This window comes from Adiantum capillus-veneris, chromosome 27 (genome assembly GCF_014529385.1).
Source record: "Adiantum capillus-veneris isolate H3 chromosome 27, ASM1452938v2, whole genome shotgun sequence".
Lineage (NCBI taxonomy): Eukaryota > Viridiplantae > Streptophyta > Polypodiopsida > Polypodiales > Pteridaceae > Adiantum > Adiantum capillus-veneris.
Window position 1 is genome coordinate 121,416,342 of NC_140957.1, and position 144,179 is coordinate 121,560,520.

Sequence of the window (144,179 nt, forward strand, 5' to 3'; positions counted from 1 at the left end):
GTGCCAAAGAACTCAAAACACTAGGCGCCAAATCTTATTTGAGTGTCACGATAGTCCAAGTGCTGGTCATCCAGGTATTCGTAAGACGCATGCCTTAGTTCGACAGTAATTTTATTGGTCGGGCTTACATCATGATGTTCAAGAGTACGTACTAAACTGCCAACAGTGCCAAGTTAATAAGGTAGAGTGCCTCAAGGTAGGTGGCCTTTTACATCCTTTAGAGATTCCACAAGGTAAGTGGGAGAGTATCTCTATGGATTTTGTAGTAGGACTACCTACTACAAATCGTGGCCATGATGCCATTCATTTTGGGTAATTGTAGACCGTCTCACAAAAATGGGTCGATTCATTCCCACTAAGACTACGGTTAAGACACCAGAATTAGCACGTCTATTTGTAGAGCATATATATAAACTTTACGGTCTTGTAGCTAGTATCATTAGTGACAGAGATCAAAAGTTCAATAATCACTTCTGGAGAGCTGTGTTCCAAAAGTTGGAAACTAAACTTAATCTAAGTACGGCTGATCATCCAAAAACGGATGGTCAAACAAAAAGAGTTAATCAAGTGCTAGAGGATATGCTACGAGCGTACATTAGCAAGAAGCAAACCAATTGGGAAGACTACTTACCTATATTGGAATTTGCTTATAATAGTTCAAAGCATGTGACTACAGGGTTTAGTCCATTTATGCTTTTATATGGATTTCAACCTAGATCACCCGTTACAGTGGGGTTGGCTAAGGAGAAGATACAACAAGCAAACGATTTTCTCCAAGACCATTTTGACATGCTTCGAGTTGCTCGACAGAATATTAAGCAAGCTCAAGATCGATATAAGAAGTATGCAGATTGTTGAACCATAAAGTGCACCACACCCTAGGCTTTATACTAAGGTCTATGGGAGCCATGAAGAGTCACCTTGAGGGAAGTGCCAAGAGGCATGAGCAAGTTATAAATGTGGATCCTTGTTGTAAATGGGCAATGAATCAATCAATTATGTGAATGAATGGAATGAGGAAGTTGAAGTCTATTCGTGTCTCGTGTATCTTTCTCTCTTTTTCTCTCGCTCTCTCTCATGCGTCACTTCTCTAACCGCCATCTCTTTCCATCTCCCCCTTCTACACATGGCGATCCCTGCTGGTGTCTCTTCTTGTAGAGATGAGAACGAGTTTAGATAACCGTGGATGAGATGATGGGGTGGTTACTTCGGAGGTTTGAAAGCTTTCAATGGGCATGGCACGAGTTCGAAATTGATTTTTGTAGTTTTGTGTAGGCAAAAGTAACAGTGAGACTTACCCTGTGCACCATCAAGCCTTGAACCCTCATCAACAGTGAGTTTGAAGGCTCAACCACTCGTCCTTTGCTTGATTTTGTGCACTCATAGCTCGTGTCGGTATTTGAATACCAACAGTAGATGTCAGATCAGTGAGCGTTGGTTTGACTATACCCCACAACTACTTTTTCATTAAGTAGCCTTTCAACTTGGTTTGCCAAGTATGAAAGGCCTCCCCGTTAAATTTCCCAAGCCCCAGGGTCTTAGCTTAGGAAACTCTCCTAGCCAGTGTCTACCTCTTTACACAAGTACAAAATACCTTTTAGGAGATTTATTTGCAAGTTATTGTGCTTGGCTACAAATTTTGAAGTTTAATGTGTGTGTGTGTGTGTGTGTGTGTGTGTGTGTGAGAGAGAGAGAGAGAGAGAGAGAGAGAGAAGAGAGAGAGCAATCCCTTGAGTATTCCTTTGTGAAGAACCTCTTCACCTTTTGGGTGAAGTCACCCTTCACACCCTTGAGTTATGTCTTTGAAAGCTTGGTGGAGGTCTCTTGAATGCCCAATGTGGTGCTTGAATGTTCCGAGTCGACTTGAGGGCTTTAAAGCCAAGTTTTGGGAGCAAAATCCCTTTGGTGCTAGCACCGACATGGGAATGGGTCTTGAGGACTTAGTGGTGCAGACGAGGAGCTTGAGGCTTTATGTTATGCTCGTGGGAATGTCCCCTTGCGGAGCTGAAGGAATCTATAAGCCCTTTTGAAACATGTGGATGTTAAGGTGCGAGTAAGTAGAGAGAGATCGGCCACTAGTGGGTGAGCAATATACAGGGATTGAGGGCCGAGGCTACGAGGAAAGGCTGAGGCAGGTGTCAAGAAAGTTTAGCTCGTGTAAATTTGTGGAGGTCATGTGAACAAGGGCTCGCGGGAGCAGCTTCGTCTGCAGATTACACATAAGGGACGGGCTGATGCTGAGTTGGGGCCTGTGTGAGGCGGGGCTTGGGCAATGGGTGCAGAGAGTTGTAGATGAGTACGGTACAGATGACGTTGTGAGCGAATCTGTTGGCCAACGTGTCGCAGACAGCACCAAGAGAAATTGCGCATGCCAACTGCCTCTGAGTTAAGGTTGACTTTGCCTCTAGAAAGCAAAGCGTTCCCACATAAAACAAGCTCCAGACTTTAATGCTTGTAGGTGGGCATTAATGCTCAAGAAAAACACACACACACACACACAGAGTTGATGGACTATTGCAAAGTTTTGCAAGAGATTTCAGAGAGTGAAGGGAGCTAATCTTGCAAACTTTATTTGAGCGATTAAATGCTCTTATGGAACCCAGTTAGAGCAATTAGATAGTCGTTAAAACAACTCTCGATCAATGCTTCCTCCACACATGCTCAATGTAATGAGTTGAAGCTTGAAATAGGGAATATTTGGCGACAAAATTATGCGAGAAATAACACTAATTGCAATCTAAATGTAAATGCAATGAATTAAGCATGCTAATTCTCCTTATGTGAGCCTAACAATACGGGTAGTGGCACATCCTCAATGAGGATACATATCCCGTCATTATCAAACCTCCAAAAGGGATTAGTGTAGCCTAATATGCAATGCAAGGGTGGTTAATTAACAACCACAATTAACAAAACGAGAAATGCTAATGTGACAATAAAGGCTTAACAACAATCCTAGATGTCACACCATGGCTCTGATGCCACTTGATGGGAATGGGATTGTGCTAGCTAGGGTGGATGAGAGAGAAACATCACGCACACAAGTGAGTGTGTGTTGGCTAGATTATCACTCAAGCAAATTAGGTTGGACCCATAAACACGATCTTGAGTATTTGCTAAGCCATCACAAGCTCACCATAGACAAGGGAGATGTAATGCAAAATAGACTTATCTTTGACAAAAATTTTGCACAAAATGACGAAATAGCCTGTGCAATACTACTTGTAGTGGAAATGGAGGACAAAATGAGCGTAAATGAAAATTCTGAGCAGACCAAGCTCTACGAGCTATCCCAAAGCATTTGACAACCTACTGACACTCGTCAAAGCTCACAGAAATCGGAGAAAGTGAGCACACATGTGCTAGAGTTGCTGGCGACTAAGCCCGAGAGGACACAACCTGCTCTGATACCAATTGTTGGAATTAGGATTGCAAAAAAACACGCACACCGTGGAGAAGACAAAGGAAGCTCAAGGCACACAACATAGAGTATATTACTTAGCGTGAAATGGAAAGATAAGATATCCCTAGAATGATGGGTGTATATACAATGCACGGGGGGAAACGACACATGAAGGAGTTTCATGACAAACATGTGAAATCTAAAAACTTTGCACTAGGAGATCAAGATCATGTGCTTGTCTATACTCTTAAGCGAAAAACAATTTTTTTTTTTAAAGTGAGGAATGGGACCCTTCGTGATTCATTCGATATCACCAAGTGGGGCCATTAAGCTTGCTACATTCGATGGACAAGAAATGCCAAATTGGATAAGTGGATGTAGACTAAAGAAATATCATTTTTCTTTCACACAAGAGATGCACAAAAGAGCACATGCAGCTAAAAACAAGAAGGAGATAAAAAAAACTTGAGATTGAACAGGCACAACAAGAAGCGAAAGAATGAGCAGCCAAGAGGAAGCACAAGGTTTATCAGATTACTAGCATGGAGGACGATAACGACAATGTGGACCCATACATTGCTGTAAATCTAGGAGTTGAAACGTTGCTTACTCTTGTGATGATTGACTCCGGTGCTTAGATGAATACAATCAGTTGGAATCTTTATTAGCAAATGCCAGGATTGATCTTACAACCCTTGCAAAGATCATTTACAGGATTCAATGGAGCTATCAATACTGCTATCAAGTTTGTGGGGCTTACAATACACATCACTGGGTATGTGTGTCCCCATAACTTTTTTGTGCTACCACCAAATGCCTCGTTTAACCTGGGCACACCATGGAAACCTAGATAAAACACTCATATCCAATGGGACAACAATTAGGTGCATGTCAAGGCATGGATTCGAGTCTTGTATGTTGATTTTGCATCCAAAACCGATAGTAACAAAGATAGAAATGAAGCCAATGAGGTAACTAAAAACAAGCAATGACAATCGATGCAAACCAATGCAGCTATGTGGACCTTGGATAATTTTTCACTTGCTATTGTCAATCATTCGTTTCCTTTGGAGCAAGTTGTGCATACTTAATCGCCTATTTCAGTCAGCACCTCAGAACCCGTCCACTCATGGCAATACAACAAGCCCAAGCACATGTGGATACCTAAAGGGCCATCAAAACAAGTAAAGCATGTGCCAAAAACAACCAAGATTAGAAACAGGGTTTGGATACCTAAGGGAACCCCACTGGTTCATGGGAGTTTCATTTGGATTCCAAAGTTTAACTACACTTTGCCAAACAGTGCAAACACTCTAATCTAGCAACCATGAAAAATCTGACTGCCAAAAGGGCTAATCAGCTTCCAGTGCCATGAACATTACAAACACACTGAGGTGGATACCAAAGACCAAAGAGAGGCAGCAACTCCCAACATTGGAAGGGTTCCAAAAAAACAGGGCCTAACAACACAACCACTTAAACCAAGGGAATCCAAAGTCACGACTCAAGAATGGCGGCCGCTACTTCAATCACAATCTCAGAATTTCCATCAAGAAAACCTTCAAAAATTCATCAACGAGCTCTCGAACTACAACACTTACTACATGATAAATGCTCATTGACAACCACACAAGCGAGCCTCGCCATCGAATGCCCTTAAGCAATCCGCTTAAGACCTGCCCCTTGCACAATATCAATTTTTCCATGCATTGATTGTGTATGCATATGTAGGGCCCCTTACATGGCCTTGCATTAGGCACCGCTTTATGGCTATGCACAACACACCCTCAATGACACACTGCCGTCTAGGAGGACTCGGGCTAGGAGGGGGGGAGGCGTTCTGAAGTATTCCAAAGGCACAATGTGCAACTAGAAAGATAAAGGGCATTGTTTTCTTGCTTTTTGTATTAAAATTGTTGTTTGATTTCTCGTCTTTGCCCAGAAATGTTGATTTTATGCCCTAAAAGGGAAAAGACTCAAGAGCAAGGGACAACTGTTGAGAATGAGCCCTTAGGTGTGTGTAAATACGTAAATAATAAGGTTCTTGTTAAAAACAATAACAAAAAGTGGAATAATCCGCTAAAAATTTGCAAATAAGGACTTTTTGTTGAAAGTTGACTTTTTTCCTAGCTAGTTTTTAGACTTTTTGGGCCACGTTTGCTATTTTTCTTTATTTTTATGGGTTTTTATTGATTTTCTAAGTAACAAATGGTGACAAAAGAAAGAAAATTCCATGGATTCAAGGAAGAGAAAAAAATTCAGAAGACAATTTGGAGCAACAATGAGCCAGTTTTGTAATGAAGTTACAGAAAATGTTTTTTAAAGCTGCAGATGCCTGTTTGGACAAATACGACACATGGGGGTCATACGATGTCCGAATTCAAATTTTTTTGACATGGTGATCATCGGACACGTGCGATAGGACTAATTGTGAGATGGTGGGGGGGGGGGGGGGGGGGGGGGGGGGAATTGACCCAGGAGTCTGGGGTTTGTATAGGTGAGACCCACTTAATTCCTCATTTCCACTTGTGAGTTTGTGTGTGAAAGAGAGAGAAAGCTATCTTGGAGCAATTGTTCTCGCGATTCCCATGTCCTGCATGCTTTGAGCCTCGACACCAGACATGAGAGGTATGTTCCCTACCTAGTACACTACTGTTTGACACTAATGCATGTCAAATCCGGCACGGGAAATGAACAGTTCGACCCAAACCCGAAAGCAACTACTATGCCGGGTTGGGACAACCATTAACCAAGAAAATCACAAGGGGGGTCGATTTTAGGTAGACTAACACTACCCCAATTCTAGAAGTCAGTTTTGGCATGCTAGAAAAACCCTGCAACAAAAAATCGCAATTTTGGTAAGTTATCAGATTGAGCCCAAACTTGACCAGTAGCTTTGGGATGTCAAGCCAATCAACTTTGGTAAAGAATCCTCCACAAAAGTAGCGATTTCCAGGGTTTCCCAACGGAAAACCTCACTTAACTCAAAAAACCACCAAAACCAGCACAAGGCAGTATTGGGGTGATAACTCACCAAGGGCTTCAAGAGACTGTTCACAAGCAATGGGGAATGGTGCATTGCACTACACAAAGCCGAGGGATAGGATGTTAAAGTCAAAGGATCTTCTCGGAGGACAAAGTGGCCCCATGGTTCACCTGGCAATGATTTCAGTGATAAGTCATCTGTACATACGGAGTCTCTATATACCACAAAAAATGTAGAATAGGGGGTAAATCTCTTGAACACACGTGCTATACGAGATCTCTATATAGTGAACCCCTGAGAGTATAAAGTGGGGTATGAATTTCACATGGTTCAAAAGCAACAAAAAGTGTGGAATTTGAAGTTACATCACATCCTAGCTGATCAAGTGCCATTTGAGGACTATCACACCTAATGGGATAGTGCAGAGCCCTACAGGTAAGCTAAAGGCTGATCCAAGTGACTAGAACTAACCTAACTCATGGCCAAAGGATCAAAATCAGCATGCAAGAGAAGGAATAATCTCTAAGAAATGTAAGAAGCAAACCCACCAAGTCTGGTAGCAAATAGAGACCTAAAGTGAAAAAAGGTGCAAAAATCACAATTTTTGCAGGGAGAGTGTTGTCAGCAACTATGGAGGCAAATCAATCTGGGGTACAAGATTAAAGGAGGATATGGCACATCCCTATGAAGCCAAAATGAAAAAAAAAAATCACATCCACATCAACCATACATCCTCACACTGGAAGCAAGTGACTGAAACCTCGCATGCCTCTAAAACTCTTATCCAAATCACACCAAATTAAATTTGGGCCCAATAGAAATAGTGAACATCAAGTCCGTGTATTCTGCACTTTAAAAAATTCACCGGGGCATATGTACGAACAAAAAACACGATTTTCCCCTTGTCTTGCATGAAAATTGAAGTTTTTTCAATGTCACGTGACACATCCAACCCTATGTGTCCGTGGACAAGCCACAACATGAGCAGGGTTCAGTCCAGTCGAGTCAGTCTAGAATAGGAAGTGATTGGCACTTTTGTGAGTCTGTTCATAGACCGTGCATGTCCAGACACTTAGTGTAGATGCATATCCCATGGTTGCACACAACATGATCATAAGCATTCCCATCAGAATCCTTTAGGGGAATTTTCCAGTGCATTTAGCCTATTTTCCCTATTTTCCAGTGCATTTAGCCTATTTTCCCTATTTTTGACATTTTTCACTTATTATTTTTAAGTGACTTTTGTTGGAAAGTAGGTAGGGCAAATTGAGTAAGTTTGTATATAAGCAAACCTAGACTAGCACTAAGCAGATAGAAGAGGCAACATGAGCCAAGATCAGCAGGCAACTTCTCAAGCAAGAACTTGGTGGATCCCCTCCAAGCAAAGACATAAGCACCTAGCATTTTTGCTAGCTTCATCCCTAGCGTTTTCAGCAGGAGAACCTCGCCATCACCTGCATTAGCCTGGCATTTTCCCATCAAGAGGTCATCGCAACACATCCCCCATCAGCTAGCATTTTTGGATATCCCTTCCACTAGCGTTTTTTCAGACCACAGTGTTTGCAATTTTGCAGCGTTTTCAGCCACAGCAGTGCAACGTTTTTAGCAATGAATAACCTGTAAATTCAGCCCTAAGAAAGTAGCAGATTCAACCCGGAAAGACCATCAATTTTCAACCTAAAGAAACCTCAATTTTCAGCCCTAAACCTGCAGATTTTCAACGACAAATACCCACAGAATAGCCCCCCAAATCAACGTTTTTGGATTGTAGCATATTTCAGCCCATAGCATTTTTGGACAGCAGATACTCACTTGCAGATTTCAGCCCTTAGACCGGTGTCGTCATCCCCGTCATCATCGCCAATATATCCTAGACTTGCATCAGTCACATGCATTCCCATTGTACCAGATTGTGCAATCATAAGTAGACCACTCTCGCCGACGAGAGTGGGGCCTTCGGAGGAGGGTTTTACAACGTCTCTGGTGTCGTATCTCTCTTCTCTCTCTATCTCTCAGTCTCATACACTTGCACGCACAGTGTCCATTCACTTTGTTGTGATCATAGCATTCTCTCATTAAGAACGAAAGGATCTTCCTTCCATAAGAAAGAAAAGGAACCTTGAGCACAATTCGGAGCACTCATCTTGAGTAAAGCGCAAACATTCATTCCGCTACATCTAACATTCAAGTGTTGAGATTCTGCATCATTTATACATAAGTTTTGAGCAACTGGGACATTAATCAGCTAGTCAGCTACATGACAAATAAGGATACATCAATTCAGTCTCTAATTAAGCTTTGAACTACTACAATTGTCCACAGGAGTGATGAAGCTTGAAGCTAAATGTGGCAAGAAGAGAATGAGTCGCAAGAAGAAGCTTGAGCGAATTCCACCATTCACTCTACTCAATGGATCTCTTAAGGAGGTCTCTACTTACATACAGAGGGAAAGGCTTGAGCTCGAAGGAGCAGCGATCTATGAAGTAGCATATAGGGACACTGAAAAGAATGTAGTGCTAAAGGCATTCATGCATACAATTAGTAACCATTCAGATGATACACAATGCTCAATCTTTTCATAATGGCACATTGCTAAAAACATTGGTGTATGTAATTAGGTACGACAAGGAGGCACTATCCGAAAGCCAAAATTTTTAGCTTTTTTTATAAACTTGGCAGTAAGATTAAGATCGAGAGGACTTGATGTAGTTTTTTTAGGAGGGGAAAGTAATAGCCCCTCAAAGATGGGTCATAATAAGTGATACTTTTAACCAACAAAATATGGAGAGAATTAGTAAGACACAACTTTTTTGAATTTGTGCATATATGACCAAAGTGGTTTAGGAAACCCATCAAAAGGCATGTAATGATGGGCCTTTATGGAACCGTGTGCATATAGCAGGATGCTAGGAGCATCTATGTACGTAATTGAGTACTATAAATGTGGTACTTTAAAGATAAAGGCCAATTTCTTGAAATTGGCAAGTGACTATGGTCGAGAGGACTTGATACTAATTTTCTTAAGGGCGGGGGCAAATACCACTACCATTTTATTAAGTAAAGAAGGATTGGAAAGAGCATGTTAGCATTACGAATATACAATGTTATTTGTACTGACCATCTTTGACTACAGAAGCATGACAAGGTCTGCAAACTTAGACCCTCGATTAAGGCGTTAGAACTAGAATGCCTATTGAGACTATTAAAGGTAATTTTGGTAACAAATTGAGAGGTAGTCTTTGTATGGCTACTTAAAGTATGAAAACTTTGGTCAAAGGTGGATGTGCATGGCCACCTAGGTTCTTTAGTAGACTCACATGCAAGAGACAAACTAGATAGTCACCCATTTGAGTTAGTCCCTCATTTTTGAACACTCAAATGATGGAGGCATCTTAGATTTGAGTCAATCTCTCGTTTAGTACAAATGACCAAAAACAAAAAGAAAGAAAGAATCATACATAAATATTTTACCAAGCATGTTTATGACTTAGATACTAGTCTCAATGAATAGGATCTATGATCTTCAAAATCCTTTGTCAACAAAGTGACCTTGAATGGAGTCGTACGGTATGGGACGCATGGTTTCACCTAAGAGCACTTTGTGTACGTTTTTTTGCTCAGATTCTATCACAAAAGCAAAAGCTTAAGTCCAAAAGGTTTTTACACCTGACAATTAAGTTATATCTAAGGACATATACAAAGTCCTTAAGGGAACAATACAGTAAAGAGAAAGATAAGTTATCTTTAAGAAAACATGAGTGTAAAAACTCACAATTAAGAGAATCAACTAAGTGCTCATTGTATGTTTCAAAGGATAAGGAAAGACATTTTCATTCTACCTGGTGGCATGGAGGTTTACATAACCTATTCACCTATTGGTGAATGGGCGATCCCCAACAAGTAACAATCTAGACACTGATGGGATAAAGCATTTTGTTGGATTGGAAAACAAGAATATTTTTGGGATAGAAGGTAAATAATGCCAAGTCAATAATTATGTTGAACTCCTTGAGCAAGTGTTTTATAATCTTTGGAGGTTTCACATAGTTCGGTGGTTTAAACATCTCTAGAGATAGGTAGATGACAATTATTTGGTCTATGTATTTTAAGCACTAAAGTGCCACATGTAATTGTTGTCATTAATAACCTAAGATGTTAGGAGTTGTTAGCAATATGTGAGAGGAGTTCACAACACTAAACTCTCAAAGTAACGAAGAGTTTTCAATGAGAGAACTCACTTGAAGAGGATAAAGGAGTTCAAAGTTGAGCTTTGTTTATGAGAGTTTTTCACTCTATGGGTTTCTCTACTTAAGGTTCCAAGGACGTTTACGAGGATGTAAACTTTACGACCGCCAACAGCTCCAATTCCAAACTTCCATTCAGAAGGAGGCAATGGCATGTCACATCAAGACTATGTAGCAAGCACAAGCACATATGACATGCATGAATGCGTGGTAGAGCGCACGCAACACTGAACTCAATCCCAAATTCCGAATGTGCTCAAGCTTAGAAGGACACTTACACAACCTCCGTCCGTTTACTAACGATTGAAATGCTTCTCGTCTATTAGAGTTTCTCTGGCAGGTGGAGGTCTGCTCTCCACGTATGGCTGCTTCAGCAACTGCATCTTCTTCGTCCCTGGTCTTTCATCGCCTGCCCAACTTAAGATTGGTAATTCTCACTAATTGCCGCCAGTCACACACACACACACACACACACCCACCCACCCACCCACCCAGAGAGAGAGAGAGAGAGAGAGAGAGAGAGAGAGAGAGAGAGATCATTGTGCTGTCTTTTGTACATTTTTCAGAAAGGCCCTTGCTACGGAAACTGGCAACCCGTTTGGAAGCTTGGTTGGACTCCGTGCACAAAATGTTTGTATAGACTGGTGGATGTGAGGGCCAGGTCAGCATCCACAGCTGCATCCTCTTCTGAAAGGTTCAGTCCCAAATACAGAGAAGGTTATCATTACTTTTTATCTGCTATCTATCTTGTAAGCTTTTGATCTGAAGCTTCACCTGCGGCTCTCAATGGATGATGATACCTGACCTTGATCATGTTTGCATGCAGATAGGCTTAAGAAGTTATCTGAGCTCGTTGAGGAGGTTGTCCGCACAGCTGTGGATACAGGTCCTCGGGGAGCCATTCGTTTTGCACAAGGCATTGAAGCAGTTGTTAATGTTGGTGGAGAATGGGCTTTAGATCAGTTGAAGGTAGCTTTTCTGTTTGGCATATGCGAAACTTTTTCTTTGAGTTGGAGGAGCATAGCTCAAGTTTTGTCCTGACTAATTTCATTTCTTTGCAAGTAGAACTTGTCGACCTCGAGAACCACAGATTCTGGTGTGCAGGTTGCCATTCCAGGTCCTCTTCAGCTCCGCAAGCTTTTCGAGAGACTTGGTGCAACTTATATCAAACTGGGCCAGGTTTGTGAAGAGGATGTCGAAGTTCATAGTTGTATTGCAATAACCAGTGCTATCATTTTTACTGGATTCGGTTTTAATGAGGTCTTCATTATGAAGTCAAGTTAGGCTTTGGTGCATCCAAGTGTTCATGGGCTTAGTCTCGATACAATTATAGTTTTAACTCATTTTAACTTTGAGACCAGATTGTATGCATATTCTGCCCTCGTTCTGTTCTCTATATATTTATGATCTCTGGCTTTTGGATTGTGTTTTTGACGTATTGTTTTTGCTAAATATTTCCAGTTCATTGCCTCGGCGCCATCATTATTTCCAGCAGATTATGTGAAGGAGTTTCAAAACTGTTTGGATAAAACGCCTCCGGTACCATTCGATCAGATAAGGGACATTATGAGAGAAGATTTGGGCCGCCCGTTGGAGGAGGTCTATGATTATATAGATCCAGTACCTCTTGCTTCAGCATCTATTGCGCAGGCATGACTCTTTCCATGTATTGTGAGGTCACTGAAGACAAATGTATGTCTTTTATATGACATAGGGAGAGGCTGAGCTGCAAAATAACAAGCTTGAAATTTCTTCAAATCAGAAGCTTCAAATAAAAATGTTTTCCAAAGCCCTTTTGTTAGAAAAGCTTGGAATTAATTTTGCTGGACTCAGGGTCTCTCTCTCTCTCTCTCTCTCTCTCACACACACACACACACACACACACACACACACACACACACACACACACACACACACACACACACACAATAGGAGGGCTTGGACCCTTTATATTGCATAATCCAAATACATCAAAGCCCGAAGGCATTGCAAAAAGCTTGTAGGCATTACAGATGAGCTTGTAGCGAAAAAACCCGGGGATATAGAATAACAAACCCTAGGGGAAAAACTACAGGGATGTAAGGACAAAATAGGGAGATACAAACAAAAATCTGAATGGGTATGAGAAAAGGATGTTGGTAGAGGAGAGAAGCGCAGAAACATCCTGGAGAAGAGACCCTTAACCACCCACCACCTGTCACACCTATCTACCACAAAACTCCAAAAATAGGAGAAGAAAAAAACAGAAGGGGCAGGTAACAAGCATGCAAGTACAACACACACTCACCCACTCCACAACACATGCTGTCACGTGCACATCTAACCCTATGTGTACATGGACGAGCTACTTCATGGCAAGGGTTCGGTTCAGTTCAGTCAGCCTAAATTAGGAAGTGTTCTAGTACTATTGTGAGTCTGTTCGTCGCAGACCGTGCATGTCCAGGCACTCAGAGTAGATGCATATCCTCTGATTGCACACAACATGATCATCAGATTTCCATTAGAACCCATCACGGGCATTTTTACAGTGCATAGACCTATTTTCCCTATTTTAGCCAATTTTCACTTATTATTTTTAAGTGACTTTTGTTGGGAAACTGGGTAGGGCAATTTAGCAAGCTAGTATATAAGAAACCCTAGCGCTAGCACTTTCTGGCAGATGAGGCAGCAGGAACCTGACATCCAACATTGCATCTTCTTAGCAAGACCCCCCCGGGCAGGAGACATAGCGTTTTCAGCCACAAGAACAGCCAACGTTTTCAGCTTTGCAGATCAGCCCAGCGTTTTGCATTTGCAGCAGCTTGGCGACAGCAGACTCAGCAGATCTTCTAGCGTTTTTGCATCATGAGAGAAATCAGCCCTAGCGTTTTTGCATTTGTAGAGCATAATAAACCCAATTCATGTCTTGCTTTGATACATTGTCCAATGTGCATGATCAGTGGGTTCTGTTTCAAAACTCCATGGCTACTTTCAATGTCATGTGTTGTCACAAATTGCTCGTGGCATAACCAGGGAGTTAATGAGACCCCCTGATGGACAAAAACCTACCGAAGATTAAAAATTTGTGAATCATGCTGACATGGACATCTTCACAAATCAGCCCGCGATGGAGGTGCTGACATGGCAGATCGGTATCCATACGGCCAGCAATTAGAGTGCTTTTGCGTTAGAAATTTTAACGCCCAGCGTTTAGGGCACATGTTTCAAGAACATGAGGCTTTTGAGGGCTCTGCTTTTAGATCCCGTGTAACCTTTATAAGCGTGTGTAAGGTGCAGCGGAGTGAGTGTTTGAACTTTGCTCAAGATGAGTGCTCCGAATTGTGCTCAAGGTGCCTTTTTATTCTTATGGAAGGGAGAGCCTTCCATTCTTATTGAGAGAGTGCAATGAATACGAACAAAGTGAATGGACACTGTGCATGAAAGTGTATGAGACTGAGAGATAGAGAGAGAAGAGAATACGACACCAGAGACATTGTAAAACCCTCCTCCGAAGGTGTCACGTGACACATCCCAACCCTATGTGTCCGTGGACAAGCTACATGAAACGTACGAGGAGATAGGATCTCCCGGCCACACGGACCGCCTACAGATACGCGTCGGACGAACCACCCGACCATGGCCACCATCCGGCAGCTCCCCCGTGCTGGGGCAGCGTCCGAGGACGTAGGCGTGCACCTGTAAAACCGGGCGTCCCATACCACCCGGCCTCACCTCCTCGAGGTGACCTCGTGCACTCCTAGCCTCGGGGGCTAACCACTGGCACTCTGCCTGTGGAGTCGATAACTGTAAATGAGGCCTTGGCCTCCCTTTTATAATAATGGCCGGCCACACTGGCCGGGTTCACACTACGTCCGCTCGGACACTGGACGCCCATCCCGACGGCATCTGGGCTATATCCCCTCTCCTGTGAGCGGGACATAACATACTTCCCCCCTTAAGAACCATTGATGTCCTCATCAATGAAGTGGGAATACTGAGCCTTCAAAGCTCTAACAGTTTCCCAAGTAGCAAACCTTTCAGATTGGCCCTTCCATTTAATTAAGTACTTGTCATAAGCCTTTTGGCGCGAATGACGGGTACGATGATCTAAAACTGCTTTTGGTTCTCGAGGAATATACTCAGTTTGCATATCTTGCCATACATTTTCCTCGATAGGCACCACAACGTCGGCTTCGCCCAATTTCTCTTTAAGGCGGTTGACATGAAACACTGGATGTACAGTAACATCCGAAGGAAGAGCCAGTTTGTAGGCAACTTGGCCAATTTTCTTTGTGATCAAGAACGCACCACAATATCTAGCTGAAAGCTTATAATGCTTTCCTGTTCGCATAGTCTTGGAATCCTTGGGTATCTTCAGATAGACCCATTGTCCCACATCTAGAGTCCTTGGAGATCTCTTTTGATTAGCATAAGTAGTGACTCGATCATGAGCCGTTCTTATACTATCCTTAGCCAATTCGAGCATCTCCTTCATGTCATACAAGAAATCACGAGCTTGGCGTTCCTTGACTTTCTCTAAGCCAATAGCAATCGGGGATTTATGCTCAAATCCATACATCAGCATGAACGGGCTAAATCCAGTAGCAGAATGCTTGCTACTATTATAGGCAAACTCTAATTGTGGAAGATACCTTTCCCAATCAGATTGCCTGTGAGAGATATAGGCTCTCAACATGTCTTCTAATGTCTGATTCATCCTCTCAGTTTGTCCGTCGGACTCAGGATGGTCAGAAGACGACATACTCAACTTCGTCTGAAGATGAGCAAACACATCTCGCCAAAATCGACCAGTGAACTTAGTATCTCGATCATTGACGATGTCCTCTGGGAGACCATACAGCTTATGAAGCTGATCGACAAATAAAACCGCCAACTCATGGCTTTTTACTGTCGACTTCGTTGGTATAAACTTTGCCATTTTTGTGAGTCTATCGACCACAACCCAAATAGCGTCATTGCCCCGACTAGTATTAGGCAAACCAACGATGAAATCCATGGAAATACTTTGCCACTTGGCATCTGGGATTTCCAATGGGTGTAGCAGGCCAGCTTTCCTAAGGCGCTCTGCCTTATTGACCTGACACTGAGCGCATCTCTTCACATAGCTCTCTATGTAAGAGCGCATTCTTGGCCAATAGAAATATCGCTTGACCAAAGCCAAAGTTCTTTGGATGCCTGGGTGCCCAGCGCTAGGAACATCGTGGCATTCGCACAAAATCCTTTGTCGAATCTCATCGATTTTCGGCACGCAAACTTTACCATTTCTAAATGATAGTCCATCTCTAATGGAATATTGTCACTGTCTCGTCTCTCCAACATGACTCACTTGGGTCTCCGGACCACCCAAGCCTGTATGCGAGTCATGCCCCGCTTCGACCTCGTTCCATATCTTGCCGAAATGGCTATCGGAACGACATAGCCCTCGGAGAGAGAGATAGAAATCCGTCGAGATTTCAGCCATAGACAGGGCATTAACCTCAGGAATTCTGTTGAGCGCATCAGCAACTCGATTGTTGGATCCTTTCCTATAACGGATCTCAAAGTCAAACTCTTGCATAAGCTCAACCCATCTAGCCTTCTTGTCTTTGAGATCACCCTGATCACAAATATAGCGCAAGGAATGATGATCTGTCCATGCAACAAACGTAGAGCCATACAAGTAGTGCCGCCATTTCCTCAGGGCGTCGACTACAGCATAAAGCTCCTTCTCGTACGTTGGATAATTTATCTCGGCGTCAGAAAGCTTCTTACTTTCAAACGCGACAGGACGTCCATCCTGGTATAACGCCGCACCAATAGCATAATCACTAGCATTCGTTTCAACCATAAACGGTTTGCTAGGATCCACAATGTGTAATATTGGCGCAGTAGTCACTAAGTGCTTTAGTGTTCGAAAGCTCTCGTCGAGACGCTCATTCCAGACAATAGGGGGATTACCTTTACGACGAGGACCCGAGGTCTTCGGTCCTTGCACCCCTCCTTTTAAAAGTTGCGTAAGCGGAGCAGCAACTTTAGAGTAATCCTTGATAAACTTGCGAAAGAATCCAGTAAAGCCTAAAAAGGACTTTACTCGGCGTACATTCTTCAGAATGGGCCAATTTCGCACTTTATCTAACTTTTCAGGGTCGACGCGAATTCTATCGCGAGTAATGATGTGACCCAAGTATAGAAGCTCTTTCTTAAAGAATTCACACTTCGAAGCCTTAGCGTAAAGCTTCTCAGCTCTCAGTACTTCGAGAATAGTGCGTATATGCACTAGGTGCTCAGACAAACTACGCGGTAATCAAGATCAAGATATCTCGAGAAATACAACAATGAAGTTGCCCCAAAAACGGTCTCAGTAGATCATTCATCATCTGCTGGAACGTAGTTGGAGCATTGGTCAAACCAAAGGCAAGACCAAAACTCGAGTGACCGTAACGCCTATGGAAGCCTGTCTTAGGAACATCTTCCAGTTTGATCCGTATCTGATGATAGCCTGATCGCAGGTCTATCTTCGTAAAATACAATGCTCCATGGAGCCAATCTATCAGATCGTCCATGCGCGGGAGCGGATACTTGTTCTTGACAGTGAGTTTATTCAACCCCTTGTAATCCACGCAGAAGCGCATAGTGTTATTCTTCTTTCGAGAAAGTAGCACTGGCGCTCCCCACGGGGATTTGCTAGGCCGAACAAAACCCTTTTCGAGATAATCCTTCAGCTGTCGCTGAATCTCGTCCTCCTCGGTTTTACTAAACCGATAGGGTTGCTTTGAGAAGGGCTGACTACCAGCCAACAACTCAATGCTATGATCTACTCCTCTTGAAGGCGGCAAGCCAGGAGGTAGATCATCAGGAAAAACATCTTTGAAATCAGTCATGATTTCTCGGATAAGGTTGGATTTGTCGGAATCCCCAAGTTCAACAGAAGAACATGAAACATTTTTACGAAATTCAGTGACAGAAGTACCAAGCACTAATGAATCAAACCAGGGAGACGGTACACGTTGATAAAAGTCAACATCAGGAGACTTTATTTCTTTAAACATTTCCAAAGCAGTAACAGCTGGTATTGCAAAACCATTATTTTACAGACTTCTGATTACAAAGCGACATAGATACATGAGGCATGTTCTGCTTAACAAAAACGAGAGAGTGATGTACATAGTCTATATACAATGAGTCTTGTTTATCATAAAACCATGGAATTCCTAAAATAACATCTGCTTTGTCCAGGCGCATGATGTGGAAGTCCAGGTTCTCTTTGTAATCAGCCAGCTCGAGCGACAAGTCTGGAACCATCCGATTCCATACATCCGTATCCACGCCACGAGCCATCTTCACGCGATTCCATACATCCGTATCCACGCCACGAGCCATCTTCCGCAGGTTCAGTTTCTGCACCAATTTTGCATCCACAAAATTGTGTGAGCTTCCATTATCAAGGAGTACGGTCACGTCGTGACCATTGATCTTCCCGAGGAAACGGAGAAGATCGTGCTTACCAAACACTTTGGTGCTAAAAGTACAATTTGTGCCTGAACTGTGCGCTAAATGATGGATTTCAACTTGAACAACATCAGAGTTACCCTGAGATCTCGTGAATTTGAACCGAAGGACGGCCTTGCGGTTTCTGCGTCTTCTTCTTTTTAGGGCAATCCTTAATTTGGTGACTCGTCTGGCCACATCCGAAGCAAGCCCCCTTCTTCACTGCATCAACAACTGAAGCATTTCTGGCTTTCTTCTTTTCGTGAGAAGATCTCGGCGGTGATTTGGACTTATGTTGGAATCGGGGTCGCTTCCTCGAAGCACCCTCACCGGATTGATGGTCTGCAGTTCTTTTCTTCTCATAATTTGCTCCATTTATCAAATGGAACGTCCTGGCCTTTGCCACTGCATCCTCGACATCAGTTGGGGCTTTATCCTTAATCAAGGCCCAACGATAATCTTCATGTAACCCTAGCAAGTACATGTGCACAGCGTGTGTGGAATCCACCTTGCAGAAGGTGAGCGCCTCTTTGAAAGCTGTCGTATACTTATCAAAAGACAGAGTTTTCATCGAAAGACTCTGCAGTTTGGCATACGCTTTCAAAGGGTCCATTTTTGCAAAATCCTTCTTGAATTTCACGCAAAAATCAGCCCACGTCGTAGGCTTTTCTATCATGTCATGCCACCAGGTAAGCACCTTACTGCGCAGATAAAGAGGAATCGTCTGAATCCTCTGTTCATCATGCTCCCCATGGAGATCAAAGTATGTGGTCCACTGGTGCAGCCAGTTATTTATAGCCAATTCCGTACACTCCTTCTCTTCACCTGAGAAATTTGTAGTCTTATACGGAATTGCGGCAGTCGGACCACCCTGTGAACGCCCAAAAGTAGCAATCTGCGTCCGCAAATGCTGGAGATGGGTTTCGTCCTCGGAAATACGCGCAGTCGTCGACTGAGCCATATTTTCGAGAGTAGAAAGCCGGGAACTGAGCCCCTGTACGACCCCTTCGAGAGAGGCCAAGCGAAGGTTCGTCTAAACATTCGTGTTTTTCAGAGCGGTAACACATTGGTCGAAACTCTGGAAAGTGCTCGTAATCCATATGTAGAGAGCATGTGTGAATGGAATTTGAATGTTACCTGGCGCGTCGTCACGTTGCACATCCGAGTTGGAGGAATCCATGGCGAAGTGCGTGAAAAGCTGGAAAATTCACGCGAAACTGAGCCTTTTTTGCACTTTTCGGTCGCGAAAAGTTGAAGTTGCGAAGAGCTTCACGCGTCGGCGTGAGCGCCTGAAGGTGAGCAGGTGATGGCGGGAGCGCGGGAGTGTGAGCGGGTGAGAGAGAGCAGGCTTTGGAGAGGAGCAGGAGAAGCAAATGGGAGGTTTCTGTAAAGTTGCAAGTCTCTGTAAGTGACTTTTGTAATAAGCTGCAGGGTTCACACTTTAAATTAAAAAACTTAAAGTGTCCAGACTATAGTTTTAAAAAAAACTCAAATGTCCTTGGCCACACTATCTAATGGGCGCCCCCTCTCATTAAAATAAATCAACTTAAACTCCCAGCGTTAAAAAAAAGAAGACCAGCGCTGAAATACTCCCAGCGTAAAAAGAAAGAAGGCGAGCGCTGAGGCTGCCGCGTGGAGAGAGAAGCCTGCAGGCAGCGCATGAAGTGAGGGAAAATCTGGGCTCGTGGAGGCTTGTGTCCAGCACGCACCAGAGGTTCCAATTATGAGCCAGCTGTACAAACAAAGCCACGCTGGCCTCTGAGTGCTCCGAAACAATTCTTTGCAGGCTGCCATAGAGAGAGGTAACACACTCTCTCTCTCTCTCTCTCTCTCTCTCTCTCTCCATATGCTTCGCACAGAGAGGGGGAGGTTACAGAGAAGGTTTTTTTAATATTAAAAAGAACATACTGCATGTTGAATTTAATCCAAAATCAGCAAATTAATAAAGAACATACTGATTTCCGTCGAAAATCAGTATAATCAATGAGTAACCCTCCAATTTTCAACAATTTCACCTGCGATTTGCTGATTTTTATCAAAAATCAGCACCATAATATTGATTTATACCTGCAAACATACTCATGAGAAGAAAATAATCGATTAGACATTTATATTATCAAAAATTGCATGAAATAAAGACCATCCGACTTAAACTAGTCTGTAGGTGTGCACACAGTCCATCCCGTAGCCAAGCTGGCTCTGATACCATGAAACGTACGAGGAGATAGGATCTCCCGGCCACACGGACTGCCTGCAGATACGCGTCGGATGAACCACCGGACCATAGCCACCATCTGGCAGCTCCCCCGTGTTGGGGCCAGCGTCCGAGGACGTAGGCGTGCACCTGTAAGACGGGGCGTCCCATACCACCCGGCCTCACCTCCTTGAGGTGACCTCGCGCACTCCTAGCCTCGCGGGCTAACCACTGGCACTCTTCTTGTGGGGTCGATAACTGTAAATGAGGCCTTGGCCTCCCTTTTATAATAATGGTCGGCCACAATGGCCGGGTTCACACTACGTCCTCCCAGACACTGGACGCCCATCCCGACGGCATCTGGGGTAGATCCCCTCTCCTGTGAGCGGGACATAACACTACACCACAGCAGGGTTCAGTCAGTCCAGTCAGTCTAGATTAGCAGTGATCTGGCACTTTTGTGAGTCTATTCGTAGACCGTGCATGCCCAGTCACTTAGCATAGATGCATATCCTCCGGTTGCACACATCATGATCATCGGAATTCCCATCAGAATCCATTAGCATTAGTCAGGGGAATTTTCCAGTGCATTTAGCCTATTTTCCAATTTTTGGTTATTTTCACTTATTATTTTTAAGTGACTTTCCAACAAAAGTAGGTAGGGCAATTTTGCTAAGTTAATATATAAGCAAACCCAAGTTAGCACTTTCTGGCAGAAGAGGCAGCAGGAGCTTCCCGCTCAACATGCAACTTCTCAGCAATACCCCCCCCCTCATGACCCCCTAGCGCCAACCTTCCCTCATCCTTGGCGTTTTCTACCACAGTAGATCCCCAACATCAAGTTCCATCTCCATTCCCTTGGCGTCTCCCCCTACAGCCTAGCATCGCCATCACACCTTCCATGCTGGCGTTTTTGTCCATGCAAGATCAGCGTTTTTTCAGCAATCACTGAAACCGGCCTGTACTTTCAAAAAGGGCGGTAGACTTTACTTCAAACCTTGATTTAGCTTTCACCCATTATTAGTCGTCTATTCTACCTGTACTTTCAAGACACAACAAAAGGGGAGAGGGATACAGGCTGCTAGATTGCACCTGTATGAGTAGACTGACACCAGACTGGCCCCTAACTTAGGCGCCCCTTTCGGTAGAGGGATACAGGCTGCTAGATTGCACCTGTATGAGTAGACCGACACCAGATTGGCCCCTAACTTAGGCGCCCCTTTCGGTATTTCTTTATTGTTCAAAAGAGGGAATAAACATTGTGGTTCCCTACAAGCTGCCCCGCACAAACTTGGCTGAATTTCAACCGTTCCGGCCCGATTTCGGTAGCATAACTGTACGAGGACCCTTCACAGTCAGTATTCCCACGCATTGACTGACTTCCCCGACGCATACGGGCACTTTGCAAAACCTGGCGAGAATCTGCAGCACGCTGAATTCTCTGTTTTCATCCCCGAAAATGCGCCAGATCACCTGTACAACGGTCCCCTCGCGTCCCCGAACCTCTTGGGGGTATTAGGGACCGTTTAGGGCCAAAACCCTAAACCTGCAAAAATACACAGCAGGCTGTAATTTACTGTTTCGGGCTCCGTTTCGCGTGCCGGTCGCATCCGTAGCAAGTCCTCGAGCTCCCGCACCTGTAGGGCTACTTGCCCTTTGAATCGGACGAGATTTCTGGCGTGAAACCTCTCCGAATTCACCTGTACCTGCGGGGGATTAGCCGCTAGCTAATCCAGTACCTGTGCAAGAGGCTCTTGCCTCGGCAATCGCGCATGAACCCACACAACTGTACATTGGTCAAATGAAAAGCCCACTAGAGGGGCATAACATACTGCCATAGGGGAGAGAGGGGGCAGTGCGTAGCATGCAGGGCATCACTCCTGGCACCGCACTGTACATAGGGAGGGAAAGCAAGCACTCCATAGCTCTTAACCTGTGACAAAATCTGAAAATGAGCCTCTCCGAGGTTAAAATTCAGCGCCACTTCTTGTTGCATGAGGAAAGTGCACCAGAAGGTGCCACTTGGCACATTTACAAGCATTTTCCCGTTTCGGGGTTGCCGTCTAAAAATCTCCCAACCGGTTGCCTAGTTGACTTCACGGCAGAGTAAGAAAATGTTCCCCTAGTCATACCGGAGGTAATGACGCGAACACATTTTTAGGTCCCAAAATAGCAGTTCCCTTAATTTTAGGAGATGCTGCCATTGTATCTTTCTAGGTCATCTGACCCCCTTTGTACACTGCAGCCACACCCAAAACTGAAATGTAGCCTTTGTAGCAAAGGATTCCACTCTGGCTAGTCAATGACCCAACTTTGGCTAACCATAGTCTTTGTCCAACCTTAGTGCTCTCTTTTGCCCTCAGGCCTGGACTCCCTCTGGACAGTTCCACACTAGCTATGCAATGCAGGGCAGTTAGATTTCCCGAGGGGTGTTTTCCAAAAAGTGAAAGTAAATAGATAATAAGAAAGAAATCAACAAAAAGGACAGATAGTAGTCACACGCTGGTGACATACCCCCCTCTTGAAATCTCAAACGTCCTCGTTTGCATCTATGTCGTACATGCTCACAGTCAACAGTGATGTATTCAACACCTGTCGACACATGTACGACACATACATGCTCATTGTCAACCCTGGTGTATTCAACACCTCGTCAACACATGTATTGCCTGCGTGTGAACCCTGTCCCAATGACATAGTGGTAGCTTCGCACTCTGCCATTGCTTTGAGTCACTAACTTTCCAATGACAAAATGGTAGCTACACATTTTGCCACTGTCTTATAGTACACGTTGGGCCCAGTAACACTTTCGAGCATACCCAAACCGACAGTTCAAGAATGCAGTTACACATGTACACTTTAATAGAAGCAATTACTGTATCCTTGACAAACTGATAAGAAATACTCACTTCTATAGCACTAACCATACTTTTGGACATTCCATAGGAGCAATTGCCAAACTGACCATCTGTATAGCTCTAACATTCATGTAACAGGTATTTCATTTGAGCTCACTTTAAATACCATGTACATCATTTGTTTCAGAAGCCATTGTCACACTGACAATCCATGTAGCTTTGAAACTCAAGGGGTCAAGGTAGGTTGCAAATCGAAGGCTTCAAGGTAAAGTGATAACACAGTTGGTGACTCTGCAAGTTCACCTTCTTCCATCCACTTAGCATCCATTGGTGGATAGTTTCTGAACTTTACCAAGTAACGCCTAGCAACCTTGCCTTTCACTTTTCTTTCTTTATGTGTCAAAATCTGTTTTTGGGACCAAGATCTCGTCAAGTTCCTCGACTTCCGGCTGATCTTCAGCTGACATATCCTCTGGCACATCACCCACATAGGGTCTGAGAAGACTCACATGAAACGCATTGTGAATCTTCCAACTGGCAGGTAATTTCAGCCTATATGCAACATCACTGATTATGTCGCACACTTGAAAAGGCCCATAGTAACGCATGCTGAGCTTTGGAAACAGTCTTTCCTTGCCCTTCATCTTCTTTAACCTTGCCTTTTCAAAGCGTAAAAGCACCCAATCACCAAGTGTATATACCACTTCACGACGGTGACGATCAGCTGCTTTCTTTTGCTTTGCCCGAGTCTTTTCTAAGGCCACTTTGACCTTCTTGTACATTTCATCCATGTCCTGAACATACTTATCTGCATCAAATATCTTGTCCTTTGTATGCAGTATGGGAGGAACTTTCTTGCCACCTTCAACTATCTCAAAAGGTGCCTTGCCAGTTGATGAATGCATTGTATTATTGTATGCATACTCCACCAATGGCAAATATTGCTCCCACTTTCCTTTATGCTCTGACACATAGCACTTCAGCAGATCTAGGATAGTAGAATTTGCCTCTTCTGACTGCCCATCTGTTTGAGGATGAAATGACGAAGAGAATTTGAGCGTTGTGCCTATATTCTCAAACAAGCCTCTCCAGAACAAACCAGTCGTGCGTGGATCACGGTCGCTAACAATCGACTGTGGCATGCCATGATACTTGAAAATATTGCTCATAAACAAGCGTGCCATCTGATCTGGCTTTATCTTCTTCCTGACAGGAATAAAATGAGCCTGCTTGCTGAATCTGCAAATAATGGTCCAAATACCATCGTTTCCTGTCTGCATTCTCGGAAGATCAAAGATAAAATCCATAGCAATACTTTTCCATGGTTTATCTGGAATAGGTAGTGGTTGCAATAACCTTGGTGCCTTTTGCCTGTCAAACTTGACCTACTGGCAAATTAGGCATTCTCGCACAAAGGCATCCACATCCCTTCTCAATGTAGGCCAATAGAAGAATGTCTCAACCGCTTTAACTTTAGCATCGATACCACGATGCCCTGCATATGGTGGGACATGACTCTCTTCCATAACTTTGCGTCGCAATGGCTTTGTGACACACAATCTGCCATGCATCATCATGAACCCGTCTTTAAGAAGATAGTGTTCATGACGTTGTCCATCCATTAGCTGCTCGAAGACCCTTGCAAAATCTTCATCATTTGCATACTTTTCTCTCATATCATCAAGTTCATGATGATAAGGAATTGTCACAGCTGAAATTTGTGGCTTCCTTGACAAGGCATCAGCCACAATGTTCTTCTTGCCTTCCACATGGACAATCTCAAAATGGAACATGGGACAAGATATTTGCCCATCGCATATGCTTCTCAGATAACTTTGTCTGTGTCAAGAAGTATCGCAAGGTCTGATGGTCCATTTGGACAACAAAGTCTGCACCTAGCAGGTAGTGTTTCCAACTTAAGAGTGCATGGATCACAGCCAGTAACTCTTTCTCATAGACTTGCATGGTCATCTCTGGCCCTTGCAAAATTCTGCTCCTTGCCATCTTGCATTAGGACTGCACCAATGCTACTACTGCAGGCGTCACACTGGACCACAAATGAGTTCCTAAGATCTGGCAACACAATGACTGGATCTGAAGTCATCTTTTCCTTTAAGAGATTAAAAGCTGAAATCTCTTTCTGTGTCCATCTAAAGGTGATTGCCTTCTTTTGAAGAGCATGTAAAGGTGAAGCAATCTCAGAGAAATTTCGGATAAACCTTCTGTAATAGGAGCATAGTCCCAAGAAACTACGGACATCGTGCACCGTCTTCAAATCTGGCCATGACTTGATCGCTTCAACTTTTGCAGGATCCATTCTGACACCATCCTTTGAGACAATGTGTCCCAGAAAGTGGATCTCTTCCAGAAAAAATTCACTTTTCTTTGCATTGATGAGCAACCTATGACTGCGTAGCTCTTTGAACACAATGGCCAAGTGATGCCTATGCTCCTCTTCATTCTTTGAGTAGACTATCATGTCATCAAAGAATGTACCAACAAACTGCTGGTGTGGACGGAAAATTCTGTCCATCATCCTATTGAATGTAGCAGGAGCATTTGTGAGACCAAAGGGCATCACTAGAAATTCTTAAAGGCCAAACGTCGTTCTAAAAGCAGTCTTGTGCACATCCTCTGATCTAATGCGGATCTGATGGTACCCACTCTTTAGATCTATCCTGCTAAACATAGCTGCTCCTGCTAATTTGTCCAGAATATCATCAATTCTAGGTATAGGGAACCTATTCTTGATGGTATTCTTGTTCAGTGCACGGTAGTCGATGCACATACGCCATGAGCCATCCTTTTTCTGCACCAACAACACTGGAGAACAGAATGGAGATGAACTGGGCTGAATCAGCCCCTCTTCTAACAGCTCCTGTACTTGGCCCATTATCTCTTTCTGCTGAGCCGCACTAACCTTGTACGGAGGCTTATTTGGTGGGCTACTGCCTGGCACCAAATCTATCGCATGGTCCTCGGGTCTCTCTGGCGGTAATTGAGACGGTAATGAATCGGAAAAACAATCACTATACTGTTGTAAAAACATTGACCTTTCTTTATCTAGCACAGATAAATTTGATTCATCAAAATCTGACAGTTCACGTGCAAAAACCAAGTACGTAGAAAGATGCCTTTTCATTACAGAAGTAATAGCAGAAGCTGATACAGTGGGAATAGACTCCCCTATAAGCTTTACATCCAAAATGTGAGTCTTTCCCCTGCTCTGTACAGTGATCTTTTTGTTGTAGGCATCCATGATTCCCTGTACACGAAATAACCAAGGAATACCTAACAACACATCACATCCGTCCAGTGGCATGATGTAAAATTCTTCAGCATCTACATAGGACTGGATATGTAGGCGCAACTTTCCAATGATGGGTGTCACAGCCTCTGTATGGCCAGGACATGCCAAACCTGCCTCTGCTGTATACCCCATCACTTCTATCGCGAGTAATGATGTGACCCAAGTACAGAAGCTCTTTCTTAAAGAATTCACACTTCGAAGCCTTAGCGTAAAGCTTCTCAGCTCTCAGTACTTCGAGAATAGTGCGTATATGCACTAGGTGCTCAGACAAACTTCGGCTGTAGATCAAGATATCATCGAGAAATACAACAATGAAGTTGCCCAAAAACGGTCTCAGTAGATCATTCATCATCTGCTGGAACGTAGTTGGAGCATTGGTCAAACCAAAAGGCAAGACCAAAAACTCGTAGTGACCGTAACGCCTATGGAAGCCTGTCTTAGGAACATCTTCCAGTTTGATCCGTATCTGATGATAGCCTGATCGCAGGTCTATCTTCGTAAAATACAATGCTCCATGGAGCCAATCTATCAGATCGTCCATGCGCGGGAGCGGATACTTGTTCTTGACAGTGAGTTTATTCAACCCCTTGTAATCCACGCAGAAGCGCATAGTGTTATTCTTCTTTCGAGAAAGTAGCACTGGCGCTCCCCACGGGGATTTGCTAGGCCGAACAAAACCCTTTTCGAGATAATCCTTCAGCTGTCGCTGAATCTCGTCCTCCTCGGTTTTACTAAACCGATAGGGTTGCTTTGAGAAGGGCTGACTACCAGCCAACAACTCAATGCTATGATCTACTCCTCTTGAAGGCGGCAAGCCAGGAGGTAGATCATCAGGAAAAACATCTTTGAAATCAGTCATGATTTCTCGGATAAGGTTGGATTTGTCGGAATCCCCAAGTTCAACAGAAGAACATGAAACATTTTTACGAAATTCAGTGACAGAAGTACCAAGCACTAATGAATCAAACCAGGGAGACGGTACACGTTGATAAAAGTCAACATCAGGAGACTTTATTTCTTTAAACATTTCCAAAGCAGTAACAGCTGGTATTGCAAAACCATTATTTTACAGACTTCTGATTACAAAGCGACATAGATACATGAGGCATGTTCTGCTTAACAAAAACGAGAGAGTGATGTACATAGTCTATATACAATGAGTCTTGTTTATCATAAAACCATGGAATTCCTAAAATAACATCTGCTTTGTCCAGGCGCATGATGTGGAAGTCCAGGTTCTCTTTGTAATCAGCCAGCTCGAGCGACAAGTCTGGAACCATCCGATTCCATGCATCCGTATCCACGCCACGAGCCATCTTCACGCGATTCCATACATCCGTATCCACGCCACGAGCCATCTTCCGCAGGTTCAGTTTCTGCACCAATTTTGCATCCACAAAATTGTGTGAGCTTCCATTATCAAGGAGTACGGTCACGTCGTGACCATTGATCTTCCCGAGGAAACGGAGAAGATCGTGCTTACCAAACACTTTGGTGCTAAAAGTACAATTTGTGCCTGAACTGTGCGCTAAATGATGGATTTCAACTTGAACAACATCAGAGTTACCCTGAGATCTCGTGAATTTGAACCGAAGGACGGCCTTGCGGTTTCTGCGTCTTCTTCTTTTTAGGGCAATCCTTAATTTGGTGACTCGTCTGGCCACATCCGAAGCAAGCCCCCTTCTTCACTGCATCAACAACTGAAGCATTTCTGGCTTTCTTCTTTTCGTGAGAAGATCTCGGCGGTGATTTGGACTTATGTTGGAATCGGGGTCGCTTCCTCGAAGCACCCTCACCGGATTGATGGTCTGCAGTTCTTTTCTTCTCATAATTTGCTCCATTTATCAAATGGAACGTCCTGGCCTTTGCCACTGCATCCTCGACATCAGTTGGGGCTTTATCCTTAATCAAGGCCCAACGATAATCTTCATGTAACCCTAGCAAGTACATGTGCACAGCGTGTGTGGAATCCACCTTGCAGAAGGTGAGCGCCTCTTTGAAAGCTGTCGTATACTTATCAAAAGACAGAGTTTTCATCGAAAGACTCTGCAGTTTGGCATACGCTTTCAAAGGGTCCATTTTTGCAAAATCCTTCTTGAATTTCACGCAAAAATCAGCCCACGTCGTAGGCTTTTCTATCATGTCATGCCACCAGGTAAGCACCTTACTGCGCAGATAAAGAGGAATCGTCTGAATCCTCTGTTCATCATGCTCCCCATGGAGATCAAAGTATGTGGTCCACTGGTGCAGCCAGTTATTTATAGCCAATTCCGTACACTCCTTCTCTTCACCTGAGAAATTTGTAGTCTTATACGGAATTGCGGCAGTCGGACCACCCTGTGAACGCCCAAAAGTAGCAATCTGCGTCCGCAAATGCTGGAGATGGGTTTCGTCCTCGGAAATACGCGCAGTCGTCGACTGAGCCATATTTTCGAGAGTAGAAAGCCGGGAACTGAGCCCCTGTACGACCCCTTCGAGAGAGGCCAAGCGAAGGTTCGTCTAAACATTCGTGTTTTTCAGAGCGGTAACACACTGGTCGAAACTCTGGAAAGTGCTCGTAATCCATATGTAGAGAGCATGTGTGAATGGAATTTGAATGTTACCTGGCGCGTCGTCACGTTGCACATCCGAGTTGGAGGAATCCATGGCGAAGTGCGTGAAAAACTGGAAAATTCACGCGAAACTGAGCCTTTTTTGCACTTTTCGGTCGCGAAAAGTTGAAGTTGCGAAGAGCTTCACGCGTCGGCGTGAGCGCCTGAAGGTGAGCAGGTGATGGCGGGAGCGCGGGAGTGTGAGCGGGTGAGAGAGAGCAGGCTTTGGAGAGGAGCAGGAGAAGCAAATGGGAGGTTTCTGTAAAGTTGCAAGTCTCTGTAAGTGACTTTTGTAATAAGCTGCAGGGTTCACACTTTAAATTAAAAAACTTAAAGTGTCCAGACTATAGTTTTAAAAAAAACTCAAATGTCCTTGGCCACACTATCTAATGGGCGCCCCCTCTCATTAAAATAAATCAACTTAAACTCCCAGCGTTAAAAAAAAGAAGACCAGCGCTGAAATACTCCCAGCGTAAAAAGAAAGAAGGCGAGCGCTGAGGCTGCCGCGTGGAGAGAGAAGCCTGCAGGCAGCGCATGAAGTGAGGGAAAATCTGGGCTCGTGGAGGCTTGTGTCCAGCACGCACCAGAGGTTCCAATTATGAGCCAGCTGTACAAACAAAGCCACGCTGGCCTCTGAGTGCTCCGAAACAATTCTTTGCAGGCTGCCATAGAGAGAGGTAACACACTCTCTCTCTCTCTCTCTCTCTCTCTCTCTCTCTCTCTCTCCATATGCTTCGCACAGAGAGGGGGAGGTTACAGAGAAGGTTTTTTTAATATTAAAAAGAACATACTGCATGTTGAATTTAATCCAAAATCAGCAAATTAATAAAGAACATACTGATTTCCGTCGAAAATCAGTATAATCAATGAGTAACCCTCCAATTTTCAACAATTTCACCTGCGATTTGCTGATTTTTATCAAAAATCAGCACCATAATATTGATTTATACCTGCAAACATACTCATGAGAAGAAAATAATCGATTAGACATTTATATTATCAAAAATTGCATGAAATAAAGACCATCCGACTTAAACTAGTCTGTAGGTGTGCACACAGTCCATCCCGTAGCCAAGCCGGCTCTGATACCATGAAACGTACGAGGAGATAGGATCTCCCGGCCACACGGACTGCCTGCAGATACGCGTCGGATGAACCACCGGACCATAGCCACCATCTGGCAGCTCCCCCGTGTTGGGGCCAGCGTCCGAGGACGTAGGCGTGCACCTGTAAGACGGGGCGTCCCATACCACCCGGCCTCACCTCCTTGAGGTGACCTCGCGCACTCCTAGCCTCGCGGGCTAACCACTGGCACTCTTCTTGTGGGGTCGATAACTGTAAATGAGGCCTTGGCCTCCCTTTTATAATAATGGTCGGCCACAATGGCCGGGTTCACACTACGTCCTCCCAGACACTGGACGCCCATCCCGACGGCATCTGGGGTAGATCCCCTCTCCTGTGAGCGGGACATAACACTACACCACAGCAGGGTTCAGTCAGTCCAGTCAGTCTAGATTAGCAGTGATCTGGCACTTTTGTGAGTCTATTCGTAGACCGTGCATGCCCAGTCACTTAGCATAGATGCATATCCTCCGGTTGCACACATCATGATCATCGGAATTCCCATCAGAATCCATTAGCATTAGTCAGGGGAATTTTCCAGTGCATTTAGCCTATTTTCCAATTTTTGGTTATTTTCACTTATTATTTTTAAGTGACTTTCCAACAAAAGTAGGTAGGGCAATTTTGCTAAGTTAATATATAAGCAAACCCAAGTTAGCACTTTCTGGCAGAAGAGGCAGCAGGAGCTTCCCGCTCAACATGCAACTTCTCAGCAATACCCCCCCCCTCATGACCCCCTAGCGCCAACCTTCCCTCATCCTTGGCGTTTTCTACCACAGTAGATCCCCAACATCAAGTTCCATCTCCATTCCCTTGGCGTCTCCCCCTACAGCCTAGCATCGCCATCACACCTTCCATGCTGGCGTTTTTGTCCATGCAAGATCAGCGTTTTTTCAGCAATCACTGAAACCGGCCTGTACTTTCAAAAAGGGCGGTAGACTTTACTTCAAACCTTGATTTAGCTTTCACCCATTATTAGTCGTCTATTCTACCTGTACTTTCAAGACACAACAAAAGGGGAGAGGGATACAGGCTGCTAGATTGCACCTGTATGAGTAGACTGACACCAGACTGGCCCCTAACTTAGGCGCCCCTTTCGGTAGAGGGATACAGGCTGCTAGATTGCACCTGTATGAGTAGACCGACACCAGATTGGCCCCTAACTTAGGCGCCCCTTTCGGTATTTCTTTATTGTTCAAAAGAGGGAATAAACATTGTGGTTCCCTACAAGCTGCCCCGCACAAACTTGGCTGAATTTCAACCGTTCCGGCCCGATTTCGGTAGCATAACTGTACGAGGACCCTTCACAGTCAGTATTCCCACGCATTGACTGACTTCCCCGACGCATACGGGCACTTTGCAAAACCTGGCGAGAATCTGCAGCACGCTGAATTCTCTGTTTTCATCCCCGAAAATGCGCCAGATCACCTGTACAACGGTCCCCTCGCGTCCCCGAACCTCTTGGGGGTATTAGGGACCGTTTAGGGCCAAAACCCTAAACCTGCAAAAATACACAGCAGGCTGTAATTTACTGTTTCGGGCTCCGTTTCGCGTGCCGGTCGCATCCGTAGCAAGTCCTCGAGCTCCCGCACCTGTAGGGCTACTTGCCCTTTGAATCGGACGAGATTTCTGGCGTGAAACCTCTCCGAATTCACCTGTACCTGCGGGGGATTAGCCGCTAGCTAATCCAGTACCTGTGCAAGAGGCTCTTGCCTCGGCAATCGCGCATGAACCCACACAACTGTACATTGGTCAAATGAAAAGCCCACTAGAGGGGCATAACATACTGCCATAGGGGAGAGAGGGGGCAGTGCGTAGCATGCAGGGCATCACTCCTGGCACCGCACTGTACATAGGGAGGGAAAGCAAGCACTCCATAGCTCTTAACCTGTGACAAAATCTGAAAATGAGCCTCTCCGAGGTTAAAATTCAGCGCCACTTCTTGTTGCATGAGGAAAGTGCACCAGAAGGTGCCACTTGGCACATTTACAAGCATTTTCCCGTTTCGGGGTTGCCGTCTAAAAATCTCCCAACCGGTTGCCTAGTTGACTTCACGGCAGAGTAAGAAAATGTTCCCCTAGTCATACCGGAGGTAATGACGCGAACACATTTTTAGGTCCCAAAATAGCAGTTCCCTTAATTTTAGGAGATGCTGCCATTGTATCTTTCTAGGTCATCTGACCCCCTTTGTACACTGCAGCCACACCCAAAACTGAAATGTAGCCTTTGTAGCAAAGGATTCCACTCTGGCTAGTCAATGACCCAACTTTGGCTAACCATAGTCTTTGTCCAACCTTAGTGCTCTCTTTTGCCCTCAGGCCTGGACTCCCTCTGGACAGTTCCACACTAGCTATGCAATGCAGGGCAGTTAGATTTCCCGAGGGGTGTTTCCAAAAAGTGAAAGTAAATAGATAATAAGAAAGAAATCAACAAAAAGGACAGATAGTAGTCACACGCTGGTGACATACCCCCCTCTTGAAATCTCAAACGTCCTCGTTTGCATCTATGTCGTACATGCTCACAGTCAACAGTGATGTATTCAACACCTGTCGACACATGTACGACACATACATGCTCATTGTCAACCCTGGTGTATTCAACACCTCGTCAACACATGTATTGCCTGCGTGTGAACCCTGTCCCAATGACATAGTGGTAGCTTCGCACTCTGCCATTGCTTTGAGTCACTAACTTTCCAATGACAAAATGGTAGCTACACATTTTGCCACTGTCTTATAGTACACGTTGGGCCCAGTAACACTTTCGAGCATACCCAAACCGACAGTTCAAGAATGCAGTTACACATGTACACTTTAATAGAAGCAATTACTGTATCCTTGACAAACTGATAAGAAATACTCACTTCTATAGCACTAACCATACTTTTGGACATTCCATAGGAGCAATTGCCAAACTGACCATCTGTATAGCTCTAACATTCATGTAACAGGTATTTCATTTGAGCTCACTTTAAATACCATGTACATCATTTGTTTCAGAAGCCATTGTCACACTGACAATCCATGTAGCTTTGAAACTCAAGGGGTCAAGGTAGGTTGCAAATCGAAGGCTTCAAGGTAAAGTGATAACACAGTTGGTGACTCTGCAAGTTCACCTTCTTCCATCCACTTAGCATCCATTGGTGGATAGTTTCTGAACTTTACCAAGTAACGCCTAGCAACCTTGCCTTTCACTTTTCTTTCTTTATGTGTCAAAATCTGTTTTTGGGACCAAGATCTCGTCAAGTTCCTCGACTTCCGGCTGATCTTCAGCTGACATATCCTCTGGCACATCACCCACATAGGGTCTGAGAAGACTCACATGAAACGCATTGTGAATCTTCCAACTGGCAGGTAATTTCAGCCTATATGCAACATCACTGATTATGTCGCACACTTGAAAAGGCCCATAGTAACGCATGCTGAGCTTTGGAAACAGTCTTTCCTTGCCCTTCATCTTCTTTAACCTTGCCTTTTCAAAGCGTAAAAGCACCCAATCACCAAGTGTATATACCACTTCACGACGGTGACGATCAGCTGCTTTCTTTTGCTTTGCCCGAGTCTTTTCTAAGGCCACTTTGACCTTCTTGTACATTTCATCCATGTCCTGAACATACTTATCTGCTTCAAATATCTTGTCCTTTGTATGCAGTATGGGAGGAACTTTCTTGCCACCTTCAACTATCTCAAAAGGTGCCTTGCCAGTTGATGAATGCATTGTATTATTGTATGCATACTCCACCAATGGCAAATATTGCTCCCACTTTCCTTTATGCTCTGACACATAGCACTTCAGCAGATCTAGGATAGTAGAATTTGCCTCTTCTGACTGCCCATCTGTTTGAGGATGAAATGACGAAGAGAATTTGAGCGTTGTGCCTATATTCTCAAACAAGCCTCTCCAGAACAAACCAGTCGTGCGTGGATCACGGTCGCTAACAATCGACTGTGGCATGCCATGATACTTGAAAATATTGCTCATAAACAAGCGTGCCATCTGATCTGGCTTTATCTTCTTCCTGACAGGAATAAAATGAGCCTGCTTGCTGAATCTGCAAATAATGGTCCAAATACCATCGTTTCCTGTCTGCATTCTCGGAAGATCAAAGATAAAATCCATAGCAATACTTTTCCATGGTTTATCTGGAATAGGTAGTGGTTGCAATAACCTTGGTGCCTTTTGCCTGTCAAACTTGACCTACTGGCAAATTAGGCATTCTCGCACAAAGGCATCCACATCCCTTCTCAATGTAGGCCAATAGAAGAATGTCTCAACCGCTTTAACTTTAGCATCGATACCACGATGCCCTGCATATGGTGGGACATGACTCTCTTCCATAACTTTGCGTCGCAATGGCTTTGTGACACACAATCTGCCATGCATCATCATGAACCCGTCTTTAAGAAGATAGTGTTCATGACGTTGTCCATCCATTAGCTGCTCGAAGACCCTTGCAAAATCTTCATCATTTGCATACTTTTCTCTCATATCATCAAGTTCATGATGATAAGGAATTGTCACAGCTGAAATTTGTGGCTTCCTTGACAAGGCATCAGCCACAATGTTCTTCTTGCCTTCCACATGGACAATCTCAAAATGGAACATGGGACAAGATATTTGCCCATCGCATATGCTTCTCAGATAACTTTGTCTGTGTCAAGAAGTATCGCAAGGTCTGATGGTCCATTTGGACAACAAAGTCTGCACCTAGCAGGTAGTGTTTCCAACTTAAGAGTGCATGGATCACAGCCAGTAACTCTTTCTCATAGACTTGCATGGTCATCTCTGGCCCTTGCAAAATTCTGCTCCTTGCCATCTTGCATTAGGACTGCACCAATGCTACTACTGCAGGCGTCACACTGGACCACAAATGAGTTCCTAAGATCTGGCAACACAATGACTGGATCTGAAGTCATCTTTTCCTTTAAGAGATTAAAAGCTGAAATCTCTTTCTGTGTCCATCTAAAGGTGATTGCCTTCTTTTGAAGAGCATGTAAAGGTGAAGCAATCTCAGAGAAATTTCGGATAAACCTTCTGTAATAGGAGCATAGTCCCAAGAAACTACGGACATCGTGCACCGTCTTCAAATCTGGCCATGACTTGATCGCTTCAACTTTTGCAGGATCCATTCTGACACCATCCTTTGAGACAATGTGTCCCAGAAAGTGGATCTCTTCCAGAAAAAATTCACTTTTCTTTGCATTGATGAGCAACCTATGACTGCGTAGCTCTTTGAACACAATGGCCAAGTGATGCCTATGCTCCTCTTCATTCTTTGAGTAGACTATCATGTCATCAAAGAATGTACCAACAAACTGCTGGTGTGGACGGAAAATTCTGTCCATCATCCTATTGAATGTAGCAGGAGCATTTGTGAGACCAAAGGGCATCACTAGAAATTCTTAAAGGCCAAACGTCGTTCTAAAAGCAGTCTTGTGCACATCCTCTGATCTAATGCGGATCTGATGGTACCCACTCTTTAGATCTATCCTGCTAAACATAGCTGCTCCTGCTAATTTGTCCAGAATATCATCAATTCTAGGTATAGGGAACCTATTCTTGATGGTATTCTTGTTCAGTGCACGGTAGTCGATGCACATACGCCATGAGCCATCCTTTTTCTGCACCAACAACACTGGAGAACAGAATGGAGATGAACTGGGCTGAATCAGCCCCTCTTCTAACAGCTCCTGTACTTGGCCCATTATCTCTTTCTGCTGAGCCGCACTAACCTTGTACGGAGGCTTATTTGGTGGGCTACTGCCTGGCACCAAATCTATCGCATGGTCCTCGGGTCTCTCTGGCGGTAATTGAGACGGTAATGAATCGGAAAAACAATCACTATACTGTTGTAAAAACATTGACCTTTCTTTATCTAGCACAGATAAATTTGATTCATCAAAATCTGACAGTTCACGTGCAAAAACCAAGTACGTAGAAAGATGCCTTTTCATTACAGAAGTAATAGCAGAAGCTGATACAGTGGGAATAGACTCCCCTATAAGCTTTACATCCAAAATGTGAGTCTTTCCCCTGCTCTGTACAGTGATCTTTTTGTTGTAGGCATCCATGATTCCCTGTACACGAAATAACCAAGGAATACCTAACAACACATCACATCCGTCCAGTGGCATGATGTAAAATTCTTCAGCATCTACATAGGACTGGATATGTAGGCGCAACTTTCCAATGATGGGTGTCACAGCCTCTGTATGGCCAGGACATGCCAAACCTGCCTCTGCTGTATCGCGAGTAATGATGTGACCCAAGTACAGAAGCTCTTTCTTAAAGAATTCACACTTCGAAGCCTTAGCGTAAAGCTTCTCAGCTCTCAGTACTTCGAGAATAGTGCGTATATGCACTAGGTGCTCAGACAAACTTCGGCTGTAGATCAAGATATCATCGAGAAATACAACAATGAAGTTGCCCAAAAACGGTCTCAGTAGATCATTCATCATCTGCTGGAACGTAGTTGGAGCATTGGTCAAACCAAAAGGCAAGACCAAAAACTCGTAGTGACCGTAACGCCTATGGAAGCCTGTCTTAGGAACATCTTCCAGTTTGATCCGTATCTGATGATAGCCTGATCGCAGGTCTATCTTCGTAAAATACAATGCTCCATGGAGCCAATCTATCAGATCGTCCATGCGCGGGAGCGGATACTTGTTCTTGACAGTGAGTTTATTCAACCCCTTGTAATCCACGCAGAAGCGCATAGTGTTATTCTTCTTTCGAGAAAGTAGCACTGGCGCTCCCCACGGGGATTTGCTAGGCCGAACAAAACCCTTTTCGAGATAATCCTTCAGCTGTCGCTGAATCTCGTCCTCCTCGGTTTTACTAAACCGATAGGGTTGCTTTGAGAAGGGCTGACTACCAGCCAACAACTCAATGCTATGATCTACTCCTCTTGAAGGCGGCAAGCCAGGAGGTAGATCATCAGGAAAAACATCTTTGAAATCAGTCATGATTTCTCGGATAAGGTTGGATTTGTCGGAATCCCCAAGTTCAACAGAAGAACATGAAACATTTTTACGAAATTCAGTGACAGAAGTACCAAGCACTAATGAATCAAACCAGGGAGACGGTACACGTTGATAAAAGTCAACATCAGGAGACTTTATTTCTTTAAACATTTCCAAAGCAGTAACAGCTGGTATTGCAAAACCATTATTTTACAGACTTCTGATTACAAAGCGACATAGATACATGAGGCATGTTCTGCTTAACAAAAACGAGAGAGTGATGTACATAGTCTATATACAATGAGTCTTGTTTATCATAAAACCATGGAATTCCTAAAATAACATCTGCTTTGTCCAGGCGCATGATGTGGAAGTCCAGGTTCTCTTTGTAATCAGCCAGCTCGAGCGACAAGTCTGGAACCATCCGATTCCATGCATCCGTATCCACGCCACGAGCCATCTTCACGCGATTCCATACATCCGTATCCACGCCACGAGCCATCTTCCGCAGGTTCAGTTTCTGCACCAATTTTGCATCCACAAAATTGTGTGAGCTTCCATTATCAAGGAGTACGGTCACGTCGTGACCATTGATCTTCCCGAGGAAACGGAGAAGATCGTGCTTACCAAACACTTTGGTGCTAAAAGTACAATTTGTGCCTGAACTGTGCGCTAAATGATGGATTTCAACTTGAACAACATCAGAGTTACCCTGAGATCTCGTGAATTTGAACCGAAGGACGGCCTTGCGGTTTCTGCGTCTTCTTCTTTTTAGGGCAATCCTTAATTTGGTGACTCGTCTGGCCACATCCGAAGCAAGCCCCCTTCTTCACTGCATCAACAACTGAAGCATTTCTGGCTTTCTTCTTTTCGTGAGAAGATCTCGGCGGTGATTTGGACTTATGTTGGAATCGGGGTCGCTTCCTCGAAGCACCCTCACCGGATTGATGGTCTGCAGTTCTTTTCTTCTCATAATTTGCTCCATTTATCAAATGGAACGTCCTGGCCTTTGCCACTGCATCCTCGACATCAGTTGGGGCTTTATCCTTAATCAAGGCCCAACGATAATCTTCATGTAACCCTAGCAAGTACATGTGCACAGCGTGTGTGGAATCCACCTTGCAGAAGGTGAGCGCCTCTTTGAAAGCTGTCGTATACTTATCAAAAGACAGAGTTTTCATCGAAAGACTCTGCAGTTTGGCATACGCTTTCAAAGGGTCCATTTTTGCAAAATCCTTCTTGAATTTCACGCAAAAATCAGCCCACGTCGTAGGCTTTTCTATCATGTCACGCCACCAGGTAAGCACCTTACTGCGCAGATAAAGAGGAATCGTCTGAATCCTCTGTTCATCATGCTCCCCATGGAGATCAAAGTATGTGGTCCACTGGTGCAGCCAGTTATTTATAGCCAATTCCGTACACTCCTTCTCTTCACCTGAGAAATTTGTAGTCTTATACGGAATTGCGGCAGTCGGACCACCCTGTGAACGCCCAAAAGTAGCAATCTGCGTCCGCAAATGCTGGAGATGGGTTTCGTCCTCGGAAATACGCGCAGTCGTCGACTGAGCCATATTTTCGAGAGTAGAAAGCCGGGAACTGAGCCCCTGTACGACCCCTTCGAGAGAGGCCAAGCGAAGGTTCGTCTAAACATTCGTGTTTTTCAGAGCGGTAACACACTGGTCGAAACTCTGGAAAGTGCTCGTAATCCATATGTAGAGAGCATGTGTGAATGGAATTTGAATGTTACCTGGCGCGTCGTCACGTTGCACATCCGAGTTGGAGGAATCCATGGCGAAGTGCGTGAAAAACTGGAAAATTCACGCGAAACTGAGCCTTTTTTGCACTTTTCGGTCGCGAAAAGTTGAAGTTGCGAAGAGCTTCACGCGTCGGCGTGAGCGCCTGAAGGTGAGCAGGTGATGGCGGGAGCGCGGGAGTGTGAGCGGGTGAGAGAGAGCAGGCTTTGGAGAGGAGCAGGAGAAGCAAATGGGAGGTTTCTGTAAAGTTGCAAGTCTCTGTAAGTGACTTTTGTAATAAGCTGCAGGGTTCACACTTTAAATTAAAAAACTTAAAGTGTCCAGACTATAGTTTTAAAAAAAACTCAAATGTCCTTGGCCACACTATCTAATGGGCGCCCCCTCTCATTAAAATAAATCAACTTAAACTCCCAGCGTTAAAAAAAAGAAGACCAGCGCTGAAATACTCCCAGCGTAAAAAGAAAGAAGGCGAGCGCTGAGGCTGCCGTGTGGAGAGAGAAGCCTGCAGGCAGCGCATGAAGTGAGGGAAAATCTGGGCTCGTGGAGGCTTGTGTCCAGCACGCACCAGAGGTTCCAATTATGAGCCAGCTGTACAAACAAAGCCACGCTGGCCTCTGAGTGCTCCGAAACAATTCTTTGCAGGCTGCCATAGAGAGAGGTAACACACTCTCTCTCTCTCTCTCTCTCTCTCTCTCTCTCTCTCTCTCTCTCTCTCTCTCTCTCTCTCCATATGCTTCGCACAGAGAGGGGGAGGTTACAGAGAAGGTTTTTTTAATATTAAAAAGAACATACTGCATGTTGAATTTAATCCAAAATCAGCAAATTAATAAAGAACATACTGATTTCCGTCGAAAATCAGTATAATCAATGAGTAACCCTCCAATTTTCAACAATTTCACCTGCGATTTGCTGATTTTTATCAAAAATCAGCACCATAATATTGATTTATACCTGCAAACATACTCATGAGAAGAAAATAATCGATTAGACATTTATATTATCAAAAATTGCATGAAATAAAGACCATCCGACTTAAACTAGTCTGTAGGTGTGCACACAGTCCATCCCGTAGCCAAGCCGGCTCTGATACCATGAAACGTACGAGGAGATAGGATCTCCCGGCCACACGGACTGCCTGCAGATACGCGTCGGATGAACCACCGGACCATAGCCACCATCTGGCAGCTCCCCCGTGTTGGGGCCAGCGTCCGAGGACGTAGGCGTGCACCTGTAAGACGGGGCGTCCCATACCACCCGGCCTCACCTCCTTGAGGTGACCTCGCGCACTCCTAGCCTCGCGGGCTAACCACTGGCACTCTTCTTGTGGGGTCGATAACTGTAAATGAGGCCTTGGCCTCCCTTTTATAATAATGGTCGGCCACACTGGCCGGGTTCACACTACGTCCTCCCAGACACTGGACGCCCATCCCGACGGCATCTGGGGTAGATCCCCTCTCCTGTGAGCGGGACATAACACTACACCACAGCAGGGTTCAGTCAGTCCAGTCAGTCTAGATTAGCAGTGATCTGGCACTTTTGTGAGTCTATTCGTAGACCGTGCATGCCCAGTCACTTAGCATAGATGCATATCCTCCGGTTGCACACATCATGATCATCGGAATTCCCATCAGAATCCATTAGCATTAGTCAGGGGAATTTTCCAGTGCATTTAGCCTATTTTCCAATTTTTGGTTATTTTCACTTATTATTTTTAAGTGACTTTCCAACAAAAGTAGGTAGGGCAATTTTGCTAAGTTAATATATAAGCAAACCCAAGTTAGCACTTTCTGGCAGAAGAGGCAGCAGGAGCTTCCCGCTCAACATGCAACTTCTCAGCAATACCCCCCCCCTCATGACCCCCTAGCGCCAACCTTCCCTCATCCTTGGCGTTTTCTACCACAGTAGATCCCCAACATCAAGTTCCATCTCCATTCCCTTGGCGTCTCCCCCTACAGCCTAGCATCGCCATCACACCTTCCATGCTGGCGTTTTTGTCCATGCAAGATCAGCGTTTTTTCAGCAATCACTGAAACCGGCCTGTACTTTCAAAAAGGGCGGTAGACTTTACTTCAAACCTTGATTTAGCTTTCACCCATTATTAGTCGTCTATTCTACCTGTACTTTCAAGACACAACAAAAGGGGAGAGGGATACAGGCTGCTAGATTGCACCTGTATGAGTAGACTGACACCAGACTGGCCCCTAACTTAGGCGCCCCTTTCGGTAGAGGGATACAGGCTGCTAGATTGCACCTGTATGAGTAGACCGACACCAGATTGGCCCCTAACTTAGGCGCCCCTTTCGGTATTTCTTTATTGTTCAAAAGAGGGAATAAACATTGTGGTTCCCTACAAGCTGCCCCGCACAAACTTGGCTGAATTTCAACCGTTCCGGCCCGATTTCGGTAGCATAACTGTACGAGGACCCTTCACAGTCAGTATTCCCACGCATTGACTGACTTCCCCGACGCATACGGGCACTTTGCAAAACCTGGCGAGAATCTGCAGCACGCTGAATTCTCTGTTTTCATCCCCGAAAATGCGCCAGATCACCTGTACAACGGTCCCCTCGCGTCCCCGAACCTCTTGGGGGTATTAGGGACCGTTTAGGGCCAAAACCCTAAACCTGCAAAAATACACAGCAGGCTGTAATTTACTGTTTCGGGCTCCGTTTCGCGTGCCGGTCGCATCCGTAGCAAGTCCTCGAGCTCCCGCACCTGTAGGGCTACTTGCCCTTTGAATCGGACGAGATTTCTGGCGTGAAACCTCTCCGAATTCACCTGTACCTGCGGGGGATTAGCCGCTAGCTAATCCAGTACCTGTGCAAGAGGCTCTTGCCTCGGCAATCGCGCATGAACCCACACAACTGTACATTGGTCAAATGAAAAGCCCACTAGAGGGGCATAACATACTGCCATAGGGGAGAGAGGGGGCAGTGCGTAGCATGCAGGGCATCACTCCTGGCACCGCACTGTACATAGGGAGGGAAAGCAAGCACTCCATAGCTCTTAACCTGTGACAAAATCTGAAAATGAGCCTCTCCGAGGTTAAAATTCAGCGCCACTTCTTGTTGCATGAGGAAAGTGCACCAGAAGGTGCCACTTGGCACATTTACAAGCATTTTCCCGTTTCGGGGTTGCCGTCTAAAAATCTCCCAACCGGTTGCCTAGTTGACTTCACGGCAGAGTAAGAAAATGTTCCCCTAGTCATACCGGAGGTAATGACGCGAACACATTTTTAGGTCCCAAAATAGCAGTTCCCTTAATTTTAGGAGATGCTGCCATTGTATCTTTCTAGGTCATCTGACCCCCTTTGTACACTGCAGCCACACCCAAAACTGAAATGTAGCCTTTGTAGCAAAGGATTCCACTCTGGCTAGTCAATGACCCAACTTTGGCTAACCATAGTCTTTGTCCAACCTTAGTGCTCTCTTTTGCCCTCAGGCCTGGACTCCCTCTGGACAGTTCCACACTAGCTATGCAATGCAGGGCAGTTAGATTTCCCGAGGGGTGTTTCCAAAAAGTGAAAGTAAATAGATAATAAGAAAGAAATCAACAAAAAGGACAGATAGTAGTCACACGCTGGTGACATACCCCCCTCTTGAAATCTCAAACGTCCTCGTTTGCATCTATGTCGTACATGCTCACAGTCAACAGTGATGTATTCAACACCTGTCGACACATGTACGACACATACATGCTCATTGTCAACCCTGGTGTATTCAACACCTCGTCAACACATGTATTGCCTGCGTGTGAACCCTGTCCCAATGACATAGTGGTAGCTTCGCACTCTGCCATTGCTTTGAGTCACTAACTTTCCAATGACAAAATGGTAGCTACACATTTTGCCACTGTCTTATAGTACACGTTGGGCCCAGTAACACTTTCGAGCATACCCAAACCGACAGTTCAAGAATGCAGTTACACATGTACACTTTAATAGAAGCAATTACTGTATCCTTGACAAACTGATAAGAAATACTCACTTCTATAGCACTAACCATACTTTTGGACATTCCATAGGAGCAATTGCCAAACTGACCATCTGTATAGCTCTAACATTCATGTAACAGGTATTTCATTTGAGCTCACTTTAAATACCATGTACATCATTTGTTTCAGAAGCCATTGTCACACTGACAATCCATGTAGCTTTGAAACTCAAGGGGTCAAGGTAGGTTGCAAATCGAAGGCTTCAAGGTAAAGTGATAACACAGTTGGTGACTCTGCAAGTTCACCTTCTTCCATCCACTTAGCATCCATTGGTGGATAGTTTCTGAACTTTACCAAGTAACGCCTAGCAACCTTGCCTTTCACTTTTCTTTCTTTATGTGTCAAAATCTGTTTTTGGGACCAAGATCTCGTCAAGTTCCTCGACTTCCGGCTGATCTTCAGCTGACATATCCTCTGGCACATCACCCACATAGGGTCTGAGAAGACTCACATGAAACGCATTGTGAATCTTCCAACTGGCAGGTAATTTCAGCCTATATGCAACATCACTGATTATGTCGCACACTTGAAAAGGCCCATAGTAACGCATGCTGAGCTTTGGAAACAGTCTTTCCTTGCCCTTCATCTTCTTTAACCTTGCCTTTTCAAAGCGTAAAAGCACCCAATCACCAAGTGTATATACCACTTCACGACGGTGACGATCAGCTGCTTTCTTTTGCTTTGCCCGAGTCTTTTCTAAGGCCACTTTGACCTTCTTGTACATTTCATCCATGTCCTGAACATACTTATCTGCTTCAAATATCTTGTCCTTTGTATGCAGTATGGGAGGAACTTTCTTGCCACCTTCAACTATCTCAAAAGGTGCCTTGCCAGTTGATGAATGCATTGTATTATTGTATGCATACTCCACCAATGGCAAATATTGCTCCCACTTTCCTTTATGCTCTGACACATAGCACTTCAGCAGATCTAGGATAGTAGAATTTGCCTCTTCTGACTGCCCATCTGTTTGAGGATGAAATGACGAAGAGAATTTGAGCGTTGTGCCTATATTCTCAAACAAGCCTCTCCAGAACAAACCAGTCGTGCGTGGATCACGGTCGCTAACAATCGACTGTGGCATGCCATGATACTTGAAAATATTGCTCATAAACAAGCGTGCCATCTGATCTGGCTTTATCTTCTTCCTGACAGGAATAAAATGAGCCTGCTTGCTGAATCTGCAAATAATGGTCCAAATACCATCGTTTCCTGTCTGCATTCTCGGAAGATCAAAGATAAAATCCATAGCAATACTTTTCCATGGTTTATCTGGAATAGGTAGTGGTTGCAATAACCTTGGTGCCTTTTGCCTGTCAAACTTGACCTACTGGCAAATTAGGCATTCTCGCACAAAGGCATCCACATCCCTTCTCAATGTAGGCCAATAGAAGAATGTCTCAACCGCTTTAACTTTAGCATCGATACCACGATGCCCTGCATATGGTGGGACATGACTCTCTTCCATAACTTTGCGTCGCAATGGCTTTGTGACACACAATCTGCCATGCATCATCATGAACCCGTCTTTAAGAAGATAGTGTTCATGACGTTGTCCATCCATTAGCTGCTCGAAGACCCTTGCAAAATCTTCATCATTTGCATACTTTTCTCTCATATCATCAAGTTCATGATGATAAGGAATTGTCACAGCTGAAATTTGTGGCTTCCTTGACAAGGCATCAGCCACAATGTTCTTCTTGCCTTCCACATGGACAATCTCAAAATGGAACATGGGACAAGATATTTGCCCATCGCATATGCTTCTCAGATAACTTTGTCTGTGTCAAGAAGTATCGCAAGGTCTGATGGTCCATTTGGACAACAAAGTCTGCACCTAGCAGGTAGTGTTTCCAACTTAAGAGTGCATGGATCACAGCCAGTAACTCTTTCTCATAGACTTGCATGGTCATCTCTGGCCCTTGCAAAATTCTGCTCCTTGCCATCTTGCATTAGGACTGCACCAATGCTACTACTGCAGGCGTCACACTGGACCACAAATGAGTTCCTAAGATCTGGCAACACAATGACTGGATCTGAAGTCATCTTTTCCTTTAAGAGATTAAAAGCTGAAATCTCTTTCTGTGTCCATCTAAAGGTGATTGCCTTCTTTTGAAGAGCATGTAAAGGTGAAGCAATCTCAGAGAAATTTCGGATAAACCTTCTGTAATAGGAGCATAGTCCCAAGAAACTACGGACATCGTGCACCGTCTTCAAATCTGGCCATGACTTGATCGCTTCAACTTTTGCAGGATCCATTCTGACACCATCCTTTGAGACAATGTGTCCCAGAAAGTGGATCTCTTCCAGAAAAAATTCACTTTTCTTTGCATTGATGAGCAACTTATGACTGCGTAGCTCTTTGAACACAATGGCCAAGTGATGCCTATGCTCCTCTTCATTCTTTGAGTAGACTATCATGTCATCAAAGAATGTACCAACAAACTGCTGGTGTGGACGGAAAATTCTGTCCATCATCCTATTGAATGTAGCAGGAGCATTTGTGAGACCAAAGGGCATCACTAGAAATTCTTAAAGGCCAAACGTCGTTCTAAAAGCAGTCTTGTGCACATCCTCTGATCTAATGCGGATCTGATGGTACCCACTCTTTAGATCTATCCTGCTAAACATAGCTGCTCCTGCTAATTTGTCCAGAATATCATCAATTCTAGGTATAGGGAACCTATTCTTGATGGTATTCTTGTTCAGTGCACGGTAGTCGATGCACATACGCCATGAGCCATCCTTTTTCTGCACCAACAACACTGGAGAACAGAATGGAGATGAACTGGGCTGAATCAGCCCCTCTTCTAACAGCTCCTGTACTTGGCCCATTATCTCTTTCTGCTGAGCCGCACTAACCTTGTACGGAGGCTTATTTGGTGGGCTACTGCCTGGCACCAAATCTATCGCATGGTCCTCGGGTCTCTCTGGCGGTAATTGAGACGGTAATGAATCGGAAAAACAATCACTATACTGTTGTAAAAACATTGACCTTTCTTTATCTAGCACAGATAAATTTGATTCATCAAAATCTGACAGTTCACGTGCAAAAACCAAGTACGTAGAAAGATGCCTTTTCATTACAGAAGTAATAGCAGAAGCTGATACAGTGGGAATAGACTCCCCTATAAGCTTTACATCCAAAATGTGAGTCTTTCCCCTGCTCTGTACAGTGATCTTTTTGTTGTAGGCATCCATGATTCCCTGTACACGAAATAACCAAGGAATACCTAACAACACATCACATCCGTCCAGTGGCATGATGTAAAATTCTTCAGCATCTACATAGGACTGGATATGTAGGCGCAACTTTCCAATGATGGGTGTCACAGCCTCTGTATGGCCAGGACATGCCAAACCTGCCTCTGCTGTATAGCCCATCACTTCTATCGCGAGTAATGATGTGACCCAAGTACAGAAGCTCTTTCTTAAAGAATTCACACTTCGAAGCCTTAGCGTAAAGCTTCTCAGCTCTCAGTACTTCGAGAATAGTGCGTATATGCACTAGGTGCTCAGACAAACTTCGGCTGTAGATCAAGATATCATCGAGAAATACAACAATGAAGTTGCCCAAAAACGGTCTCAGTAGATCATTCATCATCTGCTGGAACGTAGTTGGAGCATTGGTCAAACCAAAAGGCAAGACCAAAAACTCGTAGTGACCGTAACGCCTATGGAAGCCTGTCTTAGGAACATCTTCCAGTTTGATCCGTATCTGATGATAGCCTGATCGCAGGTCTATCTTCGTAAAATACAATGCTCCATGGAGCCAATCTATCAGATCGTCCATGCGCGGGAGCGGATACTTGTTCTTGACAGTGAGTTTATTCAACCCCTTGTAATCCACGCAGAAGCGCATAGTGTTATTCTTCTTTCGAGAAAGTAGCACTGGCGCTCCCCACGGGGATTTGCTAGGCCGAACAAAACCCTTTTCGAGATAATCCTTCAGCTGTCGCTGAATCTCGTCCTCCTCGGTTTTACTAAACCGATAGGGTTGCTTTGAGAAGGGCTGACTACCAGCCAACAACTCAATGCTATGATCTACTCCTCTTGAAGGCGGCAAGCCAGGAGGTAGATCATCAGGAAAAACATCTTTGAAATCAGTCATGATTTCTCGGATAAGGTTGGATTTGTCGGAATCCCCAAGTTCAACAGAAGAACATGAAACATTTTTACGAAATTCAGTGACAGAAGTACCAAGCACTAATGAATCAAACCAGGGAGACGGTACACGTTGATAAAAGTCAACATCAGGAGACTTTATTTCTTTAAACATTTCCAAAGCAGTAACAGCTGGTATTGCAAAACCATTATTTTACAGACTTCTGATTACAAAGCGACATAGATACATGAGGCATGTTCTGCTTAACAAAAACGAGAGAGTGATGTACATAGTCTATATACAATGAGTCTTGTTTATCATAAAACCATGGAATTCCTAAAATAACATCTGCTTTGTCCAGGCGCATGATGTGGAAGTCCAGGTTCTCTTTGTAATCAGCCAGCTCGAGCGACAAGTCTGGAACCATCCGATTCCATACATCCGTATCCACGCCACGAGCCATCTTCACGCGATTCCATACATCCGTATCCACGCCACGAGCCATCTTCCGCAGGTTCAGTTTCTGCACCAATTTTGCATCCACAAAATTGTGTGAGCTTCCATTATCAAGGAGTACGGTCACGTCGTGACCATTGATCTTCCCGAGGAAACGGAGAAGATCGTGCTTACCAAACACTTTGGTGCTAAAAGTACAATTTGTGCCTGAACTGTGCGCTAAATGATGGATTTCAACTTGAACAACATCAGAGTTACCCTGAGATCTCGTGAATTTGAACCGAAGGACGGCCTTGCGGTTTCTGCGTCTTCTTCTTTTTAGGGCAATCCTTAATTTGGTGACTCGTCTGGCCACATCCGAAGCAAGCCCCCTTCTTCACTGCATCAACAACTGAAGCATTTCTGGCTTTCTTCTTTTCGTGAGAAGATCTCGGCGGTGATTTGGACTTATGTTGGAATCGGGGTCGCTTCCTCGAAGCACCCTCACCGGATTGATGGTCTGCAGTTCTTTTCTTCTCATAATTTGCTCCATTTATCAAATGGAACGTCCTGGCCTTTGCCACTGCATCCTCGACATCAGTTGGGGCTTTATCCTTAATCAAGGCCCAACGATAATCTTCATGTAACCCTAGCAAGTACATGTGCACAGCGTGTGTGGAATCCACCTTGCAGAAGGTGAGCGCCTCTTTGAAAGCTGTCGTATACTTATCAAAAGACAGAGTTTTCATCGAAAGACTCTGCAGTTTGGCATACGCTTTCAAAGGGTCCATTTTTGCAAAATCCTTCTTGAATTTCACGCAAAAATCAGCCCACGTCGTAGGCTTTTCTATCATGTCACGCCACCAGGTAAGCACCTTACTGCGCAGATAAAGAGGAATCGTCTGAATCCTCTGTTCATCATGCTCCCCATGGAGATCAAAGTATGTGGTCCACTGGTGCAGCCAGTTATTTATAGCCAATTCCGTACACTCCTTCTCTTCACCTGAGAAATTTGTAGTCTTATACGGAATTGCGGCAGTCGGACCACCCTGTGAACGCCCAAAAGTAGCAATCTGCGTCCGCAAATGCTGGAGATGGGTTTCGTCCTCGGAAATACGCGCAGTCGTCGACTGAGCCATATTTTCGAGAGTAGAAAGCCGGGAACTGAGCCCCTGTACGACCCCTTCGAGAGAGGCCAAGCGAAGGTTCGTCTAAACATTCGTGTTTTTCAGAGCGGTAACACACTGGTCGAAACTCTGGAAAGTGCTCGTAATCCATATGTAGAGAGCATGTGTGAATGGAATTTGAATGTTACCTGGCGCGTCGTCACGTTGCACATCCGAGTTGGAGGAATCCATGGCGAAGTGCGTGAAAAACTGGAAAATTCACGCGAAACTGAGCCTTTTTTGCACTTTTCGGTCGCGAAAAGTTGAAGTTGCGAAGAGCTTCACGCGTCGGCGTGAGCGCCTGAAGGTGAGCAGGTGATGGCGGGAGCGCGGGAGTGTGAGCGGGTGAGAGAGAGCAGGCTTTGGAGAGGAGCAGGAGAAGCAAATGGGAGGTTTCTGTAAAGTTGCAAGTCTCTGTAAGTGACTTTTGTAATAAGCTGCAGGGTTCACACTTTAAATTAAAAAACTTAAAGTGTCCAGACTATAGTTTTAAAAAAAACTCAAATGTCCTTGGCCACACTATCTAATGGGCGCCCCCTCTCATTAAAATAAATCAACTTAAACTCCCAGCGTTAAAAAAAAGAAGACCAGCGCTGAAATACTCCCAGCGTAAAAAGAAAGAAGGCGAGCGCTGAGGCTGCCGCGTGGAGAGAGAAGCCTGCAGGCAGCGCATGAAGTGAGGGAAAATCTGGGCTCGTGGAGGCTTGTGTCCAGCACGCACCAGAGGTTCCAATTATGAGCCAGCTGTACAAACAAAGCCACGCTGGCCTCTGAGTGCTCCGAAACAATTCTTTGCAGGCTGCCATAGAGAGAGGTAACACACTCTCTCTCTCTCTCTCTCTCTCTCTCTCTCTCTCTCTCTCTCTCTCTCCATATGCTTCGCACAGAGAGGGGGAGGTTACAGAGAAGGTTTTTTTAATATTAAAAAGAATATACTGCATGTTGAATTTAATCCAAAATCAGCAAATTAATAAAGAACATACTGATTTCCGTCGAAAATCAGTATAATCAATGAGTAACCCTCCAATTTTCAACAATTTCACCTGCGATTTGCTGATTTTTATCAAAAATCAGCACCATAATATTGATTTATACCTGCAAACATACTCATGAGAAGAAAATAATCGATTAGACATTTATATTATCAAAAATTGCATGAAATAAAGACCATCCGACTTAAACTAGTCTGTAGGTGTGCACACAGTCCATCCCGTAGCCAAGCCGGCTCTGATACCATGAAACGTACGAGGAGATAGGATCTCCCGGCCACACGGACTGCCTGCAGATACGCGTCGGATGAACCACCGGACCATAGCCACCATCTGGCAGCTCCCCCGTGTTGGGGCCAGCGTCCGAGGACGTAGGCGTGCACCTGTAAGACGGGGCGTCCCATACCACCCGGCCTCACCTCCTTGAGGTGACCTCGCGCACTCCTAGCCTCGCGGGCTAACCACTGGCACTCTTCTTGTGGGGTCGATAACTGTAAATGAGGCCTTGGCCTCCCTTTTATAATAATGGTCGGCCACACTGGCCGGGTTCACACTACGTCCTCCCAGACACTGGACGCCCATCCCGACGGCATCTGGGGTAGATCCCCTCTCCTGTGAGCGGGACATAACACTACACCACAGCAGGGTTCAGTCAGTCCAGTCAGTCTAGATTAGCAGTGATCTGGCACTTTTGTGAGTCTATTCGTAGACCGTGCATGCCCAGTCACTTAGCATAGATGCATATCCTCCGGTTGCACACATCATGATCATCGGAATTCCCATCAGAATCCATTAGCATTAGTCAGGGGAATTTTCCAGTGCATTTAGCCTATTTTCCAATTTTTGGTTATTTTCACTTATTATTTTTAAGTGACTTTCCAACAAAAGTAGGTAGGGCAATTTTGCTAAGTTAATATATAAGCAAACCCAAGTTAGCACTTTCTGGCAGAAGAGGCAGCAGGAGCTTCCCGCTCAACATGCAACTTCTCAGCAATACCCCCCCCCTCATGACCCCCTAGCGCCAACCTTCCCTCATCCTTGGCGTTTTCTACCACAGTAGATCCCCAACATCAAGTTCCATCTCCATTCCCTTGGCGTCTCCCCCTACAGCCTAGCATCGCCATCACACCTTCCATGCTGGCGTTTTTGTCCATGCAAGATCAGCGTTTTTTCAGCAATCACTGAAACCGGCCTGTACTTTCAAAAAGGGCGGTAGACTTTACTTCAAACCTTGATTTAGCTTTCACCCATTATTAGTCGTCTATTCTACCTGTACTTTCAAGACACAACAAAAGGGGAGAGGGATACAGGCTGCTAGATTGCACCTGTATGAGTAGACTGACACCAGATTGGCCCCTAACTTAGGCGCCCCTTTCGGTAGAGGGATACAGGCTGCTAGATTGCACCTGTATGAGTAGACCGACACCAGATTGGCCCCTAACTTAGGCGCCCCTTTCGGTATTTCTTTATTGTTCAAAAGAGGGAATAAACATTGTGGTTCCCTACAAGCTGCCCCGCACAAACTTGGCTGAATTTCAACCGTTCCGGCCCGATTTCGGTAGCATAACTGTACGAGGACCCTTCACAGTCAGTATTCCCACGCATTGACTGACTTCCCCGACGCATACGGGCACTTTGCAAAACCTGGCGAGAATCTGCAGCACGCTGAATTCTCTGTTTTCATCCCCGAAAATGCGCCAGATCACCTGTACAACGGTCCCCTCGCGTCCCCGAACCTCTTGGGGGTATTAGGGACCGTTTAGGGCCAAAACCCTAAACCTGCAAAAATACACAGCAGGCTGTAATTTACTGTTTCGGGCTCCGTTTCGCGTGCCGGTCGCATCCGTAGCAAGTCCTCGAGCTCCCGCACCTGTAGGGCTACTTGCCCTTTGAATCGGACGAGATTTCTGGCGTGAAACCTCTCCGAATTCACCTGTACCTGCGGGGGATTAGCCGCTAGCTAATCCAGTACCTGTGCAAGAGGCTCTTGCCTCGGCAATCGCGCATGAACCCACACAACTGTACATTGGTCAAATGAAAAGCCCACTAGAGGGGCATAACATACTGCCATAGGGGAGAGAGGGGGCAGTGCGTAGCATGCAGGGCATCACTCCTGGCACCGCACTGTACATAGGGAGGGAAAGCAAGCACTCCATAGCTCTTAACCTGTGACAAAATCTGAAAATGAGCCTCTCCGAGGTTAAAATTCAGCGCCACTTCTTGTTGCATGAGGAAAGTGCACCAGAAGGTGCCACTTGGCACATTTACAAGCATTTTCCCGTTTCGGGGTTGCCGTCTAAAAATCTCCCAACCGGTTGCCTAGTTGACTTCACGGCAGAGTAAGAAAATGTTCCCCTAGTCATACCGGAGGTAATGACGCGAACACATTTTTAGGTCCCAAAATAGCAGTTCCCTTAATTTTAGGAGATGCTGCCATTGTATCTTTCTAGGTCATCTGACCCCCTTTGTACACTGCAGCCACACCCAAAACTGAAATGTAGCCTTTGTAGCAAAGGATTCCACTCTGGCTAGTCAATGACCCAACTTTGGCTAACCATAGTCTTTGTCCAACCTTAGTGCTCTCTTTTGCCCTCAGGCCTGGACTCCCTCTGGACAGTTCCACACTAGCTATGCAATGCAGGGCAGTTAGATTTCCCGAGGGGTGTTTCCAAAAAGTGAAAGTAAATAGATAATAAGAAAGAAATCAACAAAAAGGACAGATAGTAGTCACACGCTGGTGACATACCCCCCTCTTGAAATCTCAAACGTCCTCGTTTGCATCTATGTCGTACATGCTCACAGTCAACAGTGATGTATTCAACACCTGTCGACACATGTACGACACATACATGCTCATTGTCAACCCTGGTGTATTCAACACCTCGTCAACACATGTATTGCCTGCGTGTGAACCCTGTCCCAATGACATAGTGGTAGCTTCGCACTCTGCCATTGCTTTGAGTCACTAACTTTCCAATGACAAAATGGTAGCTACACATTTTGCCACTGTCTTATAGTACACGTTGGGCCCAGTAACACTTTCGAGCATACCCAAACCGACAGTTCAAGAATGCAGTTACACATGTACACTTTAATAGAAGCAATTACTGTATCCTTGACAAACTGATAAGAAATACTCACTTCTATAGCACTAACCATACTTTTGGACATTCCATAGGAGCAATTGCCAAACTGACCATCTGTATAGCTCTAACATTCATGTAACAGGTATTTCATTTGAGCTCACTTTAAATACCATGTACATCATTTGTTTCAGAAGCCATTGTCACACTGACAATCCATGTAGCTTTGAAACTCAAGGGGTCAAGGTAGGTTGCAAATCGAAGGCTTCAAGGTAAAGTGATAACACAGTTGGTGACTCTGCAAGTTCACCTTCTTCCATCCACTTAGCATCCATTGGTGGATAGTTTCTGAACTTTACCAAGTAACGCCTAGCAACCTTGCCTTTCACTTTTCTTTCTTTATGTGTCAAAATCTGTTTTTGGGACCAAGATCTCGTCAAGTTCCTCGACTTCCGGCTGATCTTCAGCTGACATATCCTCTGGCACATCACCCACATAGGGTCTGAGAAGACTCACATGAAACGCATTGTGAATCTTCCAACTGGCAGGTAATTTCAGCCTATATGCAACATCACTGATTATGTCGCACACTTGAAAAGGCCCATAGTAACGCATGCTGAGCTTTGGAAACAGTCTTTCCTTGCCCTTCATCTTCTTTAACCTTGCCTTTTCAAAGCGTAAAAGCACCCAATCACCAAGTGTATATACCACTTCACGACGGTGACGATCAGCTGCTTTCTTTTGCTTTGCCCGAGTCTTTTCTAAGGCCACTTTGACCTTCTTGTACATTTCATCCATGTCCTGAACATACTTATCTGCTTCAAATATCTTGTCCTTTGTATGCAGTATGGGAGGAACTTTCTTGCCACCTTCAACTATCTCAAAAGGTGCCTTGCCAGTTGATGAATGCATTGTATTATTGTATGCATACTCCACCAATGGCAAATATTGCTCCCACTTTCCTTTATGCTCTGACACATAGCACTTCAGCAGATCTAGGATAGTAGAATTTGCCTCTTCTGACTGCCCATCTGTTTGAGGATGAAATGACGAAGAGAATTCGAGCGTTGTGCCTATATTCTCAAACAAGCCTCTCCAGAACAAACCAGTCGTGCGTGGATCACGGTCGCTAACAATCGACTGTGGCATGCCATGATACTTGAAAATATTGCTCATAAACAAGCGTGCCATCTGATCTGGCTTTATCTTCTTCCTGACAGGAATAAAATGAGCCTGCTTGCTGAATCTGCAAATAATGGTCCAAATACCATCGTTTCCTGTCTGCATTCTCGGAAGATCAAAGATAAAATCCATAGCAATACTTTTCCATGGTTTATCTGGAATAGGTAGTGGTTGCAATAACCTTGGTGCCTTTTGCCTGTCAAACTTGACCTACTGGCAAATTAGGCATTCTCGCACAAAGGCATCCACATCCCTTCTCAATGTAGGCCAATAGAAGAATGTCTCAACCGCTTTAACTTTAGCATCGATACCACGATGCCCTGCATATGGTGGGACATGACTCTCTTCCATAACTTTGCGTCGCAATGGCTTTGTGACACACAATCTGCCATGCATCATCATGAACCCGTCTTTAAGAAGATAGTGTTCATGACGTTGTCCATCCATTAGCTGCTCGAAGACCCTTGCAAAATCTTCATCATTTGCATACTTTTCTCTCATATCATCAAGTTCATGATGATAAGGAATTGTCACAGCTGAAATTTGTGGCTTCCTTGACAAGGCATCAGCCACAATGTTCTTCTTGCCTTCCACATGGACAATCTCAAAATGGAACATGGGACAAGATATTTGCCCATCGCATATGCTTCTCAGATAACTTTGTCTGTGTCAAGAAGTATCGCAAGGTCTGATGGTCCATTTGGACAACAAAGTCTGCACCTAGCAGGTAGTGTTTCCAACTTAAGAGTGCATGGATCACAGCCAGTAACTCTATCTCATAGACCTGCATGGTCATCTCTGGCCCTTGCAAAATTCTGCTCCTTGCCATCTTGCATTAGGACTGCACCAATGCTACTACTGCAGGCGTCACACTGGACCACAAATGAGTTCCTAAGATCTGGCAACACAATGACTGGATCTGAAGTCATCTTTTCCTTTAAGAGATTAAAAGCTGAAATCTCTTTCTGTGTCCATCTAAAGGTGATTGCCTTCTTTTGAAGAGCATGTAAAGGTGAAGCAATCTCAACGAAATTTCGGATAAACCTTCTGTAATAGGAGCATAGTCCCAAGAAACTACGGACATCGTGCACCGTCTTCAAATCTGGCCATGACTTGATCGCTTCAACTTTTGCAGGATCCATTCTGACACCATCCTTTGAGACAATGTGTCCCAGAAAGTGGATCTCTTCCAGAAAAAATTCACTTTTCTTTGCATTGATGAGCAACCTATGACTGCGTAGCTCTTTGAACACAATGGCCAAGTGATGCCTATGCTCCTCTTCATTCTTTGAGTAGACTATCATGTCATCAAAGAATGTACCAACAAACTGCTGGTGTGGACGGAAAATTCTGTCCATCATCCTATTGAATGTAGCAGGAGCATTTGTGAGACCAAAGGGCATCACTAGAAATTCTTAAAGGCCAAACGTCGTTCTAAAAGCAGTCTTGTGCACATCCTCTGATCTAATGCGGATCTGATGGTACCCACTCTTTAGATCTATCCTGCTAAACATAGCTGCTCCTGCTAATTTGTCCAGAATATCATCAATTCTAGGTATAGGGAACCTATTCTTGATGGTATTCTTGTTCAGTGCACGGTAGTCGATGCACATACGCCATGAGCCATCCTTTTTCTGCACCAACAACACTGGAGAACAGAATGGAGATGAACTGGGCTGAATCAGCCCCTCTTCTAACAGCTCCTGTACTTGGCCCATTATCTCTTTCTGCTGAGCCGCACTAACCTTGTACGGAGGCTTATTTGGTGGGCTACTGCCTGGCACCAAATCTATCGCATGGTCCTCGGGTCTCTCTGGCGGTAATTGAGACGGTAATGAATCGGAAAAACAATCACTATACTGTTGTAAAAACATTGACCTTTCTTTATCTAGCACAGATAAATTTGATTCATCAAAATCTGACAGTTCACGTGCAAAAACCAAGTACGTAGAAAGATGCCTTTTCATTACAGAAGTAATAGCAGAAGCTGATACAGTGGGAATAGACTCCCCTATAAGCTTTACATCCAAAATGTGAGTCTTTCCCCTGCTCTGTACAGTGATCTTTTTGTTGTAGGCATCCATGATTCCCTGTACACGAAATAACCAAGGAATACCTAACAACACATCACATCCGTCCAGTGGCATGATGTAAAATTCTTCAGCATCTACATAGGACTGGATATGTAGGCGCAACTTTCCAATGATGGGTGTCACAACCTCTGTATGGCCAGGACATGCCAAACCTGCCTCTGCTGTATACCCCATCACTTCAGGTCTGATTCCCAACTTTGAAGCCAATTTTGGGGAAATGAAGTTGGCTTTGGCACTTGGATCAAAGAAGATAAGCACTGTTTGATCCTTGACCTTTCCCCATGCTCTGCAAAGCTCACTTGCATCTGAATTTGGCTTATCGCCCACCATATCTGGCACTAGACCAGCCATGGGCTTCTTTCCTTTCCTGTCTTCCTTGTCTTCAAAATCAGCTGGCCTTTTCTTTGTAGGACATTGTAAGCAATGTGTCCAGGCTGCTCATAGATGAAGCATTTGTTCTCTGACCTCAAGACCTTTTTTTGCTCTTCCGACTTGCGAGGAAAACGTCTTTTCCAATTCTTTGCTGGTCCCTTTTCTGATTCAGCCGAAGCTTTGCCTTTCCCTGCGTTGGCTGGCTCTTGAGTCCCTTTTGGAGCCTCATTGGGAACGTGCTTCTGTGCTGAATTTTTCTTGGCTAATCCTTCCTTGACGCCAGTATTGAATTCACAATCTTCTCCCTTGAGCAAACCATTGCCAGTGTTTGCTACCTCGATGAGCTGCGTCAAAGTAGCGACTTTAGTCTTCGTACAATACTTTCTCAATCCTTTGGGTAGGCAACAACAATATTTTTCAATCTGTTCTGTCAGTGGCACAAACCTATAGGAAGTTACTGGAAGTAGAGCTTTCCAAAACTTCCGATTATAGTCATCCAGATTCTTGCAAGTAGCAACATTAAGCTGGTGCCATTCTGTCATGACATCTGCTTCAAAGTCATCAGATAACCATGCTGCTACAAAAATCTGCTTGAAGTAAATCCATGTGGACGGAGCTTGCCCTTGAAGCAATAAAGTTGTCCACCATTGTCCCGCATTCCCTGTCAAGAAAGTGGCTGCCTTGCGGACCTTTGAAGCCTCTGTAAAGTTTCCCCCTGCATAGGCCTTGTCAAACTGTTGGAGGAATGAGAGAGCCTTCTTCCTATCATCAAACCCTGTAAAGGTCGTGAATGTCACACCTTTGCCACCTTCTTTGTACGGAGTTGGCCTCTCCAGCGGCGTTAAATTGTCATATGGAAGTGACTGAAACATGGGAACACTGTTAGGGTTCATTTGTGTTCCCTGACCGCAATTAAGTTGACCTGGAAATGCCATATTTGGCTGCTGATTTGTAATTCCAGCCATACCAAAATTTGCCTGTGGCATCCCAAATTGGCTCTGAGTGCTTTGAAACCTTGGTAGCATGCCCGTGACACCATACATGGGGTTAGGCATCATCGTTTGAGCACCCCCAAACACTGTTCCCCAAACACTGTTCCTGGTGTGTAAAACTGATTTCTAGGTGCATGACCAGCCATGCTCTGGAATACCGATCCACCTCCAAAATAGCCAGGGTGTACTGAAGGTGGTGGGAAGACTTGTTGCATAGCCTGTAGGTTGCTTCCCTGCCCATTAGAACAAGCTATAGGCTGCTGAAAAGTGGCTGGCTGAACTGGTACAGCTTGAAAGAGTGGCATCTCAGCCACCTGTTCTTGCACCGTAGGCACAGGTTGTGGAGACTGCATGTTCTCCGTCAAGTGTACAGGTGTTTCCATTGATTGTGCAGTATGAATCACCTGTGCTCGAGCCTTAACAGGCTTTTGAATATGATCTAGTGACCCAACTCCCTGAGACGGTAGAGGAGGTTGCAGAAAGGCTAAAAACCTTGGATTTTGCATTACTTGTGTGAACATAGCCACAGCAGTAGCCAACTGGGTCCTGAATATATCATCATCCGTCTGTGGTGGTCTTGAAGACTCACCCACTTCATGTGTCTGTTGACCCTGTGAAGAGGAAACCTCTTCAGTCACATCATCTGGTCTGTCAGCCATAATTGCAATTCCCTGTGTCTGGTCTATGATCCCCTGTGTCTTCAAGCCCAAACTGACCAAGGCTCACTTCTATGGGAAAAAGTGATTTAATCCCGTCGATGGAACCATGAAATCGGCCTGTACTTTCAAAAAGGGCGGTAGACTTTACTTCAAACCTTGATTTAGCTTTCACCCATTATTAGTCGTCTATTCTACCTGTACTTTCAAGACACAACAAAAGGGGAGAGGGATACAGGCTGCTAGATTGCACCTGTATGAGTAGACCGACACCAGATTGGCCCCTAACTTGGGCGTCCCTTTCGGTATTTCTTTATTGTTCAAAAGAGGGAATAAACGTTGTGGTTCCCTACAAGCTGCCCCGCACAAACTCGGCTGAATTTCCACTGTTCCAACCCGATTTCGGCAACATAACTATACTAGGACACTTCACAGTCAGTATTCCCACGCATTGAATGACCTTCCCGACGCATACGGACACTTTGCAAAACCTGGCGAGAATCTGCAGCACGTTGAATTCTCTGTTTTCATCCCCGAAAATGCGCCAGATCACCTGTACAACGGTCCCCTCGCGTCTCTCAAACCTCCTGGGGGTATTAGGGACCGTTTAGGACCAAAACCCTAAACCTGCAAAAATACACAGTAGGCTGTAATTCACTGTTTCGGGCTCCGTTTCGCGTGCCGGTCGCATCCGTAGCAAGTCCTCGAGCTCCCGCACCTGTAGGGCTACTTGCCCTTTGAATCGGACGAGATTTCTGGCGTGAAACCTCTCCGAATTCACTTGTACCTGCGGGGGATCAACCTCTAGTTAATCCAGTACATGTGCAAGAGGCTCTTGCCTCGGCAATCGCGCATGAACCCACACAACTGTACATTGGTCAAATGAAAAGCCCACTAGAGGGGCATAACATACTGCCATAGGGGAGAGAGAGGGCAATGCGTAGCGTGCAGGGCATCACTCCTGGCACCGCACTGTACATAGGAGGGAAAGCAAGCACTCCATAGCTCTTAACCTGTGACAAAATCTGAAAATGAGCCTCTCCGAGGTTAAAATTTAGCGCCACTTCTTGTTGCATGAGGAAAGTGCACCAGAAGGTGCCACTTGGCACATTTACAAGCATTTTCCCGTTTCGGGGTTGCTGTCTAAAAATCTCCCAACCGGTTGCCTAGTTGACTTCACGGCAGAGTAAGAAAATGTTCCCCTAGTCATACCGGAGGTAATGACGCGAACACATTTTTAGGTCCCAAAATAGCAGTTCCCTAAATTTTAGGAGATGCTGCCATTGTATCTTTCTAGGTCATCTGACCCCCTTTGTACACTGCAGCCACACCCAAAACTGAAATGTAGCTTCTGTAGCAAAGGATTCCACTTTGGCTAACCATAGTTTTTGTCCAACCTTAGTGCTCTCTTTTGCCCCCAGGCCTCGACTCCCTCTAGACAGTTCCACACTAGCTATGCAATGCAGGGCAGTTAGATTTCCCGAGGGGTGTTTCCAAAAAGTGAAAGTAAATAGATAATAAGAAAGTAATCAACAAAAAGGATAGATAGTAGTCACACGCTGGTGACAATCACTAACGCTAGGAGAAGGCAGCAGAACTTCAGCATTTGTAGCGTTTTTCTCAGCTTGGATAACTCAGCTTTGCAGCGTTTTCAACAAGTGCAAAACCAGCCCTAAACGCAGCCAAAAAGGTACAAATCATTAGCGTTTTGTCATCAGCATGACCCCTGGCAACTCGATCATTTTCAGCCATGAAAACAGTCATTTTCAGCCACCAAGACAGCCACGAAATTCAGCCAATAGATCTCAGATTTCAGCCATAAGTTGTCGTCGTCATCACCGTCGTCGTCATCGGCATAGTCCCATTGCATCAGTCCATTGCATACGCATTGTACACCTATGTGCAATCAAAGTAGACCACTCTCGCCGACGAGAGTGGGGACTTCGGAGGAGGGTTTTACAACCTCTCGGGTGTCTTATCTCTTCTCTCTCCTTCTCTCAGTCTCATTCACTTGCACGCACAATATCCACTCACTTTGTTCATGATCATAGCACTCTCCATAAGTTGGAAGGCTCTCTCCTTCCCTAAGAATTAAAAGGAACCTTGAGCAATAAAGATCACTAATCTTGAGAAAATACAACATTCATTCTGCTGCACCTTACATTGGTATCAGAGCTTTGGAAGTGTTCTGCATTACTCAAGGAAAGAACCACAAGAATCACAAGATTTTTTTTGCTTGTTGCGATCGCACGAACCCAAGTTTACTTGGGCGTGGCGATTCCTAATCGTGTTTTGTTGAAGAGTGACAGGAATCCCAAGAAAGAAGGGCTTGTCCAGCCTCCGCTTGTGTCTCTTTTCACTCATTGAGAGCGGACCGTGCACGTAGTGGCCGGCCAATCGATGTGAGGTGGGAAAAAGCAACCTTGGTGTGAGCGCAAGGCGGCCAAGGGGTGTGCCCGTAGAAAAGAGTAGAACTCATGTGAAGAGAAGATCCTTCTCCAACGCGATTTGCAAGCGAAAGAAAACCTCAAGAACCCCAAGAACCCAAGACCCTCAAGACTCAAGAACCTCAAGAACCCAAGATTCTCCCGAATAAAGGACCTCAAGAACCTTAAGACCCTCAAGACCCAAGTTCCTCGCGAGCTTAAGACCCCAAGATCATAGTGCATGGTCGTCACCCGAAGTGGAATGGATACTTCGCATACAGGTGATGAGCATGAGAGAGGCGACGAAGACTCGTCCCCACCGGGAGATGATTTCTTCAACCCTCCCTCTTCGCCATCTACGCCACCAAGTGTACCAAACCCTATGGAGGAAATGGTCAAGCAAATGATGGCCATGATGTCACAAGGCGGGCACCACGTGCCAATAGAAAAGAACAGACTGAATAGACTTTTCTATTGGCACGTGGTGCCCGCCTTGTGACTGTGGTATTAGAGCATCAGGCGTGTGCTTTTCTGAAAGCATACCGGTCCTAGAAAAGAACAGACAAAGCTATTGATGGAATTTTATTGGAGAGATTTTTCGCCCTCCAACCCGAAGTTATTAGCCACTCCGACCCTTACTTCATCGCGCATTGGGCGCACTCCCGTCTTCACCGCTTATGTCTTATAGGGCATAAGCCATTAAGATCACTTACAAGAGAAGGATCAAAGATTTGTTTCGAGTCATTGTTTTTCTCAGAGGCAGTGCCATGCAGATGTTGATGTCTACAACTACCAAGCAGCATACTCCAAGTACTTGGCAAGCTTTCAAGAAAAATTTTTGCCCTAAGTTATATGGTTTTTGACATCTTCCTTCGGAGTGCAACTTCTGGCAGAGTGGGGTATCATGAAATGCTTGCCATGGAAACCCTAGTAGATTATATTTTAAAATATCTCGACATCTCTTAGTAGATGTCTCTTCACGAGCAGATGACCTTGGAGGTTTAGTGCGATTGCTATCTTGGGACTACCATCGCCGCCAAAGCAACACTGTTTGTCCACGAGCTGATGGACCATGCCGTGCTCGGCTACGACCTCATGGAAGGAACCTAACCCTAATTTTTGGTGCAGGTTTCAAGATGGAAAGTCAGTCGACTTTTCGAGCTCGACTAATGTCGAGATTGCTTTTTAAGTTTTAGTTTTGTTTGATCTTGTTTGGTGATCCTGTTTGGAATTTGTTTGAAATGGATGGTATCTGTTTTGAACTTGTTTTGGTGCCGATTTGAATTATTTGACTCTGGTTTGATACCGGTTTCAATGATTGGCGATTTTACTCCCGGGTGGAGAAGTGAGAAATACTGTTTTGGTATTGTTTGAACCTCGGAACGATGCAGGCCGATGCGTGGGGAGCGTTTCGTTGTATGTTTGAAAACCTCCGAACGACGTAGGCTGATGCCTGGGGAGTGTTTGGTTGTATGCTTGTAAAATAATTGTTGTTGTGACTCCCGGCCCGGACTTGGATGGTTATGCGGGAGAAGTATTAAGAAGTCTGAGCAGTGGCTACTCTCAGCACCTCCAAACGACGCAGGCTGCGGTCTGGGGGGCGTTTGGTTGTCAAAGGCCTCTATATCTCCCGGCCCGGACCTTTTTAGGTTATGCGGGAGGAGTGATGAGGGAGTCGTTGAATATCTCCCGGCCCGGACCTTGTTAGGTTATGCGGGAGGAGTGTTCATCGGCGGCTTTATGTTTCTATGTCTTGTAACATGCATATGTGAGCATTTGTGTTGCATTGTGATGTGCCAACCACTGAATGTTCCTAATTGGATGAGATTGGTATGTAATTTTAGTGCATCAAGACACCCGTGGAAGATCAGTACGGTCTGGGTGTGATGGCTAATTTTACTACGCCGGAATATCAAGAGTTCCGATCTGGACGAAAGGAGAAGCTAACTCCTTGATCAAAACAGCTGATATGAGTAGCTAACTCCTTGATCAAAAGAGCAGAAAGGAGAAGCTAACTCCTTAATAAAAAGAGCAAACTAATTGTCGTATCTCTCGGGTGTCGTATCTCTTCTCTCTCCTTCTCTCAGTCTTATTCACTTGCACGCACAATATCCACTCACTTTGTTCGTGATCATAGCACTCTCCATAAGTCGGAGGGTTCTCTCCTTCCCTAAGAATTAAAAGGAACCTTGAGCAATAAAGATCACTAACTTGAGAAAATACAACATTCATTCCGCTGCACCTTACAGAAGGCACCACTCTCGTTGGCGAGAGTGGTCTACTATTGATTGCTCAAACTCGTACAAGTGGATGACTGAAAAACTGATGCAAGTCTAGGCTATGTCGAGTTGACGAGGATGACGAGATCGACACTACGGTTGAAAACTGATGCAAGTTCACTGCTGTCCAAAAATGCTACTTGCTGAAATCTGATGCAAATCTGCTGCTGTCCCAAAAACGCTAATGGCTGAAAATGGTTGGAATTAAAAACGCTGATGTGGGCTAATGTCTGATGGCCGAAATTCGCTGGTTTTAGGCTGTCAAACCGCTGAAATTTGCTGATGCTAGGCAATGCTGAAAACGCTAGGCAAAGGGGGGGCGATTTGGGGATTCTGGAAAAGCCAGGGCTGAGACTATATGGTGATGAAGTCTTGATGAAAACGCCAAGGCTTGGGAGGCTATGGCGATGGGTACTGCTGAAAATGCCAAGGCTTGGGAAGTCTTGCTTGAGAGGAGATCGCCACCAAGGGGATGATGTCCTGCTTGAGAGAGAGGGGGGGGGAACCTGCTGCCTGTGGCCTGTGTTCTCCTTCCTTTTCTGCCAAATAGTGCTAGCCTTGGTTTGCTTATATATTATCTTACCCAGTTTGCCCTACTCAGTTCCCAACAAAAGTCACTTAAAATAATAAGCGAAAAATGTCAAAAATAGGGAAAATACACTGAAAAATTCCCCTGAAGGATTCTGATGGATTCTGATGGGAAGCAGATACTTTGTCCCGGTAGCCGTTGGTTCAGGCCATTTCCGCGATACATCATAGAAGCTTCAAGGATATGGTCGATCAGTACGCCACAGATATAGATTTTGCAGATGTATTCAATTGAATACATAATGGGAAGGTAGTAGCGGAATATTCCATTCGGGATGGCTACTTGATGAAGAAAACCATGTTGTGTGTTACACAGCCGTTGAGGGAAAAGGTTCTAACCGAATGCCATTGTCCGCCTTTTACTGGTCATTGGGCACTGCTACCACCTTGAAAGGGGTAGAGAGATACTTCTTTTGGCCGAGACTCAAGAAGGATGTGGACAAGTTTGTGCGCAGTTGCTTGGTATGCCAGAAGGTCATGTTTGACAGGCATAAAGCACAGGGATTGTTATAGCCTTTAACCATACCCACCCACCCCTGGGAAAGTATTGCAATGGATTTTATTTTTGATCTCCCAAGAACACAGTGTGGGCACGATTGTTTATTGCCCAGATCTTCAGATTACATGGCATGCTTGAGACGATTGTCTTCGACAGGGACCCCAGGTTCTCGAGTTTGTTTTGGACGGCTATTTGGGAGAACATAGGCACGCGGTTGCAGTTCTTGTCATCGTTCCACCCGCAGATTGATGGGCAATGAGAGATTGCTAATTCAGTGGTACTAGATATGTCTTCTTCGTTGGATCAAAAAACTACTTGGAAAAGGTTTTTACCTTTGGTGGAATATGCCTACAGAAACACAATTAACTCTTTGATAGGGAATGTGCCATTTGCGATTATTGAATTTGCTACGAGGTTTTACCCTTCCTTAGCACGGAAGGTAACAATTTTCTTTGAAGCCGACCAAGTTCACGAGGGACTTGGACTTGGTCCGGAAGGCTCTGGAGAAATCTCGGAAAAAGGCAGCAGATTGCCATCATCGCAATTCAAAATTGAAGGAGAACGTTTGGGTGCTCTTACATTTAGGGAAGGCACGCCTGAGAAAGAAAAAAGGGAAAGGAGCACCTTTCTTGAAAGCTTAGCATGGGATAGTGTGGACCTTTCCAGATTTTTCCGAAAAGATAAATGATGTCTCCTTTGGACTGAGCTGCCCAATACTTGAAGAATTCACAATGTTTTTCATGTGAGACTCTTGAAGCCTTTTGAAGATGATGTGCCTGATGATGGGAGCCAGATGAGCAACGACAAAAACGAGCAGATACTCGTTCCAAAACAGAAATTGGCACAGAAAGGATAAGGGTAAAGTGAGAAGGCGGTTCTTGGTTAAATTCAAGAACTATCCTGCATTGAATGCGAAGTGGATGGAGGAGGAGGATCTAGCAAGATCCTCCTCAGATTGTGAAACTTTACCTTGAAGCTTTTGGTTTAGCATAGTCTATTCCAAATGGAACCCCGAATTCAACTTGGTCGGAGCTCTGGTGCACTGGGTATGCACAAGAGGGGAGTTACTCCGCTCCTTTGTCAACAAATGCCTCGATTTTTGAATACTAGAGTCACTGATGTCTCTTTGAGCTTCAGGGATACTGAGAGTTGATAGTATTCTGCTGTATGACTTTATGAACTCGAATTCCCGATCATGATACTGACTTGTTTAAGTGCATGAACTGATAGACGAAATGACTGCAATATTTTGGTATGAATGATCTTGATAGACATGATTGCAATAGGGATTAGTCAATCGGGCATCTATAAAGTCCTCAGTGAATCTAGATGCAATTGCTAATTGCATTGCCGATAAATCATGGTCTGAGATCCGAATGAATGTTGAATGTGATTTGTCATGTGATGTCGTGTGATGTGACTGTCGATTGGTACATGTGCTAGATGTGTGTTGCTAGTGCGTCGGTACTAACAGTCAGTGTTTGCTAAGACAGTTTATGGCTTCTGTCTGTTTTGCAAGCGTAATCGAGGGCGATTACAATGCTTTCAAGAGGAGGGTATGTCACAAATTGGTGACGTGGCTGTTGGCTGTCCAGTACACACACACACCCTCATGATTACAGTCCCAGACTGCTGACGTGGCATTGTTTGTACAGTCCCTCGCATTTCACGATGAATACTGCTCACGTGACCTGCCGTACGGACGCTCGTGTTTTGCGGCGCAATTTACGGAAGCTTTTGGCGGTTTTTAGGCCTGCTTTTGTTTACGCAATTGCTTGGGAGACCAATAGAGAGAGAGCTTTTAATTTTTTTTTAAGGCTTTTGCTTTATTGGCTCAAGAGAGCTTGTGAGAGAAAGAACAAGCTTTTAATTTTCAGCTTTTGGGGCTCTGCTTTTGGGGCATCCCTTGTAACCTTTAAATAAGTGGGCAGGCCTCCCACTTCTCAGAGCATCTGGACGCAGATTCTAAGAGTGAGAGTCTCTCACTCACTTGTACTTTTGCAACAGATTAATACAAAAAGAAATACCGAAAGGGGCACCAGTCTTTGGGGCCAACATCTCTAGGCACGGAACTCCGCCGGGCCAGTGTCGAATCAATTGTGAACTGTTTTGAAGTGATTTACTGTGGTGTCGCGGTAGATTCTCGACAAGTCTGTTACATCTGTCAAAAACTGATGACGTGGCAGTGTCCGGACACCATAATAACAGGGAATGGCCGTTTTCGGCTCTTCGTTCCCCGTTCCCATTTTAAGTTCCCGTTCTGAATCCCCATTCCGTGTTTCAAACGTGAGTACTCGTAACAGGGAATGGCATTTTGTTCCGCGTTCCCGTTCCTGGTAACTATGCCGGACACACAGCACGGACGTGATGACGTGGTAGTCAGTACGGATTCCCACAATGTATGCTGACTGGCTAACGTGGCAACTTTACGGAATCCCGTAATTTACGTTGGCCTACTTACGTGACAGAACGTACGGATTTCCGCAGCCTACGTTGACTTGCTGACGTGGCAAAGCGTACGGATTTCCACAGATTATGCTGACTGCTTTTCTTGTTGGCACATTTTAGACCAGTTGTTTTTAGGGACAATTTGCTTTTGATTTTAATGCTTTTGGGGCTCTGCTTTTAGCAACCCTTGTAATGTTTATAAGGACCCAAAGGGGGCTCACTCTGTAGAGCATCTGGACGCAGAGTCTAAGAGCAAGCACTCGCTGGTCGGTTGTAATTTTCTCAAAGATTAATATAAAAGATACCGAAAGGGGCGCCAATCTTTGGGGCTGTATCTCTTGGCACAGAACTACGCCGGGCTGTGTCGACCTCTTTTGATCTGTGAAGTATTTTGAAGTGAATCTCTGCTGTGTCACGGTAGAATCTTGACTTGGGATGTCCAAGTTTGTTACAGTGGTATCAGAGCACGGCCGATTTCTCTTCTACCGGGAAATCCAATCCCTTTTCTCGCGACACTTATGGATTCTGAAAAGAATCATTCGACTTCTTCTGCAACCGTTGAGGCGGGAGGAGACAATGCAAAAGATTTAAACGACTTAGCAGAGGATGAGTACGGGCCACCTCGGCCAACACAATATTGAATTGACGGCGCGGCTTAAGATTACACCGACAAGATGGGACCACCAGCAGAGGTAGTTCTAGCGGCGCCCGGACAGGATTTATCCATTACGCCTGTCATTGGCAAACTTTATTTGCATTGTTAGGGGTATTTAGGGCACGAGGACTTTTACATCATGCCTTTGGAAGGGTGTGACGTCCTCCTAGGAGTCCCTTGGTACCATAAGAACAACGTCGTGGTCATTTCCAAATTAATGAAATCCAATCTTTTTCTTTACTCGATCTACTTGAAAGAATTGAATGATGAACACAAAACGAACATGTCTAAACTTGACAGAGAACGCCAAGATTTCTCCACACACATGCTAATTGTTTCTCTGAAGGCCTTCCAGGTGAGCTACCCCCATCGCGACTTGAGGATTATACTATTGATCTGATTCCTGGAGGCACACCACCGAGCCGGCCACCTTACCGTGTTAGTTGAGCCCAGAATAAAGAGATCATGAACCAAGTGAAAGACCTTCTTGAAAAGGGTCTTATCCAACCGAGTACTTCACCCTACCGTTCTCCGGTTTTGTTGGTATTAAAGAAAGACGGATCTTGGAGAATGTGTATTGATTATAGAGCTCTCAATAAAAACACTATCAAAAACAGATTTCCAATTCCAAGGATCAATGATTGTCACGTGACACATCTAACCCTATGTGTCCGTGGACAATCTATAGCATGACCAAGGTTCAGTTCAATCAAGTCAGTCTAGAATAGGAAGTGATCTGGCACTTTTGTGAGTCTGTTCGCAGACCGTGCATGCCCAGACACTTAGAGTAGATGCATATCCTCCGGTTGCACACAGCATGACCATCAGCATGACCATCAGAATCCATCAGGGGAATTTTCCAGTGCATTAAACATATTTTCCATATTTTTCACATTTGTCACTTATTTATTAAGTGACTTTTGTTGGGAACTAGGAAGGGCAATTTTGCTAAGATAATATAAAAGCAAACCAAAGTTAGCACTTTCTGGCAGAGGAGGCAATAGGAACATGGCTCAACAGGCCCACTCTCAGCAAGAACAAGAACCCAGCAGCGTGGCGTTTTCCACCAAGCAAATTCAGCAGATAGAAGAACATCAGATCCAGCGATTCCAAGCAAGAAAGACGGCGTTTGTTGCACACGAAGTCACAGTAGCAGATAGCGTCGTTGTCGTCGTCGTCATAGCAGCATTCAGTTTTCAGCCCTAGTCTCGTCATCGTCGGCACCACCGTCGGCCTCGACATAGCCCCATCTAGATTTGCATCGACATCTTGTACCAGATTGTGCAATCAATAGTAGACCACTCTCGCCATCGAGAGTGGGGCCCTTGGAGGAGGGTTTTACGTCTGGTGTCGTATTCTCTTCTCTCTCTATCTGTGAGTCTCATGCATTTCCATTCACAATGTCCATTCACTTTGTTTGTCCATTGCACTGTCTCACTAAAGGAACGGAAGGCTCTCCCTTCTGTAAGTAAAAGGAACCTTGAGCACAGTTCGGAGCACTCATCTCGAGCAAAGTTTAACATTCATTCCGCTGCACCTTACATTGGTATTAGAGCTTTGGTAGTGTTCTGTATCACTCAAGGAAAGAACCACAAGAACCACATAATGTTTTTTTGCTTGTTGCGGCCACACGTAACCCAAGTCCGCTTGGGCGTGTCGATTCCTAATCGTGTTTTTGAAGAGTGACAAGAAACCCAAGAAAGAGGGGCTTGTCCAGCCTCCCCTTGTGCCTCTTTTCACTCATTGAGAGCGGACCGTGCACTTAGTGGCCGGCCAATCAACGCGAGGTGGAAAAAAGCAACCTTGGTGTGAGCGCAAGGCCGCAAAGGGGTGCGCCCGCGGAAAAGAGTAGAACTCGGGTGAAGAGAAGATTCTTCTCTAACACAGATTGCAAGCGAAAGAAGAACCTCAAGACCCTCAAGAACCCAAGAACCCAAGACCCACAAGAACCCAAGTTCCTCGTGAACTTAAGAACCAAAGATCACAATGTATGGTCATTACCCGAAGCGGAATGGATACTTCGCATGGAGGTGATGGGCATGAAAGTAGTGAAGAAGAATTTCCTCACCATGGAGGTTTTCCTCACCCTCCCCCTTCGCCATCTACGCTAGGGATTGCACCAAATCCTATGGAGGCTTTGGTCAAGACGATGATGGACATGATGGCACAACAACAAGAACGGCAGGCAGTCTCCAAGGAACGGATGATTCGCGAGCGTGAACAAGCGCGCTTGGTGGACAAGGAACAAAAAGAAAGAAAAGCAGAAAGAAAGGTAGCTTTGGAGCGTGAGCGCGATGCTGCGTGCTTCGCGGCCGAAGAAAGACGAGTGGCCTTGGAGGCCGATCGTGAAGCACAGAGAGACCTATGCACGCAAGAATTGGTTCGGCAGGTTCTCGCCTTGAAGTCCGAGCCAGCCAAAGATGTTGGTAGTTCATCAAGTGGCACAAGCCGAGATTCGGACTCCAACAATCCAGTCACAGAGAAGTTGACTTTCAGTAAGTATGATGGTAAGATGGATGCCACGGTTATTCATTCTTGGTTGCATTAATTTAATGCTTATTTTGCGACAACTAAGAAGACAGAAAATAGCAAGGTTTTGACGGCAGCTATGTACATGGTGATGCCATCAATTGGTACTACGCATGGCAAGAGGCACAGTTAGCCGCACACCTAGAGGAAGCCGACGAATTCATGGCCCTTTCCTTCAATTGGGCCGATTTCCAAGACAAGCTCAAGGCGCGGTTTATGCCACCTCAGTACCTCGCACGATTGAAGGATGATTGGCGCGGTCTCAAGAAAATGATATGCCAGTTTGCTAAATCTAAGCTCTCTCCAGATGAAAAGATAGCACAAGGAATTCTAGGAGGATACATCACGTCGGAAGAGCAAAGCACTTATTCTAAGGAAGGTCGTTGTTTTCATTGTCACATTAAGGGTCACATAAAAAGAACATGTCCTAAGCTTGAATCAAATGAATCTAAAGAATCCACAGAACCCACTTCCTCTGTCAATGAATTGTAGGAGGATACATCACGTCGGAAGAGCAAAGCACTTATTCTAAGGAAGGTCGTTGTTTTCATTGTCACACTAAGGGTCACATAAAAAGAACATATCCTGAGCTTGAATCGAATGAATCTAAAGAATCCACAGAACCCACTTCCTCTGTCAATGCAATAAATGACAACACGAGTGAGCCCCAAGTTTCTCATTACCCTCACATTGATGAGTCTCTCATTAAATGTTATGGTCATATGACGGGGCAGCGTTTTGTCATATTGTTTGACCCAGGCAGTATGCATGATGTGATTAGTTCCTCTCTTGTTGAGAGAGCCCACCTAGAGGTTAGTCAGAAATCTCCTCTTGAGGTCTCTGGCTTCGCTTTTGGTATGGACTCTCTCATCACGAAGGAGTGCCTTGATGTGTTGTTTTCAGTTCAACAAGTTGCTTTCCGTAGGAAATTTTTAGTCTCTCCTCTCTCAGGATGTGATATGATTTTGGGCATTCGATAGCATAACCCTCTCATTGATTGGTCGGAAAATACGTTCACTTTCAATGCCAAAAGTGACTCTCCCATTGTCATTCGTGGAGAGCAAGTTGTTCATTCTCCATCTCTCATTTCCAATGTGCAGGCGAAGGTTGAACGGATTCTGGACAAGGAGACAAAAAGGGCGGTAGACTTTACTTCAAACCTTGATTTAGCTTTCACCCATTATTAGTCGTCTATTCTACCTGTGCTATAATGACACAAGAGAGGGGAATGGGATACAGATGCTAGAATGCATCTGTATGCGAGTCAGACACCAGATTGGCCCCTAAATAGGCGCCCCTTTGGGTATTTCTTTATTCTTTAAAAGAGGGAATAAAAGCTGTGGTTCCCTACAAGCTGCCCCGCACAATCTTGGCTGAATTTCAACTGCTCTGGCGTGATTTCGGCAGCATAATTGTACTAGGACCCTTCACAGTCAGTATCCCCACGCATTAGATGACTTTCCCGACGCATACGGACACTTTGCAAAACCTGGCGAGAATTTGCAGCACGCTGAATTCTCTGTTTTCTGCCCTGAAAATGCGCCAGATCACCTGTACAGCGGTCCCCTTGCGTCCCCGAACCTCCTGGAGGTATTAGGGTCGGTTTAGGGCCAAAACCCTAAACCTGCAAAAACACACAGCAGGCTGTAATTCCCTGTTTTGGGCTCCGTTTCGCGTGCCGGTCGCATCCGTAGCAAGTCCTCGAGCTCCCGCACCTGTAGGGCTACTTGCCCTTTGAATCGGACGAGATTTCGCACGTGAAACCTCTCCGAATCACCTGTACCTACGGGGGATTAGCCGCTAGCTAATCTAGTACCTGTGCAAGAGGCTCTTGCCTCGGCAATCGCGCATGAACCCACACAACTGTACATTGGTCAATCTGATGAGCCCACTAGAGGGGCATAACCATAAAGAATAGGGGAGAGAGAGAGCAGTGAGAGGTGTGCAGGTCATGACATCCTGCACCTCACTGTACATATAGGGTAAGCCAACACTCCATTGAAGCTCTCCCACCTGTGACAGCACTCAAAAACGAGCTCACAGCTGAAAATCACGTTTTTACCTTCTCTTTAAGTAGTAAACTGGCCTCAGAGTGCCAAGTGTCGCTTTAGACCCTCGGGTCTAAAAATATCTCACATGCAGCCTTTGTTAACTTGGCCACAGAGTAACAAAATGATCCCCATGTCAAACTGCACGTAATGTCGCGAAGACATTTTGCCGTCCAAAAATAGCAGTCCCTAAAATTTAGGAGTTTCTGCCATTACATTCTCCTAGGTCATCTGACCCTCTTTGTACACTGGAGCCACACCCAGAACTGAAATGTAGCCTATGTAGCAAAGGATTTCGCTTTGGCTGGCCAATGACCCCACTTTGGCTAACCATAGTCCTTGTCCAACCTTAGTGCTCTTTAGCCCTTAGGCCTGGACTCTCTCTGAACAGTTCCACACTGGCTATGCAATGTAGGGCAGTTAGATTTCCAGAGGGGTGTTTCCAAAAGGTAAAACAAACGAAGTTCCCCAAAGAAGAAAAAATAAACAAAAATGGAATTGCCACTGGCTGGTGACAGAGACTCTCAGTCTCTTCTTTGCAGGATTTGCATGATAATGATGAGCATGATGATTTGGATGCTAAGGACAAGCATGATGATCAAGATGTGATTTCTCACAAGCATGATGCTTTGCATGAAGATGATGTGATGGTCAGAAGGATGATGTGTTAGTTGATACGTTCTCTAGTGAAGCTAACCTCAATGCAGATTCGATTAATCACGAAGAACCGATCTTGGCTCTCGAGTCGAGGTCCACAGAACCTCCACAGGAAGATTCGATCAAACACGAAGAACCGATCTTGGCTCTCAAGTCGAGGTCCACAGAACCTTCACAGGAAGTATTATGTGTTCGCATGATTAGTCAGCACGCATTGATCGAGTGTTTCATTCGTGATTGTTTCCTCTATTTTAGTCAGCGTCTTTATGTAATCCCTTTTCCTAGGCATGACATATTGTACGTTGAGCACGTTTCACTCATGAATGAGCATAGATGTATGCGGATTATTCATGAAAAGCTGAGAACTATGCATGCAAGGAAGTCACATTCCATGTCTCTTCCTTGGCACGACACAGTTGTAGAAAGAGCACAAGAAAGTATGAGCACCAAGCATGGGCATTTTCGTTGTGAATTGCCATAGTTGATTGATTTAGATGTGTAAGGTGCAGCGGAATGAATGTTGAACTTTGCTCAAGATGAGTGCTCCGAACTGTGCTCAAGGTTCCTTTTACTTAGGAAAGGGAGACCCTTCCATTCCTTTAGTGAGAGAGTGCAAATGATCACAAACAAAGTGATGAGCACTGTGAATGAAGGTGCATGAGACTGAGAGATAGAGAGAGAAGAGAATACGACACCAGAGACGTCGTAAAACCCTCCTCCAAAGGCCCCACTCTCTATGGCGAGAGCGGTCTACTTATGATTGCACAAATCTCTACAATGCTTGGACTTGCCGACGATGTCAAAGACGATGAGGACGACGACGAGACGGGTTGAAATCTGAAACTACTATTAGCTGAAATTTGCAAATCTTTATTTCTGACTCTTATGTCGGTGACGATGTCGATGGCGACGATGCGATGACGCAAATGTTGAAGTCTGCGTTTTCCGGGCTGAAACTGCAACCTGCGCTGGATCTAACCGTGCGGCGAGGATCTGCTACGGGAAAGTGAGATCTGCGAGGTTTGGGGGTTGTTCTGCGATGTCTAAGTGCTGAAAACTGAAAACGCTGATGCTCCTTGGTGTTCCGTCGCGATGAGTTTGCAAAACGCTATGCTGATGCAAAAACTCTAGGGCTGAAAATGGTCCTGCTGGTGCCGGTTGTCCTGCAAGTGCAAAAGGCTAGGCTTCTTGATTGTTCTTGCTGCTGCCGGGGCTGATCTGCTGGGCAACAAACGCCAGGCTGCCTGTAGATGAAAACGCTAGGTCCTTGCAGATGCAAAAACGCTAGCCTTGCTAATGGGGGGGTCTTGCTGAGAAGTTGCTTGTTGAGCGGTGCTCGTGCTGCCTCTTCTGCCAGAAAGTGCTAGCTCTAGGTTTCTATTTATACAAACTTACTCAATTTGCCCTACCTACTTTCTAACAAAAGTTACTTAAAAATAATAAGTGAAAAATGTCAAAAATAGGAAGAATAGGTTTAATGCACTGTAAACTTCCCCTGATGGATTCTGATGAATTCTGATGGGAATGCTGATGATCATGCTGTGTGCAACCAGAGGATATGCATCTAATCTAAGTGCCTGGGCATGCACGGTCTGCGAAGAGACTCACAAAAGTGCAAGAACACTCCCTAAGCTAGACTGACTGGACTGACTGAATCCTTGTCATGCTGTAGCTTGTCCACGGACACATAGGGTTGGATGTGTCACGTGACATCACCTCCTTTTCAAAGTGAGGTACCGGTACCGAACTGTATGGCGTCGAGGGAGATCGACAACAACATCCGGAACCTTGAAAGGACTCTTCGCGGGCCCACTCTAATGTGTGGGTCGTGCGATACTTGAACTTCATAAAGGTTTGCAACGCGTGCTTCTTTGGACCGCGCCGAAAGTGACACAAAGTCTGCTGTGGCTCCTTCGATGCTTCAACTTCTTCTAGAGTCATGCTTCTTCCGTCTTCAAGAATCTCCATGGCTGAAAATTCCTGAAACCACTTCCAACACAAAACCATGAACATACCTATTCCATGTAAAGTGATTGGAAAAAATCTTGTCTTCTCAAAAGACTGTGCATGCAATGTAGATGAACAAAGAAACGGAGTGCCAAACCGTTCACCGCACACACACAAACAATGAGATCGAATGTTTCTCTTCTGGTCTAAAGCAATCAACTGTGGCAATTCACAACGGAAATACCCATGCTTGGTGCTCATACTTTCATGTGCTCTTTCTACAATTATGTCGTGCCAAAGAAGAGACCTGGAATGCGACTTCCTTGAATGCATACTTTTCAGCTTTTCATGAATAATCCGCATACATCCGTGCTCATTCATGTGTGAAATGTGCTCAACGTACAAGATGTCATGCCTAGGAAAAGGGATCACATAAAGACGTTGACTAAAATACAAGAAACGATAACGAATGAAACACTCGAACAATGCGTGCTGACTAATCATGCGAACACATAGTACTTCATGTGAGGGTTCCTTGGACCTAAGCTCGAGAGCCAAGATCGGTTCTTCCTGAGGGGGTTCTTTGGACCTCGACTCGAGAGCCAAGATCGGTGCTTCGTGAATGATCGTCTCTGCAATGAGGTTAGCTTTACTAGAGAAAGTATCAACTAACACATTATCCTTGTGAACAATCACATCATCTTCATGCAAATCATCATGCTTGTGAGAAACCACATCTTGATCATGCAAATCATCATGCTTATCATTATCATGCAATTCCTCATGCTTGTCATTATCAACCAAATCATGTGTGTCGTGCTTTGGAGAAGACGAGACCGAGAGAGTCTCCTTCTCTTGAATCCGTTCAATCTTCGTCTGCACATTAGAAATGAGAGATGAAGAATGAACAACTTGCTCTCCACGAATGACAATGGAAGAGTCACTTTTGGCATTGAAAGTGAACGTATTTTCCGCCCAATCAATGAGAGGGTTATGCTCACGAAACCATCGAATGTCCAAAATCATATCACATCCTGAGAGAGGAGAGACAAAAAATTTTCTACGGAAAGCAGCTTGTTAAACTTTAAACTACACATCAAGGCACTCTTCCATGATGAGAGAGTCCATACCAGGAGCGAAGCCAGAGACCTCAAGAGGAGATTTCTAACTAACCTCTAGGCGGGCTCTCTCAACAAGAGAGGAACTAATCACATCATGCATACTACCTAGGTCAAACAATATGACAAAACGTTGCCCCGTCATATGACCATAACATTTAATAAGAGACTCATCAATGGGAGGGTCAGGAGAAACTTCGGGCACACTCGTGTTGTCATTGATTGCATTGACAGAGGTAGTGGGTTCTGTGGATTCTTTAGATTCATTAGAGTCAAGCTTAGGACATGTTCTTTTTATGTGACCCTTAATGTGACAATGAAAACAACGACCTTCCTTAGAATAAGTGCTTTGCTCTTCCGACGTGATGTATCCTCCTAAAATTCCTTGTGCTACCTTTTCATCTGAAGTGAGCTTAGGTTTAGCAATTGTGTTAGCCTTACCCTTAGGTTCATTTTGAGAGTTCTTTTCTGAGAGACTATTGGAAGATTGATTAAAAGAGTTACCGTTCTTACCATTCTTACCGTTCTTACCATTCTGAGGGTTCGGAGAAGTCTGAGAGGTACTTGTCGAAGTCTTTTTCTCCTTAGGCTTTCCCTTGTTGTGCTTCATCTCCTGTGTGAGAGCAATCGCTACCGCCTTGTTGAGATCGATTGGATCGAGCACCTCGACATCATACTTGATATACTCGTCCAATCCATAAAGGAATGCCTCTTTGTGCTCATCATCCGACTTGCGTAATTGGGTACCTAGCTGCAAAACACGATTAGAGAAAGACATAACTGGTATACCATTTTGCTTGAGAGCGCACCAGTCGTCCTTCAATCGTGCGCGGTATTGAGGTGGCATAAACCGCGCCTTGAGCATGGCCGTGAATTCGTCGGCTTCCTCTAGGTGCACGGCTAACTGTGCCTCTTGCCATGCGTGGTATCAATTGATTGCATCACCGGCAAGATACATAGTTGCCGTCAAAACCTTGCTATTTCCAGTCTTCTTAGTTGTCGCAAAAATTGATGCAACCAAGAATGAATAACCGTCTTACCACCATACTTACTGAAAGTCAACTTCTTTGTGACTGGGTTGTTGGAGTCAGAATCGCGGCTTGTGCCACTTGAGGAACTACCAACATCTTTGGTTGGTTCGGACTTCGAGGCAAACACTTGTCGAACCAATTCTTGAGTGCGTAGGTCTCTCTGAGCCTCACGATCGGCCTCAAAGGCCGCTCGTCTTGCTTTGGCGTCCTCCTTTCTTTGTGCTTTTCTTTCTTTCGTGCATCGCGCTAGTGTTCCAAAGTAATGCGAGTCGTTTCTTGTTGTGCCAGCACAACGCGATTCGCTTCTTGTTGTTGTGCCATCATGTCCATCATTGATTTCACCAAAGCCTCCATAGGATTTGGTGCAATCCCTGGCGTAGATGGCGAAGGGGGAGGGTCAGGAAAACCTCCATGGTGAGGAAATTCTTCTTCACTACTTTCATGTCCATCACGTCCATGCAAGGTATCCATTCCGCTTCGTGTGATGACCATGCATTGTGATCTTTGGTTCTTAAGTTCACGAGGAACTTGGGTTCGTGTGGGTCTTGGGTTCTTGGGGTCTTGAGGTTCTTCTTTCGCTTGCAATCTGTGTTCGAGAAGGATCTTTTCTTCACTCGAGTTCTGCTCTTTTCCGCGGGCGCACTGGCGGCCTTGCGCTCACACCAAGGTTGCTTTTTTCCACCTCACGTCGATTGGCCGGCCGCTAAGTGCACGGTCCGCTCTCAATGAGTGAAAAGAGGCACAAGGGGAGGCTGGACCAGCCCTTCTTTCTTGGGTTTCCTGTCACTCTTCAGAAACACGATTAGGAATCGACACGCCCAAGAGGACTTTGGTTACATGCGACCGCAACAAGCAAAAAAGAATCTGTGGTTCTTGTGGTTCTTTCCTTGAGTAATACAAAACACTGCCAAAGCTCTGATACCAATGTTAGGTGCAGCGGAATGAATGTTGAACTATGCTCAAGATGAGCGCTCCGAACTGTGCTCAAGGTTCCTTTTACTTTGGGAAGGGAGAGCCTTCCGTTCCTTTAGTGAGAGAGTGCAAATGATCACAAACAAAGTGATGAACACTGTGAATGAAGGTGCATGAGACTGAGAGATAGAGAGAGAAGAGAATACGACACCAGAGACGTAAAACCCTCCTCCGAAGGCCCCACTCTAGATGGCGAGAGCGGTCTACTATGATTGCACAAATCTCTACAATGCTTGGACTTGCTGACGATGTCGACGACGATGAGGACGACGACGAGACGGGCTGAAATCTGAAACTGCTAATGGCTGAAATCTGCAAATCTTTATCTGCTGAATTCTGACTCTATGTCGGTGACAATGTCGATGGCGACGATGCGACGACGACGCGCTGAAAACGCAAATGTTGAAATCTGCGTTTTCCGGGCTGAAACTGCAAACTGCGCTGGATCTAACCGTGCGGCGAGGATCTGTTTCGGGAAAGTGAGATCTACGAGGTTTGGGGGTTGTTCTGCGATGTCTAAGTGCTGAAAACTGAAACCGCTGATGCTTCTTGGTGTTCCGTCGCAGTGAATCTGCAAAACGCTATGCTAATGCAAAAACGCTAGGGCTGAAAACGATCCTGTTGGTGCCGGTTGTCTTGCAAGTGCAAAATGCTAGGCTTCTTGATTGGTCTTGCTGTTGTCGGGGCTGATCTGCTGGGCAACAAACGCCAGGCTGCCTATAGATGAAAACGCTAGGTCCTTGCAGATGCAAAAACGCTAGCCTTGCTGATGGGGGGGGGGGGTCTTGCTGAGAAGTTGCCTGTTGAGCGGTGCTCCTACTGCCTCTTCGGCCAGAAAGTGCTAGCGCTAGGTTTCTATTTATACAAACTTACTCAATTTGCCCTACCTACTTTCCAACAAAAGTCACTTAAAAATAATAAGTGAAAAATGTCAAAAATAGGGAAAATAGGTTTAATGCACTGGAAAAGTCCCCCGATGGATTCTGATGAATTCCGATGGAATACTAATGATCATGCTATGTGCAACCGGAGGATATGCACCTAAGCTAAGTGCCTGGGCATGCACGGTCTGCGAACAGACTCACAAAAGTGCCAGAACACTTCCTAAGCTAGATTGATTGGACTGACTAAACCCTTGTCATGCTGTAGCTTGTCCACGGACACATAGGGTTGGATGTGTCACGTGACAAGATCAGCGAAACAAGATTCGATCTCTTTGTTTGCGTGGGTGTGGTGAACGGTTTGGCACTCCGTCTCTATGTTCATCTACATTGCATGCACAGTTTGTTTGACAGACGAGATTTTTTCCAGTCACTTTACATGGAATAGGTATGTTCATGTTTTTGTGTTGGAAGTGGTTTTAGGAATTTTCAGCCATGGAGATTCTTGAAGAAGGAAGCAGCATGACTCTAGACGAAGTTGAAGCAATGAAGGAGCCACAACAGACTTTGTGTCGCTCTCGGCGCGACCCAAAGAAGCAAGCATTGCAGAATTGCTCTGGCACAGGAGATGAAGCACAACAAGGGAAAGCCCAAGGAGAACAAGACTTCTCAAGGAACATCTCAGAATTCTCGGAACACACAGAATGGTAAGAACGGTAAGAATGGTAATGATGGAAACTCTTCAAGCCCATCTTCCTCTAATGCTTCGGAAAAGAACTCTCAAAATGAATCCAAGGGTAAAGCTAAAGCATCTGCAAAACCTGAGCTAACCCCGGATGAAAAAGTTGCACAAGGAATTATAGGAGGATACATCACGGCTGAAGAACAAGTGATCTATGCTAAGGAAGGTAGATGTTATCAATGTCATGTCAAGGGTCACATTAAGAAGGCTTGTCCTAAGACAGCCCCACCTAAAGAACCAAAGGCACCCACAGCAACCACAAGCACTTTAATGAACCAAGCTAAATCTTCTCATGTCTCTGACACACACATTGATGAGTCTCTCATGAAATGTTATGGTCATGTAAAGGGTCAGCGTTTTATCATATTGTTTGATCCAGGCAGTATGCATGATGTGATTAGTGCCTCTCTTGTTGAGAGAGTCTGCCTCGAGGTTAGTCAAAAATCTCCTCTCGAGGTTTCTGGCTTCGCTCCTGGTATAGACTCTCTCATCACGAAAGAGTGTCTTGATGTGATGTTTACCGTTCAACAAGCTACTTTCCGTCGGAAATTTCTTGTGTCTCTTCTTTTAGAATGTGATATGCTTTTAGGTATAAGATGGTTTCGTGAGCATAATCCTCTCATTGATTGGGAGGCTAACACTCTCACCCCCCCCTCATCATTCGTGCTGAGGAGGGCTTGCATTCTTTGCCTCTCATCTCTCATGTGCAGGTAAAGCGTGAATTATGACGAGGACCACATTCATCTATGCTGCTCCAGTTTCCTAGAGCATTCAGGATCCAGCTAAGTATTGAGATTTGTTTACCAAGTTTAAACATCTCTTTTTGCAGGATGATCTTCCACCTCGTCTCCCACCCGAGCGGCCGGAGGACCATCGCATCGAGCTTATGGAGGGGGCACAGCCTGTCAGTAAGGCACCCTACCGTTTGAACAAGACACAGGAGGAAGAGTTAGAGCGACAATTGACGGAGTTGGTGGCTAGAGGATTCATACGTCCTAGTGTAAGGCCTTTTGCTGCTCCTATTTTGTTTGTTCGCAAGAAGGATGGTTCGTCTCGTTTGTGTGTTGATTACAAGGCATTAAACAAGATGACCGTCAAGAACAAGTTTCCGATGCCTCGCATTGAGTATATCCTAGATAGGCTCAATGGGGCAAAGGTTTTCAGCAAGGTCAATCTCAAGAGTGGATACCATCATGTACAGGTATTCAAAAGCGACATCTTCAAGACCGCTTTTCGCATCGAGCAAGGGCAATGGGAGTATATTGTTATGCCTTTTGGATTGACAGGTGCCGCGGGTACATTTAATCGTCTCATGATAGGTCGTTTCGGCGATATGGTCGGTGTATGTGTGTTCATCTTTTTGGATGATATTCTCATTTTTTCTGCATCGTGGGAATAATATGAAAGGGATGTCGAAAGGATACTAACCCGTTTGGATGAGTTCCAGTTGTACATTGCAGCTAAGAAGTCTCAATTTTTTTCTTACTGAAGTCACTTATCTGGGTTATATCATTTCTGCAGAAGGTGTCAAGCTAGATCCCGCGAAGGTGAAACAGGTTCGTAATTGGGATTTCCCTCAAACTGCATATGATGTGCGTTCTTTTCTTGGTTTATGTCAAGTATATAGTTCACACATAGAGAATTTTGCACGCATTGTTACACCTATGACTGATGTTTTGAAAGGGGTAAAGACTCGCCGTCAACGCGTAGACTTGTCCGAAGCAGCCATTGAGGCTTTCGCAGCTCTCAAGGTTGCGGTGACAGAAGCACCGTGTCTTATCCTTGCCTCTTGGGATGATCCCTTTGAGGTATGGACGGATGCGAGCAATGTCGCCATAGGTGCTGTGCTTCAGCAGTATGGTCGTCCAGTAGCTTTCCTTAGCCGGAAGCTCAATAGTGTGGAAAAGAATTATTCAGTTTATGATAAAGAACTTTTGTCTGTCATTCACTCTCTTAAGCATTGGAAGCATTTTCTTTATGGTAGAGAGTTACAGTTCGCAGAGATCATCAAGCTCTCAAGTGGCTCCAGTCTATGGCTAGTGCACATTAGAGTGATCGCCAAGCATGGCAGTCACAATTTTTTGAGCAATTTGGAGGTTTGATTGAGTATGTGCTTGGAAAAGCTAACCCTGTTGCAGATGCGTTGAGTCGCAAAGTGTAACTAAGTCAGACTTCGTAAATAATTAATTTATTTACGAGAAAAGAATTATCTAATTAGTTGTGTGCACATCAGAATAGATTTAGCAGTTCTGGGGCCTCAGGTGCGCCCAAGTTTGGGCCAGTGTACCTAAGGGAGACCCTAGCAGAAAATACCGTGAAGCCCTAGTGATTGGGAAATCGAGTCTTCAATGAAGGGGTAGATAGTAGCCTCAGATTTCAGGCTCAGAAAATTATGCGCGCTAGTGCAAGCACAGGAATGAGATGGGGTCCTTAGAATAATAACCCTAAGGCCTGATTATTTTACGGCCTTAGGATAAGTTAGTTAAAGTATTCTTAAATGATTTGCGCTCAACCAAATGGCCGGACAAGTGCGAACAGGTAATGCCAAAGCAGTGTCGGTACGGCATTGCGCTGGGGAACAACTAACAATTTAATTGGTTGCATCTATGTGTGCAGTTGTGCACTTAATTGCAGATTTCATTAACTAGCATAGGATTTTTAAAGTTAAAAGTTGAATGGTTTTTAAATTTTAAAGTAAGTGTGTCACTTGGCACACTTTCCCATGCAATCTCTCTCTCTCTCTCTCTCTCTCTCTCTCTCTCTCTCTCTCTCTTCATGCTAGCGCCCCCTCTTTTGGGAGGCTATAAGAGAGCAGCCCCTCCCCCTCTTGCCAGGTTGGCAGTGCACTACCCCCCCTAAGTTGAACGTCCTCTACGCAGTGAAGCTCTCCATTGAAGCTTGAGAGCAGCACCTTGTGGTGTATGTGGAGCCTCTGTGCACCCATCACCTAGAACAAGGCCTCTCATGGTCATAGGCAGCTGTGGTAGAAGTTTCATCGCGTAAAGTAGTAGAAAACTCTTTTTCTCTCTCTACTAGCTACTGCAAATTCTCTGTTTTCAGTCCCTAATCACCTGTATTAGGGTGAATTTCAGCAAAGCTTTAGGAGGAAACTATTCCTCTCTACCTACTATACACACACACAAAGGTTGGAGCATTTTCGTCGCAAAAAGGACCTCCGTTTCGGCATTGGAACGCGCTCAGGTAACAATTTCTGGTTATGTACAGATAATTACAGCAAGCGTGTGTACGTGTGTTTTGCATGTTTCCTTCGTGGGTTGACTGCAGGAACGATCATGTCCGAAGAGACATAGTTAGCGGAAGATAGACTCTCGTTTTTGAGAGCTTCCGATGAGTTTCGTGGAAGATAGACTCTCATCTACGAGAGCTTCCCAAAATCTCACAGAAGAGGAAAGATCCTCTTAGTAGTCAGGAGAGCAGTTCTACTTTCTCAGTCAGAAGAAGGAGGAGGACAAGAAAGAATAGAGGACGGGCTTTTGCCCCGTTCCTGTGCTTGTAAAGAATTCTCCCTTAGTAATAAAGATATTCTCTTTATGGTGGGGGGACCAACCCATCTTCTGGTCCCCAATGATGTGTCAAGCTTTCTCTCTTTCTCTCCAAAGTCTCTTGAGTATATAAATTGCATTTAACAGTCAGTTTTTGCTTCCGTATTTTTGTGACAGTGGTATCAGAGCAAGGTCATCTCTCTCCTCCTCAAGGGATTGACGACTCTTGGCAGACTGCAGAAATGGGAGGACGCGAGATAGAGTTCTCTCTCCTTCAACAGCAGGTGGAAGAGTTGCAAAAAGCTCTCTACCATCCAGAAGTCCAAAAGATTCTCGATACTCTTGAGAAAGAGAAGGAGAAAATGCCAATGGAGTCGGGAGAAATCCCGCAGAACCCAAAGGCGCCAAAACCAAGGAAAGATTCTTTGATTGGAACCTCCCTCATGCACGAGAGGCACAGGAAACCTCCATAACGTCATGTGCGGTTTAACCCAAAGGTTCAAGAACAGGATCCCCCTGATTCCCCTCAGTTCTCTTTCATGAAGGATCTGGATGACAGTTGCTTGGAAGACATGTTCTTGGAAGATCCGTCGCAGCAAGAAGTGCATTCAAGGGAAACGACTTCTGTCTATAAGGAGTCTAAGCATAGAAAGAAGGAGCATCATAAGAAGAAGCACCACAGGCAGAAAACATTCAAGTCGGGAGACAAAGATGTGAAATTCGACACCTACAATGGGCGGCGTGATAATGACAAAGCGTTGGCTTTCATCCGCCAATTCGAAGTTGCATTTGCTGAAGGGAATTTTAAAGAAAGATCCAAGCTTCGCTATGTCAGTATGTACCTGAAAGGCACCGCCAGCAGTTGGTGGTTAACCCTTATCCTGGAAGATCGCAAACCCCAAGATTAGAATGCTTTCAAGAAGGAGTTCTACGCACAGTTCCTTCCTCCAGACTATGAGGAAGAGGTAAAGAAAGAATGGGATCGACTTTCACAGTCGGAGAACGAAACTGTTCCACGCTATGTGGATAGGTTTTGGGATGTTGTCTTGAAAGTCACTCCATTCAAGAAGATTGACGATTCGGAAAAGATGCGCAAGTTTGAAGCAGGATTGCATGAAGCCTTGCAAAAGGCTAGGAAGCTTTACCCTTGAGGTAACTTGCAGATACTTATGGAATCAGCTCGCATAGTTGATGGAATACATGACAAGGGTACTCCCAGGAAGATGGAGCAAAGCACTTACCATGCCAAGCAGAAGGCTCTCCATGAGCAGCCTACCTCTACTTCTTTTTCTCAAAGAACCGCCTCCGAAGCAGAAGCAAAGCCAAATCAGCCCAAGAAAGGGAGATATCTCTCTCCTGCTGAGTTGCGAACTTACATTAGTAAAGGAAGATGCTTCAAGTGTGGACAAGTTGGTCATATGAAGGGTGACTATCCTACCAAACCTCCACAACCACCCTCTTTCAATGTAGTCCCAGATGTACAGGGAAATACAACCAAGGATGGAAAAGAAAGAGCTCTTCTTAAAGCATGGGGTAGCATCAACAACCAACGGGCTCTCATTTTGTTTGACCCTGGCAGTACAGACAACTTCATCTCTACCAAGCTAGCTGATGACTTGAACTTGCAGCCCAACTGTTTTGGAGTTTCTATTCAAGCACAATCCGCTTTCAAAGGGCAGAACTCAAACTCTACTCCAATCATAGGGAAGTTGAATCTAAAGGTCGGCGACTACAAAGATCAAGAGTCTTTCTTACTAGCTTCACTTGAAGGATGCGATGTTATCTTGGGAATGCCTTGGCACTACAAGATGCATCCCATTCCGGACTATGTTCAGAAAACCTTATCCTTTGCTCATAAAGGAAAGGAGTATCTTGTACTTGTAGATGCAGGTGATTGGCGTATTCCTATCGCCAATCACATTGCCATCAAGAAAGAAATGAAAAAGTGTGTTTCAGCGTACTTGATTTTTGCAAGAGAGAGAGATGTGTCTGTTTCACAACTTTCTTCCTCTTTAGAGCAAAAAAGAATTAAGTTATTAGAAAGTTATAAAGATTGCTTTGCAGATGAACTTTCAAATGAACTCCCACCTTCGCGACCTGAGGATCATACAATTGATTTGATCCCAGGAAGTTCTCCTCCAGATCAGCCCCCTTATCGAGTTAGTCTAATGCAGCAAGAGGAAATTCTCAAGCAGGTTAACGAACTTTTGGAGAAGGGCTTAATAAGGCCTAGTACTTCTCCATATTGTTCACCTGTCTTGCTAGTACAGAAAAAGGATGGCACATTCCGCATGTGCATAGATTATAGATCTCTAAACAAGATCACAATCAAGAATCGATTTCCAATCCCTCGGATTGACGACATTCTTGACAAGTTACAAGGAGCAAGTGTTTTTAGTCGTATAGACTTGAAGAGCGGTTATCATCAAATCCGCATAGCTCCTCAGGATGTGCATAAGACTTCATTTAGAACAACCTTCGGGTTGTATGAATTCTTAGTGATGCATTTTGGACTCACTAATGCACCAGCCACATTCAACAGAATGATGGATAGAATCTTCCACTCATATAGAAGCTTCACAGGCGTTTTCTTTGATGACGTCTTAATCTTCTCAGAGACGGAAGACGAACACTATAAGCATCTCGCCTTAGTGTTTGAAGAATTACGCAAACACAAATTATTTGTGAATGCTAAGAAGAGTGAGTTCTTTCTAAAAGAAATCCACTATTTGGGCCATATAGTATCGCATAATCAGGTGAGAATGGACCCTGATAAGATTCAAGCAGTTGTAGAATGGCCTACGCCAACTACAGTACATGATGTACGAAGTTTCCTTGGCCTCTGTTCCTATTATCGGCGTTCCATTCGAGCTTTTGCCGCGATAGCAGGTCCCCTCCATGACCTGACAAAGAAGCGGATTCCATTCCATTGGGGGTATGGACAAAAACAAGCTTTCGAAAAGCTTAAGTATCTACTCAGTCACGGACCTGTTCTCACCGTCCCTGATCTTCGCAAACCTTTCGAGGTATACTGCGATGCATCTGGAGATTGTGTAGGAGCAATTTTGAACCAAGAGGGTCACGCGATAGCCTATGAAAGTCGGCGTCTTAAAGATGCAGAGCTGCATGTCTCCATATACGAGAAAGAGCTAATGGCAGTACTTCATGCTCTTTCCATTTGGAAACACTATCTATTAGGAGCTGATTTTATTATCAAGACAGATTATCAAAGTCTTCGCTACTTTCTCACACAGAGAAAGTTATCAGAAAAGCAAATGAGATGGGCCAACTTTCTTTCAATGTTCCATTTTCAGATTTTACATACTTCTGGAACGAAGAATGCAGTTACAGATGCTCTCTCCAGGCGTCCAAAGATCAATGCACTAACAACAATTTATCATGAGGAACTAGAATCGCTCAGCGAGATGTATCCTCAAGATCCAGACTTCGCCACAATTTGGGCAGATCTTCAAGCTGGTCACTCAAAGCCACCTTATTCCATCAGGGATAATACACTCTATCGTCAACAAGCAATATGCATAGCTCAGCCCTTACGACAGAAGGTGATGGATGAAGCACATAATTCTCCTTATGCCGGGCATCGGGGAATTGCTTCCACCACTAGTGCCCTCGAAAGGTATTTCTTTTGGCCAACACTCCGTGCGGACATTGAAAAACATGTACGAGAGTGTTTAGTCTGCCAAAAAGTAAAATATGATAGACATAAAGTTTATGGCAAGCTTTAGCCGCTCCTTGTGCCTAACACGCCATGGGAAAGTATTGCCATGGTTTTATTATGGATCTTCCTCGATCCAAGAATGGAAATGATGCAATCTGGACTATAGTAGACAGATTCAGTAAGCAAGCAAATTTTCTTCCAGTAAAGAAGACGATCAAAGCTGATCACATGGTTAGAATATTTCTAGCTCAGATTTTTAAACACCATGGATTGCCAAAGACTATTGTCAGCAATAGAGATCCCCGCATGACTAGTCTATTTTGGCAGGCATTGTTTGAAAACTTGGGAACTAAGCTTGACTTTTCATCAGCTTATCATCCTCAAACAGATTGGTCAAAGCGAAATCGCTAATGCCACTGTTTTAGATCTCCTCAAGTGCTATGTTTCGGAACGACAATCCGAATGGGAACAATACTTACCAATCGTTGAGTTTGCGTATAATAATACCATACATTCCTCAGCTGGTAAAGCTCCCTTCGAAATTATTTATGGGAAGCCACTCTTACTTCCTATTATGGTGACCAAAGAAAACATCTTCGCCGCAGATGAATTTGTGCGCAATATTGATATTGCCCATCAACAAGTAAAGCAAGCGATTCTTCGTACTCAAGAGCAACATAAGAGAAAAGCAGACAAGCACAGAATGAATCTGAATCTTGAAAAAGGACAATATGTCCTGCTTTGGTTTGAGAAAGCTAGATTGAAAAAGCGGGTCGGCAAAGGGAAAGTTGTCAAACTTTCCCATAGATTTTACGGCCCTTTCAAAATTACAGATAAAGTCAATGACGTGACTTTGAGATTGGATTTGCCTTCTCATTGGCGCATCCATAATGCTTTTCATGTAAGTCTCCTCCGACCATATGTTGGACCTCCTCCAGTGGCGCCAGTACAAGAAGATCCTCCAGAAGTCGAAGAGACTGAGGAAATCCTTCAACCTGAACAGATAATCAACCACTCGGAGAGACAAATCAAGTTGGGGAGTCTACATCGAAAGTATTTAGTCAAGTTCAAGAATTACACTCCTTTAGATGCAAAGTGGATGACTGAGTCCGATCTTAAGGACTACCCAGACATCTTGCACAGTTATGTTGACGCTCTACAGTTGAGGTCAACCGTTTAGAACCAAGAGGGATGTAACTAAGTCAGACTTTCTAAATAATTAATTTATTTACGAGAAAAGAATTATCTAATTAGTTGTGTGCACATCAGAATAGATTTAGCAGTTCTGGGGTCTCAGGTGCGCCCAAGTTTGGGCCAGTGCACCTAAGGGAGACCCTAGCAGAAAATACCTTGAAGCCCTAGCTATTGGGAAATCGGGTCTTCAATGAAGGGGTAGATAGTAGCCTCAGATTTCAGGCTGAGAAAATTATGCGCGCTAGTGAAAGCACAGGAATGAGATGGGGTCCTTAGAATAATAACCCTAAGGCCTTATTATTTTACAGCCTTAGGATAAGTTAGTTAAAGTATTCTTAAATGATTTGCGCTGGACCAAATGGCCGGAAGTGCGAACAGGTAATGCCAGAGCAGTGTCGGTACGACATTGCGTTGGGGAGCAGCTAACAATTTAATTGGTTGCATCTATGTGTGCAGTTGTGCACTTAATTGCACATTTCATTAACTAGCATAGGATTTTTAAAGTCAAAATTTGAATGGTTTTTAAATTTTAAAGTAAGTGTGCCACTTGGCACACTTTACCATGCAATCTCTCTCTCTCTCTCTCTCACTCCCTCTTTTCATGCTAGCGCCCCCTCTTTTGGGAGGCTATAAGAGAGCAGCCCCTCCCCCTCTTGCCAGGTTGTCAGTGCACTACCCCCCCTAAGTTGAACGTCCTCTACGCAGTGAAGCTCTCCATTGAAGCTTGAGAGCAGCACCTTGTGGTGTATGTGGAGCCTCTGTGCACCCTCACCTAGAACAAGGCCTCTCACGGTCATAGGCAGCTGTGGGAGAAGTTTCATCGCGTAAAGTAGTAGAAAACTCTTTTTCTCTCTGTACTAGCTGCTGCAAATTCTCTGTTTTCAGCCCCTAATGACCTGTATTAGGGTGAATTTCAACAAAGCTTTAGTAGGAAACTATTCCTCTCTACCTACTATACACACACACAAAGCTTGGAGCATTTCCGTCGCGAAAAGGACCTCCGTTTCGGCATTGGAACGCGCTCAGGTAACAATTTCTGGTTATGTGCAGATAATTACAGCAAGCGTGTGTGCGTGTGTTTTGCATGTTTCCTTCGTGGGTTGACTGCAGGAATGATCATGTCCGAAGAGACATAGTTAGCGAAAGATAGACTCTCGTTTTTGAGAGCTTCTGATGAGTTTTGTGGAAGATAGACTCTCATCTACGAGAGCTTCCCAAAATCTCACAGAAGAGGAAAGATCCTCTTAGTAGTCAGGAGAGCAGTTCTTCTACTCTCTCAGTCAGAAGAAGGAGGACAAGAAAGAATTAGAGGACGGGATTTTGCTCCGTTCCTGTGGTTGTAAAGAATTCTCCCTTAGTAATAAAGATATTCTCTTTATGGTGGGGGGACCAACCCATCTTCTGGTCCCCAATGATGTGTCAAGCTTTCTCTCTTTCTCTCCAAAGTCTCTTGAGTATATAAATTGCATTTAACAGTCAGTTTTCGCTTCTGTATTTTTGTGACACCAAGGTGGTACCAAACGTACTGTACGTGGCGTTGTTCCGTACAGGAAAATTTGTTACGTACGTGAAAATACGTACTCTTGTAAAAAAACCGCAAAGTACTAAATTTTCTAAGACATTTCCAATAAAAAACAAGAGAGAAGCCGACAACTTATAAAGACATTCAAAGACACGTTTTACAAGACAACCATATACTGTGTAACTATTGCAAGAGATTTGAATTTTTATTTTAGATCAGCATTGTACGGGCTTCCCACACACCCCCCCCCCAAAAAAAAAAAAAAGCCGTACGGATCGTTCCGTACGGTACGGATCTGTACATAACGTCCGTACAGTACGGAACGGATCAGTACGTACGTTTTGATCCAGCCTTGTGTGACACAAAGGACAGATTTTGGCTCTTGAGTCAAGATCCACATTTTCTATTCAGGGTGAGTCTTTCGACAACATGAAGAATCAGTATGCGCATTCCGAGTTTGGTAAGCATTGGTTGCAAGCTCTTGCTTCCCAAGGGCCAAGCAACTATCTCATTCGTGATGGTTTGTTGTATTTTCGTCAAGTTTATGTGTGTTGCCCTCTCTCAGGTCAACCATATTGCATGATGCACATGATTCTTTCACGGGTGGGCACAGGGGAATGAACACTGATTTGGAAAAAATTTAAAGCTTCTTTTATTGGCCTAAAATGCGAAAGGATGTGTTTCGTTATGTCACTCAGTGCACTATATGTCAAAAGGTAAAAGCTCCTCGGGGTAAGTAGCAAGGCCTCTTGCTTCCGCTGCCTATTCCCGATGGACCTCTCAAGATATTTCCATGGATTTTGTGACTAACCTTCCACCAAGTTTGCATTCAAGGAACACACAATGTTTGACAATTGTCGATCGTTTCAGCAAGTTTTGCATGTTGATTCCTTGTAAAGCCACAGTTCTTGCACAAGATGTAGCACGATTGTTCATTAAGCATTGGTACCCCCTCTGTGGTTTGCCAAAATTAATTGTTTCAGATAGGGATGTTAAGTTCACGTCCAATTTTTGGCGTGCACTCTTTGAAAATCTTGGCACTAAGTTAAATTTTTCATCAGCTTTTTATCCACAAGCAGATGGTTAGACAGAGATTTACAATCAATTGGCTTTTGATGTGTTAAAGTCATATATGCATGATCAACAGTCTCAGTGGGAGCTCTATCTCCCATTGGTTCAGGCTATTTTGAATGACTCTTTTTCGTCTGTCATTGGTCGGACTTCGTATGAGGCAGCTTTTGGCCGTCCGTTCCAATCACTTTTGACTCGTTCGGTCAGTCAAATGCCTGATGCCAATGCTGAAAGTCAGTCATTGGATGAGATTTTTGAGAGTGTGAAGCTTCGGCTAAGCAAGGCTCAGTAATCTTATTCACGGCAGGCTAACAAGCATCGTCAGGATATTTCGATCAAGGAAGGAGATTGGGTGTATTTAAGAATCATGAAGCAACGTCTTAAGCAAGTTGGAAAGAAGTGTCCCAACTTGTATTTTCGTATGTATGGTCCTTTTCCAGTCATTAAAAAGATAAATGAGGTTTCAATGAAATTGCAATTGCCTAACTCATGGTCAATGCACAACGTTTTCCATGTTTCTTGATTGAAAGTGTTTCAGGGAACATGTTGCTAATTGGACTATTTTCTTATTTTTAATGATTAATCTCCTTTTTTAGGATATTTTATTATGTGCACTAAGAACTGTTAAAAGATTGTAGCTACAGGAACTGCCATCAAGAACGGACAAACTTTGATGTGTCATTTGATGGGTGACGGTAAATATCGCGAAGGATTTTCCGTAAGTTCAGTGGAAAAGGCCGGGTTACGAGTGCCCCTGATGCGTCACATGATGGGTGACGGGTGCATCAGTAAGGGGGCATCCCGTAGCCTAAGGAGGAAATCCAAACTGAGTAAGAAAATACGCGTAAGAACGCAAGCACAAGAATAAAGATGGGTTCAATGAAGCTTTTTACGAAAAGCAAGAACAGTTGCGGGAGGACAGATGTTTTCCTGCGAGGAGTCTGTGTCTGCATTGCATCTGTGTCGTGTTCTGCACCCGGGGACGCCTGGAATGTGTCCGTGTAGCATTGTTTTCATTAGCTAAGTGAGTTTTTAAAGTTTGAACAGGTTCACACTTTATTTTATTAAAGTGGCCGGTCACTTTTAAGTGACCAGGCCTTTATTAATAAAATAAAGCAAGTCCCTCAAAAAAAAAAAAAAAGGCAGCGCTAAAAAAGCTACGCGGGGGGGGGGGGGGGGAGGTGATTTTGCGATCTCTCTCTCTCTCCTCTCTCTAGGGAGCGCCCAGTTCTGCTTTTTGGACTCTATTCCCGCCGGGTGCAAGACCCTATAAAAGGGTAGCCAGCGTTCCAGTTAGGGGACAGAGCGGGAAGCAGCAGAAAGTGCAAGCGTTGGGATTCTGGAGCAGAGACTGGCGACGGAAATTGCAAGTGTTCGCGTGACGACTGAGTACGGAGGTCGATTCTCCGAGCAAGGAGCGACAGGTATAAGGTGCTGATACGCATTGAGAATTGTTGCTTTGTGTGGTTTGTTTTGCAGGAATCTCCTGTCTTACGGGAAAGTACGGCTTTACGCTAAGTCCCTTACGGGAAAGGCTTTACGCCTAAGTCCCTTGCGGGAAAGAACGGCTTCGCACCTAAGCCCTTACGGGAAGGAACGGCCTTGTGCCCAAGCCCTTTTCGGGAAAGCACGACCTTCGGGTCTAAGATTAGAGAACGGAGGGGTTTCCTCGGGTTCTCGTGCTTGTATAAGAATTCTCCCTGAATAAAGAATACTCTTAACGGGCGGGGGGGGGACCAGCCCATCTTCTGGTCCCCAATACTGTGTCGATCTTCTCACTTCTTTCCCTTTTGCAAAGTATATTATTTTTCAGATTTCTAAGTGCTTGTGTACGCTCCCGTTTTGTGACAGTGGTATCAGAGCTCGGACTCCTCTCTTTCTCTGCAAAGAAGGACGATTCCGGGAAGAACGGGAAGAACCATGTCGGGCCAAGGGTGTTAGGTGCAGCGGAATAAATGTTGTATTTTCTCAAGATTAGTGATCTTTATTGCTCAAGGTTCCTTTTAGCTCTTAGGGAAAGAGAGAGCTTTCCGTCTTGTGGAGAGTGCTATGATCATGAACAAAGTGAGTGGATATTGTGTGTGCAAGTGAATGAGACTGAGAGAAGGAGAGAGAAGAGATACGACACCGAGGGGTTGTAAAACCCTCCTCCGAAGGCCCCACTCTCGTCGGCGAGAGTGGTCTACTTTGATTGCACATAGGTGTACAACGCGTATGCAATGGACTATGCCGATGACGACGACGGTGACGATGACGATGACGACGACAACGACGACGACGACGACGACTAAGGCTGAAATCTGTGATCTTCTAAGGCTGAATTCGGTGGTCTTCTTGGTGCTGGAAATGGCTGTTTTCATGCGGATTTCATGGCTGAAAATGACTGTTTTCTACTGCTGTCTTAAGGCTGAAAATGACTGTTTTGTCGGGCTGAAATGATAAGGGCAAAACGCTGAGGTATCTGCTGAAAAAACGCTGATGCTGCTGCTCTTTAGGCTGCGTTTTTGAGGAGAACTCCTTGGCTGGAAAACGCTGCCACAGCAGGTGCGACAATGCTGAAAACGCTGGTCTAGAAGGGTCCGAAAACTTGAACAAAAACGCTGAAGGGAATCTGTCTTGCTGGCGTTTTTGCTGATGCTGAAAAAACGCTAGATCTGCAATGGTGCTGGATCTGCTGCTGAGGGTTAAAAACGCCAAGCAATGGAGGACATGGATGGCGATGGCTGGATCTGGAAAAACGCCAGAGATGGGGACTTGCCCGGCGAGGATGGGGATCCAAAGGCTGGGGGTGCTGGGGGGTACTGCTGAGAAGTTGCCTGTTGAGCGGGAAGCTCCTGCTGCCTCTTCTGCCATTTGGTGTGAACTTTGGTTTGCTTATATATTAACTTAGCAAAATTGCCCTACCTACTTTTGTTGGAAAGTCGCTTAAAAATAATAAGTGAAAATCCCAATAAATAGGAAAATAGGCTAAATGCACTGGAAAATTCCCCTAACTGATGCTAATGGATTCTGGTGGGAATTCCGATGATCATGCTGTGTGCAACCGGAGGATATGCATCTATGCTAAGTGACTGGGCATGCACGGTCTACGAATAGACTCACAAAAGTACCAGATCACTGCTAATCTATACTTGACTGAACTGACTGAACCCTGCTGTGGTGTAGCTTGTCCACGGACACATAGGGTTGGGATGTGTCACGTGACAAAGGGAGAAGCGTTGAAGAGGAGCTTCAACAAGTGCAAGCTCAGCTTGCGGATTTGCAACAAATCTTACTGTTGCCAGACGTCCAAAAGCTTTTGGGCGGAATGAAGAAAACGAATGGAACTGATGCAGCCAAGCATCCAGACAACACTGTTGGCTTGAGACCATAGGAGGCAACAGAAGAAGAACGTGCCGAGGTGCACAAAGGATCTTCGTATCGGAATGAACGGCCTGCTTCACGGAAAGGCCAGGAAAAAGCGCTCTCTCTGCTAGACGAGAGCAAGGACATCTCTATCTCATCTCCATCCTATTCTCTTGATTATACTTCCACTTCTCGATCATCTCGTTAGAAGAAGGAAGACGCTACTACTACTACCTTACATCAACCTAAAGATAAGCCTCGATTCAAGAAGCATGGTCGCAAGTCTCAACATCGCATGAGAGTCTTCAAATCGGGCGACAAGGACATCAAGTTCGAAACCTACAACGGACGGAGAGACATCTCCAAAGCATTGTCCTTCATCAGACTGTTTGAAATCGCCTTTACCAATGGGCACTTCACAGAATTACGCGTGCACCTCAAGGAAATGGCAAGTAATTGGTGGCTAGCCAAGATTCTGGAAGGTTCTCAGGCCAGAACTTGGGAGAGCTTCAAATCTGAATTTTATGAACAATTTCTTCCACCTGACTTCGAGTAGGACATACGGAAGGAATGGGACTGGCTTGCCCAGAAGGAACATGAAAGAGTAACGACTTATGTGGACAAGTATTGGTCGGTTCTTCTGAAGGTCACTCCCTTCATGAAGATTGCCGACGAGGAAAAGAAACGAAAGTTCGAAGCGGGTCTTCAACCACAGCTTCGAAAGAGTATGAAAGTGTATCCGCATGATACTCTTCAGAGGATGATGGAGTCAGCAATCATTGCTGAGGATTTGCACTCAACCGGGACACCCAGAAATGTGGAGCATAGCACTTATCGTGCAAGACAAAGATGGGTCTATGATGACCAAGGAGGCCAAGGAAGAAAACGTCCTCCATCTAGGGACGATGATCACTCTAAGAAGCCAGAGGGCAATGGCAAGCGAACTAAGTATCTTTCTCCTACTCAACTTCAAACTTTCAGAGAGGAAGGAAGATGCTTCTACTGTGGCGAGAAAGGACATATGAAACCGGATTGCCCGCTAAAGCAGCAACGGCAAGAACAAGCCTCTACAAGGCAAGAAAAAGCAAGGAAGGAACCCGCACCGCCAAGCTCGAACTCAATTCCTGATGTTCAAGGAAACACAGAAACGGAGAAAGGGAAGCGTCAACTCCTGAAGGGTTGGGGGTCTTTGAACAACCACCGAGTACTGATTCTTTATGATCCAGGATCCACGGATAACTTCATCTCCCTGGATACTGCGGAACGTTTGTGCCTCACACCGGCTCAGCTTGGCACACCGGTTACATCCGGATCGGCATTTGAGGGGTTGACAACCAATGCAACTCCCGTGCAAGGACAGCTCAATCTTCGGATTGGCGAGTACAAGGACCGCGAATCATTTTTGATGGCACCTGTCACCAGCGTGTGACTACTATCTATCCTTTTTGTTGATTTCTTTCTTATTATATATTTACTTTCACTTTTTGGAAACACCCTTCGGGAAATCTAACTGCCCTGCATTGCATAGTTAGTGTGGAACTGTCCAGAGGGAGTCCAGGCCTGAGGGCAAGAGAGCACTAAGGTTGGACAAGGACTATGGTTAGCTAAGTGGGGTCATTGACTAGCCAAAGCGTATCCTTTGCTACAGAGGCTACATTTCAGTTCTGGATGTGGCCACAGTGTACAAAGAGGATCGGATGACCTAGAAAGATACAATGGCAGTATCTCCTAAAATTTAGGGAACTGCTATTTTGGGACCTGAAAATGTGTTTGCGTCATTACCTCAAAGGATGGTGTCAGAATGGATACTGCAAAAGTTGAAGCGATCAAGTCATGGCTAGATTTGAAGACGGTGCACGATGTCCGAAGTTTATTGGGACTATGCTCCTATTACAGACGGTTTATCCGAAATTTCGCTGAGATTGCTTCACCTTTACATGCTCTTCAAAAGAAGGCAGTCACCTTTAGATGGACACAGAAAGAGATTTCAGCTTTTTAATCTCTTAAAGGAAAAGATGACTTCGGATCCAGTCATTGTGTTGCCAGATCTTAGGAAGTCATTTGTGGTCCAGTGTGACGCCTGTGGTAGTAGCATTGGTGCAGTGCTAATGCAAGATGACAGGGTAGTAGCCTATGAGAGCAGAATTTTGCAAGGGCCAGAGATAACCAGGCAGGTCTATGAGAAAGAGTTACTGGCTGTGATTCATGCGCTCTTAGGTTGGAAACACTACCTGCTAGGTGCAGATTTCGTTGTCCAAATGGACCATCAGACCTTGCGATACTTCTTGACACAGACAAAGTTATCTGAGAAGCATATGCGATGGGCAAATATTTTGTCCATGTTCCATTTTCAGATTGTGCATGTGGAAGGCAAGAAGAACGTTGTGGCTGATGCCTTGTCGGAAGCCACAAATTTCAGCTGTGTCAATTCCTTATCATCATGAACTTGAGGATATGAGAGAACAGTATGCAAATGATGAAGATTTTGCAAGGGTTTTCGAGCAGCTAATCGATGGACAACGTCATGAACACTACCTTCTCAAAGATGGGTTCATGATGATGCATGGCAGATTGTGTGTCACAAAGCCATTGCGACGCAAAGTTATAGAAGAGTGTCATGTCCCACCGTATGCAGGGCATCGTGGTATCGATGCTACAGTTAAAGCGGTTGAGACATTCTTCTACTGGCCTACATTGAGAAGAGATGTAGATGCCTTTGTGCGAGAATGCCTAATTTGCCAGCAGGTCAAGTTTGACAGGCAAAAGGCACCAGGGTTATTGCAACCACTACCTATTCCAGATAAACCATGGGAAAGTATTGCTATGGATTTTATCTTTGATCTTCCAAGAACGCAGACAGGAAACGATGGTATTTGGACCATTATTTGCAGATTCAGCAAACAGGCTCATTTTATTCCTGTCAGGAAGAAGATAAAGCCAGATCAGATGGCACGCTTGTTTATGAGCAATATTTTCAAGTATCATGGCATGCCACAGTCGATTGTTAGCGACCGTGATCCACGCATGACAAGTTTGTTTTGGAGAGGCTTGTTTGAGAATATGGGCACCACGCTCAAATTCTCTTCGTCATTTCATCCTCAAACAGATGGGCAGTCAGAAGAGGCAAATTCTACTGTCCTAGATCTGCTGAAGTGCTATGTGTCAGAGCATAAAGGAAAGTGGGAGCAGTATTTTCCATTGGTGGAGTATGCATACAATAATACAATGCATTGATCAACTGGCAAGGCACCTTTTGAGATAGTTGAAGGTGACAAGAAAGTTCCTCCCATACTGCATACAAAGGACAAGATATTTGAAGCAGATAAGTATGTTCAGGACATGGATGAAATGTACAAGAAGGTCAAAGTGGCCTTGGAAAAGACTCAGGCAAAGCAAAAGAAAGCAGCTGATCGTCACCGTCGTGAAGTGGTATATTCACTTGGTGATTGGGTGCTTTTGCGCTTTGAAAAGGCAAGGTTAAAGAAGATGAAGGGCAAGGAAAGACTGTTTCCAAAGCTCAGCATGCGTTACTATGGGCCTTTTCAAGTGTGCGACATAATCAGTGATGTTGCATATAGGCTGAAATTGCCTGACAGTTGGAAGATTCACAATGTGTTTCATGTGAGTCTTCTCAGACCCTATGTGGGTGATGTGCCAGAAGATATGCCAGCTAAAGATCAGCCGGAGGTCGAGGAACTTGACGAGATCTTGGTCCCTGAACAGATTTTGGCACACAAAGAAAGGAAAGTGAAAGGCAAGGTTGCTAGGCGTTACTTGGTAAAGTTCAGAAACTATCCACCAATGGATGCTAAGTGGATGGAAGAAGGTGAACTTGCAGAGTCACCAACTGTGTTATCACTTTACCTTGAAGCCTTCCATTTGCAACCTACCTTGACCCCTTGAGTTTCAAAGCTACATGGATTGTCAGTGTGACAATGGCTTCTGAAACAAATGATGTACATGGTATTTAAAGTGAGCTCAAATGAAATACCTGTTACATGAATGTTAGAGCTGTACAGATGGTCAGTTTGGCAATTGCTCTTATGGAATGTCCAAAAGATTCGTTAGTGCTATAGAAGTGAGTATTTCTTGTCAGTTTGTCAAGGATACAATAATTGCTTCTATTAAATGTGTACATGTGTAACTGCATTCTTAAACTGTCGGTTTGGGTATGCTCGAAAGTGTTACGGGATCCAACGTGTACTATAAGACAGTGGCAAAATGTGTAGCTACCATTTTGTCATTGGAAAGTTAGTGACTGAAAGCAATGGCAGAGTGCGAAGTTACCACTATGTCATTGGGACAAGGTTCACACGCACGCAATATATGTGTCGACGAGGTGTTGAATACACCAGGGTTGACAATGAGCATGTATGTGTCGTACATGTGTCGACAGGTGTTGAATGCATCAGTGTTGACTATAAGCATGCACGACATAGATGCAAACGAGGACGTTTGAGATTTCAAGAGGGGGGTATGTCACCAGCGTGTGACTACTATCTATCCTTTTTGTTGATTTCTTTCTTGTTATCTATTTACTTTCACTTTTTGGAAACACCCCTCGGGAAATCTAACTGCCCTGCATTGCATAGCTAGTGTGGAACTGTCCAGAGGGAGTCCAGGCCTGAGGGCAAGAGAGCACTAAGGTTGGACAAGGACTATGGTTAGCTAAGTGGGGTCATTGACTAGCTAAAGCGAATCCTTTGCTACAGAGGCTACATTTCAGTTTTGGGTGTGGCTGCAGTGTACAAAGAGGATCGGATGACCTAGAAAGATACAATGGCAGTATCTCCTAAAATTTAGGGAACTGCTATTTTGGGACCTGAAAATGTGTTTGCGTCATTACCTCCGGAATGACAAGGGGAACATTTTCTTACTCTGCCGTGAAGTCACTTGGGCAACCGGTTGGGAGACTTTTAGGTGGCAACCCCGAAACGGGAAAATGCTTATAAATGTGCCAAGTGGCACCTTCTGGTGCACTTTCCTCATGCAAGAGAAGGGGGCGCTGAATTTTAAGCTGGGAGAGGCTCATTTTCAGATTTTGTCATAGGTTAAGAGCTATGGAGTGCTTGCTTTCCCTCCTATGTACAGTGCGGTGCCAGGAGTGATGCCCTGCACGCTACGCACGGCCCTCTCTCTCCCCTATGGCAGTATGTTATTCCCCTCTAGTGGGCTTTTCATTTGACCAATGTACAGTTGTGTGGGTTCATGCGTGATTGCCGAGGCAAGAGCCTCTTGCACAGGTACTGGATTAGCTAGCGGCTAATCCCCCGCAGGTAGAGGTGAATTCGGAGAGGTTTCACGCGAGGAATCTCGTCCGAATCAAAGGGCAAGTAGCCCAACAGGTGCGGGAGCTCGAGGACTTGCTACGGATGCGACCGGCACGCGAAACGGAGCCCGAAACAGTGAATTACAGCCTGCTGTGTATTTTTGCAGGTTTAGGGTTTTGGCCCTAAACGGTCCCTAATACCCCCGGGAGGTTCGGGGACGCGAGGGGACCGCTGTACAGGTGATCTGGCGCATTTTCGGGGCTGAAAACGGAGAATTCAGCGTGCTGCAGATTCTCACCAGGTTTTGCAAAGTGTCCGTATGCGTCGGGGAAGTCAGTCAATGCGTGGGAATACTGGCTGTGAAGGGTCCTAGTACAGTTATGCTGCCGAAATCGGGCCGGAACAGTTGAAATTCAGCCAAGTGTGTGCGGGGCAGCTTGTAGGGATCCACAACGTTTATTCCCTCTTTTGAACAATAAAGAAATACCGAAAGGGGCGCCTAAGTTAGGGGCCAATCTGGTGTCGGTCTACTCATACAGGTGCAATCTAGCAGCCTGTATCCCTCTCCCCTTTGTTGTGTCTTGAAAGTACAGGTAAAGTGGACGACAAATTAAATGGGTGAAAGCTAAATCAAGGTTTAAAGTAAAGGCTACCGCCCTTTTTGGATTGAACAGGCCGGCAATCTGACTGGGAGAAATATTTGCCTCTTGTCGAGTATCCATATAACAATACCATACACTCATCGACGGGGAAAGCACCTTTTTAGAATCTCTATGGTAAGCCTTTGCTTCCACCCATCCTTTTAACTAAGGATAAGATGTTTGCAGCAGATGAATTTGTCCGGGATTTGGACACAGCCTACGGGCAAGTTAGGAGAGCTATTCTACGCTCTCAGGAAAAGCATAAGAAAGCTGCAGACAAGCACAGGAGGAATCTCGACTTAACAATAGGACAGTTAGTCTTACTCAAGTTTGAGAAGGCAAGACTTAAGAAACAAGCGTCTCATAGGGGAAAGTGGTAAAACTTTCTACCCGTTATTATGGGCCGTTTAAGATCACTGAGCGAGTGAATGATGTCACCTTCTGATTAGAGCTACCGCCTAATTGGAAGATCCATAATGCTTTCCATGTCAGTTTACTCCGGCCGTATGTGGGACTGCCTCCAAGCCAGCCTAGTGCTAAGGAACCTCCTGAGGTTGAGGAAACAGAAGAAATACTCCAACCGGAGCAGATAGTAAGTCATCAAGAGCGGTCTCTCAAATCCGGAAAGATAACACGGAAGTATTTTATTAACTTTAAGAACTACTCGAATCTAGATGCTCAGTGGATGACGCAGGAGGAATTAGCAACTTATCCCGAGATACTGGATGTATATGTCCAAGCATTACAGTTGAGGTCAACTGTTTAGAAGCCAGAGGGATGTTGCTAATTGGACTATTTTCTTATTTTTAATGATTAATCTCTTTTTTTAGGATATTTTATTATGTGCACTAAGAACTGTTAAAAGATTGTAGCTACAGGAACTGCCATCAAGAACGGACAAACTCTGATGTGTCATTTGATGGGTGACGGTAAACATCGCGAAGGATTTTCCGTAAGTTCGGTGGAAAGGGCCGGGTTACGAGTGCCCCTGATGCGTCCCATGATGGGTGACGGGTGCATCAGTAAGGGGGCATCCCGTAGCCTAAGGAGGAAATCCGAACTGAGTAAGAAAATACGCGTAAGAACGCAAGCACAAGAATAAAGATGGGTTCAATGAAGCTTTTTACGAAAAGCAAGAACAGTCGTGGGAGGACAGATGTTTTCCTGCGAGGAGTCTGTGTCTGCATTGCATCTGTGTCGTGTCCTGCACCCGGGGATGCCTGGAATGTGTCCGTGTAGCATTGTTTTCATTAGCTAAGTGAGTTTTTAAAGTTTGAACAGGTTCACACTTTATTTTATTAAAGTGGCCGGTCACTTTTAAGTGACCATTAAAGTGGCCGGTCACTTTTAAGTGACCAGGCCTTTATTAATAAAATAAAGCAAGTCCCTCAAAAAAAAAAAAAAAAGGCAGCGCTAAAAAAGCTACGCAGGGGGGGGGGGTGATTTTGCGATCTCTCTCTCTCTCCTCTCTCTAGGGAGTGCCCAGTTCTGCTTTTTAGACTCTATTCCCGCCGGGTGCCAGACCCTATAAAAGGGTAGCTAGCGTTCCAGTTAGGGGACAAAGCGGGAAGCAGCAGAAAGTGCAAGCGCTAGGATTCTGGAGCAGAGACTTGCGACGGAAATTGCAAGTGTTCGCGTGACAACTGAGTACGGAGTTCGATTCTCCGAGCAAGGAGCGACAGGTACAAGGTGCTGATACGCATTGAGAATTGTTGCTTTGTGTGGTTTGTTTTGCAGGAATCTCCCGTCTTACGGGAAAGTACAGCTTTACGCCTAAGTCCCTTACGAGAAAGTACGACTTTACGCCTAAGTCCCTTGCGGGAAAGAACGGCTTCGCACCTAAGCCCTTACGGGAAGGAACGGCCTTGTGCCCTAGCCCTTTTCGAGAAAGCACGACCTTCGGGTCTAAGATTACAGAACGGAGGGGTTTCCTCGGGTTCTCGTGCTTGTATAAGAATTCTCCTTGAATAAAGAATACTCTTAACGGGGGGGGGGACCAGCCCATCTTCTGGTCCCCAATACTGTGTCGATCTTCTCACTTCTCTCCCTTTTGCAAAGTATATTATTTTTCAGATTTCTAAGTGCTCTTGTACGCTCCCGTTTTGTGACAGAACACCTCCAAAGGACATTTCGGAAGAAGAACCGGAGATCATCGATGAAGCTGAAGTCATAGAGCCGGAGCAAGTGTTGCATTGGTTTCGACAGGGTTCGAAGAAGCTAGTGAGACAATAACTTTTGAAGTTCAAGGATCGAGGAACCCATGAAGTGGTGTGGGTTGACGAAGAGTTTTTCAAAGACTATCCGGAGTTGTTGGTAGACTACAAGGAAGCCATGCAGCTCGGTCCTAGTACCTCACTTTAAAAAGGAGGAGATGTCACGTGACACATCCAACCCTACGTGTCCGTGGACAAGCTACTTCATAACAAGGGTTCCGTCAGTCCAGTCAGTCTAGATTAGCTTAGCAAGTGTTCTAACACTTTTGTGAGTCTGTTCGCAGACCGTGCATGCCCAGGCACATAGTGTAGATGCATATCCTCTGGTTGCACACAGCATGATCATAAGCATTTCAATTTCTTCTGTCCCTGTACATGGACAATCTGGAAGTAAAACTGTGATAAGATGTTTGCCCACCGCATCTGCTTTTCCGATAGCTGCTTTTGTGACAAGAAGTAGCGTAAACTCCAACCATCTGTGAAAACCATAAAATCGGCTCCGAGTAGGTAATGTCGCCACTGAGTAAGAGCATGGATAATCGCCAAAAGCTCTTTCTCACATATCTGTACTATCAATTCCGGCCTTGAAAACAATCGGCTCTCATAGGCAATGACATTGACCTTCTTGCATTAAGGCCACATCCAGACTACGACCACAAGTATTACAATATACTTGAAACGACTTCTGCAAATCTGGCAAAGTTAAAACTGGTTTTGTAGTCATTTTGTTTCAATTCTTGAAAGGTAGGCACTTCTGTGGATCCCCGCGAAAAAAGGGATTCCTTTTTGCGTCAACATACGCAAAGGAGTAAACAACCTCTGTAAACTCTCTGATGAGCTTCCGGTAGTAAGAACAAGCCAAAGAAGCTTTCAACTTAATGGACATTCTTCAAATCGGGCCAATCATGGATAGTCTCTATCTTGGCCGGGTCCATCTGCACTCCTGCCGTTGAGACAATATGTCCTGAACAGGTATATTCTGGGCTCGGCTCACACGGTAAGGTGGTTGGTTCGGTGGTGTGATTCCAAGTATCAGATCAATGGTATGATCCTTAGGATGAGCTGGTCGCACCTCGCCTGGCAGGCCCTCTAAAAAAAGCAATTGGCATGAGTGTGGAGAAAATCTTGGCGTTCTTTGTTCAGGTCAAGACATATTCGACCTTCATTCATTGTTCAGTTCTCTCAAAAAAAAAAGTGAGTAAAGAACTGAAGTTCATTAAGTACAATCTCTAAGCCCTTCATTTGTCAAAGTCGCTTTCTCGGCCCGGAAGTCAACCACGGCATTGTTCTTGTGGTACCAAGGGATCTCAAGTAGGACGTCACAATCTCCTAAGAAAATTACGTAGAAATCCTCGTGCCTTAAACACCCCTGTCATTGCAAACGAAGTTTGCCAATGATCGGTGTAATGGCAACATCCCGTCCGGGTGCCACTCGAACTACCTCCGCCTGTGGCCTAAGCCTGTCAGGCGTAATCCTAAATCGAGCCGCCAATTCAAGAAGTTGGCCTTGGCTCCTTCAAAAGAGCTTCTTGATCTTTCCCTTTGCCCTATAAACGGCAAAGTTTGTATTTTCATTCATTTGATTCGGTTCAAGCCCCACGCAATGTGGTACCAGTTTTGCTTTTATCCGCCTTTTCTGCCACATCCCTCAATTGCTTTCAAAATTTTTGGCCTTTCTTCATCCTGTTCATTCAGTGCCTGGTTAGGGCACTTCGCGGAGATATGCCCAGTTTCCCCCATCCAAAGCACTTCCCCTCTTTGATGGAAAGAGCTCTCTCTTGAGGAGTGAGCTTGGGTCGTGCATCTCTTTCTTTCTTTTTTGGGTCTCTCTTCCTCTTTCTACTTTCATTTTTCGAAGTTTGTTCGGTCCTTTGCGTTATGATTTCATATGAGGGGTAGGTCAAACTGCCCGAGTGAATGGCAAAACCCAGTTTCGCATGACTCATCAGTTCCTAAATGGAAGCTGACTTTTGTTCTAAGCAGTGATCTCGGATCTCTGTAGGAAGACCCAAGGTAAACCGCTCAATCTGTTCTTGAGCGAGATCTTCTTAAATGAAGAGGCGGGTAGAAAAGAGCTCCAGAATCTCTCGCAATAAGCGTCCATTGTATCCTTCTTGGTCATTTGAAGATGGTTCCAAGGAGTCTGTATGTCGCGTTCATACTCTTGAGTCAGCCAAGAAGAAATTAAAAGCCTTTTAAATTTCAGCCATTTGACTGGCGCTGTCTTGTTTAATAGAAACGTGGACCACCAAGTTTGAGCATTTTCCTTGAAGTAATAGGTAGCTCTCTGAATCTTGGAGTGCTCTGAGTAACGCTCTCCTGAGAAAGCTATGTCAAACTGTTGTATGAAAGACAAAGCCTTCGAAGCATCTCTATAACCAGAAAACGTGTCAAGTTTAATTGACTGTCCACCTTCCTTAAACTCTTGGACTTTCTTGCTTTTATCTTCCAGAAAGTCATACTGGTTGGCTTTATAAAAATTCTTCTTCTTTGCAGAAAGCTGCTGTCGTCAGAGTCTGAACTATCTGAAGACGAGTCCTCTGTAGAACTGTCAACCACGGGGCGGGATTTAGGCTTCTTTGCCTTTTTCTTGCCCTTTCCGAAGCTTTGCTTTTTGCCTTTTTTGTCTTCTTCGCTCGAGTCAGAGGAGCTAGAAGAACTGTAAGAAGAAGAAGAAGAAGCACAAGAACTGGGTACTCCTTCAAATTGAACACACTTTTTCTGCTTTCTTGCCGATTCAAATGTAGACTGACGACCCAAATACCCCGTGTAAGATGTAGCGCAGTGAGTGTTTGAAGTTTGCTCAAAATGAGTGCGCTCAAGGTTCCTTTTTATTCTTATGGAAGGGAGAGCCTTCCGTTCTTAACGAGAGAATGCAATGGATACGAATAAAGTGAATGGACACTGTGCGTGAAAGTGTATGAGACTGAGAGATAGAGAGAGAAGAGAATACGACTCCAGAGACGTTGTAAAACCCTCCTCGGAAGGCCCCACTCTTGTTGGCGAGAGTGGTCTACTATTGATTGCACAAACTGGTACAACGTGGATGCATGTGACTGATGCAAGTCTAGGCTAGATCGATGTCGACGATGGGGATGACGAGACCGATGTTATGGCTGAAATCTGATGCTCTTTATCTGCTGTCCAAAAAATGCTAATGGCTGAATTCTGTTGGGACCAAAAACGCTGCTGTGGGCTGAATTCTACTTGCTGAAATCGCTGGTTGAGGGCTGTCAAAACGCTGAAAATCTGCGGCTATGCACTGGTCAAAACGCCAGGGATGTGGGCGATCATGATATGCTGAAAAACGCCAGCAAAGGGGGGAAACTTGCGGCGCTGGAGCCCTGCTGAAAACGCTACTGTGGGGGTCCTAATGGCGATGAGTATCTGCTGAAAAACTCTAGCCAAGGGGAGGACCATGGCGATGCGATGAAAACGCTAGAGGATGGGATGTCTTGCTTGGAGGGAAAACGCCACCAAAGGGGGGATCTTGCTGAGAGAGAGAGGGGGAACCTATTGCCTGCGGCCTGTGTTCTCCTTCTCTTTTGCCAAATAGTGCTAGCCTTGGTTTGCTTATATATTATCTTACCCAATTTGCCCTACTCAGTTCCCAACAAAAGTCACTTAAAATAATAAGTGAAAAGTGTCAAAAATAGGGAAAATAGGTTAAATGCACTGGAAAATTCCCCTGAAGGATTCTGATGGATTTTGATGGGAATGCTTATGATCATGCTGTGTGCAACCGGAGGATATGCATCTATACTAAGTGCCTGTGCATGCACAGTCTACGAACAGACACACAAAAGTGCGAGAACACTTCTAATCTAGACTGATTGGACTGACGGAACCCTTGTTATGAAGTAGCTTGTCCACGGACACATAGGGTTGGATGTGTCACGTGACACCTCGGGATGTCAGTGCCTTTCTTCTGCTTTTTGTCGTGCTTTTTAGCTTTGTTCTGCGCGTCAAAAAGCTGAGCAATTCGTGCATCAACCACCTCTTCTAATTCTTGCTCTGTGTACATCCTCAAAGTAGGAGGTTTCTTCAGGGCCCGTTTGAGGGGTGGTTCTATGGTCTGCCGCCACTGTGAGTGCACCTCATCGAAAGAAGTCTGACTTGTATATTTTGCAAATTTCGGTTTCTTCGCAAAATTAAGCATCATCTTTGTTGGATCGCCAATCAATCGTCGACGCTCCATCTCTTCGATCTCCGCCTGAGTAGGCCGAGGCGGGCCATACTCCTCGCGTGAATCTTCATTGTGATCTCTTCCCGCATCTCCGGATGCAGAGGAAGTCGACTGATCTCTGCCTGAAGCCATAATGCCGTGTAAAAAGGATCGGATTTCCCGTAGAAGAGAAATCAGCCGTGCTCTGATACCACTGTAACAGACTTGGACATTCCAAGTCGAGAATCTACCGCGACACCACAGTAAATCACTTCAAAACAGTTCACAGTTCACAATTGATTCGACACTGGCCCGGCGGAGTTCTGTGCCTAGAGATGTTGGCCCCAGAGACTGATGCCCCTTTCGGTATTTCTTTTTGTATTAATCTGTTGCAAAAGTACAAGTGAGTGGGAGGCTCTCACTCTCAGACTCTGCGTCCAGAAGCTCTGGGAAGTGGGAGGCCTGCCCAATATTTAAAGGTTACAAGGGATGCCCCAAAAGCAGAGTCCCAAAAATGAAAATTAAAAGCTTCTTCTTTCTCTCAAGCTCTCTTGAGCCAATAAAGCAAAAGCCGTAAAACATTTTTAAAAGCAAAAACTTAAAAAAAATCTCTCTCTCTCTCTCTCTCTCTCTCTCTCTCCCCCCCCCCCCCCCCCCCCCCCCAAAGCAATTGCGGTAACAAAAGCAAGCCTAAAAACCGCCAGAAGCTTCCGTAAATTGCGCCGCAAAACGCGGGCATCCGTACGGCGGGCCACGTCAGCAGTATTCAGCGTGAAATGCGGGGGACTGTACGGACAGTGCCACGTCAACAATCCGGGATTGTAACCATGAGGGTGTGTGTGTGTGTACTGACAGCCAACAATCACGTCACCAGTTTGTGACACAGAGGGGTACTGCGGGTTCTTGGTACTTGGTACTGCGGGGTACTTAGGGTACTGAAGGTACTTAGGTACTAAGGACACGAAGGTCGTGATGATCCCTACGTTGAGCTAGGCAGGAGCCAAGCCAACACGCAAGGGGTACTAGATGCTGGGGTACTGCGTCGACGACGACGACGAGGGGTATTTGTATTGTGGTGTTGCTGAGGTGCTAATGGGTACTACGACGACGACGATGATGTCGACGCTGAGGCTAATGGGCTGAAATCTGAAAACGCTAGTGATGCTTGAAGGCTGAAAACTGAATCCTGGTCTTTGGCTGAAATCTGAACTTCCCGTGGCGACGACGGTGCCGGCAATGCTTGGTAGAGGTGCTTGTCTGGCGAGGCTGTGGCTGAATGCAAAGGCGCCAGCAGGCTGAATGCAAAAACGCTGGGAATCTGATGATGACGGGGCTGAGATCGACGGGGAGGGTTGGGCTAAATGCTGATGCAAAAATGCTGAGGTTGCTGGCTGAAAAACGCCGATGCATAGGCTGAGAAAAACGCTGATGTGGGTTGGCACACCATGTGCTTGGTACTGCCGGTACTGAGAGGCACCTTCACTGCTCCTCTATTTAACTCTGGTGACCCAAGGGTTGCATTTATAGGTCTTTTAGCCATTTGCCCTACCTACTTTTAATAAATGCCATGTCAAAGTCACTTATTAATAAATGACTTAAGTGAGTGTTCATATGCCTATATGCTTAAGTGACTTAACTGTGCAACTGAGGGTATACAACTATGACCTGCCTGATCATGCTCGTCCTTCTAGAGGCTCACAAAATGCGAGGCTAGATCCTAAGCTAACTAAGATTGACGCTAGACTGTAGCAGTAGCTTGTCCGCGTAGCGCAATTGCAGTGTGCACGTGACACATGATGCCCACTAAAGCATCCTCAATCTGCGAATGAACCCACAGAGCTCTGCTCAGAACCAAATTTCCATGATCACGTAGAGTCTAGGCAATGTCGCCAATGTGATACACAGGTGGAACATTTGTAGGAAGAGCTTAGGAACCTTCTCCAGGCAACAAGGCTGAACAAGAAAGTGTGAGGTATCGGCCCCAAGGAAGCCAGCGTATTATGGATCCCCTCTAGAGGCTTTGGGTCACCTCTATCTCTGATGATCTGCTGCATCAGGGGATGATTACTTCTCAGATGGGATTGCACCAAAAGTATCGCTACACCAAAAGAACTGCCCTGAGGAGAGAACGCAGAAGCTTCCTCCGACTGTGCCCCAGGAAGTGTATACTCCATTGTCGAAGATCATCTCTATGGTGGGGATGTATGCCAACCACTATTGTCCACTGCCCTAGTGGTTGCCCCCAGCCCCAAGACTCATGCCAGTATGTGAAGTTACATCCTGAAACATGTCACCACTAGACATTTACTGAACCAAAACGAAGATATTGCAATAAATTTGAGTTTGTAGGCAAATTCTGGAGCCAAAGTTTTAATTTGTTGTTTCACAAAGTGTTTCATGAAACCTCCAAACATTGCAGGAGCTTGAAGGTTTCACCCCTGCCAAAATGCATTTCAGGGTGACCATGAGATCTGCCCCTAGGGGATACCGGGGCAGCTCTATTCAAAGAGGTGATAAACGCTAATAGTCTATGGAGCAGAGCCACAAGATAGCAACATTACTCTTTCAGTTTACTTTGTGACTCACAGCGAGAGAGGGGGTCTGTTTCTTGCTCTTTTTATAAGTGTTGTTTGAGAGTAAGCTTGGGCTGACTGTTCTGGCCTCATGCAGGTACATGTTGCCAGATTACGAGGAAGCATGAAAGAAGTAGCTATTAAGGTTTTAAAGCCAGGCGTTGGTGATATCTTGACTGCAGACCTCAATTTTCTTTACATTGCTGCTCGCATATTGGAGTTTCTCAATCCTCAAATCAGCCGCACTTCTTTAGTAATATATTGTCTTTAACTTCAAGTATTTTGATAGTCTAAAGTGTCCAAGAGGCTGCATTGCTAATTTGGTGGCAAGCTCTTTCAGAACAGTCACTGTATTCTTGATGCAGAATTCAATCTCTAGGTTTTGGCTTCTGTTTGGAATACTGAGATAGGGGCACATATATATCGTTTCTCTGGCACACATGCTCTTGCTCATGGTCACATGTTTGCTCCACATTTGCAGTTGAATGTTGGGTTCTTGTACTGACTTTGTTTCCAATGTGCAGGTGGGAATTGTAGGTGATATACGAGCGTCCATGTTGGAAGAAATTGACTTTCAGAAAGAAGCCATTAATATTGAAGCGTTTAGAAAGTACCTAGAGACTGCAGGACTCTCAAGCCAGGCTACAGCACCACAAGTTTACAGGCATTGCAGCACTAAGCGAGTTCTTACAATGGAAAGACTTTATGGAGTGCCACTAACTGATTTGAATGCTATTAGTTCCTTGGTGGCGAATCCTGAAGCGACTCTTATAACAGCATTGAATGTATGGTATGTTCATATGCACTTTATGATGTCTTGGAAAGCTTAAAACTTGGGAATGAGTCATCTCAATTAAGTTATATTAAATTGGCCTGCCCATGTCAAGTTTTTCAGAAATAGCCAAACACATTGCTACCTTCTTGCATGTTTTGGTCTAAGGTGCCCTGTTCTATTTAAAAATAAATAAATCTATGGACAAATCTGGCTTAGCTGGAAGGGGAGCTACCAAAGTTTTGAATTGAGATCATCCCTGTTTATATCACTCCTCAATGGTTGATGCAACAATGCATTTGCTTTAGCAATTTCCTGTTAAGAGTTCTTGTTCAAATGTTGAGAGTATCCAAGGCATCAGTATGTCCCTTTTCTGTAAGCTTAGTTTGTGTACCATAGGAGAATGCCTTGTAAACTTGCACTCTTTCAGAAAGAGAGATTTTGATTATTTGGCCCATTCTATTCTTTCCAAAGGAATTTGTGATCCTTAAACTAAAGTAGGTAAGTCAGCTGCCAAGAGCGTCTATTTCCTCACAGATTTGCTTACTCTTTTGACTTTTAGTCTAAATGTTAGATTCAGTCTCCATGGATTTTTTGTACCAGGAATTGGACTGACCTGGGAAGGAGGACTGGTCCTCCCCCAATGACCCCACCCAAGAACCCTCTGCTGACTGAAAAACTTGAGAAATAAAACAGCATGGCTTGCTACTCCAAGAACACCAATTTCTCGTATGTAGGTCTTTTGAATGGCATTTGAGTTTGATGTTATGGGAGCCCTTGATTTTACCAGTAGAAGCTGATCCCTGATGTGTTGTGCATTCAAGGTCCCATAGGAAAAGTATCGACATGTTTCTTCTTCGTCTATTTCTAAGTTCTCACTGCTTTTTATGGCCCTCCAATTGAATTACTACTCTGCTGCTAAGATGCATTTTTGCTGAAACCATGGCTGAATTGAGAAAGGTCTATATATGAGAGAGAGAGAGAGAGAGAGAGAGAGAGAGAGAGAGAGAGAGAGAGAGAGAGAGAGAGAGAGAGAGAGCCTTTCCCACCCTCCTTGTTGCCCTGAGCCACAACATCCCCCCCACCTCAAGGCGTAGTGTCGTGCCGTGGCATGCATATAAGGTGAAAATGTCTTAAAAACTCACTTTCTATGCCTTTTGAATCAATGGAAACAATTGCCATCATGTACATTGTGTGCTATGTGTGGGAACAGTTGCTGCCGTTTACATATCTTAACGGGGAGTTATGGCCCTGGATGCAGCCCCGTAAGTACTTTTCTAATGTAAATGATTCCTAATATTCTTTGAGAATGTTGATGGACCTAGTGCAATGTGGTCGAGCACTTGTCTCATCTAGAAAGTTTGTTGCGGGCGAAAATGTTCAAAAATAGGAGGTGGTATGCATGGTATGCGTGACTGTGAAAAATGCATCCAGACTTCATAAAAAGAAACAAAATGAAGTTTAAAATGAAAATTGGGCTTTGGAAAATATTTCCACAAATTTAGGGATTTTGTCCAGCTCAGTTGGCATTTTTAATGTCAAAAACGAGTATCTTTGGGTCAAAAATGAAACAAATAAAAATAAAAATGGTCAGAAATGGGTCATAAATGGCTCAAAATGCCACATCAATGACGGTGCCGTCCTTGCCCAAGATGGGGTGAGCTGATTTGAAGAAAAACTTGCACTTTTAGTGTACTAATCATTCATACACAGAGGGTTCTTCTATGGTGGTCTAGTGCAGTCCCGTCCTACTTCCCTCCTGTTTTCGAGTGTGTGAGGTCCCTAATCAGGGTTTGATCTCCACAAAAAGGTGATATAAAGTGTGTGCGGAAGTCATTAAGCTTCCATGGCTGTGCGTTGATGGTGAATCGAAGGAATACTCTATGGTTTTTCGCTTAGCAAATTGGCACTGTACTTGTGCTATTGGGTCCAAGGCTACGTAGTTCGATGAAAGAGAATTGAGTTGTGTTGATCTCGTGTTCATTTGAGAGTAGAGCTCCCATGGTTGGAGTTTGAGTGTTTTTCTTTGTTTTTCTTCTTCAAATTAGTGTGTTTTTCATCCGCCAAGCTGCGAACTCTACAGCCAGAGGCCCGATGCCTTCTCACTTGTCTCGCGAACTTCTTCATATGTTTTTGGTGAACCCGACGCGAAATAAATTGGGATGAGGGTTCAAAAGCTGAATTGAAATCTTCATAAAGGTCATTCAAGCTATGGAAGACCAAGGGATGCGCTTTGACAATGCAAATGTTTCAAGCCTTTGCATTATTTATGCAACAATAGCAGGCTGTAGAGAGAAGAGAAGTGTCTACTACAAATGCATTGCACTCGGTAGTGGATAAAATGGATCAATTCAATGGTAGAAATGTATCTAAATACTTGAGGACTTATGTAAAAGTAGTGGAGCTAAACAGGGTGCCTGCATGGCGACAAGTTTTGAGCTTGTAGTCATTCGGAGCTTCGAGCACATGTAAGGGAGATAAGAGATGTGCATGGTGAAGACTGAAAAGCTTTTAAGAAAGCTCTTAAGCAAGAATATTTCATAGAGGACCCCGAACGAGTAACAAAGAGTACTTTCTTGGATTGGGTTGCTCTCAAAAAGGATGGACTATCTCCTATGGAGCTGTCAAGGGAATTCGAGCGACGATATGCACAATTGTTAACAACAAAGCATGATACCTTGGATGCTGAGAAGATTGAATTGTTTCTACAAGCTACAAGTACAAATATTTAGGAGAAATTAGAGCTACTTTTGGAAGATAAGAATTCTGAACAGGGTTTAGAAGACTGAATGGAAGAATGTCGAGGATGTAGTTTCACTTCTTGCAAAGAGGCAATGTAGATGGGATAAAATGGTGATTAACAATGTCACTCCTACTGGTCCAGAGAGTGTAGCGAAGCGGCCTACTGTGAATCTATGGACAGATGAGGCTCCCATGATAGATGAGCTTGTCAAAGGTATACGTGTCACAAGACGGGCACCACATGCCAATAGAAAAGAACAGACTGAACAGGCTTTTAGTATTTCAATAACAACTGAACTGAAAGAGAGAGACGACACGCGACACGGAGTGGCGGAATTTTACCCTAGAGAGTATTGGCCCCAAACCTTGGTGCCCCTTTCGGTATTTATTTATATTGCATCAACATAGTACAAGTTGGTACTCCAGACTCTGCACCTTCTCGAGGAAGCATGCTAGAGAATGAGCCCTAACCTCATATTTAAAGGCCCTTGGCCTAAAAAGTAGTTACAGTGAAAAGAGTCTAAAACTCAAGAGCATCTGGTGCAAAAGCAATGCCAAAAAACTGCCAGCGTAAATCACGGAAATCCGTACAACCTGCCACGTCATCAGCTAGTGCAAAACGTAGAAATCCGTACAGCCTGCCACGTCATCATGTCAGTGCAATTTTTGAAAATCTACCACGTCATCAATTGCTCTGCCAGCTTTTCCTCTGTGTGTGTGTGTGTGTGTGGGTCTTGCTTTATTTTAATCCTTTATGTCACTTGGAGGGTCTCCATAAGTTGGTTGGACTTCTTCTTTTGTTACTTGTCCTTCTTAGGGTTTAGGCCCCTCGGCCGATATCTGCAAGTTGACTCCCTTCTCCAGGGCTTTGACACGTCAGCAGTTTGTGACAATACCTGAGATGAAACTCAAGCTGGAAGATAAAGGACAACCATCGGGACAAAGGTTTCAAACTAAAGAAGGTATTGTGCATAGGTGTATATGGTATGATAGCATTGATCATGGTAGAAGGGGTTGTGATAGCCTTAATGATGCTTTGAAAAAGGACCTCGTCTTTTTTAAAGATGGTAAATTCACTTGAAGGAAATAGGTTTGCGGTTGGGAACAAATTTCGGAAAAGGAGGTATGTGCAAGAAAATGGAGGATATGGCAACCATTCTTGCCATCTCCGTAGTAGAAGGCGTTACCTATGGGGCAAAGATTGAGTATATCACAGAGAAAGGGTTAAAACATGTTGAAGATGTTTGTGAAGAGTATGATGGTCTTTGGCCATATGCAATTTCATTGGCTAGTAAAGGGAAAGTGACTAAAGAAGTGCTACATCAAACATGCAGTATTATATGTCAAGCAACAAGATGAGATAATCGAGTGGACTCATTATTAGTGCATGCTAGCGTAACCACGAAACGTTTCAAGGCCGAAACGTTTCACCTTGAAACGCGGCGTTTCACTACGAAACGTTTCAGTCCAAAATTAGAGCACAATGAAACGTGAGACCGAAACGTGCGTTTAGCGACTTTGAAACTAAAACTATGGTAACTTATTGTTAGTGAAACGGCTTGTGTTTCACTTGGTGAGCGAAACGTTTCCAGGCTCGAAACGTTTCACCTGTCCAGACATGTCAAAACGCGTTTCATGGTGATGCTGGTGCATGCTTGTATTGCCAAAAATCAAAATAATGAAGCAATTGTAGAATAAAAGCGCATGCATGATAATGGGGATGAAGGACCTTCAAAGGGGAGTACAAGAAGTGGAGGAAGAAAGGATTTGATACCTTCTCAAGAGGCTTCACCATCACAAGTGCCTCCTCGACTTGAAGTGGCTATGGAGGAATCATCAACAAAAAAGAAGAAAGAGTAGGCAAAACCTAAAGCAAAGGGCCGTGCTTACAAATTACAATCCGACATAGAAGCTGTTACAAACTTGAAGAGGGTATCGGAAGAAAGGATAAGCTCAATTGAGTCTACATTGGCTGAAGTCCTTGGCATAGCTAAGCGTGAGTTCCACGAGGAGATCATTGACATCATAATGAGAAAAAGGCAAACTCTGACGGAATCGAGTTCTTCACAATTACAGGGTGAAGAAGAGACAATAAACACACAAGGGATACATGTTTAATCAAAGCAATGTGAAGATGATAGTGTGGTTGGCTGCTTTTAGTCTTCTAGAAAAGCAAAGCATGTCCAATTTGTGGATGATGATGATGAAGATGAAGCTACTTATCGAAGGCACTACTCCAAAAGCCATTGGGCAAGAGCTACAACGGAAACCTTGGTGAAGGTGGGTGACCTTGAGGAGCCATATGTGGCATTGATAGGTCATGGCTTTGAAATCAATTTAATGTCCAAAAGCCTCTACATGAAGGGCAAGTGGCCAATAGATACAGACCATGGTTGGATGTTTAGAGCAACAAATAACTTACTTGGAGATCTCGATGGATCTTATCCAAATGTTAAGGTGACAATAGGGAATGTAAAGGATGAGCAAAACTTCTTTGTGTCGGAGATGTCAACTTATCCTCGTATCCTTGGCTACTCGAATGGAGACAAAGGTCATGGATGATGGCTCAGCTTATGCAAGGATAAGAAGGAGAGATGGACAACGGATTATCCAATTTCTCTCTATCTGCGCAGATCATGAGAGGAATCGTGACAGTCTTAGGTATCAACCACTACCAAAGGTAAGCAAAGAATTCAAGTATTACAAGGAGATGAGGGGTTTTGGGCAGGTACCATTGTAAAGCAAGATTGCGATGGTACAACAAGAGAAAGGTTCCCACTTGATACAAAAGGGCAAGAAGCTCCCTTTGTAGTTTCTTTAGGGTTATGAAAGCATGGATCAATGTGTTTTACAAAAATTGAGGACATAATGTAGAAATTTTTTTGAAGGAGAATGGTTTTCTAGAAGATAATGAGTGTATTTTAGCTATCTTTGAACAGGTTCCTTTTGTAGATACTATGGACGAGCTTAGGAGTATAATCAAAACCAGACTGTTGAAGTATGTTCCCTAGAGATGTTCAAGAAGATTGAAGCTTTTGAAGAAGAAAAAGAGTGCTATAGCAGAGGTGCGGGTCGATACCAGATACAAGTCAGTGGCAAAGAAGGTAAAACCAGTGGCATTACCTCTACCACATGATTGTAGAGAGCAGATGGAACAAGCTTCTTTGCAACCAAATCTCAGGGATTCAGGAAAGATTGGACACAAGTTTTTAGAGGAATCTTTAAAAGAAATGAAAGTTGGCTACGAGGATTTTCTGATCAAAGAAGAAATGAAGTGCTTCACAGGTATGCTTTCAAGGCATGGTAAAGCTTTTGCTTTTCAGCCACATGAAATAGGTTGTGTCAATATTAGTGTTGTGACACATTTGGTGATTTTTACTATCCCTCATGTACCTTAGAATCTACGACCAATACCGGTTCTAAAAGCTCATTTGCCAAAGCTGATAGAGCTATTGAATGAAAAGATTAGCATGGGTATATTGGAGCCTTTATGTGCACCATATTCAAACAGGTGGTTCATAGTGCCCAAGAAGAATGGAGCCTTGCGTTTTATTCAAGATATGTAACCCGTAAATAAGGTTACCATCAGGAATGTGGGTACATGACCAATTGTAGATGAATTTACAAGGGCATCTGTAGGGAGGACAATCTACTCAATGGGAGACCTCTACTTAGGCTATGACCAATTTTAGCTAGCTCTTGAAAGTAGAGAGTTGAGAACCATGAAGACACCTTTGGGATTGGTAAGAATGTGCACCTTGCCTCAAGGAGCGACCAATTCAGTAGCACACATGATGAACGGAATGAACAAGATTCTACGTGACTTCAGACCGCAAATCACAATGCCATTTCTTGATGATGTACCTATCAAAGGATGTGAAGATAACGATAAAGATGTATCTATGGATTCGAGGGGGTGTCGTAAGTTTGCTGCAGACCATGTAGTAGATTGTGAGCAGATCTTGCCTAGGTTGGAAGAAATCGATCTTACCATGTTAGGACAAAAGTCTATATTTGGAGTCAAAAAAGTGCTTATTGTGGTGCATATGTGTGGTCCGTATGGTAGAAAGCCATGTCCACAAAAGGTGAATGCAATTCAAAACATGAAAGAAACATGTACAGCTTAAAGTGAAGTTCGAAGATTTCGGGTGCATGCGGCTTCTATCTCATATGGATACCTCATTATGCACATGTAGCAGATCCTCTTTTTTGGTTGTTGAGAAAGAATCAAAAGTTTCAATGAGAGAAAGAGCATACAAAAGCCATGAGAAAGTTAAAGAAACTACTTTCATCACCAACCTTGAGGAAGGTAGATTGTACGTGTGGAAGGCCTATGGTTGTGACAGTAGATACAAGTCCTACAAGGATTGGATGGGCAATTGGACAGGATCACGAAAAAGGAACCAGGTATGTGGTGAGATTCCATTGCCCTAACACCCAATCTCACATTGAAGGGAGTGGGAGCTAAGCCGTATGGCTGCAATAGTGCGTATCGTTGACAAGGGGATAGGCTCAAGCATATAAGGGTGAGTACAGTTTCCTCTTTCAATGAAGATTATGGTTTTGTAGTTGGGGGCAATATGGGTGGTGTAATGTATGAAGCGTTCCCCACTGGATTCCTCCCAAGCCATAATACATTGGTGTTATAGAAAAGCTTCATTCACTTGGGAGTCTATTGAGGCATCATGTAGCAAGTGTATGCATCCCATCTCCCAAACCACTTCTTTATATCTTGCATCCATCTCTAGATCTTGCTTTTATGTGTCTTTTGAACTTTTTTGCTTGCTTCCCATACAATTGTATGAAGTCGACGTGAGGGGTTTTGATGCATCTTTATCATGTACTCCACAACCCTTTTTTGAAATCTTTGGTTTGCATTTTGAAGTTTTCCTCATAATGATATGGATGTTCAGGTTTGGTAGCCTTTTGGCGTGTGAATCCTTCCATGCCGATGTCCATGCAGGAAACCTGTTGGTTTTGAAAGATGGTCGTGTGGGGTTCATTGATTTTGGTAAGTTTACTCGTGCATTAAAATGATTGTCTTGGTTTTTAATTTTAACCCACAGTCTACAAGTTATGTAGTTTGGTATGGAAGCAGGTCTGGTCTATGATGTTCAGTATGCTGGTGACTTATTGGGGAATTATGACAGGCATTGTAGGCCGCATTTCGCCGGCCACGTGGGAAGCTATTGAGACATTTTTGACTTCTATTGGAAGTGGTCAGTACAATGCAATGGCAGCTGCGTTAGTCCAAATGGGTGCAACTGAAGGGAAGGTCGACGTATCCAAATTTGCAAAAGATCTAGAGAAGATTTTCACTGCTGTTCAGGTGATTGTTGGTTTGGGGAAGCAAAGCTGAATGGTTATTGGAATAATGAGAAATTATTATTTTTGACTAAACTGCAGGATTTGGACTCGGAGATAATGATCACAGCTGCAGGCGGGCCTCGCAGTGCTACTGTGGCGGCGACCCTAGCAGTCGATGAGCAGCAAGTCAATGCTTTGTTTCTTGATGTGGTATGCATTTTATCGTTCTGCTGTGGATTTTTGTTTCAGTGGAAAGTTTTCTTTGAAGTATGAATGGGTTCCTTCGCAGATTCGCGTGAGCGAGGCTTATGGTTTACAGTTTCCCAGAGAGTTTGGTCTTCTGATCAAGCAACTCCTTTATTTTGATCGCTACACACGCCTCCTTGCTCCGAACCTGAACGTTTTGGAAGATGAAAGGATAATGCTATCATCTAATCGTAGAGATGCATTCACAAATTACAGGTACAGAGGAGGACTCTGAAGATTGTACAAACTATGAAAGGTGGCCGACGACCCTAAAGTTTGTAATGTTATTAATGGCTGTATGTGGGTCTTGATTATATACTTTTTGTAATTACAACACAGGCTGGTGATGTGGTAAATAATGCCATAGCTATTCTTTAAACTACTCTTACATTTTGATCAGTAGCATGCCTTACCTACATGTTTTGAACTTGAAATGTTGATACTATACGAGGGTCAGGTCTCTTGTAAGGCTGTAAAGTAATAAATGATACTGTTTTTGCAAATGACCTTTTCATTTCTACCATGTGCCCTTGTGAGCGATTATCTCATACAGTATGTAGAGCTCAGTTGTTGTAGACTTCTTGGATTGACAGGGTAAGATTGACTGTTCAAATCCACAACTTCATCTTTGTCTTTTTCTTCACATCCTTTGATAAGACACATCATTAAAAAATGGCATTGTGATTTGAGGTATGAAGTCTTATTTTCCACACTTCTTGCTTTTGCAAAGTACTCAAGTAGCAACCAATAAGCAACGACTCTTGCTCATGACTCTTGAAATTGCTGAAGTGACACTATCAAACACATTTGATAACCCTTAACATGAGCATTGGTGTAAAACTTTTACCTACATCTCCATCAACAACCATGTTCTTTTTATCTTAATACCTTGCTTTAGATATCATATCTTCCATTGGATTATCTTTCCTTGCAATATGCCTACACTCTGGATTTAATGACTGAATGTAAGTAGTCCATGATACCATAGCCACTTCATGAGTTGAAAAATTTGTAATTATGCCATGGACAGGTAAACAATTAGTCTCCACAATCATTGTTGTCCCTATCAAGTACTCCTTGCTACATCTTAATGTTGTACAACTCCCCACAATTCCCTCTTTACATGTGCATGATTGTATTGGCAAGAACTCAAAACCTTAGCCCCAAATCTCACCATGTATCTGTGTCCTTTCTTCATCATCTTGTCCTATTGCCCATCCAATCCATGTAGGTCCCTTGTATCTACTATCATAACTACAGGTCTTCCACATGCATAGTCTTACCTTTTTCAAGGTTGGTGATGAAAGAACTAACATCTTTAAATTTCTCATGTTCTTTCCATTTAAACCTTTGATTTTTTCTCAAGAATCGATAGAGAGGATCTGCTTTATGTGCATAATGTGGTATCCAAATAAGATAGAAGATACATGCATCCAACAATCTTCACACTTTAGTTATTGTTGTACATGTTTTTTCATGTTTTTGATTGCATCCATCTTTCTTGGACAATGCCTTTTACAATAAGGACCACACATACGACCCACAATCACCACTTTATTAAAACCAAATACAAACTTTTTCATTGATAGAGTAAGATTGACTTCTTCCAACATTGTCAAAATCTTCTTACAATCTTCAATATGGTTTGCAACAAATTTACCGCACTTCCTTAAATCCACAGCTTCATCCTTGTCTTTTTTTTCACATCCTTTGATAGTCACATCATTCAAAAATGGCACTAAGGAGAGCACACACAGAGTGGGTGGAGCACACAGTGAGGGTAACGATACCTCACATATCCTTATATTATTAGGCATATATAATAAGATTAGTGATGGGTTAGTAACCTAGTTGGTGTCCGGCCAGTTGGCTTGAACACCAATAATCTCCCACTTAGAGGCCAATGTGGCCCAAGTGGCATATGTATGTACAATCTTTACGACAGTGAAGCATTCCAACAGCTTTACCTTACACCCACCATCTCAATGCAATGTGCAAACCGCTCTGAAGCTAAGCTCTTCATGAGAGCATCTATGGGGTTGTCATCTATATTAACCTTGACTACTTCGATGTACTTGCTAGCGAGTATGTCCCATATCATATGATACCTGACCTATATGTGTTTTGGCTTGAAGCATTGTGGGGAAGGAATGTGCATGATGCAAGAGAGGGAAGGAGAGAATGGGGAGAAGAAGGAAGAATACACATGCTTGGTGGAGCTTGGAGAGACGAACCTTCTTTCTCATTCTTACATTATAACCAAAGAATAACAATGGGCGGGCGTCTGGCCAAACCTAACAATCTACCACTTGAAGGTCAACGTGGCCCAAATGGCTAAAGAATGTGGGGGCTATTATGTACATCTGTACATATGTGAATCATGACCATAGCTTCACCCTACGTCCATCATATCTATGCAATATGCAAACCGCTTTGAGGCTAATCTCTTCGTTAGAGCATCCGCTGGATTTTCATCCATGTGGACTTTGGCTAACTCAATGCGTTTGCTAGCCAAAATATCCCGTATCACATGATACCTCTATGTGTTTCGACTTGGAGTGGAACACGAGGTTCTTTGCTAATACAATCGCACTCTGACTGAGCAATGTAGACTGGAGTATGGTGTATACCAAGGTCTCTGTCGTAAAATCTAATATCTAACCAACCCAAATGATTTCTCATATTAAACTGATCATTTAATGTGGGAGAATAAACACGAACAAGGGTTAGAATATAGACATGTGCTTATAGATCTATCTCAACACGGGGCCAATGATAAAGGGATCCAAATGAGAGATGGTCTGTGTCAAAGAGCAAGGATAGACAATGGAGCTTAAATACCTTAGTGTTAGCTTCATTAAAGACCTCCAAAGGTTAGTGTTAGAAGTCCTTTGACCTTAGCTAAGCTAGAGCTGTACTTGAGCTGGGAACCTGGCCCAAGCTTGAGGTGCTTTTCGTGCTTGATGACTAAGGTGCTTGAGGTGTTTGTCGTGCTTGCTGATTAAGGTGCTTGAGGTGCTTAATGACTAAGGTGCTCCATGACTAAGGTGCTTGAGGGGATAAGGTCTAAGTCAACATGATCCCTACTCAAAGGAGGAGGGGGGCAGGGGGGGGGGAGCCCTCATTGTAGGGGCTAGAGAGAGAACACACACACACACCCTCATAGAAGGTAAGCTTGGTACAAAGAAAGCATCTAGGACACTTGTCAACCTCCTCTCCATGTTGCCCTCATGGTGTGCCTAAAGCCTATTGGTTGGCCTCCCAAGGAGTACAATGATAATTTAGTTAATTTAATTAATTTTTTTATATTTATCAAGTCCTCTCTCTCAAAGGGGAAAGGTGGATACTTGTTCATACCCTTGTTGCGTGATATGCACTAAGCATGTGATTGGCTAGGCTTGAGGAGGTCCAATGAGGTGCATTGTAGTGCTAGAAGAGGGGGTTGACCAAAGCAAGGAGGGGGCTAGCTTGGGACGTATACTCTCTCTCTCTCTCTCTCTCTCTCTCTCTCTCTCATTATCCTTCTAAAGGATATGAGACTCTTCATCCATGGTGTTATCTTGGGGTTTGCTTTCACCCTTTGCAATCATTGACTACAAAAAAATATCTCGCCTATTTGGAATATATCTTGCTCTCATAGAGCTTCCAACCACGACATTTGTGGATCAGGAGGGAAAGGCCTCTCTCTCTCTCTCTCTCTCTCTCTCTCTCTCTCTCTCTCTCTCTCTCTCTCTTTCACCCTACATCCTGTTAGAGTCTATCTGACTTTCTATCCTGAATTATCATTTTGTTTCTCTCAGGTTGCTTTCAACCTTGATAAAGTATCTCTTTCTCTCTCTCTCTCTCTTGCTCTTTCTCCCTCTCTCCGTATCTGGTTATCCTTCTAGAAATAATCGGACCCTGTAGCTAGTATTGCCATAGTGTATCACTTGGATATACTTTGACCCTTGGCAATCATGGAGTTGCTTGGTTTTCCAACTATACATACTACATTGTGCTCTCCTTGGGGATAGAAACTGCTATCTACTGGTTACCCCATTAAATGGGTCTTATGCATGAACTACCTCTTAGTTAAAATGACCTTGTAATATTTTTTTTTTCATTATGGGTTTTTGATTTAACCTTTGATAGTGGATCTGGTCGACGTGTATACTTGATTTCTTTGACGATCTGAACATGGGTGAGTTTACTGTCTTTCTCTCCCATTTCTGACACGCTCTATTTGGGGAGGATGGTAGCTTGGATGCCGCACGATGCTTGAGGAAGTCGGTGGCGAGTTAAAGCCTCTCTGCCGTGCCGCGTGATCTTCTCCCGAATATAGGTCTACTGAGATGATCCGAAGCAGTTGCGCAGCCTTATAAGGTGAGCCACAGGCTCACTTAGTTTTCATTCTGCAAGAAAGTGTGTGTGTGTGTGTCCTCTCATTGTGTGCATAACCCTTCACTAAATACATTCTTCAAGCAACACCTGAGGGCTCCGAAGCATGGCCCCCAACAGGAGATCTGTGGTGGATCCTACTGAGGTTAGAAAAAGCTTTTTTGATGCAAAAATATTATAATGGTTTTTTTGTGCTCTCCCAAATGGAGGATGTTTGGGCATTGTTTAAATGAACACATAAACTTTCAAACAGATTGAAGGGAATTTATTAAGCGCTTATGGTTGGGAATTGAGGCAGGTTGTTGTATTGCTGCTCACTGGTTTTTCTTATGAAGGTTTGAGTTGCATAAATCGTAGGGTTGGGATTGAATTTGCTAGCTATTGGCTAATGTTTTGACCTCGTACTGCTGCTCTTGGAAATTCTGTTCGGATTGAGTTGTTATTGCATGAAGTTGTTTTAATGGGGTTAGATGGGCCAACTAAGCTGGCACCGATTACGGTTTGCACAACCTATTAGCTACTGCTGGATACAGGCCGATTGTAAGGGATTTTTTTTCGGATCTTGGGTCGTATTATGATGTACTATCTGCTAGCATGGATAATTTGAATTCTGGGAACTGTTTTGGGGATGGTTCTGGGTGGTTTTGGACAGCCAATACCGTAGGTATTGATGACATAAGGGTTGGTATGACCGGCTAAAGTTGCTCCTACTGCTCCTATTTGGGTACATCTAGTTAAGGCTTGGCTTAGCTTGACTTTGGGAAATGACGGTGTAAAATCTTGCTAATGCTCTTCTGGTATGAGTCTTCTCAGCAATGTGAGGATTGATTTACTAGCTGGTCTTTTTGGGCAGCTAGCTTGCATGGTATAAACATTTTTTTGGCTTTATCTTTATGGGTTGTCTCCCCCTCTTTGTTGAGATGAGTAGAACTTGGTATCGATAGAATGTTGTGGCTGGGAATTGAAACTGTAAGTAGGTTGCAAAAAGCATCATATGGTTAAAGCTTGTTTTGCTGGTTAATCTATGGATCTCTCACTAATGATTCTACTGGTTCTGTTCTCTACAGATTAGTACTAGTCATAAAGTATCTATTGAACATAAGCATTAAGAATTGTTGAGAAATGTTCTCTTACTACTGCTTCTGGCTTTCTTCTGAGAATTTGAGGCATATGATTGGGCTGGTTATGGTTGGACATGCCGACCGATTCATTACCGATTATTGGTATTGGGATGCACGGCCTTATGGAGGGGAATGATAACTCCTTTTCTGGTTTCTAATGATGTTAGGAGAAAAGACCAGCTTATTTGCATATTCTTTTACTGGCTCAGAAATTGCCTAATTATATCCTATTGCATGCAATGATGGGCTCGAATTACGGTTCAAAATTTAACATACCTAGCTAATTAAAAAGAATTTTGCATATACATTGGATATGTTTGCTGTCTATACCGGCTGACTAGCCGATCTTGTCGCATTATCCCACCTGGTTTTTACAGGTACTTGAGAAGCTATGGTCTTTCACTGATTGGTTTTGGGAAAAAGAATTTGGTGACATGAATGTACATAGGTAAAACTGACTTTGCCGATTAAATTCATTATCTCTCATTAATGGTATTCTGATATTGTTCCTATTGGAATGATACTGGTCTTCGACTTGGATAGATAATCTTGCTGGTACGGGACTTCTACAGTACTGGTACTGGTTCTCTCTTTTTGTACAGAATATGGTAAGAAAATTGTAGGGATAGTGTGGCTTATGAGAGCAGGTATTTATTTCAAAACTGCATCTCAGTTGAGAATACCCATCACTTACCCTAATCATAGTTGGCTTTCGGTCTGTTTGTCGGGCAGTAGATGCAGGATACTGGTTGCTTTTTTGTATATTATTGTACAAATTGCTGCTTAGGATACTAATAACAAACACTTTGTTTTGGTTTTGACTACATTTGGCTGCACTTAGGACTGATATGCAGTAATCGGCCTTGATTTTATGGACCTAGTATCCAGCTAATTCGGTGGACTTGACACAACAATAGGTTGTTGTTGTTTCTTTTTTTCCTGCTTGATGGTGTACAAGAACGTTATAGACCATATATACATTAGGATTCACCTCTTCTCTCTGTAACTATACCGTTGGAGTACTTTTGGTTGGTATATACCGCCTGTATATATAAAAGACTTCTTGATTTGGGCTATATGGGCTCGTAATCAACCACGGTTTGGTTTCAGACTTTTGTTAAGCTGTTGGGCTTTGCTTTGGTGCATCTAACTTGGGAGTATGCTAATGGTTGGTGTGTTGCAGATTTGTTGGTTTTATTGACTCACACTATTGATGGAAAAATGCTTCTATTGTCTTGGTCTTTTGAGAGATTCTCTGAAGGGCTGCTCTTTATTGGGGGATTACGGTTTACTATTTTTTGGCCTGTAGTAATGTATCATCTAGTTCGGGCCCTGTCGACCCCGGGATACGATTTCCAGATACTAAAACTTGACTGATACAATTCTAAAAATTGATAAAGTGTTGAACAATTGTTGATCTGAGGAAGATTTTGACTTCAAAAACTGCATTAAACTTACTTTTTTTGAAAAGCTTTAACCTTATTTAGATAATGATAAGGAACAATTGGAAAAACCTTTTTCATACTTTATTTTACACTTCAAATTAATAGAGGGATGTACAACGCAAAAGAGTTGACCTAACACTTTGATAATCTTGTTTTTTTGCATTATGGAAACTGTTACACATCATTTATATCCAAAACAACATGGATTTCTTCTTAGGCTAGTACAAGGGTGACATGGATGACAACTAAGTCACCCCAATTACCTGTTATGCGGTCTGAAAACTAACGAATAGTTTGTTTTCTTACTCTGTATGCAGGTAGGGGTGTCCTTTCCTTGGTTGCTATTTGAGAGGATGAAATGCTGTACACTTATACTGTAACATTAATCAGGACCTTCTTTCCCTAATATGGCATGATACTGAGATGTATTTTTTTGGATATTCAGTCGAAAGGAATACATGATTCCTTTTTTCTAAAGGAATACATGATTTTGTTCTATGGATTGTAGACATTGGTCTTTGTAGTTTGTCTCATGTGTCATGTATATTGTAAATAGATTAAACTCTCTCTCCTTAAGCACATGGGTGCTTTGGGTTTTAGACCTATGGCACCAGGACCTAATCTACAGGATTATTATCCTTAGGAGATGCAGCATGAAACTGGATTTTCTAGGGTAGGGAGTATCCCACACAACAATTATGACCTATGTCTTGGTTGGTTTTAGGATGGAATATCTACCAGCTCCTCTATTTAGATCTTACTAATATTGATGTTTTTTTCCTTCAGATTATCCCTGTCTCTGCTGCTCTTGACCTTTCCACCCTTCCCTTCTCCCCGGCATCCTTGCTTGTGATTAAACTTATCCAGGACCCTTTGGCGGTTTCTCTATTAAACCAATTCTCAAAGGTTACAGAAACCCATGACTCTATCATGAATCTGTTAACCTTTAATGACTGGGTTCTTATCCTCGCCAATCTGGTGGCTGAGACAAAAGAAGGAATACTTCACCTTCAAAAGTTGGCTTCTAACCTTGCTGCAATTGAAATGAGTCATATAAATCCGATCTTCTTCAGTTCTCGGCTAAAGGAGCCGACCTGTCTAACTTTATCAAGAAACTTTGTGGCCTTGCTTCTTGTTTTGCCACCACTAAATCTTTTAATCCTGCTAAGGCTCCAAAAGGCCTCTTTTGTAGGGATGATGCTGCTATTGAAGTAGTAAAAGCTTTCAGCAAGGACACAGCTCGTCTAGTGAAACTTCTTTACTAGACATGGTTCCAAAAGTCTCGAAGTGTTTTCCCTTCTTACCTACGAGACAGATTGCTATCGAAGGAATAGAGCTTGAACATCAGCTTTGGGAGCTTCACAACAAAGCTTTTGTGGCACCCATCACAATCGAGACTTGGATTTTTCTTGCAGCCTTACTTGCCTCCACTAGTGAAGACTGTCGACTGGAGACCCTCAAGGGAGTTCAGTTCTTGGATAAAGGTGACGTCATCAAAGCACCCTTTAGTATGCATTTCTTAGATTCGAGAAAATGCCCTATCTTATTTGGCATTTATGTCAGAACCAAGGGAACAATGACCTTTTCTAAACAAAGCAGTGAAGTCTATTCTGAATCAATCTGGAACATCTACCGCCCCTACATCAAATGTGCTTGCAAAGCTTTGGATGCAAAAGCTGATTGTGAGAGTAACATCCTTTGGTTTGATCATGCAATTTGGTTCCTCCTCAACCATCTGGAGGACCTCTTCCCCTCACACACAGAGGAGCATTTATTTGTTCTTGGCTTGTGGATCAGGCTAAGGAAGTTGTGAGAGACCAGATCGCTTACCTTTACTTCCGGAACTTCATGTACAAGGCTATGAAAGAGCTAAAGTCAGACACACCTAGTCATCTGCTCTCTAATTTAAGTGATTCTAAAGGCATCAAACATATCCTATCCCTTCTCAAACCTTCACTAGATGCAGAGGAGTCCCCTAACCTCAAAAGGCCTTTGTTAATGAGTTCTTCTTTACACTCGATCACATCTTTTTTATCCCTTCTTCTACACCAGGGTCCTCTGAAGGATGTAATAAAGCTAGAAGCTATGTCAAAGGTAGGGGGAAGAATCTCCCTATCAAGAAAATGTGTAACTCTTAATTATATTGCTCTTTTAGATCAATCGGACTTCTTCTGAAAAGCTGTTTTTATGCAAGGAAGAGAATCAAAAGAAGCGAACTGTTCATTGCCATTTTGCGAATTGTATTCTGGACTTGTTTACTCCAAAGAGTTTCATACAGTATGCTGTTTTACATGTGTTTAACAACACCGACAAGGTGGATGAACTAACCTTTGGTTGGACCTTTGAATATACTCCACTGAATTTCTCACTTCAGGCAAACAACCATCTTGTATGTGCTCTACCTTTGGAAATTTTTGTTCCGACTTCCAGGATTTTGGACAACATGTATGCACTACGGATCTATCTCTTATTAGTTCTAGGGAAATCAAGGAAGTATTGTGTAAAGATCTGAATCATATCCCACTCCAACCACTAAATCCACACTTGGAATTTTTCGCATTATTTGCTTGCTTGCCTAACATAGTCAAGATATTGAATTTGGACAATCTACAACATACTAGACTTGCTGATTCTCTATCCGCTTGCTTTCAAACGTGTATTGAGTCAATCCCACCTGCATGGATTAGTCAGGAAACAACATGGCTTTCCCCCTCACTATCCTCTCTGATACATAAACTAAAAAAGGATTGGTTTGTGGTAGGACTTGACAAAGCCCCTCATATACCCACTATTGTCTGTAAACACTTAACCAAGATTATGGCTCAATCAAGGCTTAAAGGACCAAAATTTTTGCTTTCTGAAATGGGTCTTGAAGAAGCCATTCGTTATCTAGATTCCTTCATGAGGTACTTTAAATTAGATACTCAAAGTTTGAAACTATCTATACTTTTTCCCACTTACAAAAGTCACAAGCATAAGTTCAGATGGATTTTAGATGCCTCCAACTGTATCATGTTACATGCCACTAATGTGATCACTGCTTGCCTCAATCTTATTCTGACCGACTTTAATAACATTTGTGAAGAAAAGTTTTTAACGGTGAAGACCTTCACTGGACTTATGATCAATAAATTCTGGCTTGTGAAGAACTCTTCTGAGGTATTCATTAATATGCCGCATAACATTGTTTCAATGTTTTCAATTGATATCACACAATGTTATGAAAACATATCCCTCTTTGGGCCTTTTGGGATTTTCTTTGTTCTCTCTCTCTCTCTCTCATTGTGTGAAGTGCAAAGTGCAAAGTGCAAGAGCTCCATCTCCTTCTCCAAGCTTGTAGAGAAGTTGAGAGCCTACACCAACACCCTTGGATACGGAATGCAAATCCAACCAAGAGCCATGCTTCAATGCTTAAGCTTGCCATCTTCTCCATCTTCATTACTATTCTATTATGTATGCTAGCAAGAAGAGTGATGGTAAGTGATGAACTATTTCTTTCTCCTACAATTGTTTCTTCTCCTTCTTCCCTACCCTCATTCCCTGCTAGCTCTCTCCACCTTTGAAGGTGTTTGAGGCCTTGGGACTGAGACTAGGGATAGTTAATGCTTTTTGAAAAGTCTATGTTATGCTCGTTATGCATGAAGCTTTCCATCTTCATTCCATCACCTAGGTCACAAGGAACACAAAGATTGTATTGTACCAAGTCTCTCTTGATGGGAGAATCTATAATACAAAAGCATATTGGAGGGGGGGGACCGGCTCCACATAAATCTGTCCTCAATTGTTGTCAAGTTCTCTAAACCCTATCTCTTGCAAAAGTATTGTTCATGCCAAGTTAATTAAGTATTATGGTTAAGTTTCTACCACTAACTCTAAGTTCACCCTCTATGTTCTCAAAATAGTCTCACAAAAATGCTCACTCTAATACTCTTAATTCCGCTATTCTGAAAGTTCATAGGCCATTTTCATTACAGTCTCCCACTAGATGAGATAACCACACATCTTCCTTACTAGAACTGGAAACTACAACATACTCTGCCTAAGTGGTGGAAGATGAAGTGCAATTCTGGAGACATGATCTCCAAACGACTGCCGCTCCAGCGAACAAGAAAATGTAGCAAGGTGTGGATCCCTAGTGTCCACACAACCCACATAATATAAATCAATGTATCCAACTATGGATGCATCGCTCTTCCCAAAGCGTAAGCACTTGCTGGTTGAGCCCTTGTATCTCAAGATGTGCTTCACTGCTCCCAATGCTTTTTGCCTGGATTTGTTTTATACTTGCTACCGCTCCCACTGCATATGCAATGTCTGACCGCGTGCTAACCATGGCGAGCATGAGACTGCCGACTGCCAAAGAATACAACACCTTTACCATCTCTGCCTTTTTAGCATCCGATTTGGGACAATCATGCTTGCTAAGTTTTTCATATGTAGCCATTTGGGTACTCAATGCATTCCCCCCTTGCATAGTAAAACGTTGCAAGACCTTGTGAATATACTCTTCCTTTGAGAGTTCAAGTTTACCACGTTTGTGATCTCTCTTGATACACATACCAAGAAAGTGATGTGCATCACCCAAATCTTTCATAGCCAATTGCTTGCTTAAGGCATCCTTGATAAGTGCAATATCATATTTTGACTTCCCGGCTATGAGCATAGCATCCACGTACAAAATCAGAATGATGAGGGAACCATCTTTCAACCTCCTTGTGTACAAGCAATGATCCTCTTGGATCCGTATGTAACCTTGGGATTGAATGTACTTATCAAACTTGATGTACCATTGCCTTGAGCCTTGCTTTAACCCATACAAAGCCTTCTTGAGTCTATACACCAGCTATGCTTGTGTTGGCTTCTTAAGCTTTATCGCAAAACCTTCTCGCTGTTTCATGTAGACATCCTCTTCAAGACCCCCATGAAGAAATACTGTCTTCACATCCATTTGGACCAATTCCATGTCCTTGATAGCTACTAGACCAAGCACAAGTGTAGTCATCATGACCACAAGAGAAAAAAATTCATCAAAATATACGCCTTTCATTTTTCTGAATCCTTTAGCAACAACCAATCTAGCCTTATACTTAGGCTTGGGATCAACTGTTGTATACTTCTTCTTGTACACCCATTTGCATGGCAATGCCTGTTTACCTGTAGGTAACTCTCTCAATTCCCAAGTTTCATTTGCTAAGATTGAGTTATACTCAGATTGCATAGCCTCTTCCCACTTCACGTTATCTTCCATTTGAATGGCCTCTTTGTAGCAAGTGGGTTCACCATAGTCAATGACTAGCAAATAGTCTAATCCTTGCTCAAAATGCTCAGGTGCATGAGATGTACAAGTGGATCTCCGAAGTGCCTAACTATTGGATTCTTCTCTCTCTAGAGAAACATGTATGTGTGTACTAGTGGAAGGTGCATCACTAGCACGTCCAATGTTCTATGTAACTGGTGGTGAGGCAACATCCTCAAACCATACTTTGTAGTACTTAATGTCTTTCAATGATTGTCTATGCATCTTAGGCTCGTTGAATATCACCTGTGAGCTTCATATAACCTTCTTAGATTTTGGGTGCCAAAGACAATATCCCATCTCTTTGTCCACACCATATCCAATGAAGATGCACTTGTGTGATTTGGGGTCCAACTTTTGTCTAAGCGCTTTTGACACATGTGAGAATGCCATTCCTCGATTGCCCCTCCTTGCTTGTACAACGCCCGCTTCACTTGCTTGTTATGCTCATGCACACAAGCTATTTTGAAGCACTGATGGGTGCCTTGGTGCAAGCCCAATTGATTACCTTAATTTCGAGCTCAATTTGCCATGCTCTGCACTTACAAACTGCCTAAATTCACCTTGCTTCGCTTGGTGTCGCGCTTGCTACCGACTCCTTTGCAACTTTGTGGTCCTCGATTTTGTTTGATGCCGCCCAAGAGCTGATCACAAAGCTTTGATTCAGACCTACTGCAGCTCGAGAAGCCCGATAAACCAATGTAAAGTTGCTCATGATCCTTGCTAAGTTCTCCAAGGCTCAAATACCTAAGGCTCTACATAATCCAAGCTCTTTGATTGTCGATCCTCTGTCGATGATCGTTTGTTCTCAAGACTCCATTCTCGAGTTGGGAGGCCTGCACACGTGGGTGGCCAAGGCTCGGGATTGGAATGCCCGTGCTCTGATACCACTTGTGGGGAAGGATGTGCAGGATGCAGGAGAGGCAAGGAGAGAAGGGGGAGAAGAAGGAAGAACACACAAGCTTGGTGGAGCTCGGAGAAATGATCCTTCTTCCTCCTTATTCTTGCATTATAACCAAAGAATAACAATGGACGGGTGCTTGGCCAAACTGGCCACGGGCCACTAGCCTGAAACCTAACAAGCATGCGGTTCTTTGCTAATGCAATAGCACCCTGGCTATTGCAATGCAACACTAGAGACTGACAAATGCCAAGGTCTCCCACTAGAAGAGCTAACCAAACAAAATCCTTGTGCTAGCACCAGAAATTGCAACATACTCTACCTTTATGTGGAGGACAAATTCAAATCCTATAGACATGATATCCATGACACGACTGCTCCAACAAATAGAAATACATAGGTAGACGCAGATCTTCAACTATCCTCACAACTTGTATAGTTCGCATCCGTGTAATGCACTATGAATGCACCACTGTTTCCAAAGGCTAGCACCCACTTTTTGTACATCTCAAAATGTGATTCATTGCTTCAACAGTGCTTCTTTCCAGGATTTTCCATAAATCTGCTAACCACTCCTACTGTAAATGCAGTGTCTAGTCGGGTGGCTACTATGGCCTACATAAGATTACCTACTACTAAATAATACAACACCTTTTCCATTTTTGCTTTCTCATCATCAAATTTTGGGGTACTCAATGTGGCCTTCCTCCCCTGCATATTTAAATGCTATAAGACTTTGTGAAGATAAGTTTCGTGAGACAACTCCATTATTCCATGTTTTCTATCCCTTTGGATACAGATACCAAGAAAATGACTTGCATCTCCCAAATATTTCATAGAGAATTGTGTGTTAAGTGACCTTTTCAAGATGGAAATCTCGTCTTTAGACTTCTCGGCACTGAGCATATCATCGACATAAGGTATCAAGATGATAAGTGAACCATCGTTCAATTTCTGGGTATACAAGCAGTGATCTTCTTGGCTCCCTTCATACCCTTGGGATTGCATGTACTTCTCAAACTTCAAGTACCATTGCCTTGAGCCTTGTTTTAGGCCATACAATGCCTTACACAATCTACACACCAATTCTACAATGGTAGACTTGTCAAGTTTGACTAAACCCTCTAGCTATTTCATGTAGACATCATTATCAAGATTCCCGTGAAGAAATGATGTCCTATATCCATTTGGACCAATTACGTGTCCTCAATTGGCAACTAATCCAAGCATAAGATGGAACATACACATCTTGATATGAGAGAAAAATATAATCAAAATCCATGCCTTTCTTTAACATGAAACCCTTAACAAACAATCCAACCTTATATTGAGGCTCGAGATCCTCTGCCATGTACTTCTTCTTGAACACCCATTTGCAAGGCAAGGCTTGTTTACCCTTTGACAACCTTTTCAGTTGCCAAATCTCATTTTCCATAATTGAGTTAAACTCAAATTGCATTCTCTGCTCACACTTCATGCTATCTTCTATTTGAATAGCCTCTTGGAAGTAGGAAGGCTCTCCAAAATCAATGACCAACAAATAGTCTAACCGTGGCTGAAAACGCTTAGGGGCACAAGAGACTCATGTGGATCTCCTCACTACCTGACTGCTGGAGTTTGCTCTCTTTGGATCACCTACCTAAGGTTTTCTTCCCCGACAGCGGCGCCAATGTTGGACGGGTACGCCGCGACAGACGTCAGCACAACGAGAACTCACCTAACAAGTAATGTCAGCTAAGGACGAAGCTCGACCCGCAGGCGCGTGGAAGCAAGCATAAGGTGTCAACCTACACTCGACCGACTCCTAACCAATTCCTACAGAGGTCTCTACCAATTGTCTAAGTCACAGCCTTCAAGAGTGCAAAAGAGGAAACTTCCTACAACGCTTGCTAGAGCCGAACACCCATCAAACACTTTCGAAACACCATAGAACTTGAACGAGACCCTACTAATACCTATAGGCCACTCTCCCTAAGGTCTATGAACCAAAATCACGACCCAAAACACCCGGTGCAGAAACACATAGGATGTCTGGCCGAAATCTGCAGGTCTTCGGTTCCGAAATCCAAAGTGCCTAATGTGTAGTTCTACTCAATGTGAACGCGTGGATATGCTGCAATGCGAAATCGAATAACGTATGCTTACCCAAAAAACCAATGAAGCTCGTAGAAGGAGCTCCCAAAGCCAGACCGTACGTGCGCAATGTTGGTATCCGCGCGTAGCTCTAGTTGGGGGCAACACGCTGCACTTCTCCGCACTCGATTCTGACCACCGTAGCACACGTAGCGTCAAGACGAAGCTCACACACTCTCTCTCTCTCGTACACAGTACGCTCACTCACAGACTTCAAACTTGTTTTAAAATGGCAAAAGGTTTTTTCATTAAGGTTAAAAACTGGTATATATACCTTACAACTTCTCAAACCCTAAAGTTCCAAAATCAACCATCTACTCAATCTAACTATCAAAACTGGGATACAATCTGGAAACTTCTGTCAGTCCCAATATTTACAAGGTGAAAAATCGGGTTTTCCTCAATGAATGAATAATTACAAAAATTCTAGTCCACCGAGTAGTTAGATGCCGTGGGGTGTGTCCAGCTTCTAACAGAGGCACTAATATTTTCTTGCAAGGGTATGCTGATGCAGATATGGCAGGTGATAAAGATACACAAAGGAGCACTACTAGGTATGTCTTCACAGTTGGAGGCACATCAATAAGTTGGGCTTCAAAGCTACAGAAGTGAGACCACTTTCTACCACGAAAGCAGAATATGTAGCATTGACAGAGGCAACAAAGAGATTGTAAGGTCTCTACTTTCGAATTTCACACAAGTTCTATTACGCATTTGAATTTTTTTTTAACCATCACTCATTATTTAAGATATTCGAGTTCAAATTATGAATCGTAAACTGAGAAAACCTAGAATTTAAAATTTACGCTATAATTCTGACATGTTTAGTTATATGAATCACTAATTAACTTATTGCAAGACTTATTTACTGATTGTAGAATTTTCTTTTACTAATGTAAAGTTAATATAAAACTGTAAAGTTTAACTTAAAAACGTAAAGTAAATTATCATTAAGGAAATAAATAAAATAATTATAAAGACACAAAGAATACACAGGGATGACAAATGAAGGCACATGGACTCCCCTGGACTCACATAGGAGGGGACAAAGTGGGACACACTGTCACATGAAAAGGAGAGGTTAGTCTTGACTAATCATAATGAAGGGGGGCTGTGTGGCCTTATCTTTTGATGATAATGACAAAGTGGTCAAGCTGATGGGTACCACAAGGGTACCAAAAACGCGGGTATGATTTTTGGGAATATATATATATATATAAATTAAAAAAGAATTATTTTTTTTTGGAAAAAAAAAGTTGAACGTTTTCTTTTCTGCTATAAATAGAGCATCTATGCTCACACTTTAGACATAGAGATTGCCTCTATAGTGCTCACGAAGTGCTGCCACTTCTCTTAGAGAGAAGGCGTTCATAAACCACTAAGAGAAAAAAAACTCTAGTGGACTAATAAGGTGCCTATTAATTATGCATTCAATTAACTTCAAGAATGATGTATGTGTGCTATCTCTTACTCTAATCTCTCTAATAGATTAGTAAGATTCAATTAGCTATGTGTGTGTGTGTGTGCTATCTCTTACTCTAATCTCTCTAATAGATTAGTAAGATTCAATTAACTTAAAAAAGGATATGTGTGTGTGTGCGTGCTATCTCTTACTCTAATCTCTCTAATAATTAGTAAGATTCAATTAGCTATGTGTGTGTGTGTGTGCTATCTCTTACTCTAATCTCTCTGATAGATTAGTAAGATTCAATTAACTTAAAGAATGATATGTGTGTATGCGTGCTATCTCTTACTCTAATCTCTCTAATAGATTAGTAAGATTCAATTAGCTATTTGTGTGTGTGTTATCTCTTACTCTAATCTCTCTAATAAATTAGTAAGATTCAATTAGCTATGTGTGTGTGTGTGTGTTATCTCTTACTCTAATCTCTCTAATAAATTAGTAAGATTCAATTAGCTATGTGTGCTATCTCTTACTCTAATCTCTCTAGATTAGTAAGATTCAATTAGTTTTAAGAAGGATATGTGTGTGTGTGTGTGTGTGTGCTATCTCTTACTCTAATCTCTCTAATAGATTAGTAAGATTCAATTAGCTATGTGTGTGTGTGTGTGCTATCTTTTACTCTAATATCTCTAATAGATTAGTAAGATTCAATTAACTTAAAGAAGGATATGTGTGTGTGTTCTCTTTTACTCTAATCTTTCTAATGGATTAGTAAGATTCAATTAACTTAAAAAAAGATGCGTGTGTATGTTTTCTCTTACTCTAATCTCTGTAAGTATACCTACTCTCTCTAGTTAGTACATCTTCACTATTAACTTATGCATAGTTAATTGAAAGTTAATCATAAGAGAACTCATCATATTATTATTATACATGATGAAATTCTCATTCACCAATTTTATGTCAAACAATTAGATTAAGTAGAATTTTGAATAATACTAAAAATTGATTTAGTTGAAGTATAGAAATTGAAGTTAGAATTGGATTAGAAATGTGAAGCATAAAAGTAATGCATTCCTAAACTTTCACTCATAGTTTACACATTTAATTTTTGATTAATTACGATTAGGCAAATATTTGATGTATAAAAATTAGATGTAAAACAACAACAATAAGTGTGAATCCGAATTGGCAAGGGTTCAAATTACAGACTCTCTTTGGAAACAAGAGATTACTAGAGAAATTGACCAATTTAAAGTTCTAAGTGTATAACATAAATGTAGTACAAAAAAATTGGCTCCAAAGCGTGCTCGAACCCAAGGCGCTAATGATCATGAAGCTGGTACAAGTAACGGTGGAACTCCTGCGGAACATGCTATGTCTCCACCAATCGGACCAATCGGAGCTATGGTACAGGTTAGTATTGCAGTTTCAAGTTATGAATCATTGCATATGCGAGACCATAGGAATATATTATTTACCTTATAAAAAGAAAACACGGACCGAAACCACGGGGCTTAACCCCAAGAAACTCGTCATATGTTTGACAAGTAGGAAAGATTGTCTGGTTAAAATGGTTGCTATAGGAAAGAATGTTTGTCCAAAACCTTCGGTATGGTTTCTCTCAAGTATCTCTACTTATTAGCGCTAGTATTATGTGGCAGTTGTCGAGGCGTGAGATGAAGCCCAAGATGGCACTGCTGATGCTGTGGTGGGAGTACACCGAGATTAGCCCAGCTGGATAGTGCAATTTTTTTTTGCCGTGGCGTGAAGATGACGCCCAGATTGACACTATTGTTGCTGTGGCGGGAGTACGTCCAGATTATCACAACGAGTACTTGTCGAGCAGTATGGGACGCTCATGAGGACAAGGGTTTTTATAAATAATGTATACACCGATCGGACATAATAGTGCCAGTAGAGATTCTTGAGTGAACCTAATCCAAGGGTTGGTGGTTTAAAATTGGATGACTTCTTGTTTGACTATTGTTTGTAATACTGTTTGAAGGGCTGTTTTAACGAACCAGTATCATAAATAAAGTAAAGGAACATGTATGTTTAAACAGTGTGGTAGTAATTAGATAACAAAAGAAGGGTGAGTGTGGTGTGGAAAGCGGGAGAATGATACCCCGACGGTATCATTGTATGGACGGGTGGACCCGATGAGTCGGGTAACTTTCCAACGCTAGAAATTATTTTTTTTGAAGTCATAAATCTTAAAAGAGACAAACCTTGGCGGCTGTGCTTCTGAAACATGGGGAAAAAAGTGCACAGGTTGGTCACTCCAAGATTTATACTTTTAGGTAAAATTGATTATAGATAGTTTTTAGATAGGGTTATGGTGGTCATGCTCCGCCATAGCGAGATAGGACAAATTCTTCACTAACGGTTCATGCCCGTGGCTACGTAGTAGCTAAGGCAATGTCCGTCGGTTTTTCTTTTTCAGGATTGGAGACCTATCAAAGGTACTCCGCTCCTCTCAAAAAGGGGTAGGGACCTCACAATGGTATCAGAGCCTAGGTTAAAGCTTGGGGAGATTTTTAGATTGATGTTTGGATATCGAAGGATGCGAATGTTTGAAATAATAGAAGAACCTAGAAAAATTGTTTTGAGTTTTTATATGGTATTGAAGACTGAACTTTCCTGGTACAGAAAAATGTTCATTCAGCCTACCAGAAATTCCAGGTGTTCACCATCATGTTTGAAAATGGATGCCAATTACCAAATTATCAGTTTCAAAAAAGGGTGATGATGATTTTGGATAGGGTGTTTGCACCACCTATCCCAAGGGTGCATAGAGGATGGGGTATCAACTGGAGTCCATCTGGAGGAATCTATACCATTGATGCTGACAAGATATGGTGCATGGATACCAACCTCAAGAAACTTCGATGGGCAGAGGAATTAAAAGTCATCGAAGTTTATCTTTTCATTGGTACTAAGAATCCAGATGCTACCATTACTTTGTGAGGAGAAAAGATATCTCAGACTCAATGGGTCTATAACCAAGTTACAAAAGTTATCCATGGTGGTAGGATTCGACCCATATGTGTATCTCGTAGCTTTCAAGGGTCAAAAGAAACTTATTATTTTGATCCTTTAACCTATCCTTTTGTAGTCACTAAACTCAAAATATAGAGACATTACAATCCTTGTACCTAAAGACTACCAACCTTGGTAGCAAATAATGTGTATATAAATAAAGTTTGGATTAATATTATCTTTTGTTTGTATTATTGTCTGATCAAGTCTTGCCTTAAAGTGGATTAAAGTTAGAGTATCCAATAAAGTTTCACTTAATCTATATTGCACAGAGTGCGGTGTACACATCTCTTCAAGAGAAAAAGCTACTTCTCAAGCAAGCTAAACTTCCCTCTTTCAAAGGGTAAGGAGCCCTAGTTGAGCGCGATGCAGAAGTGTGGCTCGAAGAGATGGAGGATTATTTTGCTGCTGCTGGTACTACTCTCGATAACCAAGCAATGTTGGCTATGTTTCGTCTGACAGGGGATGCCAAGCTTTGGTGGAAACAACACTGCAAAGATAATCAAGTAGCTCAAAACACTCAAACTTGGGAAGACATTAAGTATGCTGTCAAATGACGTTATCTTCCACTTGCACAAGAATCCCTTAAGATGAATGAATTCTTCAACTTACGTCAGTTTCATCTTACAATGGAAGAATACTACTCCAAATTTGTAACTCTTAGGCGCTATGCTCCGCCAATGACCGCAGATCAACAAGTAGCCCATTTCTGCCAAGGGCTAAATGCTCCTTTAAATACTCGTCTAGAAGCCATGAGGCCTGTAAATTTGCAAGATGCTCTTTTAAGAGCTAAACCCTTAGCTAAAGAGATGTCAAACTCTCAAAGGGTGCGAAATGGAAATATAAGGAATGCTGGAAGGAGAGGACGGCCTATGATGTGGAACCAAAGGCAAGTTCACCCAGTTCACCAAACTCATGCAATAGTTGCAGCTTCAGTAAATGAAGCTCAAAATACAGATCTTAGATGCTATGAATGCAACGAGCTAGGACATTTCAGGAATGTATGTCCTAGGCGAGTCTCCGCAACAAATACACCTAATCGAGCTAGAGGACGAGGCCAAATAATAAATCGTGGAGGAAGAAATGGAGGACGAGGTCGAGGGCGCGGAATGGCTGCCAGAGTCAATGCTATCATAGGAGAACCAACATTGGGAGAAGAACAAGAGGAAAGAGCAACTCTACATGCTGCAATTGATAACCCAAGAGCAAGACAACAATATGTTGTCATTCCAACACCTGCAAATCACCAAGGTGAAAATTTTGAGCTTCTTATTGATTGTGGTAGTACTCATTCTTTCTTGTCACCTAAATGTTTAAGGAGGTTAGGACTTAATCAACACGCCACAAGAAAGATGAGAGTTGAATTAGCCAATGGAAAGGAGGTGTTATCTCAGTACACTGTGGGAAAAATAGATTTCAAGTTGGGAGAATACTCTACTTCTGCTACTTTTCGAAACCTTACCCATAGGAATTTATGATGGAATTCTTGGAATGGATTGGTTAGCCAGTCATAATGCCAATATCCATTGTGCCCAAGGAAGTGTTACTTTTGTGGACGACCAAGGTCAAGAAGTCACTATTCAAGGCCAGAATGGACGACCAAAAGCTTACTTGGCCAAAGCTAATCGTCTTTTGAAAGGGTTACGAAAGGGTCAACAAATTTTTGTAGTCAAGCTAAACAAAGTAGAAAAATCTTCTTCCAACCCTGAACCAATGTGGCTAGAAGAATTTTCGGATGTTTTCCCCGCTGAACTTTCTGAACTACCACCACCTAGGGAGGTAGACCATGAAATCAAAATTTTTCCAGGTAGTGAACCAGTCTCAAGAGCGCCATATAAGATGTCACTTCCAGAGGCTGTAGAACTCAAGGAGCAGCTCAAGCAGTTGATTGAGAAAGGGTTTATCCGGCCTAGTACATCTCCATGGGGTGCACATGTTCTCTTCCAAAAGAAAAAGGATGGCTCTCTTCGACTTTGCATAGATTATAGGGGCTTAAATCAGGTTACCATCAAGAATAAATATCCAATTCCTCGTATTGATGAGATGCTGGACAGATTACATGGAGCCAAAATATTCACAAAGATCGATCTTCGATCTGGCTATCATCAAATTCGAATCCAGGAGGCTGATATCTCAAAAACAGCTTTCAACACTCGTTATGGTCATTACGAATTTACAGTGATGGCTTTCGGACTTACGAATGCTCCTGCAACTTTCAATCGTCTGATGCACGATATCTTTAGAGAATTCTTGGACAATTTTGTCCTAGTATTCTTTGACGATATCTTAATTTATTCCAAATCAGAAGAAGAGCATGAAGGACATGTTAGGAAAGTGTTAGAGCTTTTACGCCGAAATAAGCTGTATGCAAAGAAAAGCAAATGTACCTTCTTTACCCCTAAGGTCTGTTACTTAGGGTTTATCATTTCACATAAGGAGTCTCTAATGACCCTGACAAAGTCAAAGATATTGTGGAATGGCCTCAACCCACTTCACAAACCGAAGTCAGAGGGTTCTTAGGTATCACAGGGTGGTACAGGATCTTTGTAAAGGACTATGCTCTTAAAGTTGCACCACTAACCGACTTGCTAAAGAAAGGAGCTACGATACTTTGGGAAGAAAAACATGAATCTTGCTTCAAACAGCTTAAGGAGTATCTTGCTTCAAAACCTCTCTTAAAACTTCTAGATTTCACCCAAGAATTCGAGGTGATCACAGATGCTAGTAACCTTGCATTAGGAGGAGTCCTTACTCAAGAAGGAAGGCCTGTAGCTTATACTTCTCGAAAGCTTAGGATTCATGAAGTGAATTATGCTACACATGATTTTTAATTGCTAGCAGTTATTCATGCTCTCAAGCTATGGAGACTTATCTATTGGGACGCAAATTCCAATTGGTAACAGATCACAAGAGCCTTAAGTGGATTTTTACCCAACCTAACCTTAACATGAGACAGAGGAGATGGATAGAGCTCATGCACGAATATGATTTTGATATTAAATTTAGACCAGGTAAGGATAATGTTGTGGTAGATGCCCTAAGCCGTAAAGCTTTTCTGGGGGCAATTTCCATGCCTAACAACCCTATTTTAGACAAGGTCTCGGATGCTGCTGTCAGAGATGTAGATTACCAGATGCTTGCTAGTTTCCTACGTGAAGAGAGGGTATCATCAAATCAGCCTAAACCTCTACATTATTCCTTAGAAGATGGGAAAATTTAGTATAGGAATCGACTATGCATACCTAAGGATTCTACCCTAAGGAATGCTATCCTATATGAAGCAAATGATGGCCCAAGTTCAGGACATCCAGGTTATGCCAAAACCATCAATGCAATTTGTAGAAGTTACTATTGGCAAGGTATGAAGGGTGATGTCCTTCGCTATGTCAAGCAGTGTTTGTCTTGTCAAAGGATTAAGGAAGAGAGACTAAAGATGCCAGGTAAATTACATCCTTTAGATATTCCCCAAATGAAATGGGAATGTATTATCATGGACTTTATCACCGGGTTTCTTTCTGTCCAAGCTCGCTATGATTCAATCATGGTCATAGTCGACTTGCTTACTAAAGTGACTCACTTAATCCAAGTCAAGACAACCTTTACAGCTTCAGATATTTCTCGTTTGTTTGTGAAGGAGGTTTTCAGAATTCATGGTTTACCCAAGAGGATTGTCAGTGATCGTGATACCAAGTTTACTTCAAAGTTTTGGGTATCAATGTTTCAGGCTATTGGAACCCAGTTATGTTTTAGTACTGCTTATCATCCTCAAACTGATGGCCAAACTGAAAGAGTTAATCAAGTAATTGAAGACATTCTTAGAGCCTACTGCAATAGAGAACCTCGCAAGTGGATTCAATACCTACCCTTGGTAGAGTATGCATACAATTCCTCTACTCATAGAAGTATTGGAACGACACCTTTTAATGCTCTTTATGGTCAAGAATGTTTATCACCTCTTAAATTTTCTGACCCCACTATAAGGGTAGAAGCCTCAAAGAAAATGCTTGAAGAAATGGAAGCTCAAACCAAAGCTATTCGAAGGGATATTCAAGCGGCTCAAGATCGACAAAAGAAGTACGCCGACTTAAAAAGATCTGATCGGATTTCAAAGAAGGTGACAAAGTTTTCTTACGAGTAAAGCCCAAAAAGAGCAATCTGTCTCTCAGAAGGTATAAGAAGCTTAGCTACCGATATTGTGGACCTTACGAAATAATCAAGGTTGTAAGTGATCAAGCTTATAGACTAAAACTCCCTTCTCATCTCAAAGTGCATGATGTATTTCATGTAAGTCTGTTAAAACCTTATGTATATAACCCTGACCATGTCCTTGATGATGAGCAAATCATTTTACCTACTCAAGATGTTCTACAACTCCAACCTGATACTATCCTAGAAACTCGGGAGAGAAAGCTTAGGAATAGATCCATCAAAGAACATCTTATCCTATGGAAGGATTTCCCTATAGAAGATGCTACTTGGGAAGATGAGACATCCCTTCTTAAGGATTACCCTTCGCTGTTCTTGAGATGAGGACATCTCAAATTCTAAGTTGGGGAGATTGTAAGGTCTCTACTTTCGAATTTCACACAAGTTCTATTACACATTTGAATTTTTTTTTAACCATCACTCATTATTTAAGATATTCGAGTTCAAATTATGAATCGTAGGCTGAGAAAACCTAGAATTTAAAATTTATGCTACAAAATTCTGACATGTTTAGTTGTATGAATCACTAATTAACTTATTGCAAGATTTATTTACTGATTGTAGAATTTTCTTTTACTATTGTAAAGTTAATATAAGACTGTAAAGTTTAACTTAAAAACGTAAAGTACATTATCATTAAGGAAATAAATAAAATAATTATAAAGACAAAAGAATACACAGGGATGACAAATGAAGGCACATGGACTCACCTGGACTCACATAGGAGGGGACAAAGTGGGACACACTGTCACATGAAAAGGAGAGGCTAGTCTTGACTAATCATAATGAGGGGGGGCTGTGTGGCCTTATCTTTTGATGATAATGACAAAGTGGTCAAGTTGATGGGTACCACAAGGGTACCAAAAACGCGGGTATGATTTTTGGAAAAAAAAAATATATATATATATATTTAAAAAAGTTTAAATTTTTTCTTATTTTTTTTGGGAAAAAAAAGTTGGACGTTTTCTTTTCTGCTATAAATAGAGCATCCATGCTCACACTTTAGACATAGAGATTGCCTCTATAGTGCTCACGAAGTGCTGCCACTTCTCTTAGAGAGAAGGCATCCACAAACCACTAAGAGAAAAAAAACTCTAGTGGAATAATAAGGTGCGTACTAATTAAGCATTCAATTAACTTCAAGAATGATGTATGTGTGCTATCTCTTACTCTAATCTCTCTAATAGATTAGTAAGATTCAATTAACTTAAAGAAGGATATGTGTGTGTGCCTGCTATCTCTTACTCTAATCTCTCTAATAGATTAGTAAGATTCAATTAGCTATGTGTGTGTGTGTGTGCTATCTCTTACTCTAATCTCTCTGATAGATTAGTAAGATTCAATTAACTATGTGTGTGTGTGTGTGTGCTATCTCTTACTCTAATCTCTCTAATAAATTAGTAAGATTCAATTAGCTATGTGTGTGTGTGTGTGTGCTATCTCTTACTCTAATCTCTCTAATAGATTAGTAAGATTCAATTAGTTTTAAGAAGGATATGTGTGTGTGTGTGTGTGCTATCTCTTACTCTAATCTCTCTAATAGATTAGTAAGATTCAATTAGTTTTAAGAAGGATGTGTGTGTGTGTGTGCGCGCTATCTCTTACTCTAATCTCTATAATAGATTAGTAAGATTCAATTAGCTATGTGTGTGTGTGTGCTATCTCTTACTCTAATCTCTCTAATAGATAAGTAAGATTCAATTAACTTAAAAAAGGATATGTGTGTGTGTTCTCTTTTACTCTAATATTTCTAATGGATTAGTAAGATTCAATTAACTTAAAAAAAGATGCGTCTGTATGTTTTCTCTTACTCTAATCTCTCTAAGTATACCTACTCTCTCTAGTTAGTACATCTTCACTATTAACTTATGCATAGTTAATTGAAAGTTAATACATAAGAGAACTCATCATATTCTTATTATACATGATGAAATTCTCATTCACCAATTTCATTGTCAATTAGATTAAGTAGAATTTTGAATAATACTAAAAATTGATTTAGTTGAAGTATAGAAATTGAAGTTAGAATTGGATTAGAAATGTGAAGCATAAAAGTAATGCATTCCTAAACTTTCACTCATAGTTTACACATTTAATTTTTGATTAATTACGATTAGCAAATATTTGATGTATAGAAATTAGATATAAAACAACAACAATAAGTGTGAATCCGAGTTGGCGAGGGTTCAAATTACAGACTCTCTTTGGAAACAAGAGATTACTAGGGAAATTGACCAATTTAAAGTTCTAAGTGTATAACATAAGTGTAGTACAAAAAAATGGCTCCAAAGCGTGCTCGAACCCAAGGCGCTAATGATCATGAAGCTGGTACAAGTAACGGTGGAACTCCTGCGGAACATGCTATGTCTCCACCAATCGGACCAATCGGAGCTATGGTACAGGTTAGTATTGCAGTTTCAAGTTATGCATCATTGCATATGCGAAACCATAGGAATATATTATTTACCTTATGAAAAGAAAACACGGATCGAAACCACGGGGCTTAACCCCAAGAAACTCGTCATATGTTTGACAAGTAGAAAAGATTGTCTGGTTAAAATGGTTACTATAGGAAAGAATGTTTGTCCAAAACCTTTGGTATGGTTTCTCTCAAGTCTCTCTACTTATTAGCGCTGGTATTATGTGGCAGTTGCCGAGGCGTGAGATGAAGCCCAGGATGGCACCGCTGATGCTGTGGTGGGAGTACACCCAGATTAGCCCAGCTGGATAGTGCAGTTTTGTTTTGCCGTGGCGTGAGGATGACGCCCAGATTGACACCGTTGTTGTTGTGGCGGAAGTACGTCCAGATTAGCACAACGAGTACTTGTCGAGCGGTATGGGACGCTCATGAGGACAAGGGTTTTTATAAATAATGTATACACCGATCGAACATAATAGCGTCAGTAGAGATTCTTGAGTGAACTTAATCCAAGGGTTGTTGGTTTAAAATTGGACGACTTCTTGTTTGACTATTGTTTGTAATACTGTTTGAAGGGCTGTTTTAACGAACCAGTATCATAAATAAAGTAAAGGAACATGTATGTTTAAACAGTGTGGTAGTAATTAGATAACAAAAAAAGGGTGAGTGTGGTGCTGAAAGTGGGAGAATGATACCCCAACGGTATCATTCTATGGACTGGTGGACCCGATGAGTCGGGTAACTTTCCAACGCTAGAAATTGTTTTTTTTAAAGTCATAAATCTTAAAAGAGACAAACCTTAGCTGTTGTGCTT

The 144,179-nt window shown here is 43.6% G+C and overlaps 1 protein-coding gene across 1 annotated transcript; it reads left to right on the forward strand.

Moving 5' to 3' along the window:
- Positions 1–10,852: 10,852 nt before the first annotated feature.
- Positions 10,853–117,523, forward strand: LOC147422669 (Protein kinase superfamily protein). Its single transcript, XM_086502424.1, has 11 exons — positions 10,853–11,060; positions 11,200–11,350; positions 11,460–11,602; positions 11,699–11,812; positions 12,095–12,283; positions 108,051–108,206; positions 108,478–108,743; positions 116,381–116,478; positions 116,618–116,796; positions 116,874–116,984; positions 117,064–117,523. The coding sequence occupies exons 1-11, from the start codon at positions 10,995–10,997 to the stop codon at positions 117,253–117,255; spliced, it is 1,665 nt and encodes a 554-aa protein (XP_086358550.1). The 5' UTR covers positions 10,853–10,994; the 3' UTR covers positions 117,256–117,523.
- The last annotated feature ends 26,656 nt before the right edge of the window (positions 117,524–144,179 follow it).

Excerpts from the sequence above, each read along its gene's own strand:
- LOC147422669 (XM_086502424.1), top strand. The coding sequence starts at position 10,995 with ATGGCTGCTTCAGCAACTGCATCTTCTTCGTCCCTGGTCTTTCATCGC. Across the intron at positions 12,284-108,050 it reads CTTCAGCATCTATTGCGCAG|GTACATGTTGCCAGATTACG; the intron begins GCATGACTCTTT and ends GGCCTCATGCAG. Across the intron at positions 116,797-116,873 it reads AGATTTTCACTGCTGTTCAG|GATTTGGACTCGGAGATAAT; the intron begins GTGATTGTTGGT and ends ACTAAACTGCAG.